This window comes from Lynx rufus, unplaced genomic scaffold, assembly GCF_022079265.1.
Source record: "Lynx rufus isolate CCGP_SWC_20201006 ecotype Redwood Valley unplaced genomic scaffold, mLynRuf1.p SCAF_4, whole genome shotgun sequence".
In the NCBI taxonomy this organism is placed as follows: Eukaryota; Metazoa; Chordata; class Mammalia; order Carnivora; family Felidae; genus Lynx; species Lynx rufus.
In genome coordinates this window covers 15,150,150-15,291,306 of record NW_025814856.1, presented here as the reverse complement: position 1 = coordinate 15,291,306, position 141,157 = coordinate 15,150,150, and the positions used below count along the sequence as shown (strand labels likewise).

The following is a 141,157-nucleotide window of genomic DNA, read 5'->3' as shown; positions in this document are numbered from 1 at the left end:
AAATTATCTCTATTTGCAGATGACATGATTGTCCATGCAGAATATACCCAAGGAATCTACCAAAAGAAACAAAAAAAACCTCTAGAACTAATAAGTGACTTCAGCAATGTCACAGAATACAAGACAAATATACATAATTAAGTTCTATTTGTGCATATTAGCAATGGGCAATGAGCACCAATATTAAATACAATTTATAAGCACTCAAAAACAATAACAACACCAACAACAACCCAGCAAATACTTAGGTGTAAATCTAACAAAGCCTGTATAGGATGAGTATACTGAACACTACAAAATATCGAGGAAAGAAATCAAAGATCTGAATAAATGGAGAGACTTACCATGTTCATGGATTGGAAGACTCCACATAGTAAAGGTGTCAATTCTCCCCAAGTTGATGTATAAGTTTAACATTCAAAGTTCCTTTCAAAATCCTGGAGAGATCTCTATAGAGATAAACAAGATTGTTCTACAATTTCTATGGAAGGCAAAGGAGCCAGAACAGCTAAAACATTTTTGAAAAAGAATAACAAAATGGGAGGAATCACTCTACCCTATTTCAGGACTTTTATACAGGTATAATACTCAAGATTGTGTGGTTCTGGCAGAAGGAGAGACACATAGGATAACATAAGAGAATAGAGAACCCAGAAAGAACCCACCCAGATATAGCAAACTGATTTTGACAAAGATGTCAGAGAAATCATTAGAAGGATTGTCTTTTCAACAAACTGTGGTTGAGTAATTGTACATCTACAGGCAGAAATAAAGAAATAAATAATCCCAACCTAACCTCGCATTTATTTAAAAAGTAACTCAAAATGGATCTTAGATTTAATGTAAAACATAGAACTATGACACTTTTAGAAAATAACATGAAAGAAAATCTTTCAAACCTATGACTTGTGAAGAGTTCCCAGACTTGACACCAAAGCATAATCCATAAAATGAAAAATTGAAAGGCTGGGCTTCATCCAAGGGGAAAAAAAAAAAAAAAAAACTTCTACACTGTAAAAAACTCTCTTATGAAGATGAAAAATCAAGCTACAGACTGGGAGAAAATTTGCAAACCACAGATCTGATAAAACTCCTATCTCCAATATATAAAGTTCTCTCGAAACTCACCATTGAAAAAATCCAGTTAGAAAATGGGCAAAGACAGGAGGAAACAGTTCACTGAAGAAGATATACAGATAGCAAACAAGCACATGAGAAGACATCCAACCTCACCAGCCATTAAGGAAATACAAATTAAGACCACGAGGAAATATCCCCATACCTCCTGCACGCCCGGATTCAGAGAGACTGGATCACTCACATGCTGCCGGTGAGAAAGGAAATGTTGCAGCCACCCTGGAAAAGAGTGTGTTCATTTCTTTGAAAACTAAACATGCAACTACCATATGATAAAGCAATGGAAATACTTGGCATTTATCCCAGAGATATAAGAACTTAGGTCCACACAAAAACCTGTACGTGATTGTTAACAGCAGTCTTATTGGTAGTAGCCCCAAGTTGGAAAACAACCAAAATGGCGGGCTTAATGGGTGAACCGGCTAAACTGTGGTACACCCGCCCCATGGGGTGCTACTTACCAATTACAACTGTGTGTATACACAACAGCTTGGATATGGATCTCAAGGGCGCTATGCTGAAGGGGAACTAAGGTCAAAACATGGTATGTTCTATGATTGTATAACATTTTTGAAATGAAAAACTTATAGAGACAGAAAACGAATTCATGGTTGCCAGGGGTTAGGTTAAGGGGAAAGGGGGGAACGGAGGGGGCTCCGTCTGATTATCAAGGAGTAGCCTTTTTGTAGTTTGTGGGGATGGAACAATTCTGTATCTTGACTGTGACGGTGATCGCATGTATCCACACATACAATGAAAATGACATAAACACGTTACATAATCCAAAAAATGACCGTGGCGTTGCCCCAGAATCGGATCCTTGTTATTTATATTATACTACGTGTATGGACTACATAACCATTGGAGAAACTGAGTGAAGGGTCTTTGGGACTTCTCGGTACTTACTATTCACAACCTGGGAATCTATCATTATCTTGAAATAAGGCTTTTTAACCTTTGAAAAAGAATAAGAGCTTTGGAATTGGGTAGACCTCATTGTTTCTTTATTCACCTTCCTTTTCCCCCTAAGTTGTGGCCCAAACTTGGCCTTCTTCTTCACATTCGATGTTCCGGAAAGAGTTGCCCACATTCTGCCTCCACGTCCCACCCCACTCACTCTTCTCCCCTCCCCCGCCCCTCCACTCTACACTTCACTGGCAACTTCCTCGTTGCAAAATGGGACTGAAACTTCTCAGTACTTGCTGCACCCAAAAGGTGCAGGAAGAGAAAAGAAGAAGAAAGCCAGAGAGAGCCGTCTATACTGCAAATCTGACTGTTTCTCTCCAAATGAAAATCTCTTTGGTGGCTCCACACCATCTTTGACAAAATTCATCCTTCTGTCCTCTGAATGTTTCTGATACACCTGCTATGCATCAGACAGTGTTCTAAGCCCAGGGGCTAGACTATTCAGTAGCTTTTACTTGGCTGAACGAGGAAAAAGCAAAGTCCGTATCTTCACGGGGCCCCCGTTCTACTCGATGCTGGCGTGGGAGACAGAGAAGCAGCAGAAGAAAAATCAAGCAGGGTAGGTGGCCAGAGCGGCATGCTGTATGATAGCTTATCAGACGAAGTGTCTCTGCTTAGACGATGACATTTGGAGCAGAGGCCTGAGGGAAGTGAGGAAGAAAGCCTGTATCTATCTGAGGGAAGAGCATTCCGGGCAGAGAGAGAGGCAAATGCAGAGGTTAGGACTGAAGGGCGCTTGCAGAACAGCAAAGACTCTAATGGGGCTGGAGCAGGGCGGGGTGGTGGGGTGGAGGGTGTGGAGGAGGGATGGGCTCAGAAAGGTGGTGGGGCCAGACGGTAGGACCTCGTAAAGGCTATAGGGCCAGCCCTAGGAAGCTTCTCATGACCCGCCCCTTCTGCCACACTCTCCACCTTCCTCCCTGTAGTTAACCTCGAACACCTGTTCCCCTCTCAGCCTGGCCAAGCCCCACTTATTCAAAGATCCGTCTGGACGCGCACTCTTCTGGAAGGCTGTCCCTGACCCCCCAGGCTACACGGGGCACTCCTTCCCCTGCTTTCTTGGTTTCTGCAGCTGGGCCTTAGAGAGCTCTTATCTCTACGACTGGGAATTTTCTCTCTAGGCTGGTCACTCTTGGGTGCCCAGGCTCTGGTGCAGCGATGGCTAAGACCAGACACAGAGATGTTTGAATGAGTGACCGCCTGGGCCCTCTGGCCTCTCCCCGAGCAGAGAGGCAGAAGCCCCCGCGTGCTCCTCTTTGGCTCTGAGCAACGGCCCAGTCGGAACCCATCCTGTGTCCCTGGCTCCTGGTTTAGGCTTCGGGGAGCAGGGTGTGGCCCAAGGCAGGAGAGGCCTCTGGGTACTGGTGCGATGATATTTTTTGTCAAATAAATTTAAGAGGAGGAACTGAAGGTACTGAGTTAATAGATTAGGTGCTTCTTCCCAGGTTTCTGTTCTCACCAGCTTGCGACCTTGTTCTGACTTCTGACTCGGTGAATCATCCGAGATTGGATTCTTCATTTACTTCAGCGAGAACATTCGGATGAAGCGTGGGGTTGGACGGCTCTCCTCCTGCAGAGCTGGTGGAGGGGGTGGGGACCCGCGCTCTCTCTGTAGAGAGTGTCTTTCTCGAACTGCACTTTGGATCTGAAAATTGTTTTCTTTTTTTCATTTAAATTTTTTTTTTTTTAATTTACATCCAGATTAGTTAGCATCTAGTGCAACAATGATTTTGGGAGTAGATTCCTTAGTGCCCCTTCCCCATTTAGCCCAATCCCCCTCCCACAACCCCTCCAGTAACCCTCAGTTTGTTCTCCATATTCATGAGTCTCTTCTGTTTCGTCCCCCTCCCTGTTTTTATATTATTTTTGCTTCCCTTTCCCTTATGTTCATCTGTTTGGTCTCTTAAAGTCTTCAAATGAGTGAAGTCATATGATATTTGTCTTTCTCATCCCTTTTGTCCCCACAACTTCATTTCTAGACATGATCCTGAAGAGCTGGTCAGAAATATTTGCACAAGAATATTCAGCACGGAGGGCGCCCCGGTGGGGGGGGGGGGGGGCTCGCTCGGTTGAGCATCTGGCTCTTGATTTCGGCTCAGGTCATGGTCTCAGACTGTGGGATCAAGTCCCGTCATGGGCTCTGCATTGACAGTGAGGAGCCTGCTTGGGATTCAGTCTCTCTCTCTCATTCTCTGCCTCTCCCCCACTTGTGCGTACGCACGCGCTCTCTTTCTCTCTCTCTCTCTCTGCTCCTCCCTGACTCACACACATGCACATGTGCTCTCTCTCTCTCTCTCAAAATAAATAAACTTAAAAAAAAAAAACCTCTTAAAAAAAAGCAAGAATATCCAGTGTTGTACTAGCATTCGTATTGAAAAATGGGAGGTGGCCCATGCCTCACGCGCGTGCCTGGTGAAGTAAATATGGCATAGCCCTGTGACAAACTACATGCGATCCTTCGAGATTATCTTGGATAATTTGGCTACAGGGAAATAAATGCGATGCTAAGTGAGAAAAATGGAAAACTGTTTGATACAAACTGTACCCCTCCCCCTTCACAATGTCGTAAGTGGCTATAGCTGAGTTGTGAAATCTGGTTTTTATTTTTGTTGTAAATCTTTTTAAAGTCTTTTTTAAAAATTTGTTTAATGTTTACGTATTTTTGAGAGAGAGAGAGAGAGAGAGTGGGGGAGGGGCAGAGACAGAGGGAGACACAGAATCCGAAGCAGGCTCCAGGCTCTGAGCCGTCGGCACAGAGCCCGATGCGGGGCTTGAACTCATAGGACGGGAGATCACGACCTGAGCCACCCAGGCACCCCTACAGTCATTTTTAAAAAGAAAATATGTATTGCTTCTCGGCCTTTTGGCTAAAATCAAGTGTGAAAGGAAATATATAGTTGCTAAAAAAGATTTACAACGGGGCGCCTGGGTGGCTCAGTCGGTTAATCGTCCGACTTCGGCTCAGGTCACGATCTCATGGTTCGAGGGTTCAAGCCCCACATGAGGCTCTGCTGACAGCTCAGAGACAGGAGCCTGCTTCGGATTCTGTGTCTCCCTCTCTGCCCCTCCCCTGCTCTCGCTCTCTCTCTCTCTCTCTCTCTCCCTCTCCCTCAAAAAATAAACATTAAAAATCATTTGAAAAAATAAACAAATAAAAATGACTACAGCATTCATTATGAAATATTTCAAATATGAAAAAATACAGAAAAAAATTGAATGAGCAGAAATGCCTTAGGTCTCTACCTCCCACAAGAAACACTTAATTGCAGATCGATTATGGCACATAAATATGGAAAACAAAATAGAGAAACCTTGAGAACACAGAAAGATAGATGCTTTAGGACTTCAAGATAGCGAGGGCTCTCTAATAAGACCTGTACTATTTAAATATTGCTGCCTAACAAACCAGCCCAACATTTAGGGCTGGGATTCTCTCAAAGTAACGGCTAATTTTTCATTGTTGGTGATTCTACAGGTCAGCAGTTTAGGCTAGGCTGAGCTGGGCAGTTCTTACGGTCTTTGCTGGGCTCGCTCAGGCAACCATGGCCAGCTGCCAGGTTAGCTGAGCCGGCTGTGGGCTGGGGCCACTGGGGTGACGGGGCCACATCCTTCATCACCCAGTAGGCTAGCGTGGGTTCATTTACACGGCAGCAGGCAGAGCTCCCGAAGTCCTCTGCGCTCAGAATAGCCACAGCATCACTTCTGCCGTCTTCCCTTGGCCGAAGCAAGTACAGAGACTCCAGAAGGATAGCGATAGAACAGCACCTCCTAACAGGACGAGGTGCTACAAAGACACGTTGCAGAGGCGGGAACACCTACGGCGAAGATATTGCAGCCGTTTATGCATTTAAGGAGAAAATAAAATACACACACCATAAAGGGAAAGGTTGACACAGTCGAAAACATTAACATTTAAAACTCCTGGGGCGCCTGTGTGGCTCCGTCAGTTAAGCGTCTGACTCTTGACTTTGGCTCAGGTGGTGATCTCATGGTTCATAGGACAGAGCCTGCTTGGGATCCTCTCTCTGCCCCTGCCCTGCCCTGCTCTCTCTCTCTCTCTCTCAAAATAAATAAAATAAACTTAAAAATAAAATAAAATTGGGGCACCTGGGTGGCTCAGTCATTTCAGCGGCCAACTTCGGCTCAGGTCACGATCTCACGGTTCGTGAGTTCGAGCCCCGCATCGGGCTCTGTGCTGATGCCTCAGAGCCTGGAGCCTGCTTCGGATTCTGTGTCTCCCTCTCTCTGCCCCACCCCTTGCTTGCTCTCTGCCTGTCTCTCTCTCTCAAAAATAAACATACATTTAAAAAAGTAAAAAAAATAAAATAAATTTAAAACCCTTGAATAAAAAATGATATCTTGACTGTGTATTCCTTTCATCATCTTAAAGTTAAAACAAAGATTTCAGGATGCTGTACCAGACCACATTTTTTTTTTTTTAAGGCATTGAAGAAATCATCTGTGTAAAAAATCTGAACTTCAAATTGAGGAGATGATTGGATACACATTCTCATTATGCCTGGACGCTTTCTCCTCAAACAGCGTATTATAAGACTGAGTTGAGGGGCGCCTGGGTGGCGCAGTCGGTTAAGCGTCCGACTTCAGCCAGGTCACGATCTCGCGGTCCGGGAGTTCGAGCCCCGCGTCAGGCTCTGGGCTGATGGCTCAGAGCCTGGAGCCTGTTTCCGATTCTGTGTCTCCCTCTCTCTCTGCCCCTCCCCCGTTCATGCTGTCTCTCTCTGTCCCAAAAATAAATAAACGTTGAAAAAAAAAAATTAAAAAAAAAAAAAAAAAAGACTGAGTTGAATAGTGAAGTCCACTTTCCACATTTGAAAAAGAATTCCTTCCATGGAAATTATCATTCTAGGGCACACCTACCATACCGAATAAGGTATTGCCTATTTGAAATTGTGTGTCTTTACCTTAATTCTTCTCATTTCAGAACGATTATTGAACCAATCACCGGAATCCTGGGAGGAGGTTCTCTTCTTAGAGAAGCAGGACAATTGAGGGAGTTGATCTTTTGTGTCCCCGGGAGAGAGAGAAGAGAAAGGAGCGGAGTCCAGGAACAGACAGAGGGAGCCACGATATTTTTTCCAGAACCAGCGTTCAGAAGTCTGCCCTCACCCTTTGGTATGACTCGGGATTTGCCCCCAGCGCCAGCCCCCTGTGGCCACTCTGAGGCCAAGTATGAACATTTTGGGGTCAGACCACGCAATGACTCATCCTCGCGGCGTGTGCCCGTCAACGGCGCAAGGAGAGGGGGAGGGGGCTTCTCAAGGATGCCAACCCACCTCTGCGGGCAGCAAGGAGCTGCTGGGTGTGTCCAAACGACTAGAAGCCAAGCTTCCAGCTAAGAAAAGCAGACCTGGTTCCTATCCCCACAGGAGAAAAAAGAGAAAGGAAAAAAAAAAAAAAAAAAACAGACTAAGAGGAGGGGGCACAGAATCTTCCAGATGCCTGTTTCATCCATCCTCCCTTTGCAATTACCCACAGCAGCAGCCGGCATCCTGGAAAGAGCCAGGTTTGGGCTCCGAGACCTACGTAAAGGGCCCTTGGGGCCGTGAGTCACCTCTGACTCTGACGGCTCAACAAAGGTGACAGCTGAGAGCGATGTGGTCTCTTTTACCCAGCCGTGCATGGCCCCTTCCCGCCAAAGTGGGGTGTGACACATATCCCCCCCCCCCCCCGTTGCTACCTGCAAGCCCAGCTCTCCTTGGGTGGGGGAAGGGGGTGGGCGGGATGGTTCCTCGTTTGTATACATCAGGGCCCTGTTTGGACGGATCCCCGGCAGCACCGGGGCTCCAGGACAGCCGGCCCAGACCCGAGGGACCTCGAAGCCCCGTGGGGAAGGCCTGCAAAACAAAAGAGGGCCTGGTCCCTCACCCGGACACAGAGAGCCGCTCCCAGCCCTGTCTAGGCACGGGCCACACGGTCTGGTCACTGAGGGCCGGGAAGCGGGGACCCAAGGCTGACCCGGTGGGGGGCAGGGGGGTGGGCAGCGAAGGCAGGCGGGGAGACTGGCGTGCCGGACAACCGTCCTCAGATGGGCACTGTGAGCACCAGGCCAAGGATGGCCTCCGCACCCAGTGAAGAAGCTGGTGGCCGTGGGTGTTGGGGGCAAGGAACATCCTTCCGTCCCAGTTCGCTCCACAACGGTGAGAAGAGGAAGAAAACAGTTTTAGTATCGAATAAGCGTGGAAGCCGGTTGCAGCGCGCCCACACGCGAGGCTCCGTGGAGATGACACAGCCGGAAAGACAGTGTGCCATTTTCTGTGCCACCGAACAGCCACAATCCGTTGTGAACACGTGCCCAAGACTAAGGGCAGCCCGTCGTCCCACAGGAGGGCCTGGCCGCGCCGTCTGCGTTCTCCACGCGGTTACCCGAGTTCACCCACCGGCTCCGGGAGCCGGTTGTGCCGGTGAGTTTGCCTTTGCCTCTAGGACAAGCCGGCTGTCACAGCCTGGAGCGTGGTGACGGGCACGGTGGGACCGCAGACGTTGATGTTTGCATTTCAAAGAGATAATGAGGACCGTTAAGCTGTTACAGAACACGCCTGGGCTTTAAAGCTGGCGAGAAGTGTACAAATAATTCACACTTGGATTCCTACCTATTCCTACGTGTGTTGTATACACGAATTCCGACGTGTCAAAGGGACAGAGGACGAATTCACAAGCACTGGGTTTCTCCTGGGAATGCTCTACAAAAGGGAAGCCTCTCTTCCCCTTTCCGGCCACTAGACAAGTTCAGCTTTAAATTTACCTTACATGGTGGAGGGCAGGGCGCTAAGACATGGGTGGGGCCTGGGCCTCCTTCCCCAAGTTCTGGGACATTCCAAAGCCGGCTTCCTTACACATTTCCAGGAGGACATGACTGGGAAGCATGTGATGGCCTACAGCTGACACGAGGGGAATTTTTCCAGGACCTGGGAGGTGGGAACTGCTTTCCTGCCGGAGAGACACATGCCTCTGGCTTGGTTAGAGGTGACGTTTTGTTCGAGGGACTTGCCAGATACAGTCGGTGTCATCTCTGCGAACGATGCCTAAAGTCCTCTGTGGGGTCCGGAGTCGCTGAGATGCTCTCGTGGGAACTTTGTGCACCGGACGTGCTTGGCCAGGTGTGAAACCAACTCTCATCGCAGGGCCAGCCTCAGAAGGACCAGTCCATGGGCCCCTGGTGGGGGGAGTCTCTTTCTGTGGGCTGAGTCCCGGGGCGGGGGGTGCTTTCTGACATTTAAGCCATCCCACCTCTGCGTGGAGTGCAGTCATTTCCAGGAACAGAAAATGGCAGACGTTTCTAGAGCGGCTTCTGCAAACCACAGGTGTTGTCCCCCGTAGCCCAACCCACTACCTCGAACCACGGGTGTCACGGAGACCACTGTGACCTGAGCAGGAGGAAACATTCTCTCTCGAGGACCAGGGTGGCCGCCCCCCCCCCCCGCTCCCCTGCCAGGTAATTGTGGAAATCACTCTATTGCATCCTGGAAGCCCCTTCCCCAAGAGAAATAATGCAGATTTGGCCACACAGACACGCAAAGATCCCAGGGGGGAGAATATGTTGCTAGGACTCCAGAAGAAAGGGGATGTGTGCAGAAGCAGCAGAAAACCATCATGATGTCCTCGTTTTCTTCCGTGTTAATTTCAGACCATGGCAAGGCCTGATTCAAACACCCCCTCCTCCCTGCAGTCTTCCTGCTTTCCCCCCATCTCCCCATCCCCCCCAGCCCAGAGCCCGCGTTTGCCTTCACCCACACCACCCTCCTATCCACCGAATGAATAAAAGACTCTGATACCCTGAAGTTTTCTGACTTCAAGAGATGGTCATTGTAGAACATCTGGAAAAGCACAAAGAAAATTAAAATCACAAATAATCCCCCCCCATCTGGATGGATATTTTCCCATTCTTCGTCCTGTGAATTTTATGTATCCTACAACGAAAAAAAAATAAGAACCAGACTGAAGGTGTTGCTTTGTAAGCTGTTTTTGTCCTCTTAATCGTACCACGCGTTCTTCTACAGTATCATCTTGTCGCTTATGGACCACAGTTTATTTGAGCAAAGCAAGTAAAAGCGTGCGCTCTGGGGGCACCTGGGTGGCTGAGCTGGTTAAGAATCCGACTTCATAGGGGCGCCTGGGTGGCGCAGTCGGTTAAGCGTCCGACTTCAGCCAGGTCACGATCTCGCGGTCCGTGAGTTCGAGCCCCGCGTCAGGCTCTGGGCTGATGGCTCGGAGCCTGGAGCCTGTTTCCGATTCTGTGTCTCCCTCTCTCTCTGCCCCTCCCCCGTTCATGCTCTGTCTCTCTCTGTCCCAAAAATAAATAAAAACGTTGAGGAAAAAAAAAAAAAAGAATCCGACTTCATTTCTGCTCAGGTCACAATCTCACAGTAGCGGGACTGAGTCCCAGGTCAGGCTCCTCGCTCAACATGGAGCCTGCTCGGGATTCTCTCTCTCTCTCTCTCTCTCTCTTCCTTTTACCCTCCTCCATTTGTGTGTGCATGCACTCTCTCTCTCTCTCTCTCACTCTCCCTCAAAATAAATACACATTAAAGAAAAAAAGTGTGGGCTCTGGGGTGTAATTGCCTGAATTGAAATCGTGGCTCAGTGACCTCGAGCAAATCACTTAACTTCTTCGAGCCTCAGCTTCCTGATCTGTAAAATAGGGATATTCCTCACAGCAAGTTCAAAGAAGAAAACAAGCATTGCCTACAATCTCCTACACAATACAAATTACAATTAAAAAAAATGTGCATTTTACCAGCTTATTAACCTCTACTTTCGTAACAACATGAGAGTCTTCTCTATCAAAATCTACAAGGGAAGGCTAAGAGAGAGGTCTATCTCTGGAAAACCACAGGTAGGAGACAAAGTGGTTTATTGCTGAGTTATTTATAATATTGAAAAACTGGGGAAAACATCCAGCAAGAAGGACATAAGTGAATCACGGTATAGTCAGCCGATACTACATAGTTCTCAAAAAATGATGTTTGCGGATAAGTTCTGATGACATGGGACGATTTTTATGATGGGATACACAGTGAAAAAAAAGGTTACGAAATCGTACGTCGCGCACGATTTGGGTGATGGAAAATAACACATGATAACATGTTAGTGTTATCAGTGAGGGAAGAGAGTGTAGGCGATGGCTGATTCTGCGCATTTGCTGGGAGTTTATTTTTATCCTTGCTATGCTGGCAGGAAGGGTTTCTGCTCTAGAACCTGCCCTTCCCCATCTGCTGCCTCGCCACCAGGGATTTCAGTAATCCTTTTCAGAATCTGTGCTCTCAGCTTCCAGTCCGCAGCCTCCTGCTCGCCCCACCCCCCACTTCCAGCCACACCATTTCTGGGGGAAGCCGCTTGATGAGGACAAGGGTTTTCCAGCTTTGCTTCTGACAGCTCCTTGCAAAGCGGCACACATCGTGGTGTGTGTGCTCCTTCATTGGCTTGAGAGCTGCAAGAGTACTTCTGCGTGTTCATAAAACGAAATTGAAAAACTTTGGGGTTTGGTAGGTTTGTAGGAGAGGGAGAATTTCAGATCGGTTTCAATTCCCACCCCTCGTATAATTAACATTGGGAAGCACAGACAATCTCGTTTCTGTCTCTTAGTGAAAAGAAGCCCTTTTTATTTGGGCTTTATTCTGTTTGGTTCTCTTTGTGTGTGATAGCTGCTCACACATGTGTACTAGCCGGAATGGGGTCTCGATCTGACCTAGAGTAGTGAAAAACCGGTGTATGGGCAGGACACACACCAGCTTTCTCTTGATTATGACAGGACATGATAGGGCAGCCTAGAGGGTCAAGTCTTTGCTCTGGGTTGGAAAGATGACCCAGTCCAGGGCAGGAGTAGCATCAATGGTTGATGCTGGTTGAAGTGGTCGCCTGGAGACCTGAGTTCCGTGTCACCTACTTATCAAGCGTGCAATGGGAGGAAGGGGGGGGGGCATAGCCTCAGTTTCTTCATCTGTAAAATAAGTAGGTTGGCTCCGATGATCCCTTGGATTTCTTTCAGGTTCTGAAACCTCATGATTCCTTCTCAAGCAGGGGAGTAAGGGAGCAGGTATGGGGTGGGAGAGGGTGTGAAGGGAAAGCATTTGAAGGCCTTAATTTGTTTAGGATGGTCTCTTAATAATGGAAATAACAATTGCCATTGGTGAGACCCGTTGGTTTCTGGGTCAGAAACAATCCCTACTCTGGGAGTTACTGCTACCAAAGGAATAGTTTTTCCTGGAAAATGGACAGGGAGCTCAAACCAGAAGCATAGACAAGGGGATCCCAGATTACAGGACACCATTGTGATATTTTTCTATAAACTATGATTAAATATGTTAATAAGGCGTGTTCTGATTAGCTATGGCTCATGTGTAACAAACCACCCCAAATGGTGCTTTAAGCAAAACCAAACTGGAGTTGACTGGGCTAAGCAAGGTGGTTCTTGCTTTGTCTGTCATGTGGTTGCAGAAAGACAGAGGCTGGACCAAGGTCATCCTGAAGGGTTCTTCACTCAGATGTCTAGAGCCTAGGAAGACTGAAATAGCCGGGTATTCAATCTATTCATCAAGCCACGGGTGGATCTATCCAGCCACCCATGGATCTATCTATCCATTTCTGGGTCTCACTATCTACCCACCTACCTACCTTCCTGCCTGCCTATCTACCTATCTGTTGGTCTCTCTGTGTGGTATGTCCCCAAAAAGGCTTCAGCATAGCGAGACCTCTTATGTGGCAGCTGGAGCCCTGGAGTCAGTGTCCCAAAGAAACACTGGTAGAAGCTGCATGACCTTTTCTGATCTGGCTTCAAAGTCGCACAGCACCATTTCTGCCACATTCTATTCACTGAAGCGGCCATAAGAGCTTGCCCAGGTTCAAGAGGAGAGGTCACAGACTCTACTCCATACTGTGAGGAGTGTCAACGAATTACAAGCATGTTTCAAAACCACCACCAGGAGCAAGGATGAATTAATCAGTATCAACTAATATAATATCGATATTATATATTTACAAAATGAAACCTACAAATTCTGACCAGCATGTAGCGATTATGCCAAAGGTGAGTCTGGAAAAACAATTTTTTAAAAATAAACAAAAGCTGGCCTGAAGGGCTAGGGCTTACAGCATGGTGGGGGCTGGGAGGAGGCCTGGTGGGAATGGATCCTGGAGTAGGGTGGGGAGGGCTGGAGGCCGCAAGCTTCTTCCCATTCTCCAGCTTACTCTGAAGCCTGAAGGTGAATGCCCCTTCCACAGCTGGAAAGCTTACAATCAACCTTTTCACTCAGAGAAGAGGAAACGCTCCCCAGTTACCCAAATTACACCACCCAGCCTGGTATACATAAATAGTAATGGGCTGCCCCAAATCACCATTCACACAGGAAAATAAAAGACCAAGACGAGTAAACAGAATAAATAAACCTAGAGGAAGAAGAACTGAGTAAAAACAAACCCCAAATTCTAATTATCCTCATGCAGAGTCAAGATGATGCACCCACAACACAAAAAGTCTATGTATGTAAAAAAAATTTTTTTTAATGCTTATTTATTTTTGAGAGAGAGAGGGAGAGAGAGAGACAGCAAGCAGGGGAGGGGCAGAGACAGGGAAACACAGAATCTGAAGTAGGCTCCAGGCTCTGAACTGTCAGCACAGAACTCGATGCGGGGCTCGAACCCACAAACTGTGAGATCATGACCCGAGCCGAAGTCAGATGCTCAACCAACTGAGCCACCCAGATGCCCCCAAAACAGTTTATTTAAAAGGAGCCCTTGGAAACAAAAAGCCTGTTTTAAATCTGTTTTGAAACGTACTTTTAAATTATTATAATAAATAATTTTTATGTTTTGTTAAATAACTTATTATAATTTGTTTTAAGCCTTTTAAATAAATTTAAATAATTCTGATTAGATACAATAATTTATTAATTATTATAATAAATACACGACATACAATTTAAAAAAACTCAAAGAAAGAAAGATGACACCAAAAAGTCCAGAAGACCTTGCAGATTAGACAGTAAAATGACAAAAGGTGGATAATTTGAGAAAAAGAGACAGGAAGTGTCCAATGAGGTGAGCCAAAATTTATGCAATAGGGACTTCAGAGAAGGAGAAAAGTAAAAATGGAGAGGTGGAAATTATTAAGGAAATAATTGAAGAAAATCTCCCAGAGTGGAAAGAAGGCAAAGTTGTATTGTAGCTCAGAAGACCCCAGGGACTCAGCACAGCGAACAGACCGTGATCCACAGAAACAACCTCATGGAATTTCAGAGCACTGATACTAAAGAAGATCCCGACAACCAATCAAAGAGAAAGACCAAGGTTGGCATTATTCTCATCAGCACCACTCAATGCTGGAAGACAGTGGAGGAATTGCCTTCGAAGTCCAAAGAAATAATTTTGTACCTAGAATTTGATATCTTGCCAAACTATCCACCCAGAGTGGGGGAGAAGTAAAGGCTTATTAGACATGCAAGAATTCAGAGAATGAACTCCCATAAGTTCTTTGTGGAAATAAAATTACTTGATGATGTGCTACCTGAGAAAGAGGAAGACAAGAGAAAAAAAAAAAAAAAGGAAATTAAACCAGCCTAGAAATACAATGAAAAGAAACTCACACTTCAGTTCAGATGTGCAGTTGGCTTAGACAAAAGTCTACATATTTTGGAGCACAGAATAAATGATATAATTAAAGAAGTGGAAGGTATTTGTGATATTATGAAGAAGGAATATGTTTCTGTTGTCAATCAACCAAAAATCAGAAAACAGTAAGTTGTGGAAATATACATAGTATATATTTTTTATTTATAATATATAAACACACTTATACATAGTATATTATATATATATATATATTATAATAAAATATGTACACATATATCGTGGCCCAAATACAAAAGCAACCAAATGAAAAATGATTTTGTGTAGCTGATGGAGTCTAGGAAAAGAAGACCCACTTGACCTTGACATCGGTCATCCAACTGGACCTTGACCAATCCATTGTATAGATCTCAACCTAACACCCAATTCTTAGAGAATAATAGTTACAGCATCTTTCTACCTTATATACGGTTTGTTCCCTGGCTTTCCATGATCAGAATTCAATTAGTGACAAAGCACGGAAGATAAATTCACCAAAGAGAATGCCCGTGCTATAAATTTGACAAGGGGAAAGAAGTGGTATAGTTGAGAGAAGGTGGGCAGCAGAAAAGAGAGAAGTGGAAGGAAGGAAGGGGTATTAGTTTCCTGTCTTACATGGTGGGGAACCGAGAAGTACTACCTACAGTTAGCGTGTCAGTAAACAGAGACGGAGGGATATATAAAATCATAAGGTTAACCATCAGAAGATATGAAAATACACCCCCCTCCAATGATTTGGAGGTGGGAGAAGGGAGTGATAAGTGAGTAAGTCACTCACCTGTCACAGCTGAAAGTCTGTAGATAGTGCCTAAAACTGCTAAACAAAGACCTAGACGGAGTATGTTATCTAGCAGTATCAGTCAAGGTCAATACCTGAGAAAAACAGAAACAATCGAAAGAAGGTACCAATCAGGAGGAAAGCGAGCAAAGGAGTGGGAAAGGCTTACTATTTATGGCTTTCTAGGCTGTTGGCATTTTTATTTCCAGGCACCTATATGTTAATAATTAAAAAACAAAATAAGAAAAATACCAAAGGATTTGAAAGTAATAGATAGGCGTCGGGTCAAAAAGAGATTGTGCGGGTGATTTATTTACTTCTGTTTTCCAATTAGGTTGTAACATAGTTGTTATTTCCATAATGGAAAAACTCATAAAGAAATGGTTAACACATTATTTTTTTTTTATTAAAAAAAAATGGAGGAAATGGAGTTGACTAAGGGAAGAAATCCACCTGAAATATTTGCGGGGTGATTCTAAATGACCATGAAGGCCAGGCCAGCTGTGTGATCTCGTGGAAGTCGCTTAACCCCTACGGACTTCGGTTTCCACCTCCAAAACATAGAGAAGTTGGCTTTAGAAGTCCTCAGATCCTGCTCAGCTCCCATAGCTTATGAGTCTCTGAATTCCTAGCAACTCTGAGGATAGCCACTGAAATTATGTGACCCAGACAACCTCGACTACAGAAAGGACTGGGTTCTACTTTCCGCCGTCGTTGAGGGGCTGAGCGAGATTTCCACTTGAAATCTGCAGCTGTGAGGTGCTGCTAAGCTCAAGTTCCTCTAGCAGTATTGCGATCCTTCGCTCCAATAGAAAGTAAAGTCCGTGCGAATCTCAACTCTGCTGTTCAAATAGAAAAAAGCCAAAGGCTTCACACACTGAGGACCACGGATGTGCCCTCCCCCCCCCCCCCCCAGGCCCTGCTCAAGCTCTTGAGGAAACCTGTAATCATCTGGGCTTTGGCCTCCAAGCGAGGGGTAAAGCAGCCTTTGTTTTGCGAGAAGAGCAGGAAGTGTGTTGAAAGGCATAACCACAGCAAAATTGCCACATCAAACTGAGAGGTCTCTGAAACATGAGGAAATCACGCACCACAAGAAACCCGGAGGGAACCAAATCCCTCTACCTGTCGCCTCTACCTGTCTCGCCAGGATGTAGACACTTTATCCCAGATGAAGTTCTACCTTTAGTAGGTTATGAACCCCAGAACAGAAATCTTGTGACAGGGTCATGTAACAAATGATCGCCCTTTGCTTTTTGGAATCATCGTGTCTTTGAACATCTGAGGAGCCAAGACTAAAGAGTATCCACAAGTTGCCAGTAGAGAGTCCCCAATCCCGCCATACGTGCCTTACGTGGTGGGGTTGCCAGCACCACCGGGAAGCTTAGGCCCCACACCAGACCACCAAATCAAGCTGCCTTCTACCAAAATCTCCGGTTGGTGCGTTGGGGCATTACCATTTGACAGGCACAGGTGTACAAAGTGAGCTCGCACACCTGCCCATATCAAGGACGCACACCTGCCCATATCAAGGACTGAGGATTTAATGATGCACACGGTCAAGCACCTGAACCCACAGAAGCCCCTCCAAAGAAGACGTTGTTGTGTTATACTGGTTATTACTCCGTATACAGATGAGGACACCCAGGCCCGGGTTGGCAGGACTGGAGAGAAGGCTTAGGGAAATTAGAGACCTGTCCAAGGTCAGACAGTAGTAAAGGGCGCAACCGGGGCTTCAAACCAGATCTCCTTGAATCAGAGACTCGTGCTTTTAACCATTACTTCCAGCTGCCCCCACTCCAGTTGGATGTTTTCAAGTGATTCATTTGAACGGCTGCATCCAGTTGGGAGCGTGTCAAGAACCATTTTCCGGAACGTCATCCTCAGGAGCTCCCTTTCCACCCCCCTACCCATCCATCTGGGCAGATATGGATGAGCAGGGAGGGACCCTTCAGAGCTCCATACCAGAGGGTGTGGCCCTCCTCGGCAATCAAGCCTGAGTCACAGAGGGGCTGAGTGTGACAGCAGCCCCAGAAACACAGCCTAGAAACGCCTGTGTTTAGAAACAGTAGGCCGAGGCTTCCGGGAAAGATGATCTATTTTGCGATGCCTTAAGGTTTCAGAATGACTGTGGGCCCCTTCACCTACCTCCTCTGAGCTAAGGCCATCATCTGTCCTCTGAAACCCTTGGGTCTGGAGACAGAGGAGGTTGGGGTGCAGGTAACTGCAGCTGACGAGAACCTTGCTTTTCAAGAATTTGAGCCCCAGGACAATGCTGGTCAGGGCTCCCCAAACCCCTCATGGTACGATGTGGGGAAATGGGGGTTTTCTAGAAAGTCATGCATGCTCTTCCTGGAAGCAGGGAAGGGAGATGTGGGAGAACACACTGGTGAGCTTCCCAGAAGCCTCATTTTCTTGGTGACCTTGCACCAGAATCATCTTCTCTATCCGCAAGGACGAGATTCAGCTACAAACAACAGGATAAACGATAATAATAGTGGCTTCAACCAGTGCTTCCCAAACCACCGTGTGCACAACATGACATCTGTGGACCTTGTTAAGAGGCAGATTCGAATTCGAAAGGTCCGGGGCGGGCCCTGAGGTTCAGTGTTCCTAGCAAGCTCCTGAAGGATGTCCACGCTGCTGGTCCACAAAGCACACTGAGTAGTGAGGGCTTCCACAGGGCAGAAGTTCATTCCTCCCTTAGGTACCAAAAACCTGGAGGTTGATTCCCCAGCTATGTGGGACCCATAGCAGCATCAGAGAGTCTGACTCTGACCTCTCTGTTCCTCCCTCTTCAGGGGTGGCTTCTATCCATAAGATCGCCTTGTGATCCAAGATGGCTGCTGGCGATGAAGGATCTGTGCTCCGAGAAGCAGGAGAGAGAAAAAGAGTGGTTCTTCCAGCCAAGCCAGCTTCTCCAAAATATTTTTCTTGCAGGCCGTTGCTGCTTGGCCACCCCCGAGCTGCAGAGAGGCTAAAATTGGGTTTCTTTTCCTAAGAAAGGAGACCATGGGTGGCTGGTGGGCAATTAGAATGTCGGTTCCATCTCTCCAGCCACTCATCACTAATGTGAAACCCTAATGCAGAGAAGCATGACCTTGATAGCCTCTTTTTTTCCAGCGGTTATTCTGAGGAGGAAGAGGTCGGGCTCCACTGTGCATCGTCTGGGTGGCTGGTGAGCCATGGCGAGAATAAATTTTAAAAAGTTCTGACGGCAGGGAAAGAAGGAGGAAGAATCGGGCAGAGTCGATGGGATTCTTATACAGTGCTGGAATCTGGAATCTGGTCTATGGTCTGGAATCTGACTACAGTCATGCTTCTGAGGCATGAGATCTATCTTGTTCCCCAAGAAGTGGGCCTCCTCCCGGGGCCCTGACAGCCTCCTCAGGTGCCCGGAACAGATTTCCTTGCCGCGATGTTTTAGCTACAATATTTCATCCTCTCTCGCTGCTCACTGCAGTGCATGCTCCAGCCCCAGCTTCACCCCTGGCTCACGCCCCTGGCACCTGGCCTCACCCGTTCCTGGGTCCCTTCTCTTGCTCTGAAGAGAACCTGCCCGGTGCCTTAATCTACCAGAATCACCAGATGTGGCCGCTGACAATTCCTTGATGCTTTGGGTATTTTTCTTCACGCCCAATGTCCCCTCTAACTGAAATTACGTGGCCTATAGCCCCACCCACCCACCTAGGGAAAGCAGTTCTGGGGTGATGCTTAGACAGGGGTGCCCACCGAGGGGACCGGGAGTGGACACCCCACCATAAACTGCTTAGTGGCTCATGACGCGACCTGATGCAAGGGGAACCGACCAAACCAAGGTGAGAGCATTTGCTATGCCAATCAGAGTCTCTCACCACGGGATCCGATGTGGAGTCACAGGACAGAAAGAGGCACACGCGTGGCCTCTTATTAACGATGCCACCAACTCCTGTTGCTGACGTCCCCAGCTGCCAGCGCCACGGGGCCGGCGTTTTGGGATGTCCAACCTGATGGTGTCCCATCCCGCTGGCCATCTGGGAACTCCGGCTTGAAGGCGATACCGCTTTTCTAAACGTCACCGTGGCTCAGCTGCCGAAACCAAATCCCAACGACACGGCTGAAATAAATGTAGGTCTAAGCTGGCGTGGCGGCTCCAGTCCGCAAAGGTGTCAGGGGCCCAGGCTCTTTCTATCTTGTCGCTCTGCCCACTGTGGCCCCGTCCCCACCTGCACTGTGCTGGGGGGCTCACCGCGTTTCCACCTTCTGCCAGGCGGGAAAAGGGCAAAGGACCCGGATGACGCGCCTCTTCCTTTTAGAAGCACAGCCTGGAAGCCACACGGAGAACTTGCACTTGTATGAATCACTGGCCCGAACGCGGTCACGTGGGCACCCGCAGGTGCAAGGAAGGCTGGGACATGTTGACCCTAGTCCAGGCAGGGAGGTGTCGGGCGAAAAACCCAGGATTGTGTCCCCCGAGAGATAATGAAGAGTAGGGGACGTCTCCAGGTTCTGCCGGTCAGACCAGCTCCCTCTGGAACGCGGGGCTGGAGGGACCACAGATGATTTTCTCCCCGGGAGTGAGAGGAGAGGGAGGGCGACATGTGGAAAGATCGCAGCCGTGAGGCCACGAGAGAAGTCAAGAGCCCACGTGGGCCCCAAAGTGCCTGTCACGCCAGACATCACTGTCCTCTCAGGAAACCCCCTTCTCTCAAGGGCCCTGAGGCTCTCAGGAGTCTCTCCTCTGCACGTCCAGGGTACTCAGTCCCGTTGGAGGCGAGGTGCAAAGCAATGTTTGACTAGTGGCTCCGGTCTACAGATGAGCAAACTAAAGTCTACACCCTTCACCCGCTGTCCTGGGACCCCTGGCCCTGATCGATAAAAGGGAAGATACAGCAGAATCTCTTGCTTTTAGGCTCTCGATCCGCGAGATGGAAACAAACCACCAACACGTGATGCTATCTGGCTTCCTCCGCGTGGAAAGTGCAGCCAGAGATCGAGAGGGCCCTGCCCACCAAGCCCACAGCTCGGGGTGAGTCACCCGTGACGTGAGGCCGGGGTGTTCGCATGGGCACGGGGCACCGGACACATGGGCCTCGCTGAGCGTCCACAGTATGAGGCCTCCCTTGGAGATCACAGTTGACTGAGCCACGGTGCACACGCTGGGGCCTGGGGACACATAGGAAAGGAGAGTAGGCCGGCGCTGAGGGGACAGGATGAGCCTCAGGTCCTGGAGGAGGACATCGTTCCCGGGAGGCAGAAATGGTGCCTGAAGAGGATGACAGTGTGATACTTTGCCTGGCCGCATAACTTTTGAAAATACAAAAGCAAAATCCCTAATCGGGACTTCCCGGATCTACAGTGTGCGTGAATTAGCCGCGGGCAAGCCCAGAGGCGAGCACCCCTTGCTAACCCCAAGAACGGACGTCTACCAGACGTGCCGGCCATGAGCCAACCGCGCTGCAGTGCTGGGGTCTCTGTTTTGGCCCAGGTGGCCCTCAGGTTAGGATGGGGACATGCGGAGCCGCCTCAGGAGGACAGGGTGGGGGACTGGTCCGTAGCGACAAGCGCCGCAAGGCCAGCAGCACGGGGCTCCCGGGAGGAGTGAAAGCAGCTGTCAAGCAGCTACTGGCTGCTGATGGAGGAAAAATTGATTAGAAACTTCAGCTCAAACCAGCGTGAGCGAAAAAGGGAATCTGTGGGCTGCACAGCCAAACCGCACGCGCACAGAGGTACAGCTGGACCCAGGGAGGACTGGATTTAGAGATTCAACGGTCGTGAGGACTTCCTCTCTCCATGCACAAAACCCCACAGACGGGGCGGTCTGGACAGCGGGCATTTGTGCCCTGCAGGTGGGCAAGCCCAAGGCCAAGGCACCTGCACACTCACTCTCGAGGAGGGTCTGCCTCCGGGCTTGCAGGCGGCCGCCTCCTCGCCCGCCCTCCCATGGGCTCTGCTCTGCCTGAGCGCTCGCGGGCGCAGAGAAGGGCAGGCCCCCGAAGGGCACTCATCCCGTCCTGGGGGGCCCCACCCTCAGGACGTCATCCAAACCTCCTTACCTCCTAATACCGTCCCCTTGGGGATCGGGACTTCAACATGTGAATTTGGTGGGGAGGACACGTTCAGGCCGTCGTGACCCAGGCCTCTGATTCGCCCCGACCGTCGGATTCATGCTCGCGATGGAGCTGTCCCCGCAAGGCCGAGGTCACCGGAGCAAGGAGAAGTGCGCCAGAATCCCAGCCTCCCCTCCCAGCTCTGGGCTGAGAGAATCAGGAGGCCTCCTGCTTGGCTTTGCCAGGCCACGTGCACTTTCCTGGCCAGCCGCTTTGGCCGAAAGGACGAGGCCACTATGATTGGCCTGGGCAGATCACATGCTCATGCGGTCACATGGCCGCCAGGAAAGCTGGCGTGGGGAGGAAGCCTCCAGAGCGCCATCGTATGTAGGCACCTCGCGCGACGCATGCCTGCTGCAAAGCGACCCGGAAGCGGATGCCGTGGGGCTGTGCGGAGCCCTCGCTGGCGGGAGACTCCTTGGTGGCGGGGCTGGAGATAATTCAGGGCACTTACTTTGCAAGGGGTTGAAAGCTGTGCGACGGCATTTTGTAAACCAGAAATGCTGTTTGTTACCATTAGGATAGAGGCGGGGTGCCCCGGTGCTGGGGTTTCGCTGCAATTTACTTGAAAATGCTTCAGCGCCAAAAGAGCGATCTGAATGTGAGTCTGTAGCCTCAGGGGGCCAGGTGCCCCCAGGAGGGCAACTCCAGGGGGTGGTAATTAGAGTTTAATCAGAAGGCCATAGTCCAGAGGGGCTCCCACAGTGCTTCCGCTGTCTCTCTGATGGATACCGGAGGTGGCGTTAGCTGGCGTCATGAATGGAGGGATGGGTCCTCGTTGGTGAAGCACCGAGAAACCCCACCGACACGTGGGCGCGGTGTTAGAATCTACTGAGTCTTTCCTCCCTCCCACTTAGGAGTGTTGACCACCCACCGCCTGCCTATCCAGCTGCTGATTCCGGAGGATGGGGGCCAACCCGAGTCTCACCAGCTGGGTCTCCAATCCCGCTGCGAGAGTACTGTCACATTGGCTTCAGGTGAGACCTTCTAGGGTGTGCCATGTTAGTGGAGTGCCCTGAGGAACGGAGAGTTTAGACTTCATCAAGCCCGCAGGAGACGGTGTGACTGATAGGTGCCCACTCGATAGGCAGTGTATGGGGGAGGAATTCGGTCAGAGACATGTAGCGGGAGTCACCCAACATGTAGTTGGGTGAGAACGGGAGTTAGTCTTGTGACGAATGGCAGCTGCTCATATTAACCAAAGGAACGCCGTGGGTGTACGTGACCAAACTGGGAGGCGGGGGTGCGCCTGGGTGGTTCAGTTGGCTCTTGATTTTGGCTCAGGTCGTGATCTCACGGTTCGTGAGTTTGAGCCCTGCGTGGGGCTCCATGCCGACAGCGGGGAGCCTGCTTGGGATCTCCTCCCTCCCTCTCTCTGTCTCTGTCTCTCTCTCTCTCTCTTTCCAAAAAAATAAAATAAACAACAAAAAACCGGGAGGTGGGAGGTGCCCTTGCGAGCTCAGGGGCCCTTCAGTTTTCATCAGAAATATCTGGCATCCATCAAGTCTCAGGGTCCCAGCTGGGCTGGAGGCTGGGACAGGAATCCAACCCCCAAAGACATGGGAAAGGGTGTTGGGTGAAAGGCAGGGCCCATTCACACTGAGACTGGGGGATGAACAAGCTTCATGAGGGAGAGAGAAGTCCCAAGGGACGAGGCAAAGCCCTTGCAGCCAGAACTGGAACCCAGCTGGAACCAGAGCTCATAAGAGGCTCCACGGATTCAAGCCTCAGAGTCCGGACTGCAGCCTCCTGAGAGACCTGGCAGAAGGGGACACGGGGGTGATGCCACCTGTGTCACCTGCAGAAAGGAGACGGCCTCAGAGCCTGGAAACCAAGCCTGCCAGCCTTCCATCCATAGCTGACACCCCGGAACCACTACCAGGAAATTCAGAGAGATTAGAACTCATGACGCCTTCGTCTTTATCAAGAACACTGAATCATCACCCTCTGTTTTCACCCATCAGCACTCTCAAGGTCATTGCAAAGACTACGAAGCTGGCGTGAAAGTTGCCTCGAGAAGTTCACTACTCAAACTGGCAGCTCAATTTTTCTGCAGAGGGAAGGAGTTTTTCCAGAACGTGAAAGAGGAAGAAGGCGGAGTGGGGCTGTGTGCTGTGGGCAAAAGGGCAGGGAAGAGGAGGGGACCTGCCACGGTAGCCCAGAGGAAGATTTCCAGGGACTTGCTGGACACATACATGTGAGGTGGTGTCCCCGGTCCCTCCTCCACCTGGCAGAAATCCTTAGCAAGTTCCCCACTGCTCATAAATGCATGTGTATCTCCTACTTCCCGTGTTAGAACTGACCTAGGCCAGTTAAGTCGTGGGTAACCATGCGGTTCCTTTGGTTAATACCAACAGCGGTCATTATTTAAAGGAGTTGAAAGTCCCCTACTCCCCTGTAACCTTGCTCCGAGGTTACCATAAAAGCAAGTCTCAGAATGAGTTCTGCCCTGAAAATAGACTTCTGTTTAGCAAACAGGCAATACTTTCAAGTGCAAGGGGATCATCTGGGGCCACAAAGGATGTAAACAGAGACCTCAAACAAAACGTATCTTAGTGAGAACTGATATAAATGGATTTTCTTGTTTTGCTTTCCAAATTCCCCCATGTGACCTGACTCCCCAACCAGAAGGGAAAAAGACAGTATGATAAAACATGAGCCTCGTGCACTGTGAAAGATTTGCAGGCGCAAATACGAGATGTTGTACGGCCCCAAAGAAGCATTTCCCCCTCAAAAGCGTCTACCAGGAAGATCTACGAGGAGACTGCCTCATGAAGTCACAAAGGGAATTGTGAGGGGGACAGGCTTTATCTGCTGCAGGTGCAGGGAGGAAGTCCAGTCCAGGGGGGTAGGACTGGGTGTCTAGACTCTGCACGGGGCAACAGTCCTAAACCGGGTGAGCATCCGATACTGGGGTCCAGTCAGTCATGTACCATTGGGGGCAGAACTCAGCATTCAGCACAGAGGCCCCAACAGTGGTGATCCTCCAAAATCCAGGCAGATGGGTGACAGGTAGGAGGGCAACTGTGGGTTATAGCACCGTAGCCACTGGGGTGACATTTTGGAAGACCAGAGGACTCCAGCCCTGAGCAGGAACTGAAAATGACAGAGGCTCAAGGGTGGGTTCTGGAGGGACTGAGTCACTTCCAGGTAGAGACTGGGTTCAGAGAGTGAGAGAAAAATCCCAGTTATCGGAGACCGTCTGAACCAAGTTCAGGGCCACATACACTGGCCATAACTGAAGCTTAAGCCCAGAGTGTTGAGCTACATCTCCTTACCCGCCCCTTCTAAGGTCGGGACTAATCCCCCCACCAGAGATGCGTTCAGCTGCAAGTAACCAGGAACTGAACTGTAAGTGGCTTTAACAATAAGGAGATTGTTGACTCACAAAATGGAAAGATTAATACAGCAGGCTTGCGGCTGACCTCATCCAGCAACAGCAGCAGCAGTTCCACTTTCCAGTGACTTTCTAGACTCTGCTTCTAGACTCTGCCTTTCTCGGGATGGTGGCTTCATTTGCGGGCTGGCAGCAAAATGGCTACCTTGGGTGTGAACGGCACAACACCACAGGGTGAGCTCCCTTTGAGGCTCATAAGCCTTGTGGGCAGGATAGATTCCCTGAGCAAAACCCTCCTCCCCTTAGGAAGAAGGACGAGGAACGATACCAGCCACAACCAGAGTTTGCCAAGGGCAGGATGGGGCGCAGGTGGATAGGAGACTGGGATTCCCAGTGCTGTTGCCCCTCTGCTCAGCTGCTGGATCCGGGGCGAGCCACTTCAGCTCTTCGGTCCCCAATGTTTTTCATCTGAAGATAAAGTGATTAAACTAGAGAAGCTTTAAGACTCTACTCAGCTCTAAATAGGCTTTGACTCCATGAAATGGGTTGTTCGTGGATTACTCTCTACAAAGCCTCCGAGTATGGGAAACGACTGTCATCCTTTCTGGAAGGTTACGCTTTCTAAAGATGACCACAGCGACTCGTCCCATCCCACAGGCCCATGACCACTCTGCCATCGGGAAGTAGAGTCTGATTCTCATCCCCTTAAGTCTGTGCTGACCTGATAACTCGCTTGCTATCCCAGGAGACCATGGGAGCGTGTAACTACTGAACCGTGGGAGAAATTACCCTGACGGCCTTCCCAAAAGGCTATGCAGATTCCAGTTCTCTCAAAACACTAGCTGCCGAAGAATCTAGCACCGTAGAAGAAACCCCACTAGGCTGAGCCCGCCATGCTGGAGGGGCTCTGTATAGGCATTCATGCGGACCACCCAGCTGAACTTCCAGCCCGCGGCCAGCCTCACCTGCCGGCTCTGCGCATGTGCCATCTCGGCCATCCAGCCCCAGCAGACCTTCAGATGACTGAGGCCTCAGGTGACATCATACCGTGAGCCGCATGAGAGGTCCCACAGGTGAAGAGTCCAGCTGAGCCTTTCGGAATTCCTAACCCCCCCCCAAACCATGAGCAAAATAAAATGGTTGCTGTTCTGCACCCCTGTGTTTTGAAGCAATTTATCATACAGCAGGAGTAACCAGAATGTCCACGCGGAAAAGTGGGCGTCAATGAGCCGGGAAAGATGTAGGGTCAACTTTGAGCAGTGGTTTCCGATCGTTGCAAAACCCTGAAGACATCTAATTTCTCGTTGTGGCTGTTTAAGAAATTGGGTGGAGAGATGCTTTGAGGAACGATCTGGCAGGGTCTTGCCCGGAGGGAATGACAACGGACCTTCACATTTATGCGGCCCGCTGTAGTTGGTGAAAAGCGTACTAACTCAGCTGAATGTCACAGCTAAGGGCTAAGGCACAAATCAGCCTCCCTCCTGGACTTCCTGAGACTGTGACCCACCTGTTGTCCGTGGAGAGAACACTAATGGATGCGCAAAGCCTCCCTGTGGTGAGCGCCCATATGCGTTGGGTACATTGCCACTCAGTCCCGATTGTCTCCACGTTGCGCCCTCATACGGGACAACAAGGGGGGCTGGAGTCCTCTGAGCTACCCAGTTTCCCAGCCGGGTCCCCCTCGTGCTCCTCGTGGAGCTTCCTCTGATGGCCTCGGTCCCGCCCCCTTTTACAGCTGTTTTTAGCAGCCGCTGCCTTGACTCTTAGCAGATACATCCTCTGGTTATTGGTTTTCCTTGCAGTGGGAGTGCAAACAAAACCTCACGACAACAGCCCTGCGAGATGGGCAGGGCAGATACAACCACCGCTATTGTAGCAGCCGGCCTTCAAGGTGACCCCCGGGGGGGTCCGCACCTTCTGACGTTCACATCCTCGAACAGGGTTGCCTTGGGTAACAAATAGGATAGTGCAGAGGTGACAGGGCTTGACTTCAGAGGCCAGAACATCCAAGATAGTGTGGCTTCTGTCCTTCTGTCTCCGATTTGCTCACTCTGGGCGGAGCCAGCTCTCCCACTCAAAACTCAAGTGGCAAGAAACCAAGGGCTCCTGCCAGCAGCCGCGTGAAAGAGCCGTCTGGAAAGCAGGTCCCCCAGGCCCAGTCAAGCCTTCAGATGACGAGAGCCCCAGTGGACATCTGGCCCACCTGCCATGAAAGGTCGGGAGCCCAGACTCCCCAGCCGAGTTGCTCCCAAATTCCTGAGCCTCAGAAACAACGTGAGATGATCAGTGCTTAAGACACTACGTTTTGAAGGAGGTTTTTTTTTTTTTTAAGTGATAGATAATGAATAGAAACATCCTCTGAGACACAGAGCCTCAGAGATGGACAGTGACTAGCCCAGAGATGCACAGCTAGAGCTGTGGCAGAACAGGGAAGAGAGCCCTCACCGTGTGACCTGCTGATCTGTGACCGGCCTCATGATTCAGCTATTCCCCACTTTGGCCCCAGAGAAGGGAGAGATGAGGTTGTAGGCATGACACAGCAAGCTGACTGAGCGGGCCCGGCTGGGCTCGGAGCCTAGACCCGCAAGGCAACTCGACTGGGAATCCAGGTGAGGGAGACTGGCTGGGACCCACTGTTCCCCCTCGCGCAGGGCCCCCGTGATGAGAAACAATTCAGTGACGGGGACATCTTCTCACCCAGGCGGACACACACACACACACACACACACACACACACACACTTCACACATGCGTTCTGGACGCCAGCCCCTACCACAAATGAGACTACCATGACCTGCGATGCTGTGATTCTGCTGGGCTGTGGTGAAGAAGGTTTGCGGTGCTGGGGCTGAGCGCGGAAGTTCCCGGACTACAACTCAGGGTCAGCCTTGCCTCCCAGTGTCCCTGCTGCTGATTCATGTGTCCACTTTAGAGAAGTCACCCCAGCAAAGGGTGCTTTCAGTTCCCACGTGAATCACTGGCCGTGTGATCGCTGGTCACCCGTCCGCAGGCTGGGCTGTGGGCTCCATGAGCCTCCCGTAGTGACCAGCGTGGTGGTCATGGGTCAGCAGGTAGCCAACCTACGTGGCTGTTTTCTCATCCTTCTAGTTGGATTGGACTTATTCCAGCAAGAGCTACTGTGGCCCCTGGGTAGGAGTAGGATCGGGCAAGTCAAGAGGGTAGGCAAGATAAAAAGATGGGGAGGGCTAAGCAGTCCTGGCTCGTGTTCCTGGTCCCCAGTCAGGCTGTCAACAGTGTGGAGGGAGCTGCCGGGTAGAGCCATAGAGCGCGGACTGTGGTTCCCAGCGGGAAGCAGAAAAATGCCCGAGCCACAGAGGGCAGCCCCTTGGCATCCCGCAGAAGGGAGCTAGGGAGAGAACCTGAGGTGGTGACACATCACGATAAAGGAGCTCAGCGACCCGGCAGAGGGCCCTGTGCCTGATTCCCCATGCGACATTCGAGGACATCCACAACCGAGAGGAAAAAATCCTAGAGTCAGGATGCCTGGGTTCGAATCTAAACCCCAGATCCCATCACTTGGAGAATCTTGGAAAAGTTGTTAGTCAATCTGGGCCTCAGTTTCCTCAAGAGTAAAGTCAAGCGAATGGTTTTCAAACTGGGCTCCTTAGAGCCCTAGGGTTTTGCAGACCCACCTAGGGTCTGCCATCGGGAGGGAGCCTCTAAGCCAAGACTGTCCAATCAAAGTGTAAAGTGAGTCACATATGCCATTTAAAATGTTTTAGCAGCCACGTTTTTAAAAATCTAAAACTCAATGGGTGGTGTTAATTTTCACTCAATATATCTAAGAGATTATTTCATGTGGTCAGTTTATTACATTTGCTAACAGGATATTTTACGTTCTCTTTCTTGTACTAAATCTTCAGCGTCTAGTGTGCAATGTGCACTTAAGCACATCTCAGTTCACTCATATCCACATACCCTGCGCTCAATAGCCACAGTTGTGTACTTGGCTGGTGAAGAGGGAGGCAGGGGGGCCTGTAAAGGGAGAAGACTGCCTCCTGGTGGACAAAACAGGGGAGTGTGTGGGGAAAACCCCCGAGAAGCCATGTGTGTTTGGGGCTTCATCCAGCCAAGGGCGTGAAGGTAGGGGAAGGAGCGTGACAACAGAGGTCGTGAATTCATCTGGCCTTTCCCGCACCATGAGATGTTCGTGACAGCTAGCCAAGGTCTCAGTTGCTCTGAAAATGCCTTTGCATTGTGAACTGTCACGTGCATTACCTCGGTTTGAGGCTGGCCTTGTATAGGATTACGATCCAAGGGAATGGGCGGCCATTTGGGGAGAGCACACGCAAATTAGAGAAGCAGGGCGACGCGGGACTCCTGAGGAATTTGGGCGTGAGAACGAATGGCAACCCCAACACTGGGGAGAGTGGATGTGGGCTCTTCCCTCAAGGAATTTTGCTGTGAAGGAGCGGGGCATAGCAGGGGGTGGAGCACAGACCCGAGGGTGTTCTGAGTGGGGGAAAAAATACTGGGACAACAATACAGCTGCCGAACAATTGTCATGAGAAGATCAAAGGAATCAGAGTCATTCATTCGAGAGGCAGGAGAGCAGAGCTGGTTAGGAATAGACTCTGGAACCAGATTTACTGGCTCCCGGAGGGTGTGTGACTTTCAGCAGGTTACCCCGTCTCTCTGTGCCTCAGTTCTCCCGTCTATACAACGTAGATGATAATAGTCCCTGCCTCTGCGTGTGCAGTGTGATGAGTTGTGTTTGACGTGAGGATTAACATATGCCGAATGCTTAGAACAGACGTAAGGAGGGGTCACGTATTAGCTGCTATGATTATAGGAATTCCTTTAAGGGGCAGTATTTTCTGTGAGTGCTCACACAGGGGTCAGCCCCTTCCTCAGTGAGTTGAAGTTCAAGGGGAATTATGTGGCAAGTCTGAGTATCCTCTATTCAGAAGTGACAGTGTTATTTCAATAGAGGGCAGTGGCCCACAGTAAGTTCTCTAACATCTTCAACTTGTGACTGCCAAGAAAGCCAGCTTCCTGACCCGGTTGGGGACACTTGGCACCGGGGAGGTCCAGCCCGCTGTTTTACCAATATAGAAGCTTCCCTCAGGGCGCCTGGATGGCTCAGTTAGTCAAGTGTCCGACTCTTCCTCTCGGCTCAGGTCACGATCTCGCGGTTGGTGAGTTCAAGTCCCGCATGCATCGGGCTCTGCGCTCACGGCGTGGAGCCTGCTTGAGATTCTGTCTCTCCTTCTCTCTGCTCCTCCCCTGCTTGCCCGGCTTCTTTCGCTCTCTCTCTCTCTCTCTCTCAATAAATAAATAAACATTAAAAAAAAATGGTTTTTTTTTTTTTGTAAGAAGCTTCCCTCCTTCCCAGAGAAGTAGCTGAACTTACCAGGATTCACAATTCTACCTTTCAACTTTGATGTTGATGATTTCAATAATCTAATTTTTTTTTTTTCTTCAAAATAATGCCTACCGTTTGTTGAGCCACTGAATGGCCACCAATGACCAACATCACGTCTAGCCCATCAATTCTGCAAGGGGAGTATCTTTTCCGTGTTATAGCTGTGTCTCCCAGTCTTGCCTAAATTACAGGACTCTCCTGAGCAGTCGTTTTGCTCACCAAATCTAAGCCCCTGGGCCACCTCGATCTTGGCCACACTTGGGAGGGAGGGGGGGACGCGACTTAAAAAAAAAAAAAAAAGAAAAATCCTGGTGGTCCAGATCCGCGCTCCAGGCCAATTAACCGGAAATCTCTGGCTGTGAGACGTCAGCATCTTCAGACTCCCCTGCGGATTCAGTGAAGCCCAGATCAAAAACCACGGGCTCTGAAGACGCGATTTTGGTTCCGGACCCGAGCCGTCCTCAAAATCGTGCCTGGAGCCTTTTTGCAGTCTGCTTGGGCGCACAGAACCCCAGTGTGCATGCGTTTAGTTGACCTGAATGACACTGTGCCACAAACACGGTCCGGAACACTTCTTTCTACTCGACATCATGTTTTTGGGCTGCAGCCGCGGAGACCCATTTCGGGCTGCTGCTTTGTGTCACTATGTGTGCACGTATCGACACTGTATATGTGCGTCCCCTAGTGACAGACTATTTTATTTTATTTCATTTTATTTCTTTGCCATCAAACACGACGCTGCAGTGAGCGTCTCCCCAACTCCCTGCTGAGGCCTGTGCGGAGTGTCTCTGGATGAGGACCCTCCCCCCACCCCCTGGAGTGAAGCTGGGGGGTCAGAGGATATCTGCAGGTTCAACTCCACCCAGATGGTCCTCCGAGCGCTACACCCGTTCACACTCCCACCAGCCCTGCCCTGAGGGTCCTCGCTTTCTCCCTTCTCATCAGCCTTTGATACTATGAGTTTCTGATTTTCACTCGGGTAAAAAAAAAAAAAAAAAACGATGTCCGTAGCTTACATCTGCGTATACCTGATTGCTGTGCAAGTCCCATATTCCCAGAGCCGTTCGGGACCTGAATTCAAAGGGCTGCACAGAGGGAAGTCTCCATCCAAGAACCAGTAGAAATTCCTGAGCGATGACCGGGGCTCGGCCAGGTCTGTACCACGAAGTAGACACGGCCCAGGAGGAAACGGGGACTCAGAGGTCATCATGACCGACCCGTGGGTCATCTAGGCAGTTCCTATGAGAACCGGCATCAGGACCCAGGGGTTCTGACCCCTCACCAAGGCTCTTCCTACTAGATTGGGTGGTACCTGGAGCCCATCAACAAGAGAAGCTTCCCTGCCAAGCCCGGGGTTCAGACTTTTGTGGGACAGCTGGGGGTTCTCTTTGTTTTTCTGTTTTGTTTCTTTTATTTAAAAATTTTTTTATTTGGTTTTATTTTGTTTTACTTTATTTTATTTTAATTTAATTTTATATGTTGAGAGAGAGAGAGAGAGAGCATACATGTAAGCAGGGGAGAGGGGTAGAGGGAGAGAGAGGGAATCTTAAGCAGGCTCCACGCTCGGCGGGGAGCCAGACACGGGGCTCGACCCCCTGGCCCCGGGATCATGACCTGAGCCGAAATCGAGGGTCGGAATCTCATTCTGACTCTTTGTTTCTTTAATCAGCTTCACGGAGATGGGTAATTCACATTCGATGAAAAGTACCCCCGTTAAAACGGGCATTCCCACAAGTCTACACCAGTGTGACCGCCACCAGTCAAGATAGAAAACATTCCTGGGGCGCCTGGGTGGCGCAGTCGGTTGAGCGTCCGACTTCGGCCAGGTCACGATCTCGCGGTCCGTGAGTTCGAGCCCCGCATCGGGCTCTGGGCTGATGGCTCGGAGCCTGGAGCCTGTTTCCGATTCTGTGTCTCCCTCTCTCTCTGCCCCTCCCCCGTTCATGCTCTGTCTCTCTCTGTCCCAAAAATAAATAAAAAACGTTGAAAAAAAATTAAAAAAAAAAATAGAAAACATTCCTGACACCCCCAAAAGTGCCCTTGCAATCAACCACCTTCCTAGACAAATCACCCACCCCAGGCAGCCAGTGATTTGCTGTCAGTGTGGTTTAGATTCGTCTCTCCCAGAGTTTCTAATCTGCAGATTAGATTTATCCTTCCCTGAGTTTCCCAAGTTCCATTCAGTTCTGAATGAACTCGTGGGTGTTACTCAGCATGCCGTGTGTGAGAGCCTTCCGCGTTGTTGCACGTAATAGTAGCCCGTTCCTTTCCATCGCTGACTTCTCTCCCGTCGGATGACTTTACCACAATCTGGCGGTCCATTCACTTGTTGATGGACCTTCGGTTGTTTCCAGTTTGGGGCTATAGCGAATAAAGCTGCTGCAAACCTTTTTTGTCCAAGGCCTTGTGGGGAGAGCAGGGCCGGGACCGGGCAGAGGCGTCCAAGGTGCAAAACTGAAGGACAGTCCCCCCCAGCTCCAGGAAGGAGCTAGCTCAGCACCTGCTTGGACCTGAGAGTGAGCGCCTCCTTAAACACCACCCCCCTCCGGCGTCTCGCTTGCCTCACCCTGGTCCTGGGACGGGCGAGCAGAGGTTTTTGTTGTGCGGCAGGATATTCACGGTCAACTTAGAGCCCAGGAACAGAGCCAGAGTCTGAGTTTCTCAGCGTGTGAGCTGAAAGACCCCTCGTGCAGCCTGGTTACCTGCTGAGCTCATTGGACTTGGGGATCCCTGCCCCCTCCCCGCCACCTTCCCGCATCAGGATTTCTGGGCCAACCGCCTGGAGATCGTGTTTGGTACAACATAAGGGACACACCAGTACTCTGAAGTCATAAACCCACGGCCGTGGGCAGTCAACAGCCGTTGAAGCTTTTAAAGCCGAGCAGTAGGAGGACCAAAGCTTGTTTGTTCGTTTAGGTTGGAAGTCACTGAAGATTCACAGGAAGCGGTGAAAATGGCATAGAGAGAGAGCGCCTACCCATCACTCCTTTCCTGCCGAGGGTCACGTCCTTGGCTGCGGCACGATATCGCCGGGAACTGGACATTGATACAATGTGTGGTTCTGTTCCGTCTTATCGAGTGTGCAGATCCCGGTAACCACCACTCCCGCCGAGACTCTTCCCTGACCGCGCCAACCCCCTATCCCCTGGCAACGACCCATCCGCTTTCCGTCTCCAGGATTTTGTCATTTCAAGAACGCTATGTGAATAGAATGGCACGGCCTGTGACCTTTTGAGATCGCAGGGCTTTTGTTTTTGTTTTTGTTTTTGTTCTACTCATCATCCCCCCGAGATGTGCCCGAGGAGTTGCACACGCCAAAAGCATGCTCGTTTTTATTTTATCACGGGGTAGCAGTAGCCCACGACATGCCATCGAGCCGTTCACCCATTGAGAGACTTTTTGGTTGTCTCTAGTTCGGGGCTCTCGAGCATTAACCTTCTGCAAATATTCACGTGTAGGTTTTTGTGACAAGGTGAATTCTCGTTTCTCTGGGATCAACGCCCAAGGGTCTTTGCTAGTGTGTGTTCAGGGTGGCCAGACGCAGCCGAGCTCTTTGCCAGGGGGGCTGTGTCTTTTTTGCTTTTCCGGCAGCGACGCAGGGGGACATCTAGTTTCTCCACATCCTCGCCGGGATCTGGTGTTGTTACTGTGTTTGATTTTCTCTCGTATAGGTATGTGGTGGTATTTCATCACCATTCATACTTCCCTCACGGCTGGCGACGTGAAATGTCTTTTCGTGCACTTGTCCGCCGTTTGTCTATCCTCTTGGTGAAATGTCCCTTCAAGCCCTTTGCCAACTTTTAACTGAATTGTTTCTTTGTTTCTTTGTTTTACTACTGAAGGTCAAGGATCCTCTGTATATCCCGAATGTGTATATGCAGAATCCTTTGTCTCCTGTGTGGTTCGCAAGTATTCTCCCCCAGTCCGTGGCTGGTCTTACAGGGTCACTTGCAGAGCAAACGTGTTTCATTTTGCTGGAGTCTGATCTATCTGTCTTAGGCTTGTGACACTCTGGTGTTATGTCTGAGAGCCCTTCACCAAGCTGTAGGTCCCCCAAATCATCTCTTACGTTTTTCTAATTTTACATATGCGAGTATGTCCATGATGCATTTTGAGTTAAGTTGTGTGAAAAGTCCAACATTCAGATCGAGGTTCTCCTTCCTTCCTTCTTTTCTTCCTATTCCTTGCCTTGCCTTCCTGCGTTAGCCATTTACTTCCTTTACTTTCCACATCGGTTTTCGAATAAGCCTGTGCATGCCTACAAAAAAAAATCTTAAGAGATTTTGACAGAATTGCATTGTAACTACGTATCGTTTCGGAGAGAAATGACACTTTTACTGTGATGAATCTTCCGCCCCGTGAACATGGGATGTCGCTCCATTTATTTAGATCTCCTTTCGATTTCGTCAACATTTTGTAACTTTCAGCATCCATGTTCTATACACCTTTTGGTGATGTATGCACAAATATTTCTTTTCCGAGAGATTGTAAATGGTACTGTACTTTAATTTTGCTTTCCATGTGTTTATGGTTAGCATAAAGAAATACAATTGCTTTTTATATGTTGATCTTTTTTTAATTTTATTTTTTATTTTTTAAAATTTACATCCAAGTTAGCATCTAGTGCAACAATGATTTCGGGAGTAGATTCCTTAGTGCCCCTTCCCCATTTAGCCCATCCCCCCTCCCACAACCCCTCCAGGAACCCTCAGTTTGTTCTCCATATTTATGAGTCTCTTCTGTTTTGTCCCCTCCCTGTTTTCATATTATTTTTGTTTCCCTTCCCTTATGTTCATCTGTTTTGTGTCTTAAAGTCCTCCTATGAGTGAAGTCATACGATTTTTGTCTTTCTCTGACTAATTTCACTCAGCATAATACCCTCCAGTTCCATCCACGTAGTTGCAAAAGGCAAGATTTCATTCTTTTTGATTGGCGAGTAATACTCCATTGTATATATATACCACATCTTCTTTATCCATTCATCCATTGATGGACATTTGGGCTCTTTCCATACTTTGGCTATTGTTGATAGTGCTGCTATAAACATGGGGGTGCATGTGTCCCTTCGAAACTGCACACCTGTATCCCGTGGATAAATGCCTAGTCGTGCCATTGCTGGGTCGTAGGGTAGTTCTATTTTTAGTTTTTTGAGGAACCTCCATACTGTTTTCCAGAGTGGCTGCACCAGCTTGCATTCCCATATGTGTTGATCTTATATTCAACTTTGCTAAACTCTTTTACTGGCTTAGGAATTGTTACAGTCTTGTGTTGTTTTTGGATATTCTTGGTATTTTCTATGCAGATTATTATGCCACCTGCAAACAGGTACAGTTTTATTTCTTGCTTCCCATTCTGTGTGCCTTTTATTTCCTTTTCTTGCCTTACTATACTGAATAAGAGTGTTAAAAGCATGTGTCTTTGTCTTGTTACCAGTCTTACCAGGAAACATTCAGTCTTTCACCAACTCGTGTGATGTTAGCTGCTGGTCATTGTTACACATGTTCTTTATCAAGTTAAGAAAGTTCCCCCATCCCCGGTTCTTGAGAGTTTGATCATGAATGGGTGTTGAATTTTGTCAAATGCTTTTACTGTATTAGTTGCTATGTACCTTTTGTACTATTTTTTGTCTCGTGTGGGTATAGGGTAATACTGACCTCACAACGTGAGTTGAGAAATGTTCTCCTCTATTTTCCTGAAGGGATTATGTAAAATTAGCATTTACTCTTCTTTGCACATTTGGAAGAATTCCCCATCCAAATTATTTGCATCTGGAGATTTTTTTTTCAGGAGTTTTTGTAAATTGTTTTTTAACGTTTTATTTATTTTTGAGAGAGCGCAAGTTGGGGAGGGGCAGAGGATCCGAAGTGGGCTCTGTGCTGACAGCAGAGAACCCAATGCGGGGCTCGAACCCACGAACCACGAGATCATGACCTGAGCCGAAGTCGGACGCTCAACCGACGGAGCCACCCAGGCTCCCCTCTCAGGAGTTTTAAAATTATGACTTCAGGGGCACCTGGGTGGCTCCGTCGGTTAAGCGTCCAACTTCGGCTCAGGTCATTCACGCGGTTCCTGAGTTCGAGCCCCACCTCAGGCTCTGTGCTGACAGTTTAGAGCCTGGGCCTGCTTCTGATTCTGTGTCTTTCTCTCTCCGTCCCTCCCCTACTGGTGCGCTCTCTCTCTCTCTCTCAAAAATAAACATAAAAAAATTTTTAGATTAAATTATGACTTCAATTTCCTTAAAAGTCACAAGGCCATTGAGGTTAATTTATTTCATTTGGGGGGAGCTGTGGTAGCCTGTGTAATCAGTTTGCTTCATCCAAGTTGTAGAGTTGTCTGTAGGATTTGACTACTCTCCTGTGATGTCTGCAAGGTCTGTAGTGACATGTCTGTTTCATTCCTGATATTAGCAATTTGTGCCTTTCTCTCTCTCTCGTTTTTTCTGTCAGTCTTTCTAGAGATGTATCACGTTTATCCCATCTTCTCAAAGAACAAACTCTTGTTTCATTTTTCTGTTGTCTTTGTTTTCAATTTTATTATTCTGCTCTTTATTTTTCTTCCTTCTACTTACTTTGAGTTTATTGTTGCTTTTCTTGTTCCGGGCCCTCAAGATTGGGGCTTAGATTATCTCTGTGAGCAAGTTTCTCTTTTCTGATGCAAGCAATTGGCAATGAATTTCCCTCTCAGTGCTCCCTTTCTGACTCATTTTTATTCCATTCTGTGTGCTTTTTTTATTATTATTATTCCCCTTGAGACTTCTTTGATCTTTGGGTTATCTTAAAGTCTGCTGTTTCTTTTGCAATAACTTCCTCGGTGAAGATTTTCAGGAGCAGGAAGTTGCTTTACTATTTTTACATATTCTATTTTATTATATTCTTCACAGCTGTTGATTTCACAGTAAGGATGTGCTGGAAGCCAAGTTCGTCTTTGGTATCGAAGGAGCCCAGAGCTTTGTCCGCTAACTTGCCTTGACACGGAAATAGAGGTGAACCCTCCCCAGCCCCCGACCCCTGCACACATGGATTCACACACATGCCCGTGATCCGCTGACACCCACACCGAATCAGCAGGGCTCATTTTCCAAAACAAGGCTAAGGGGCAGCCGCCACAGTAAACAAGAAACAGGAAAAGGAAGGTGTTTAGGAAAAAGGTATCAAGTCAGAACTAGGTCAAACCAGAAACCCCCAGCGGAAGTATCAGAAACATTTCAGGGTCTGGGTTGACGGTAGACAAGGTGCATTTCTGGTACATTGGTAACACCTGCCTTCAAAATCCTCCCCCCTCCTCCACTCCCCACCATCACTGCCTCTATGGTGGCGGGTCAGTCATTCCGCTTTGAAAAGGAAACAAAGACACTACATTTGATACAACTCTGGAACAGAAATTCCAGGAACTAACAATGTATCAGAGTGAAAGAAAGCTGTGTCCTGCAAAGCAATTCATCACCGGGGACAGATAATAATGCCCTTCTCGAACGCTATGTGCTGAGGCTCATAGATACACTGTGTTTATGATGATATGCAACACATATATAAACATATAAGTAAGTCTTTACCCATCCGTCTGATAACTATTTCTGTTTCCTGTTTTTTCTGCTGTTACTTCTTACATTTCAATCTATCTGGAACCCCCTATGGTTGTAGCTTGAGAACACATTGACAGATCTGGCAGTGTCTAGGGTTCCTCAGCAACCGAGCCACGAAAGAAGATCTTTGGGCTCTACACTTCAAACGCACAGGGAGGGGAGGCAACTTCACCTCCCCTTATAAGCCAAAGGCACCCAGCCAGCTTAGACCAGGGTGTCTCAACCTTGGTGCTGTTGCCACTTGGATAATTTTCTTTCCTGGGAGTCTATTCTGTTGGGCAGCGTCCCTGGCCTCTATCTGCTAGATATCAACGGCTTCCTCCCAGTTGTGATAACCCCAAATGCCCCCCTGGACATTGCAAAATTTCTCCGAATGAGAGTGACTTGTTCACACGTATGCCTCCTTATCCCCCGCTCTGGACGCCGTACCAAGCCATGATGCCTGGTGCCACAGCAGCCATTTTGCGATCATGAGGAATGGTTCTACAGAGGTGCTCAGGCTGGTACGTGAGACAGAAAGAGCCCTAGTTCTTGACGACATTGCTGAGTTACTGCACCCACCCTAGCATCATCTTCCTCTGGGAAATTAACAGCCTGCCGTTACTTAAGCCACTTTAGTTGTCACTCGCAGCCAAGAGCATCCTCTCTGCTTAAAACCTTTCACTTCTCCATTCAGGATGAATTTCCTTAGCTTCGCCTCCCTTTCCTGCCTCATCTCCCACGGCTCCTGCCAGGACACACTTTCTCCTCTTGGGCTGTAATTAGAGTCCTTTGAACCAGTCCCAGGGCTTCCTGTCTCCTGATTTCTACATTTGTGGTCCCCGGATGCCACACTCTCCCTCCTCTTCTCTCTCTGCTCACTCCTACTCACCTTTCCAGACTTAGCCTGTGTCATTACCTCCTGGACATCCTCCCTGAGTCTCCATGTGGTGGTTTTGAAATGAGGACCCCAAATTATTTAACACTCCTCCATTTGAAGGGGGTCACACATTTCCTCAAGGCAGGGATTTGGACCTTTGTGACTTTTCCTTCTCTGAGCACCAAAACAGTGTGCTGGTTGACTCACCCAGGTGGAGTGTTATTCGATGACACACAAGGTGACTTTTTTTAAAAAGTTTTTGGGGTGCCTGGGTGGCTCAGTCGGTTGAGCGTCCGACTTCGGCTCAGGTCACGATCTCGCGGTCTGTGAGTTCGAGCCCCGCGTCGGGCTCTGGGCTGATGGCTCAGAGCCTGGAGCCTGCTTCCGATTCTGTGTCTCCCTCTCTCTCTGCCCCTCCCCCGCTCATGCTCTGTCTCTCTCTGTCAAAAATAAATAAACATTAAACAAAATTTAAAAAAAAAATTAAAAAGTTTTTATTTAGGTTCCAGGTAGTTAACATAACAGGGTAATACTAGTTTTAGGTGCACAGTATAGTGATTGGACACTTCCATACACGGCCCGGGGCTCATCACAAGTGCCCTCCTTAATCCCCATCCCCTCCATTCATCTCCCTTCTGGTAGCCCTCAGTTTGTTTGAGCAAAGGCGAGAAAGAAAAAGAGAGAGGAGAGAGACAAGGTGACTTTTGTGGTCAGGATGCACAGTGTGTGAGATGAGCTAGCCAGAACTGAAGACGCTGAGTGAGCCAACTCAACCCGACCAGCAGAACCTGCTCGTCTTTCAAGCCACAAACCCCAACAGCACCTCCTCTTATGCACAACCTCCCCCCACCCCCCTCCGAATCACGGGATGGTCCGGAATATGCACTACTGCATAAGCGTCCCTACACCCGGCATCCAGCCCCCTTTTCCCTGGACAACCTCCCCTCATCCCCCAGATCTCCCTTTGACATCACCTCCTCTAGGAAGCCTTCCTCGCCTCTCCAAGGCTGCTGTGTCTAGAGTCTGTCCCTCACATCACACTGAGCACACGGCCTCCGAAGGTCCTTTTCCGCGTCGGTGAGCCCGCGGGCCTCTCGAGGGCAGGGAACGGTTTGTTCCTTTTTGAACACCCAGCACCTGGAGTAATGCCAGCCGGGGCTGGCTGCGAAAATGAAGGCTCACGGCGTAATTCTGCCCGTGGTGCGGCTGAGTGTTTTTTGCTCTTGTCCTCCATTCAAACGTGTACCCAGATCTGGCCGTGTTCTGAAGGTACAGCTTCCTGCCTTGCGTTTCACTTCCCCCACCCAGGTACCCCGGAGCTGGCAGCTACGGGGCACTCGCCTGGCATTGTTCTGAGGGCCTCACTCATTTAATCCCCGTGGCAAGTCAGTGAGGCTGATGCTGTGATTACCTGTGGTGTGCATAGGGAAACTGAGGCACTGAAATTACGCGGCCCCTGTGTCCCGCGGTCTGAGTTTGAGCCCTCCAGGCGGACCCCAGAGCCCATGATATGCATCCCCACACCTGCCTTCTTCTGGCCCACCTAGCCACCTGCTACAAATGCAGAGGCCAGACTCCCCCCGAAGAGCTTGTTTCTGTAGGACCGAGGAGGGCCTCGGGGGTTGCATTCATCGTGAGCCCTACGTAGTGCAGTTTCCACACGGATCTCCCGCTCAGAAAGGATGGCCGAGCCCCGGGACCATCAGGGAGCGGCCAAGACGCTACGGGGTCTGGAACCTGCCGTGCCCTTCTCGCTGCATCACAAACGCTGCCTGGGCTCCCCCTTCTCCAAACTCTTGTGGCCTCTGCCAGGCATGCTGTCACCCCCACCCACCCGCCCACCCACGTGTGTTTGAAGAGCCACGAGGGGGTCAGAAGAGGGTAGACGTCCTGCTCAGAATGAGCTGGCAAATGCCGCGAGCACCACCAGGGACGCCCCCACGCGGCCCCTTCCAGAGGCCCTGGAGAGGCCAAGAGCCCTCCAGCTTCTTAAATGTCTGTTGAGTCCTCGGTACTTCCAGAAAGCTTCAGAGGCTCCATCCAGAACTATTCATGCTGTCACAGCACACCCACCGGGCTCCAGTCCCCTCGCGGCAGCCTGGGGCCGCCCTCCCAAGCGCCGCCCGGACAAATCCCCGGGGACTCCAGCGAGGCTTCGCTCTGCCTGGGACAGGTGTGACCGGGGAGCGAGGCGACAGCAGAACCAGGGGCGGCCCCAGCCGGCTACCTGTGTTTCCCCGACTCTCAGTGTGAAACTGTCTAACCAGGTTCACGTGCGGTCGGGTGGGCACAGCAGGCTTCAGAGGAAAAGGGCCTCTACCCGGGAGCCGGTGACTTCACCGTCCCCCAAGCTTGGAGGGGGCTGCATGATGGTGCGGCAGGCGGCCCGGGACAACGCGGCCGTCGGAGCTTTGCCAGAGAGCAGGCGGGGCTGCGTTTGGGGGATTTCCAGGCAGTGTTGCCAAAATCCAGAGTGGGACGCTTCGCCGACTGAGACGCGGGCGCCCCGTGAGCAGGGGTTCTTTTTCACGTGGCCTCAACAGAGACCCCTTTGGTGCTGTTGGGCTGGTAGATGGGCCGCTCTGAGGCAGCGTCAGTCCCATGTCTGGTCCTCAGCAGAAAAGGCTCGATCGTTGAGCTCAGTTGGAACCACCAGACGTTACACATGCAGCCTCACCAGCCTGGCGGCCGCGTGCAGTTAAGCTTTGTAAGTAACGGTTCAGGCTTCGCAACGAGCGTGTTCCGAGGGACCCAGCTGGAGGCAGCAAGGCTTCTTACAACCTAAAACCCCCAGAATGTCACTTCCGGCACATTCTGTCGGTCAAGCAAGTCACCGGGACCGGCCCACGTTCAAGGAGGTGCATTAGACTTCACCTCCCGATGGAAAGAGCAGTAAAGCATTTTCAGCCATATTTAATCTCCCATCTTGCAAAAGCGTTAGGAAACACTTGCCGGGCTCACAGTGGGGATTTTCACTCCACACATGTGTGTCGAGCTCCTCGTATGTTCCAGGCACTGTCCTAGGCCCGAGAGAGATGGAGACACGAACGATACAGAGCATGGTCCCCGCCCTCACGGAAGCTAGAGCCTAGAATAAAGTCTAACATAGTTACACGGTGCCTGGCATGTGGTTAAGTGCTCGGGAATGTTGGCTCCTAGTATTATGACTAGCAAACAAGTCACCGTTGGATAAAAATGTTGCCGTTCGTGGGGAAATGCCTTGGGACCAGAGAAAACAATCAACAAACAGCCTGGCATGTTCAAAAGGGTGACGTCTGAGCCAAGGAGGGGTGGTAATGAACCGGGAGGCGGGGAAGCAAGAGAGCCTTCGTGCAAACGGAAACAGTGTGTGTGGCGAGAGCAAACCTCACCCAAGGAGGCTGGACTGGGATGGATTGCCCGAGGCTCGGAACGGGGACTCTCACGCTCGTCCCTCCAGGTCTGCCTTCTGCCGTCCACCTGCCTGGGCTTCATCAACAGCTCCTCTTGCCTCCTTGCTGGCACCAGCGGAAGGCTCCAGCAGGAGTTTGGTGGTGTGGGATGGGAGGAGAAAGAGGCCGGTGTATTTATTCCTCCGGCTCCCTCCCTGCTGGGCAAGGGGTGGAAATGACTACTTCCGCAGCCGCAGGCCACATCCCGTGTCAAGCAGCCAGCCCTCTCCTAGGGCTCCGGGTCTCTCCAGGGCCTTCAGTGACACTTCCTCCTGTGCCTTCCCTCCTGCGATCGATCGGTGGCAGCTGCCCCCTATTGCTAGATCAGGAATACTTCACCCCTGCTGTTTGACTTCCTTACACCCTGCCCACACCTTTGGGGAAAGTCCTTTCCTTGAATTGTCCTCACTCACCCTGTCGAGAGGGCCATCTGTCTCTTACCGGCATCCTGAACGCTAGCCCTATACCAGCTAGGATAGCAACCGGGGGGACTCTCTCTCGGGAGCAGTCCCAAGACAGGGATAACCTTCCATGCAGCGGTGTGCTGGTAAATTTGAACAACCTGCCCTCCAGAGGAAAGAGCCCTGATTTGTAGCGTTTGTCAAATTCTGAGGCGTAAATACATGGCCCGTGAGCTCCTGCTCTCTTGGAATTTCAAAAGCAGACACCAAGTAAGGATTAGACGTCCAAGAGGTTTATTGGGGGGGGGGGGGGAGGGGAACTCCTGAAAGGCTAAAGGGTGAGGGAGCAGGGGTGGAGAGCCCTGAGGCCATGCTGCACACACTTCCACCAAAGGACAGAACAGCGATCCCACTGGCCCGGAAGTTGAGGCGACCACCTGGCCGCTTTGGGATCCTCTTGCCTCTGACTCAACAGGCAAAGAAGGGAGTCACTGTGCTGGCTGGGTGATTGGTCCTGGCCACCAAGAGGAAACCGATCTGCTACTACACATGAGAAGAAGGAACGACTGTGTCTGGAGTACAGGAGATCCCTTAGGCCGTCTCTTGCCACGTATTACCACGTCCTGTGATTCAAGTCAGCGGGAAACCACAACGACCCAATTCAAGCAGGAACGCTAATGGTCCAGGTTCCAGGTATGAAGGTGTGGGTCACCCCCCCAGGCAAAGACCCGTGACCCCGTGAGGTGCTCACTGAGGGCAAAGGGAATATGAAACAGGGAGTGGAAGAAGGTAGTTGTAAATAACCAGCTATGACCAGGTGACAAGATACAGAAGTGAGAACTATCATTATTATGAGTATTTCTTCCCTATTTTGTTATGAATATGTTTGTATACACACGTATTGAGCAAGTATTTGTGTTTTCTTCCTTCTCTTATTCTCTTTCAACCCAAGATGTATTAACGATAATTAACCGTACATCGCATTTTCAAGTGTATCAAGGAAAAGAGTGAATATCACCCAAAGACTTTGCAACCTGCGTGGGGAAAGGGTTAGCATAGACAGTTGTATCATGTCAGGTGGCAATATGACTCTATTATTATAAATGCATGCACGTCTGCTATTATAAACACATATGTTAGTAAATGTACAATATATCTTACACATACCTCGGTATTAAAAGTTGGATCAAAGGAAAAAAAAAAAACCTTGGGCGGGGAGGGGGGGTTGGCTTTGGCCATGGGTATTCAGGCCTCAGCCAAGCGGAAGTGAAAAATGCACCTCATGTCTAATGTCTAACTGTGTCTTCTTTTTGGTACAAATAGGAAATGTAACCTGTAAATTCATGTTCCATAGAAGTGACAGTGAGAATCCTTACTTCTCTTCCCTGAATCCGGAAGTCAGGGAAGGAAGATTTTCTTTCTGAAATCAACTAGCAAACTTGCTGTGTACAGGATGAGGTCCATGGCCCTGAAACCAGGGGCCATCTATACATAGCAGGACTGGGTGTCTGGGTACCCATTTCTCCTTCCAAGCAAAACGAACAGCCAGGTGCAATGCTCAAAATGCTGCTCACCGAGAGGATTTCGCTTCATCCCTGTCACTCAGGAATGCCCCAGAGAAGGATGCCACCATTTGTAGGTGGTACCTGCATGTCAAAGAACAACCAAAGAAGACTCAGGAGAACTTAGGGTTCTATACCTTCAGCTTCCTTGAGATCTTCCTGTATATCCCTATTCCAGTTTTCGGAATCCCATTCCTTCCCAACCAATGCCCTCCTTTAACAGAAGACACCTTGTGATACTGTGGACTTGATTTACATTGTAATTCAGCCACTGGCAGGTGGAGAATTGGTTTCGTGTTCAGAAACCTTAGCCCTGTGGCTACAAGAAATAGGGTTTCTTTAAGGGCAGATAATAGAAGTTTTCAGGTTATTTACGCAGAACTTGAGCCGGCAACTGGAAACCCCGACTTCCTCCTTTTCTTTGTCCCCTTTCTCATTATACATCTTAGTTTGGCTAAAATGTCCTAAGATATCAAATACATGAACACCCAGAACTTTACCTGTATAAGTATTTGATTAAGAGTTAGTGGGGTGCCTGGGTGGCTCAGTCGGTTGGGTGTCTGACTTCAGCTCAGGTCGTGATCTCTCTGCTTGCGAGTTTGAGCCCCGCGTCGGGCTCCGTGCTGACAGCTCGGAGCCTGGAGCCTCCTTCAGATTCTGTGTCTCCCTCTCTCTGCCCTTCCCCTGCTCACGGTCTGCCTCTTTCTCTCAAAAATAAATAAACGTTAAAAATTAAAAAAAAAATTCGTAGGAAAAGAAAAATTGGTGTTGAAAGCTCACAATGCTGGTCTGGCACATATAACGAGGGCTGTGCCTGCGGCAGCATTTCTGACAGTGGCTGGAGGGTGAGTAGAGGGGGACCGTCCACCCCAGCCTGCGGAACCAGGTACTGCATCACGGGCCCAAGCCCGACCTTGGACAGCGGTGTGGCTCACCTTAAACCAAGCCATCCCCCACCCCGCCCTGCAACCTGAGACTTTGGAGCCACACAAGCTGGGATAGAGCCCACTCAGCTACTGTTTTCTTGCTCTTTGGCTGTGGGTGAGTGACTTAACATCTGGGCACCTCTGCTGTGCCCTCCTCGGGGCACCGATATTGTGTCCTCCTCAGGATATCGTATCTGGAGGCACGTGACGTCCACCCGCCCCTTATTGGGGATGTTAAATGTGATCATTTGGTCAAGGTTGTCTGATTTCTCTGCTGTGTAATTGCTATCATTTCCTTTATAACTAATAAGTAGTCTGTGTGGAGACACTTTAGAACTATGCAAATGAGGGTGCCTGGGTGGTTCAGTCGGTTGAGCATCTGACCCTTGATTTCGGCTCAGGTCGTGATCTCACGGTTCATGAGTTCAAGCCCCATATCTGGTTCTGCACTCTCTCTCTCTCTCTCTCTCTCAAAATTAAATAAACATTAAAAAATAACATTATTTTAAAAAAAGAACCATGCAAATATACTGCCCCTCATCAAAAATCCCCACCCCGAGAGTTAGCACCCGTTGGACGTTCTTGTCTGAACCAGCCTTCTCCGTGATGGTTGCACAGCGATTTTCCAACCCCAGATCCGCCTCCACATTTACCTACTGGCTTTTCCCCTCAAGCAGAGCCCTACCCGCTCACCGATTTACTTATTATTGATACGGAATTGTGAATTCCTGTTTTCTTCTTTCAATGTGTATCTTTGATTTTGATCTATGATCTACATGGACTCCTGTGACTCCATTACCCATTCAATAATAATAATATAATAAAAATAATATTTGAGGACCTATTGTACAGTGACTCCCTGTGACCCCCATGGAGTCATGCTTTCCTGTAACCGTTGAAGCTAAGATGATTTAATTTCCTCCTGTAGATCTAACTCTGCCCTAGACTCTGGCACAACTAGAGAGACCCCAAGCCCTCCAGCCTAAGTTTCAAATAAAAGCATGTTAACCTCGAAGTCCCGATTATGATGGCCCTAGCACACGCTCCCCGCTGACAGAACCTTGGCGCTTGTCCATCCCGTCCCCAAAGCCTACGTCAGTTAATGATGAGGTGCCTGCAGCGGTGTCTTGTGTGGTCATCCACAGACTGGTGTTCTTCCCTTGTAACCCCTCCATGAGATCCTTGGTCTCTGGGACTCCTCACTTCCATGACTGAAGATGTCCCCTGGGAACGGACCACCCAGTGAGGCCAATGTGTATCTCTCCAAGGACTCCCGAAGCTGCAAGACCCTTGATATACACCTGCTCGTGGCTGGTCTCATGTAGATGGGCTCAGACAGAGCCATACGGTCCAATGAGGCTGTGAGACCCGGGAGATCTAGAATCAGCAGTGCCTATTACAGCAATTAATTCCTGTCCCACTCGATGTTGATGCCTCTGGTGCTAGCTAGTCTCTGCCCTGAATCCCACTTCCCCACGCGTGGGTCCGGACCCGAACTGTGGTTACCAGGCCCCCATCTGCACGGTGCTGTACTTAAGACTGGACTTCCCCTTCTGCATGTCGAATCTGCATGAGGCTGGAACTCAGTTCCACCTTTGTCCAGCCCGACCAGTGTTTCAGGACTTTGTGTTTAAGGCGTGACCACGGATTCTTTTTCACACTGAAATCAAACATGAGGAAATGCGAAAAACTGAGTTTCAAATTGTGTCTTCATATTTAAGGAAAGAACACTTGTTGAACACTTCGGAGCCCTCTCAATCGTTACCTACCTTGGCAAAGAACAATCACACACACACACACACACACACACACACACACACACACACACACTGATGTTCCCTGTATCATTGTGGTCATTTGAAAATTTGGAAGCAAATTGGGTGTCCATTTGGACACCTCTCCTGTTTCTTTGGACAGGGAAATACGTAAAGTATGACACCACAATGCAGCAGCTAAAAGGAATAAAATAGGCTTGGAAAGATGTTCATGGCATTTTGTTTAAAGGAAAAAGGATAAATGTGATCCCATTTTTGGAGAGAAACTCAACAAAACAAAATCTGGTTCTTTAAACATTTGATAAAATCAATAAGCTTCTAATCAGACTAAGAAAAAGATAGAGGATTCAAATGACTAATACCAGAAATGAAAGATGAGACATCACTACAAACTCCATCAACATGAAAAGAAAACTAGGGGAATATTCGGAACAATACTAGGCCCACAAATTTGATAACCTACGGACCAATTCCTTCAAACACACAATCTGTCAAACCTCACACAAGAAGAAACAGACAACGTGAACAGGTTTATATCTAATAAGAAACTGAATCCATAATTAATAACTTTCCAAAACAGAAATCCCCAGGCCCAGATGGGTCCATGGGTGAATTCTACCAAACCTTTAAAGAAGAAATTGTATCAATTCTCTACAATCTCATTCAGAAGGTAGAAGCAGAAGGGATATTCTTAACTCATTCTGTGAAGCCAGTATTAACCTAATATAATCGATCACGAGAATAAAAAATGTATACGTAAATTTGGTTTCATCAAAATTAAAAACTTTCGTGTGTCAAAGGACACTAGCAACACATTTAAAAAGTATTCACAAGATGGGAAAAGTTATTTGCAAATCGTATATCTGATAAGACTCTGGTATCCAGAATATTTAAATAATGCTTGCAACTTAATAATTAAAAGCCAAATAACCCAAATTTTAAAACCATTCTCATATTTCTGGGATAAACACCACTTGGTCATGATGTATTATCCTTTTAAAATACAAAGGTTCAAGGGCACCTGGGGGGCTCAGTTGGGTAAGTGTCCGACGCTTGGTTTCGGCTCAGGTCATGATCTCACGGTTCATGGGATCGAGCCCGGAGTCAGGCTCTGTGCTGCCAGCATGGAGCCTGCTTAGGATTCTCTCTCTCCCTCTCTCTCTCTCTCTCTCTCTCTGCCCTTCCCCACTCACGCATGTCCACGCTTTGTCTCTCAAAATAAATAAATATTTTTTTAAGGCAAAGGTCCTGTTTTTTAATGTTTATTTATTTATTTTTGAGAGAGATAGAGAGAAAAAGAAAGAGAGTGCACACACAAGCAGGGGAGGGGCAGAGAGAGACACAGACAGAGAATCCGAAGCAGGCTGCGGGCTCCGAGCTGTCAGCACACAGCCAGACACAGGGCTTGAAGCCACGAACTGCGAGATCATGACCTGAGCCGCAGTCGAATGCTCAACTGACTGAGCCACCCAGGCGCCCCCAAAAAGGCAAAAGTTCTGAATGGATACTTCTCGACGAGACACCCACCTGACCAATAAGCTCATGAAAAGATACTTAACCTTGTTATCCATTTCGGAAACATAAATCAAAATCATAGGGAGCTGCCACGTCATACCCTATAATTAAAAAATAGAAAACTCGCCAGTGTCGGTGAAGATATGGAGAAACTGGTACCCTCACGCATTACTGGTGGGACAGTAAAATGGTGCAGCTCTGTGGAAAACAGGCCTGCAGGTCCTCAAAAAGTTAAACATAGGAGCCACCCTGCAACCCAGCAATTCCACTCTTGGGTAGAAACCCGAGAGAGCTGAAAATATATGTCCACGCAAGAAACCTGTACGTGACTGTTCAGAGCAACACTGTTCATCATGGCCAAACAGTGGAAACAACCCAAATGTCCTCCAACTGATGGATGGGCCAAGGAAATGTGGTTTATCCACACAAGGGGATAGTATGCCACCATAAAATTGAATGAAGTAGTGATACATGCCACGATGTGGATGAACCTTCAAAACATTATACTAAGTGGAAGAGGTCAGTCACCAAAGGTCACATATTGTATGATTCCACTTAGACAAAACGTCCAGAAGAGGCAAAACCATAAAGACAGAAAGTAGATCAGTGGTTTGCCGGGGGATGGAGGGACATGGGGAACCGGACTGACCGCTAACAAGCGTGAGATTTCTTTTGAGGGCACTGAAAATGTCCCCGCATTGGAGAGCAATGATGGCTCATAAATATTGTGAAATATGCCGGAAACGACCGAATCCTGCCATTTAAAATGGCAAATTTTATGTTACGTGAATTTCACCTCGACTTAAAATCATCATCGTCGCCATCATACGTAACTGGTACATTAACAAAATGTAATTTCGGCTAACATACAAATGCAGCTTTTTAAAAACGTACGCTTTAGGATCCCTTCCCACTCCAAAATTGCCTGACTCTATTCTCAGTGGGATCCGGGGGCTCTGGTGACTCCTGCATTGTCGACCCCACCTGCCTTTGGAGACACGCTGGGTGACCAGTGATGGGGCCAGGTTGTGACGTGAGGTCTTGGGTGGGGATAGGGAGGTTGGGGGTGGGTCAAGCGGGAAGCCAGGAGGTGGGAGAGGAGGGATTAGTCAAGGCTCCCTGTCTCCCTCTGAGACAGCGTACTACAGTTTTCTCTGACCTTCCTCTAGCTTCTGGCTGTTTCAGTTTCTTGGAGCACAACGTGCAACAGGGAAGCATCATTTCTGCCTCAAGACACACAGGAGGTGTAGATATAGGTGAGTTCCTTTATGTGTGTAACTTGTGTTTTCCTCTAATGTTAATAGCTTGTACGACGGGTTCTTCAACTCCCTGTGGGCATCGGAACCAACTGGAGAGCTGGTAAATATGGAGAGTCCCAAGCCCTCATGGGGATTCCCCCAAATCTGCATCGCTAAGGTCAGGCATTGTTATTCTTAGTGGTTGGATCATTTAAATCTGGGTTTCTCGATCCAAGTTATATGGCGGACAGGAAAAGCTACATTTGCTCTCTTGGAGCTGAGGTGGGCAAGCAGAGACAGGGAGGGAGAGCAGTGACAGGCAAAAGGGAACCGGGCTCCTAGAAAGGAACTCGGAGAGTTACTTGGTGCCATTCTCCCTTGTGTCCCCAAGACCTCCCAAGCCCAGCCCAGAAGCTTTTGAGTAAATGAATGAATAACCAACAGAAGAGTGGAATCGCTTTTACAGACGTCCAATACCCCTTTAATTTCTGATTTGGTGAGAGTTGGCATCATGAGTGGGTATTGAGCTTCGTCAAATACTTTTCTGCGTTGATCAGACAGTGTCATGTGGCCTTTGTCTTTATTCTGTTAATGCAAGGATTTAAATTGCTTGATTCTTCAGACATTAAGCCATTCTCATATTTCTGGGGTAAACACCGCTTGGTCACGACGTATCGTCCTTTTAAATTATTGTCGATTTGATGTGCTAATACTTGGATAAGGATTTTTGTGTCTGCGTTCGTGAGGGATATGGGTCTGTAGTTTTCTTTATTGTGCTGGTTTTGTCTGGTTTTGGTATCAGGGTGACGGTGGCCTCATGAAACGATCTGAGCGATATTCCATCCTGTATCTCAGATCGTTTGCCTAAGATTGGTGTTACCTCTTCCTTAAATGTTTGACAGAACGTATGAGAAAAAAATCCTGTAGTTCTGGAGTTTTCTTTGTGGGAAGGTTTTTTTTTTTTAATAGTTAATTAAATTTGTCTCACAAAGGTAGGACTTTTCGGATTTGCCGTATCACTTCATGCCAGCTTTGGTAGGTTGAATTTTTAAAGAAATGTGCCCATTTTATGTAAGTTGTTGAATCTGGCATAAAATTGATCATAATAGTTCTTTGTCATTTATTCTTTTTGTTTTTTTTCTTTGTTAGTCATTTAAAGTTGGTAAGATCTATCTGTAGAGCAATAATCTACAGCAATAACCATTCTTTCAAATCTGCTATTCAGAATTTGTGTCCTCTTTCTTTCTGCTCTCAATGTAGCTAGAATTTTATTATATTTCAAAAAAAAATTTTCAAGCAACCACTTTTGGTTTTGCACATTTTCTCTCTTCTTATTCTCTATTTCTTTATTTCTTCTTTTATCTTTATTTCCTTTCTTCTACTTTCTTTGGGTTTTAATTTGCCCTTTTTTTTCCGCCCAGCTTCTGAATCATTGATTTCAGATCCTTAATTTTAGGCCTCTTTTCTTTCTACCCTAAGCATTGAAAGGTATAAATTTGTCTCTAAGTATGCTTCAGTTGTGTGCCATGAGTTTTAACATGTGCCATTTATTCTTAGTATTCAGTTCCAAATATTTCACAGTTTGCCTGTGAATTCTTCTTTGACTCAGACTCTTTAGAAGCATATTGCTTTAGGGGGCACCTGGGTGGCTCCGTCCTTTAAGCGTCCGACTTCAGCTCAGGTCATGATCTCACGGTTCATGAGTTTGAGCCGCACGTCAGCCTCTGTGCTGACAGCTCAAAGCCTGGAGCCTACTTCGGATCCTTTGTCTCCCTCTCTCTCTCTCTTCCCTCCCCCTGCCCCGTCTCCTTATCTCAAAAATAAATAAAAACATTAAAACAATTAAAAAAAAAAGAAGTATGTTGTTTTCCTTCCAAATTATTTTGGCTCTTCCAGATATCTTACGGTTATTGGTTTCTACTTCCTTTTGGTTCTTTCATAGATTTTTTTTTTCTCCTTCTCTGCTGGGATTTCCCTGTCCATTCATTAGGGATATATTTCCCTGTAGTCTGGGGCACAGTGAAAAGAGTTGCATTCCCATGCATATCTGTAGATTCTAATATCTGGGGCATCTCAGGGTCAGTTTCTTATCTTTTTTTTTATACATTTATTTTCTTTTGGGGAGAGCGCAAGCAGGGGAGGGACACAGAGAGGGGGACAGAGGATCCGAAGCGGGCTCTACGCTGACAGCAGCGAGCCTGATGTGGGGCTTGAACCCACGAACCGCGAGATCATGACCTGAGCTGAAGTCAGATGCTTAACCGACTGAGCCACCGAGGCGGCACGTTTTTGAGGAGGGGCCGCGTTCTGCTTTTTCTCCCTGTGCTGCACAGGTGGTATTGTAGCCTCATCATCGTGGACGTTATGCTGTGCAGACCGGATTCTGTTTCATTCTTCTGAAAAGTTTTGATTGTTTTATATGTTGTTGGTTTCCGCACATAATCAACGTGGCCGGCTCACATTCTAAACTCGGCCTCCCCTGAAGTGGGCAGTGAGTCCATTTCAGTTCGGTGCCTCCGGTTTTCCCAGGGGACATTCCTGGTTCAGAGGTCAGCTAGAGAGTGAGGACAGCCTCTCTGTGATGTCCCCTCACCTCCTCTCCAGTGGCTGTGGTTGTCCTAAACTCAGCCCTCTGGTTTTTCAAGACCAAAAAATGGTGACTTTGCTACTGGAATTTCAGCTGCCCCTCATGACTGGGTCCTGCCCCGAGGCCAAAGCCATAAAAGTAGGACTCCCACCATTCAGCCGTTCTCCTTTTTCAGATGCCCAGTCCCTTCCAATGTTTACCATGTTTTGGTAGCTCAGCAGTGCCCACAGGAAGGTTTCTGGGTTCGGTTTTCATTTTTGTTCCAGGGTTTGTACATAGTTCACCGGAGCTTACTCAGCCTTTACTGAGAAGTGAAACCCACTTAGTGTTATCTTCACCATGGTAAATAATTCAGTACTTGGTAACCTGGCAGAACAGGAACTGGAAAGTTCTCTTACCAACCCACTCAAGCTGCACTACTCAGGACCACAGATCAGGAAAAGACTAGGTGAGGCGGGAGATATCGACATTGAGCACTTTGGTCACTGGCTTCCTGTCATCCCAGACCAGCCCGAGGACTTCTTTTATTCTGGAGAGTTGAGCAGAAAATGTGAACTCCACTACAAGGAGAGACGTGTGACTATTCTGCTTCGGTGATTCCACACAAATCATCAGCGCAGGAAGCCACCCCATCTCTCCGGTGCTTTCTTCGGTGGTCACAAGAGATGTGACAACACCGAGAGTGTGTAAAGCCACTTGTTTTTTACTAAATTAAAAGAGGGACAAGGTACCTACTTCCTTTGTCAGGAGAAGCCATTTCATTTTGAGAAATTTCCAACCATGCAGCTGAAGGGCTGATGTTAAGAAGATGGGTCGGCCTCCACTGGGTCTGGGTCAGGGGAAGACAAGAGCCAAGCAGCAGACTTGGGGATCACCTATACGACATAAGGGGTGCGTACAAGGCTCCTGTCCCAAACTACCTGCACGTCCAACAAGTCACACGACAGGAGGTCCCAGACTTTTGTACGATTTCTGATGTCATTCTGAACTACAAGCCTCTTGCAGACAGAGACTATTTATTAGTCGTGTTTCCACCCAAGAATCCAGCATCTGTCACAGGGCCTGCCCTACGTCACAGGTCATCAGGTACTGTTGTATTGAATCAGATGTAAGCGCCTACTTTCTAAATGTCAAAAAAATGAAAAGACCCGGACAGAATGAGAAGCTAAAAAGCACGGTGGGTTGGGGCGCCTGGGTGGCTCTGTGGGTTCTGCTTCCAACTCTCGATTTCGGGCCAGGTCACGATCTCACCATTTGTGAGAGTGAGCCCCGCATCGGGCTCTGCACTGACAGGGTGAAGCCTGCTTGGGATTCTTTCTCTCTTTCTCTCTTTCTCTCTCTCTCTCTCTCAAAATAAATAACCTTTATTTTTCTACTTTTAGTGTTTATTTATTTGTCAGAGAGAGCAAGCTGGGAAGGGGCAGAGAGGGGGGGGGACACAGGATCCGAAGCGGGCTCTGAGCTGTCAGCACGGAGACTGACGTGGGGCTCAAACTCACAACCCACGAGATCGTGACCTGAGCTGACGTCAGACAATCAACCCACTGAGTCACCCAGGCCCCCCTAAATAAATAAACTTTAAAGCAAAAGCGAAAAAGAAAAGGCCCAACGGGTTGACAAGACTAAGGAGTGCTCTTAAAATCCATAAGAAAACAGTGTTAAAAATAGGACACGTTGGAGACCCCCTTTGTTATTCCTCCCGCCCCTAACTAGGTAAGTGAGACACTCGGGCTACCTTCCCAATTTTCCTTCTCCAAATACAAGGCAGGAGAGCCTAGGTCTGGCTCCCGGCTTGGCCCTCCTCCCTGCTCCCTGGCTCTATTAACACTGGGAAGGCCATTTCACCAGTCGGAGCCTCAGTGTCTCTGACGGCCTTGCAGACGGTCACGGCACGGAGGGAGCAGACGAGTAGCCTGTGCCAGCGCGGTGCCTGGCACCTAGTAGGTGACGAGGGGGCCCCTACGTGGTGCAGGCAGCCGCTTCGCCCAGTCTCCCGTCTTCCTCCCCAAAGCTTCACTCACCTCTTTCAACGAGAGTTCTGGCTCTTCCGTCACGTTCCCTTTCCTCTCCTCGGCCTTCTAGTCTCCCCGTTTCCAAAACCTCACTAGCGCCGAGGATTGAATCAATGTGACTCCGTGCGGGTTTCTTAGCGACTTCCCTCCGACCGGATACTTAGGTTGCTTCCGCTTGCTTGCCTCTGTAGGAAGTTCTGTAAACCAGACTCCCGCGTGAGGCGGCTTTCTGCTCTGAGAGTTAATCCTCCGCGTCAACCAGCTTGACGCCATCTTGGACAAATCCATCATGGTGACCACTCTGTGACCTGGAGCCTTCTTGAGCACAGTCCCCCCCAAGCTCCCCCCACACACCACCACCACCACCATTCTTTCTTTTTTGTCCAACCACGGGCATGATAAAGAACCCGTAAGTATACACTTGGGGCATAGCGGCCTTGACCTGCTCTGGAGACAAGACTATGACACACAGCTACTCTCAAACATTTCCTCCCGAGAGTCTCCCAGGATGTACTCCCCAGTCTCCAGGGCTATAAGATCAGGTCTTACGGGAGGCGGGGTGCAGAGATCCACTCAACTCGCAGCCATCCAAGACAGACTTCTGTCCATAAGATCCTTTACTAAACCATTTCTTGGCAAATTGGACCAGTCAGCTTTTTTTTTTTTTTTTTTTTTTTTTGCCTCATGGCTCCTTTGGTCCTCAGAGGTCACTCTGCATATACTTTCTTCCACAGAACATCTGTGTTAGTGACGATTTGGTCTCCCAGAGTCTCAGTGTTCATCGGAGTCTTGAGATTATTTCCTACCTGAGTTCCCATGGGAGATGTTTGCTCCTTTCTTTTTGGACCTGTTCCAAGAGACAGCAAGCTTCCTGAAACAATCCTGCCGTCAGGATTTATGGAAGGAAGGAGAGGAGGGGGAAGAAAGAAAGAAAGAAAGAAAGAAAGAAAGAAAGAGAAAGAGGGAGAGAGGGAGGGAGGGAGGAAGGGATGGGGGAGAGACAGAGTGAGGAAGGCAGGCAGGCAGAGTCAATGCTCACTTAGACACTTGGTAAATAGACGAAGGAACAATGTGGGGATCCTTAGCCCTGTTTTATAGATGAGGACCTTAGGGTCAGGAAGGTTAGATAGCTGGCCCAGAAATATAGTAATGGGGCCCAAATTTGACCTCAGTTCTTTGAATCTGGTTCTGCTGCTCTTTCTCATACACACCTACTGGGAGACCGGTCTAGTTTAGTGCTACTCCAATGCCAGGCTTCAAGAGAAAGTGGGCTTGTGACAGAGTAAATGAACGTGAATGAATGCACCACTTCCCCCATCAAGAGAGCCTGGCTAAGAAAAAAAATGCCCACCAAACTATACAGTTTGCTTAGTGGTTTCATGTTTCGGCAAAAGTTCTTAGTCTCATTACAAATAGTTCATGATGGGCGGCTGGACCATGGACCACACTTTTTCTTTTTTATGTTTTATTTATTTTTGAGACAGAGAGAGAGAGACAGAGCATGAGGGGGGGAGGAGCAGAGAGAGAGGGAGACACAGAATCCGAAGCAGGCTCCAGGCTCCGAGCTGTCAGCACAGAGCCCGATGCGGGGCTCGAACTCATGGACCGTGAGATCGTGACCTGAGCTGAAGTCAGATGCTCAACTGACTGAGCCACCCAGGCGCCCCTGGACCACACTTTTTTATAACGTGGGTCCTATCGATCCTCGCCTGACCATGTGGCTTGAAACTCCTCATCTCTTTCATTTCAGATGCTCTCCATGTCTAGATGGAGCCCTCAGGCAATCCAGAGTCCACCACTCCTTTTGACTATGACGATCAGAGCTTTCTGTGTGAGAGCAAGAACTTCGCCTTTGCCACCCTCAGCACCACCATCCTGTACTTCCTGGTGTTTCTCCTCAGCCTGGTGGGCAACAGCCTGGTGTTGTGGGTCCTGGTGAAGTTCGAGAGCCTGGAGTCCCTCACCAACGTCTTTATCCTCAACCTGTGCCTCTCAGACGTGGCCTTCTCCTTCTTGTTGCCGGTGTGGATCCTGGGGTACCACTGGGGCTGGGTGCTGGGGGACTTCCTCTGCAAGCTCCTCAACATGATCTTCTCCATCAGCCTCTACAGCAGCATCTTCTTCTTGACCATCATGACCGTCCACCGCTACGTGTCGGTGGTGAGGCCCCTCTCGTCCATGCGCGTCCACACCCTCCAGTGCCGCGTGCTGGTGACCGCGGCCGTGTGGGCGACCAGCATCCTGTCCTCAATCATCGATGCCATCTTCCACAAGGTGTTTCCTTCGGGCTGCAACTATTCGGAAGTCAGATGGTTCATAGCCTCGGTCTACCAGCACAACATCATCTTCCTGCTCTCCATCGGGATCATCCTATTCTGCTACGTGGAGATTCTCAGGACCCTGTTCCGCTCGCGGTCCAAACGGCACCACCGGACGGTCCGGCTCATCTTCACCATCGTGGTGGTGTACTTCCTCAGCTGGGCTCCCTACAACCTGATCCTGTTTCTACAGACACTGCTGAAACTCAGGGTCATCCAGAGCTGCGAGTTCATCCAGCAGCTGGATTACGCCTTGCTCATCTGCCGCAACGTCGCCTTCTCCCACTGCTGCTTCAACCCGGTGCTCTACGTCTTTGTCGGGGTCAAGTTCCGCAGGCATCTCAAAAGTCTGCTCCGGCACTTCTGGCTCTGTCGGCAGCAGGCGTCCAGCATCCCCCCTCACACGCTGGGCACCTTCAACTATGAGGGCGCCTCCTTCTTTTGAAAGGGAGTTCAGTGGTGCAGGAAGGAGCACCGTGGAGGGCACCGTGGGGAATGCCAAGGCCATGGGGCTGGGGGCCAAAGCAGTACCTTTCCACCAGCAGGTCCCACTTGTCGCCCCTTCTGCAGAAAGTGGCTCCCAGCTGGAAATGTTATACTGCCATCCACAAAAACAAGCCTTGAATTCTGACTTCATCACTCTTGCCTTTATTAATTCATTCGCTTAGACATCGCTTCGTTCAGAAGGCTCTGAGACTTGGAAGGAGTCCCAGAAAGGAGGATCTTCCAAGACTTCATGAGGGTCCGAGACTCAGTCCTTTCCAGCAGGTGCTACTGGCCTAATTCTTAAAACTGGAACTTCAGTCTTCCCCAGCCAAGTAAAACGCCTCCAAGCCTGGCCACCCAAGTGCAAATACGTCACGGAACCTGTAGCCGGAGGTGAAGAGGAGAAGGCTTCACATGCTCTCTAAGCTCCAGCCGAGGGCTGTTATTAGTAGCTACTTTATTCAACAAGCATATATTCCGTGCTTCCCGTGTGCAAAGTCCCACTCTGGGGACTGTGGAAGACTCTGGAATTCAAGGAGTTACAGCCGAATGTACCTAACTGGGGTGCACGTCAGAATCACCTGGGGAGCTTTTCCAAAGGCCCCGCTCCAGAACTAAATCAGGTTTACAGATCGGGACCAGGTTTGTTGTATGGAAAGGTTAGAAGGTGGCTTTCATGTACGTCCTTGGGATGTGAAGCTATGGGACAGTGTAGGAGGCAGGCATATGTGCTGCTAACCAAAAAGCAAGGTCAAGTGACAGCCATTGCCACAGAGACGAATAAGCGTGGTGCTCTGAGAGTGTAGACTAGGGAAGAAAGGTTAATATCTGTAAACTAGCCTCCTGGGGCAAGAGGCACGTGCCCTCCAGGCATGGCCCCCCAAAATACATACGTTGGAAGAATAGTGACACCTGTCATTCTTTGCTCCCACTCATACACAGTGATGGAACACCAGGGCCTATGCCTAGCAGATCTGAAGACCAGGTTCCTGCCCGCAGGAAGTTTGGGAAAGTTCCTTGGTGCCAACTTGCAGGGGCCCGGAAAGACTTGCTGAGGTGTTGGGGCTCTATCTGCAAGAGATGAGGAGCCGCTGAGGGTCTTGAAGCACCCCGGTGTCCATTCAGAGCACACTGGGTGGGGAAAGAGATGCACCGCAGAAGGATGCTGAGGAAGCGAGGTCATCTGGGGGGGGAACCACGGACACGCAGCCACCGTGGGCAAGAACAACTCTGAGGGAATGGGGGAAGGGCAGAGTCAGCAGGACTGGGCCGTGGGGGTGGAGGGAGGGGAAGCGCAAGACTCAAAGATGACTCAGGTTTGGAACGGGCGTGGCCAGGGAAGGCGGGTGCCACCCACCAGGCAGGTGGAGAACATTCCTGGTGACAGTGATGAATCTGAAGGGTCAGCTCAATATCCATCCTGAGAGCAGGAGGCGTTGCAGGAACCTTCACCCTGGGCGCCTTGGCCAAGGTGGGTGTTTACTTATCTGGACCTTTGGAGCTGGGCTCTCGGCATTCGGAGGGAGGCAGTGGTATCTCGTCATCTTTATATCCTGCAAGTAAATGCTTCATGCAGAAGGTGGCACTTACTCCATTCGTTCCTTCCCCCAAAGAATCACGGGCCGAATATGCAGGGGCCAGCTCATGTGACAGAAGCTGGAGCTATGATATGCAACACGTCTCCCATCTAGCTGCGGGTTTTCAGCATCCAGATTGCACTCTGACTATGCTTATTTTAGGATGTGCTCACGTTGGCCCTGCAGACGGTCTCACCCGGCAGTCACCGAGGACTGAGCAGAGCCAACCCCTCCAAAACCAGCCGGCACAGCCGTCCGGTCAGGCAGGGGCCAGACCGTCTCACCAGCAGCCCGCCTCTGCACGGTTATCAAATGCATTGAGTCTCGGACCCTCATGAAGGAATAAAGCTCTCATGGACTTGACAGCCAATAGGTGGGGACATCACTCACCACGGACAGAAGAAACAGCAAAAGGAAAGAGGCAATGAGGTAGTCGTGGCTCAGAGTTAAGCCTTCGGGCTTCTGATCAGGGTAGTCGTTCAGCACCCCCTTCAAACTAATATTATTAAAGTTTTGTTTGACTCTTATTCAGAGGGCAGGCTGAGCCCTGGGAGGAGAAGGGGAGACGATTCCAGCTCGCAACCCCCCAAACCAACGCAGTGCGGTCTTAACGCCACTCTTCCTGGAAGGCAGGTTGGGAGGGGGGTCGTCACTACAGAGGCTCGCCTCGTTTGCTCCTCACCCATCCCATCCCTTCACCTCCAAAGATGTTCATCTAAGCATTTCTTCTGACACATTCAGCCGTACCCCTGAGAGCGCTTCGCTAAACACAGTCGTGTCCATGTCCTTACATTTCTCGTGATGTTTCGTCATCCCCAAGGGTAGAGAGTGGAGCGTCTTCTCCTAATTTAGTTCCTTGGGAAACCGAGGCAAGAGGCACAGAGAAACAGAGACGTGATGGGAAGACGCCCTATCAGAAAAGGAGCCTATGGGCAACACTGCTTAAAAAAATCAGCCAGAGCACTGCACACTGGTGGCCACCTTGACCACACACTCTGTTGGCCACAACCTCCTGCTGTCCCCTCCCTCCGCCCACTGAACCACAGCTGCACTCTTGTGGGCCTGTCCCACGAGAGTCAATAAAAGTTGCCCTGGACACAGGGCTGCGGACCTTCTGCTGCTCCGGGAACACAAAAAATCCACGGTGGTTCCCAGGGAAGATGTCTTCACAGCATTCCCACCACCCCACTCTCTTGGACAAAACCCGGAAGGGAGGAGCCTTGCTGGTCTCTGAATAGGAACTCCAAGCCCAGGGCAGCCCCAGACCTCAGATGACCCCAGCCAGAATGGAAGTTCCTCAAGGGCACAAGCCACGTGTGGCCGATCTAGAACCTCCCTCAACGCCCGGCAATGTTTGTGGTTGTTTGAGTAAGTGAATAGGAGAGCATCTTTCTGGCTTTTTCCTACTTCTGTTTTTTCTTTCCACACTTGCTTACATCATACCTTCTGGTCAACACCAGGCACTGCCCAATGGCGTCCCATGACTCTTCCCTATGGCCCATCAGCCCACACATCGCCTGGTTGGCTGAACTCCTGACAGCTTTCATTTGTAAAGCCTCCCTGTGACGGGACAAAGAGGCCCATGAGTCTGGAAAATCCAGGAGAACAGATCCCAAAGTAGATTGTCTGAGAAGGCCCTTGGGATGTGAGCCTTGGACCCAAACCCCAAATCTAAGGTCCTTTACTGAATCACTGTGACCACGGGCCTCCCAGACTCTCCGCGTCCTCATCTGTAAAACTGTATCAATGCCGAAAGCACAAAGACAGACTCTATTCACACAATGAAGATACACATGAGATCATGTGTGTAAAAGTACTTGCTTTGCCAGTGATTCAGCCCCAAATAGGAATTACGACTGTAATCATCTCATAAAGACAGAAAGCATCATTGTATCATATGCACAAATAAAAGAGTAGCGTGTATGGACTCATCCCTGGCTGTGTTCCCCTCATTTCTACCTAGGTCTTTATAGAAGATTCCTAAAAGTCCTCTGCTTGTGGGGGATCTGGGTTAGGATTCAGGGTGAAGGGAGGGATACAGGAAGAGGATGGGGCATAGAGTGTGGAACAAGCCTTGTGTGGGTCAGGATGGTGGGAAATTTGCTCCATTTAGGCCTTAGGCAAAATTATCCAGGAGGCCAATGTGTCTCGAGTGCTCTGTGGCTCTCGAGTTTTCTGTCCCTGTCTCTCCCCTGGGCTGTCTTCAAGTCCAAGGTTCCCCCCCCCCCCACCCATTTCATGACCCACTGTGTTGGAACAAGGACTTTTCAGAGATCAGCCCTCCAATCAGAAGGAATGCTATGCTTCCTCCCGGGAGTTTGGGGCATCCTGAAAACTTGGTGGGAGATACTTTGCAGGTTTGGGGGAAGTTTGGGAAGGGGAAGAAGGATTATCCTGAACTATGCTCTCCACTTTGGGGCCAGCCCAGATTTTAGGTGTGGGTGGGTGTAACCGCCCCCGCACTCCACCCCACCCCACCCCTGCCCTGCTACACACACACTCCCAGCTCCTCCACAAGAGAAAGTGTGGCCAGAGGGCCCAAAGGAGGACAATGGAAGCCTGGTTCCTTGACTTTGACCATTTCAGAAAATCAGAGGTGAGCATCACTCATGGTTAGAGAGAAGATATGGGCAATGGATGGGCATGGAGAACTGGGTGGTTACAAGGATTAGAGGTGGGCCCGGGGATAAGAGGGGGCATGTGGACCTGCAGGATGTTCCTGGCCACGTGTGTACAGGCCTGCTCTGTGTGAAGGCAGAGGGAAGCCCATGTTAGGGGGAGTAAGATTGCAAAGAAGGATCAGCACCACTCTCAAGTTGGTCAGCCTCTGGTCATTCTTATTTGGAGAAAGATTTCTATAGGATTACTCTAGTCCCAAGGAATTGGTGGTCCTTTTTCCAGATGACTTAACCTTGACTCAGAGAAAAGTATATGACTCGATTGTCCACACAACTGGGAATGCACGCCTTAAACACGTCACCTTAAACGTGTCATTAAAACTATTATTCCAAGGCACCCTGCAATGAACTATGGGAGTTTGGGGAAGGAAGTATCCACTTGTATCTGTCCCCCCACTTTGGTTACAATTGGTTCAACAATCTGCCTCTGGTTTTTTTCCAAAAATAAGGATAATGTGAGTTAAAACAACAACACTGAACATTACTAATTTTTCAAAGCAACACTGAACAACAACACTGAACATTACTAATTTTTCAAAGCATCTTGTTTATTTAATTTTTTTCAATGTTTATTTATGTTTGACACATAGACACAGTGTGAGCAGGGGAGGGGCAGAGAGGAGAGGGAGACACAGAATCCGAAGCAGGCTCCAGGCTCTGAGCTGTCAGCACAGAGCCCGACGTGGGGCTCGAACCCACAAATCATGAGATCATGACCTGAGCCGAAGTCGGACGCTTAACCAACTGAGCCACCCAGGGGCCCCTCAAAGCATCTTGTTTATTTAAAAGTTAGAGGAAACCCACAAATATTGGCCTCAATAGGAGATCACATCCCCCGTTCTGACTGGATCCTTAGCAAGCCACTTCCTCTCCTTATCTATTCAACTCAACTGGAGAGGCTTAAACTCTAAGATCCCTCCCCGTGATTAAAAAATGAAGTCTATGAGTCTATAATTTCATGAGTTGCATTTCCATGACGTTCTTTAGGGGATACAAATCTGTAGCTTCGTGCACGTTATCGGTTGAACTGTGTCCTCCTCCTACTCCCCAAGAAACTCTTGTGTTCATGTCCTAATTCCCGGTACCTCTGAATGTGACCTTGTCTGGAAAGAGGGTCACTGCATATGTAATTAGTTAAAATGAGGTCACAGGGGTGAGGGCAGGCCTGTAATCCAATATGACCGGTGTCCCTATAAAAACGGGAAATTTGGACAGAGACCCAGACCAAGGGAGAATGCCAGGTGAAGGCTGGACTTACGCTATCACAAGTCAAGAACACCAGAGATTGCCAGCAACCACCAGAAGTTAAGAGAAAGGCATGGGATGGGTGTTCCCTCACAGCCACAGAAGGAGCCAACACAGCAGACACCCTGATCGCAGACTTCTAGCCTGGAGACCTGTTTAAGCCACCTAGCTGGTGGGACTTTGTTACGGCAGCATGAGCAGACCAACACGGGGCGCCATTTCAGTGGGTGTGAAGGGAATCCTAGCGCATCTCAGAGCCGCTCATGGGCTTTTAGTGTCTACCTTGACCACACAGAACACGACTCCTGACTGAAGACAGCCACAGGAGACTGGAAACTGACTTTGTACTGAGATCTGCTCTGTGCCAGGCCCATATATGTGCACATCTCACAGCCACCCTGTGACATTTCTGTTTCCCACTTAGACCAAGGAGGGCATCAGAGCTCAGAGAGGTCCACTCTAACATTCATAGCCCCGAACACGTGGGATCGCTGCCTGAGGCAAGAGGTCATAGCTCCAAGGAGCGCAGTGGGCCACAGCTCAGAGGACACAGGGTGATGCACCTGAGCACAAGGTGGCACAGCCCTGAGGACGTGAGCTCACAGTCCTGATCAAGTAGGGGCATGGCTGCAAGCCTGTAAGGTCATGACCCCAGGGACATGGGGGCAAGGCTTCTGGCACATGGGGTCATGACCCATTCACTGGGGCCATAGCTCTCAACATGTGGGGTCACAGTCCTGAGGATGTGAGCTCACAGTCCTGAGAAAGTGGCACTAAAATCCGACATTAAAATCTCTCCCACCCTCAGTATGTCACAAAACCATTCAGACTGTGGCTGGCACAACGATTTTCCCTTTGCCATCGTCCCCCTGTTCCCTCTTCCTTTCATAGTTTTTAACAGGAAGAATGGAAATCACTTCCACACACCCCCCACGGATTGACTGTTCCATCCATCTCATCACTGATTTGTCTGTCCCTCATTAATCTATAAAAGATGGCTGATGACATGCCATACCCCAACCTTAAGTAGGAAATCTATTTCCTTTCCCGTATTATCCCAGCCAGCCAATGGCTGGGGCCGTGGCGCTTGGCTGGACACCAGTAGCTAAGTCCTGCGAGGTAAAACGGTGTTTCTCCATGAAATGGTGGGAGCTAGGGCAGAGGAAAGGATGCTGCAGCCAGAACTAAGGAATGGCAGAGCCCAGGCTTCCGTCACAGGCTAAGTACCCCGGGTACGGTTGCTCTCCTGCCTTGGATCCATAGTAGACATCATGAATGAATGCACTCTCTTGAGTCCAGCCTCAGAATGCCTTGCAACTTAGAAACAGAGAATAGAACTTACAAATAGAAATCGGGCCGACAGTGGGGCAGAAGTCAGGAGTGGTAGTTCATTCATTAACACATAGTTTTTGAGCACTGAGTTCCAATAGGTCCCTGGGTTTAGAAGTGAGGGGGATCCGGGAAACCCAGAGACACATGGTTTTTCATTTAGCCCGCCCAACCTACCAAAAGTATTATCTTTTCAACATGCAATCAGTATAAAAGTAGTAAGAAGCTACTTCACGGTATTGTTTTCATACGAAGTCTCTGGAAGTCAGGTGTATTTTGCACTTACAGCCCGTGTACTGTTCAGCTCAAACTAGCCACACTGCAAGTTCTCAAAAGCCACACGGTGACGGCGCTGCTTTCAAGGTGCCACACCGATGACTCGGGGACGTACCGAGCCTGCGGGGACTGAGAGGCTTAGCCCAAGGCGGGTGGCACCGCGGCGCGAGGAGACGCAGACCTCCGCGCGCGCCGCGAGCCGTGAGTCCTAGTCCACGCCCCTCTGCCGTGGGGTCCGACGGGACTTGTAGGCGTTGGCCTGCGGAGCGTGCCGGGAGTTGTAGTCCGCGCCCGCCTGCGGCCGCTCTGCGTATCATGGCGGGCTGCGCCGCGCTACCGCACTCTTCCGCTGGGCCCCAGAAAGTTTCGCTTCTGCCAAACAGTGGACCCACGAGCGCGTAAGTGCCGCGGGGGGCCGGCCGGACCTCGGGGGCGCCTGGGCCGCTGTCGGCCTCGGAGCGGAGAACTTCCCTCCCGACGCGGCTTGTCACCTGTTGCCCTCACCGTCCCCGCCCATCCCGGGTCTCCCCCAGACCCGGTCCGAGCCCTTGCCCTTGGCCAGAGGGCCGGGGAGGCACCTCTCGGTCCGCTGCTGAAACTGACCCTGGAACCCTGGCTGCCTCTGGTGGTCAGTTGGAAAGGCAGACCCCCAAACACCGGTTCCAGGACCCCCGAAAAGGAGCCCACCATATAGGAGTCTCAGAACAGCCCTTGGATCATTTAGGCACAGGAGGACAGGTCGTGGAGTTTCTGCCAGGATTGTCCGAGAGGCCACTGACTATAAGAAGCGAAGTTCCGGGCTCAGCCGGACGGGGATAGCCCAGACCTTGTTTCTCCCTCCCTCCCGTAAGGGGACAGTTTGTTCATCCCGGGCCATCTTCGGGCCACGGCCCGTTCTCTTTACCTTATGTTCAGGTGCAGGGGCTCAAAATAGTCCCCCCCCCCCCTCACCACCCCGTGATCTTTCCTGAAACATCTGTGGATTTGGGATTGTCTGTGGTGTGGCTGCTTGGGACTTGTGCTAAAGAGTCCATGCTATTCGGAACCTCGGCTGGGGGATGTTCTAGGGGGAGGCCTGGATTTTATTTTTGTGTAAGGAAAGCGTGTGTGTGTGTGTGTGTGTGTGGTTGACACATTAACCACACGTCTCCCTGTTCTGTGCACATGTATCTTCTGATGCCCCTTGTCACTCTTCACAACTCCCACTGGCTGCCCCCTCCAGAAAAAAAAAAAAAGAGCATTTACTGAAGCTGCTTGTGTTGGCCACAGCCTCTGCTCCTCTGCTTGTCTTTACCACGGCAGTTTCCTTTCCCACAGAGAAGTGGGTCAGGGGCTCTTTGAGGGCAGAGGATCAGGCTGTAATCAGCTCACTGCCCTCCTGCCCCTGCAAGCCTTGTGGTCTCTGTAGCAAGCTTTACTCCCCTGCCATCTGCCTAATGCGGCTTCCCCTGCGTGTTGGTGCTAATAAAGAGCGGTCTCGCTGAGGTTTTCTGCTTTTAGTGGCTCCCACCTTCCAAAGTGTGCCCGTGTCAAGTGGGCTCCACTGGACTTTCCCTTCTGTGACAGCTGCTATTCATAAATTACTGAATTCCCTGTACCAGTTGTGGGCCATTGTTCTCATCAGCCTGGAAGCCAAAGTTAATTTGTCTCAGTGATGGGACTCGGCCTTCTTTGATTAAAGGGATCTGAGAAGCCTCTTTGCTTTAGGAAACAGGTTTTCTGCTTCTCTTACAAGTGTTCATCTCTGGGTTGTGCTTCCTTTCGTTTTTAAGTTGTTTTTGGTATTTTATTAGGAAAATAGTGAAGCATAATCATTGAAAGGATTGTATAGTGAACATTGGCTCGCCTGTTAGAATCTACAACTAATAGTTTACTTCAGTTAGTTTTGTAGTTGTTTTAATGTCAGTCCTCTGGCTGTTCCTTGGATGGTCTTTGCTCCGTGTGGCTGGTTTTGGGGCAAAAGCAGGAGATCAAGAGCCACACTTTAAACCACACTAGTCCTTTGGGGGCAGGAAGACACTTCCCGCCCCCCCCCCCAGATGTTTGCGATGAGAGAAACTACCCAAAAGAGACAAGATCAGAACATCTGGTGACTTTGACCTGTGCCGGTCACCGAGGCTGTGGGCTGCTGCCTCCAGAACGCATAGTAGGCACTCAAGAAATGGCAGTCCCTCCCTTCCCTGGAGGGGAGAGGTTTGGCTGATGGGTAACCTGTGTTTTCTGGTGATTCCAAGGACAACTTGGGTGACTCCAGACTGGAGTGTCCTTAAACACGAGGCAGAGGAAATGTGTTGTCTAGCTGTGGTCTCATGGTGAAAATCACTGATAGGAGCTCAGTGTCTGGGGCCACATTCCCTGGAGCAGCCTCAGGACACACAGCAGGTGAGGGTCAATAACTGGTGCCTTGTGACCAGCCAGAGGCCTCCCGTGAGCAGAGATGAGGGGGGTCCAGCTGGTCAGCATCTGCTCACCTGGGCCTCAAAGTCATTGTGTTGCTCCAGAGATAAGCAAGACTCTATTTGTGATCTCATTGTCAGTTTGGGGATCTTTGCTTGTTTTTGTTTTTAAAGCTCTTGATTGGTAGAAGGGCCTCTGAGCAACTAAATGGATCAGTAGTGTGGGTACTGAAATGTTTCCTTGGGTCTATATTATCCTCTTGCTGCTTGTAGACATATTGTTTGGCACCGTAATGTCCCTGTAATAAGAGCTTCAGCCTCAGAGCACGTGGGCTCATGGCTTTTATGAGGGTGGTTGAGCGGAGCTCCGTGGGGCAGGGGGGCATTTCCCCCTTTTCCACATGTTGCAGCCGGTCAGCCTGATGGTTTTCGTGACCACCGATGGTCTTCCACATTCACAAAGGCCTTTGTGGCATTTGAAAGACACCGAGCGCCTGTTTCTAGTTTGGCCAGATCCTGTTTCCAGGGATGAGGACATGTACATCAGTGTGGTTCTGAGGGGATCTGTGGTCTGGTTATAGTACGTCACCCTGCGGCTGTTCTGGGGCCCACGGGCAGGTCTGGCTAACCACCTCAGGAGCCTGGGGTACTGCATCCTTGACCTGGGGCAGAAAACCGAGCCTGTGGGATCCAGAAGAAAAATCTGAGCTGAAAAAGCAACCCAAGCAAGCTGTTGGTCTGCAGGGGGATAGGCCAGGAGGAGAATCCCCGTAGGAGGACCGGGGTGGGCTGGACAGCTGAACCAGACGTGGTGGTTTCACAAGGAGCCAGAAGGAATTTCCTCAAGCTGAACCTGCAGCCCCTTGGGCTTCTTCCAGGGCCATCTGCAGCCTTGGTCAAGAGCAGGGAGGGGGCACTCGAGAGCCTCAACCAAAGTTAGCCACTGGGAACGTCTGCTCTTCTCCTCCCCTACCTCCTCCTTGAGGAAGGTAAAGGGTAACCTCCCCACACTGCACACGGGGGAAAAAGCCCAAACAAACAAACAAAAAACCAGGAAAAAGTAAAAAACCACAAACGCCACACACAAGGTAGGAAAAGGTCAAATAACTTCCCCAGGACAGACAGATTTGCTAAAATTGCCTGAAAAGAGTTTGGTGAGCTAAACATAGCACAATATCACCAACTGGGGAATGATCTTTATCGCATAATCGGTTGCACGTTAGGGAATGGAAATCTCACATTGACTAGCCCGATTCCAGAATCTGAATAGGGTCCAAATTGGCAAGCCTCCATTACAATTGGTAAAAGAGAAGACGGTTTTCTTGCCCAGCGCCAAGCCCCAGCCTCAGAGCCATCCTGAGTCTTCCTTGCCCTTCCTGTCTGCCAGCATAGCTCCACCCCCGAGTGCACCCGGGATGTTCCACTTTTCATCCAAACACGGCTGTGCTCAGACCCATCCATACTTCCCCTCTACCCTGGGAGTGTTCTGGTTGACGGTTCCAGATCAAAGTCCCGGGGATGCAGAGAGGAGAGGGCCTTGCGTGGGCTGGGTGAGTCGGGGAGGTGGCTGTAACGGCCGTGGCTATCCTTGACCAGATAGAGTGAAGGAGGCTTCTGGATAAGGCTGCCTCAGGCCGGAGCTGTGGGGCACGCTTTATCCAGCCAGTCCCTAAATTACGTTATTCCCTTTCTTCTTGGGATAGTAATGCTGTAATATTTCCACAGTAATGACGGTATAATGTCTATAATTACAAATTACAAAAGTAATTTATGTCCAGTAAAGGAAACTTGAGAAATCAGAGAAATCGAATGTTTGGAAAATTTGCCCACGTTTTCCCGCCATGGAAGGATAATTCTCATCATTTACATGTTGGTGCCTTTCTACGCCTAAAGTTTAGTTAGATCTGCGGAGTTAGAGACTACGGGTCCGATTTTGTCTAACTGGTTCATTCATTCCCCAAGTAAGGTATTGAGGGCTCTCTAGGGGTCAGGACTGCACTCTGTGCTGGGGAGATGGTGAGTAGCAGTGGAGTTTACGGACTCATGGAGAAAACAGATTAAACGAGAAATGACCGTACGGGCGAATGGCCACAAACGTGGAAGAAAGGCAGTGGTGGCTTAGGATCCCGAGCAGCGTAGAACCCGGGGTCTCACGTGTTCTGTTCATCGAAGAACTTCTCAGGCCTCCAGTGACCTCTTTTTGGTCTATAAGCTTAGGAGGAGCTTTGCCCCTCTGGACGGGGGTTCCTGGAAGGCCAGTGCCCACTGGCCTTGTTCACGGCTGCGGCCCCCGCTCCTGGGTCAGGCCCGCCTCTTACCAGTGGTGCCCAACAAACGGCCCGGCAGGCGGTTTGTTAACACGTACGGGTGACAGTTGGCTTCTTCAAGGCTGTGTTTTTTGGCCACAGCATATTCTGGCAGAGATTCCGTTCATGATTCGTCATTGGCTGTGCTCGCCCCCTTGATACTCTGGTCAGGATTGTCCCCGCCCTGAGCGCAGGATCTTGGAGCTCTGTGACGTTCTCCATGTGCGCGGGGTTAGTGCTGTTCGGGGGCAGGAATACACAGATGCCCCAGGTGGTGTCTCATGTTCGTGCAGCTGTTCCAGAGGCTGCCCAGAGCTTCCCACGCGCGGTCACCGCCTCCCGGGCATTTCCTCTGGGCTCTCCGGTGACAAGGCCTCCGCCCTGCCGCCCCAGGTATGGGGGTGCGGCTCCTGCCAGAGCGGCCTGCCTTCCACCTTCCTGAAAGAGATGGTTCGGTTTCCCCAGGCCCAGAGGCAACACCTCACACCCACGGGTCTCTCCGTCCTGCCTTCCTGGGCCAGTGGACGGGAACGGCGGGGGGGGGGGGGGGCAGTTTTGTGTGTGTCCCGGAGGCATGACCAAGAAACCCAGGATGGTTGTCGTTGGTGGGAGCGCGAGGGCCAAGAGAAAGTTCAGACAGTGATGGGCAACTCTCAAGTCCCCCTTCCCTTTAAGAAAGAAGAGTGCAAGCGAGAAGGAGTGTTTGGGGAAGGTGACCCAGGCCTGCAGTTGGTCAACACTTTAATTAGGTCTGAGGGGTTGGGCCGCCTGGTGAGGCTTTGTTCACGAGTGCTGTGACGAGTGCTGTGACGGCACCCTCTCGAAGCTCTGCTGAGGGCAGCCTGCTCCCCGACCCTTTTGTGTGGAGCCAGCAGGACCGCCGGGCCTTCGGAGCCCCAGGTACCAGCCAAGTGCCCCCCTTTCCAGGGGTGGCAACTACATAGATGCTAGTGGCTGTGCTCAACCAGACCGAGGCGATGGACTTTTCCAGAAAGGCTTTCTGCTTTCGGCCCATCTGAACCGTCCTTGCCAACGTGCTTTCCTGGTCAGGGTGGAATTCACAACTGACATGCTCCACCTCATCTGGGAGTGGGGGGTCCTATCTGGGTCCCTTCTCAGCTAGCGGGTGAGGAGCAAGCACAGAACGTTCTGAAGACCAGGCAGGGTTGTCTTCCACGCCCCAAGCCTGCTCCCCCTCGGATCCTTCTTTCCTAATGTGACTAGTCAGTTTGCTGTAATTGCTCCTGCCAGAGCCAGTTTCTGGGCAACGTTAAGAGTATTAGTCATTTGCACCATAGCGTAAATAAGTTTACGTGAGCCGTTTGGTGCCTTTCTTTCTTAATCTGGGACTAGACTTCTGTCTCTATTGTTACGGCATCTGGGCAGACATAGGAGGAGTTTGGAGGCCGGGGAAGAGTTTTACCTCTAATATAATACCTAAGCCATGACTAGGAACTCAGGCAATAGTCCCGGGTGCATGTAGTCCCTTTTCCACTTTACCAGAATATTGGATGCTTGCAGACATGCTGGATAAGCGTAAACATAATTTTGAGCTGTTGGCACGAGATTTCAACGTTCCCCCAAATTTTATAAAATGAATTTCTCTGGCATTTGAAAGAGCTTGCCAGAGACAAGCGAGGGAGGTTTTTACAAGCCATGCAGCAAGGGCCCTGGGTTCATGGAGGCATGGGATACGCTCTTTGGGGCCCTCGCGAGGTGTGGGAGTCCTGGAGTCGTTCCCCTGGTGCTGAAGCGGCCGAGGCCAAGGCCGAGGCAGTGCAGACTGAAGCTCTCCGTGTCTCCCGAGTTAGGAGAGCGGCTGGCTGATGGCCTGTCAGGATCCTGCTGCTTCAGGCCATCTCTGTGATACCACAAGAAACAGATAGTCAGTGGTTGTCCCAGGTTCCAGGCACACAGCTTCTGGAACCCTAGGAATTTCCTGAGCGGTGGGAGTGTCTTTTGTTATGTGTGCCTCTTTTCAGCCACGCCTGAGTTTATGCTAATAGGGTGACCCTCCTCAGCCCCTGGGGTGGCTTCAGGGTGGGGGCTGGTTGCCTGAAGAGGCCACCATGTGATTAGAGGGTTGGAACTTTCAGCCTCACCCCAGACCTCAGGGGAGTGGGCTGAAGAAGGAGTTAATCACCCAAGTCTGCGGAATGAGGCCTCCATTAAACCCCCGAAGTGAGGGGGTCCTGCGAGGGGGTCCTGCGAGGTGCTGCTGGGTGGGGAGCCCTGAGGGCATAGAAGCTTCGCAAACCTCGAACCAGCCCCCCCCCCCACCACCAACTCTGCACCTCTCGTCTCTTCCGCCTGGCTGTTCCCAGATTGTATCTTTGAAGATAAACCAGACATCTTAATGTTTTTCCAAATCTTGAGAGCTGTTCTAGCAAATTATGGAACCTAAGGAGGGGATCGTGGGAATCCCCAATTCAGAGCCGGTTGGTCAGAAGTACGGGTAGCAGCCTGGGACTTGGGACCAGCGTCTGACAGCCAGGGCCGTCTTGTGGACAGAGCCTTTGACCTGTGGGGTCTGCACTGACTCCAGGTCATTAGTGTCAGAACTGAACCGAACTGGAGAACCCCCAGTCGGTGTCAGAACTGGTTATTGGTGTGGAAAAAAAGCCACATGACCGTGGTGTGGAGAGAGTGCCGCATTCTGTGTCTTCCGGTGGTTAATGACCTCAGACCAGGGAAGAGGGAGGGCAGACTGCTAAGAGCCGTCACCCCAAAGTTCAGGAAAAGAGCATTCCTATAGGAACCATGATCTTCCAAGGAAGCTCTGATTAACTGCCTGAAACCCTGTGAGGTGGGGGCACCTGGGGGGCTCAGTCGGTTGAACGTCTGACTTCAGCTCAGGTGGTGATCGCATGGTCCGTGGGTTCGAGCCCCGCGTCGGGCTCTGTGCTGACAGCTCAGAGCCTGGAGTCTGCTTCGGATTCTGTGTGTCCCTCTCTCTCTGCCCCTGCCCCGCTGATACGGTGTCTCTCTCTGTCTCAAAAATAAATAAATGTTAAGAAAAACAAAAGAAACCCCTGTGAGGCGGGACCCCCATCCGCGGTGGGGAAGCCCACCGCGGCCTGCAGGTCCAGCAGCCGGTTCTCTTGGGGCACATTACCTGGGTGGTGACTCAGGCTTTCCGGAAAAGCAGCTTGTGTAATCAGCAGCTGGGCACAGCTCACCCCGTGACCCGGGAACTTGGCATCAGCTGAGCGCGCTCCGAGGGTCAGGCGGAGGCGGCCTCGCCCGGCCGTGCGGACACAGGGCCGTCTCCCCAGAGTCCCCGCACGTCTCGAAGGAGCACGTTTCTGTCTGTCTGTCTGTCGAGGCTCATGACGGCAGGCCTCAGAGACGGCTGGTTCCCAGGGTCCGGGTGTCCACCGGCCGGAGCCTGTCCTGCGAGGTGCTGCTGGGTGGGGAGCCCTGAGGGCGTAGAAGCTTCGCAAACCTCGAACCAGCCCACCAACCCCCCCCCCCCAACTCTGCGCCTCTCGTCTCTTCCGCCTGGCTGTTCCCAGATTGTATCTTTGAAGATAAACCAGTCATCTTAATGTTTTTCCAAATCTTGACGGCTGTTCTAGCAAATTATGGAGCCTAACTCAGAATCTGCCCTCTTCCACGAGTCGGGTCTCGGCCTGGTCTGAAGCGTGACACAGGCCCAGGGCCTTTGAGGACTTGGGTGTCTGTCATTTTCCTCTGAGTGTCTTTCTCCCAGGAACGACAAGGCTGTCCATTGACAACAGCCAAATGAGAGGAATTTCGGGAGAGAAGCAGCCTCCATGCTCGCTGTCCCCCATCCCCCCCCCCCCCCCCATCCCGGTGCCCTTTCCTCCTTGGGTCTCTTCAAAAGACCTCATCCTCATTTTTCAGGCCTGGCACACCTCGGTTGCCCCCGCCTCTCACCCTCTCCCTCCCCCAAGTGGAATTAATTTTCCCTTCCTGAGGCCCCACGGCATCTTCCTAAATTCGTCACAGTGCGGCCTTTTTTGTTGAGATACAATCTGCAGTCTGTGAGTTTTGACAAATGTATGTTTGTCAGATACGTACGGTCATGTAACCACCACCACGGGCAAGACACGGAACAGAACTGCCGCCCCCCCCCCAATTTCTGCCGACTCTTGTAGTCATGCCCCCCCTTCACCGCCACCCCCCTCCCACCCAGGCCCTGGCAGCCACCGCTGTGACCTCTCCCCCACGTTTTGCCTTTGCGAGAATATCATGCAAATGGAATCATAAAGGACGTAGCCTTTTCCGTCTGGCTGTTTTCGCTCAGCAGGAAGCATCTGTTGTACGTGTCCATGGCCCAACCCTTTCATCGCTGAGTACCCATCGCTTTTTATTCCTATCTCTGCATGGAGCTCTTCTGCCGTGTCCAGATAGCGGGATATTTTTCTGTCTGTCTGCTTGGTGCACAGCCGAGCTCCTCCAGGGCTAGACCGTGCCTCGCGTGCGTCCGTGTCCCCAGCCTGCGCGTGGAAGGAACTTGACACAACATGGTGTCGGGGCAGCTGTGCATTGACAGTGCGGACCCTGGACTCTCTCTACCTCTCCGGGAGGGGCAGCGTGCCCACCGAGGCATCGGACCCCCTGCAGAAGCCCGGCTGAGCCTGGGTTCTGGCTCTCCGCAGGGCCCTGGCTGGCCCCTGCTCAGGCTCTGTGCTCAGCAGGTGGCCTGGAGAGCCGCCTAGGGATGGGCAGGCTGCCTTCTCGAAACCCAGTCCCACCCTCGGTTTAGTGTCAGTGGCGGGCAGGGGGTATCTAATACCTCTTAAGGGGCTTTGGAGGGCTCTCTGTGGACCCCCGCCTCTCTTGGGCTCCATGTCAGGAATCGCTGGGAGTGTGGTTTTGATGTGTGCCTGTCTCATTCCTCCGAGGCCAGAGAAGCCCTCTTTGGGCCTTGTTTGCACTGAGTCCCAGCTGTGCCAGCTTGTTAGTTAAAAATAGGCCAAGGCATATCCGCCCTGTGACAGGCCCTTCTTGCTTCAGGCTCACGCTGGAATGCTTATGTAAATATTTGGAGGAACTTGAAACCTGGGACTGTTTCTATTCCAGAGTCATATTGCCTGGACTCTTGGAGCGGGAAGGGGAATAGGGCTGTGGGAAAGGGAGGGCCAGCACGTGTGAGAAACACTCAGGGTGGCGACACATTATTTGGGAGACGCTGGAGTTCAGGGTGGTTCCTAGAAGCCAGCGGAAGGGGTTGGCCATTTGTAGTAGGGACGATGCTGAGCTATAGATCCACAGGGTTTGAATCCGACTGACCAGGGCCCAGACCACGATTCGCTCCTTATTGGCCCACGGCCTTAGGCGAGTTTTATGTGGCTTCTCCAACTGGTGTTCTCTACCCCACTAAGGCGGTTGTGGGATGAAAATGATCACGCGTGTAAAGCTCCTGTCAGGACCCAGCGCATAGCACACAGTAGGCCCTCACTCAGTGGTGGCTGCTCTGGCTTCCTCTTGTCTCACCACCTGCTTTTGCCAACAAGCATGACACAACCTGGTGTTGGATGTCTACGAATTGGAGATGCTCAATTCTTTTTTTTTTAATTGTTTTTTAATGTTTATTTATTTTTGAGAGAGAGAGAGAGAGAGAGAGTGGGCGCGTGCATGTGTGAGCAAGCTGGGGAGGAGCAGAGAGAGAGGGAGACACGGAATCTGAAGCAGGCTCCAGGCTCTGAGCCGTCAGCACAGAGCCCGATGCGGGACTCAAACTCACAAACCTCGAGATCATGACCTGAGCCGAAGTCGGATGCTTAACTGACTGAGCCACTCAGGTGCCCCTAGAGACGTCCATTTCTGACGTTCCTTCTGTAGAAGGGACACTGGAGCATCCCCGTGCATACCCACACTTGTCTCCAGTGCCACTCGTGTGTCCTCACCTCTGCTGGTCTTCAGCCACTACCGTGTCCTTAAATCACTTTAGCAGCTGCCCGAGCAGGGCTGGTAACTCAGGACTCACCAGCTGCAAGAGGACTGTAACCAAGCTTAAAATAGAGCCGTGTCCCTTGACTGGACCGAGGGTTGCCCGGGCCCCCGATGCAGGCCAGGCGGCGTCTACACAGCCAGGCCGAGCTGGGTTCTGGGCAGCTGGAGCTGCTGAGCCTCCGCGAGCGAGCTGCTTCCCCCACAAGGCAAGCCTGGCTTTCTTTGCTCCCGAAGCCCCAGGGGTCCTCAGCCTCTCGCCTCTACCGCCACCGGCCAGGCGTTACTAACTGTTGGTCAGAGGAAGCCAGCCTGGGGAGGACAGGGGGCCGGGCGTGGGGGAGACGGGGGTCTGGTGGTGGCCGGCACCATCAGCTTAGCAGGCCATCTGAATGTGGGTTGGGCTGGGTCTGGCCTCCCCTGAGTGATGGGAGCCCCTGGGAGGCATTTCTCAAGGTCGAAGGAGGGTGAGGCAGTCACGCCTAAGAGGGGAGAAGAGGAGAGACGCTCAGTGAGTCATGCTGTTTGGTTGAACCTATCGCCTTTTAAGCCCCAACCCAGGTCATTGTGTCTGAAAAGAAGCGTGTCAGAAGCCAGCCAGGGAATGCCCACCGGGCAAGGCCCACACAGAAAGGTCAAGCCCTTTCCGCTGAGGGAAGACACCCAGATGGGGCGACTTTGGGCCCCGGGGCATGCCCCTCTCATCCTGTCTTCATGTTGTGTCTGTCACTGAGCCCTCCACGGCCTCCCTCTCCCTCTCCAGGTGTCACCATGGAGTCTGACCTCTGCTGAGCGGACCCAGGCGGGAGGCGCACAGCCGAGAGAGGCGGCCCGCAGCCAGTGGCCATGGCCTCCCCCGTCGCAGAGAGCCAGCTGCAGAGAATCATCCGCGACTTGCAAGGTACCGTTGGGGAGGGGACACGCCAGGCTTGGCTGTGGGGGAGCTGGGCTGTGCTCCTGCCGCCCTCTCATCCTCGTCACACGGGGAGTAACTGGAGCCCTCGGGACACGTCGCGTGGAGGTGTTTGGGGCTTGGGTGTCCGCCCTGTGTCAGGCGGGGGCGGCTGGCCCGGGCCTCCTCTCAGGGCCCTGGGAAGCCAGTTTGTCAACAAAATCCAATACCGTTTTCTTTCTTCTTCTTTTTTTTTAAAAAAAATTTTTTTTTTTTAATGTTTGTTTATTTCTGAGACAGAGACAGAGCATGAGCGGGGGAGGGGCGGAGAGAAAAGGAGACACAGAATCGGAAGCCGGCTCCAGGCTCCGAGCTGTCAGCACAGAGCCCGATGCGGGGCTCGAACCCACAAACTGTGAGATCGTGACCTGAGCCGACGTTGGTCGCTCAACCGACCGAGCCACCCAGGCGCCCCAAGCCAATACCCTTTCCTGGGCCTGGGTCTGCTTTCAGTTCGTGTGGGCGTGAGTGCTACAAGCCCCCTGTTCGGTCTGGTGGAATCTCAGGCCTCCGGGCCGCGATGAAGTTGGCCCATTTGGGGAGGCCGCGTTCTCCCTGCCTCAGCAGGATGGCCAGACACCCGTCTCTCTTGTTTTGTCGTCCTACCCAGTCCTGGCGGGCGGACGGCCTGTCTCCTGTGACGCACTGCAGTTCTGGGCCCGCCGCCTCCCGGACGCCCCTGAGCTCAGCGCAGGGATGAGACTCGCAGCTCCCGTGTCCCTGGAGAAGGGCCGGGGACGGTGCACTCGAGTGAGGCAGGCTCGGGGGAGGAGCCGACCGCTTTCTCTCCCGGCTGCAGAGTCTAGGGACCGAGCTCACCCTTTTAGGTGACGTGCCGAGGGTCAGGAGTTGGGCAAGCTTCCCGCTCGCCTGAGCTCACCGGGGCTGGTCCGTACGGGTCTTCGGAGCTCCCACGCGGTTGCTACAGACGGTCTGAAGCTGACCGCTTCTAACATGTCACAGAGATTACGGCGACGCCGTCCTGAGTCAGGTTCCTACCTGCGAGCACAGTGATGAGCAGCCGCGGTCTGTCACACCCAGGGCCGCTGGGCTAGTGGCGGCCGCAGCACGCTTCTCACCCTGCCGGTCAAAGGTCAGTGAGAGAAAAGTCGGTCAGGCTTGCCTCCCATTGGTGTAGCACTTCGGGCCTCGAATAAGCCGAGAATCACATGGCATTCCACACGTGCCAGGCCTTATGTTAGTAGCCCGTTATGTCCTCACATTTGGTCTGCGACGTAGGAACCATTATCCCCATTCTACAGATGCAGAGAGGGGCACAGAGAGGTTAAGTGACTTGCCTAAGGTCACACATCCAGTTGGGCAGAGCCTGGGTTTGCATACACACCAGGTGTCAGAGTCTACACTCTTAACCACACCAGCCTACTTCCAGCTAAAACGGTAGATGGTTTTTCTCCTTCAGCCTAAACACACACACATACACACACACACGCAGAGAAAGCGAAATGGCAGGCCCTGCAAATCTGAGTTCACCACTGGCCTTGAGAAGTTTCTCCACAAAGAAGGCCACCTTTTCTGCGTGTCAGTCTCTGGTTCTCCAGCATGACTTTGGGACCCAGGGGTCTTTATTGGGAGGGAAGAGAGGACCCCTGCTAGAGCCTCTGGTCCAGGGAGGGGGCCAGACATTGGCACTTGTTCACGTACCCTTTCCCACCCTTGTCCCGACTGTTCTGGTCATTTCTGGCATCCCAAGGCCATCTGACCCGCCCGCTGAGCACTTGGAAACACCACTTTCTCAAGACCCTTCCCTTGCATCTGTTGGTAACTGTCTTCATCGGCACACGACAGATCTTCAGCCTCTAGCATGGGAGTGGAACGTCCCCAGGCGAGGGGTCCTTGGGCAGTGCACAGCCTTCGTGCCTGCACAGGGCAGCCCACTCGTCCTCCTGGGGACAGCACTGACGAGGGCCTTGGGGTCAGCTCCTGGCTCTGCCTTTTAACCCTGGAAGATGTGGGATGAGTCCCGTCGCCTTTCCGAGGTCCCATTGCTTTCTTCGTGCGCGAGGTCAGCTCGATGGTAACACCCACTTCTCAAGATTGTTGGCAGACACAGATGTATAATTCACATAAAACTAAGATTATCCCTAAGTAATGCATTTGGATTATCAGAGATTAGAGCGGCAAACTTTGTATTTCATACCCAAGCCTCCTTCTTTCAAAATTTCAGGAGTTCCCAGATCAGGTTGTGAGAGTTAACCCAGGCTGAGTGGTGGAGGGGGGAAAGGCTTGTGCCTTCCCTGGTCCCCGGCCCTCCCCCGGCTCTCAAAGCCAGCCGCGGCCAACACTTCTAGAGGGTGCCACTGGACGGCAGTCACTTGTGACAATTAGTCCCAAGAGCCTGTCTTTGCCCTTTGCTGACCTCTGCCTGAGGGGTCGGTAGCGATTGCTTTTTAGCGGCTCGGGCTCAGCTTCAGTGCCGGGCCGGCCTGCTTTCCAGCCGTGGTGCCTGGGAGCTCCTGTTCCTTACGAAGAAGGAAGGTCGCAGGGGAAGGTCGTTTTGTCCAGCGGGCCCCAGCCATCTAGCTGGGGGCGCTTTGCCCAGTGTCTACACCAAACACAGCTTCTCACGGTCTCTCTGTCCCACAGCAGAGGCCGTAAATGAGAGTCAAGGTGGTTTTCCTTTCTTTGTGCACAGGGAGGTCAGTTCTCTCAGAAGTGGAGAGGCGAGCCCCGGAGTCAGAAAGCCCTTGAGAAGACCAGGGTTCTCATTCCAGCTCTGCTGTTCACCGCCCTTCGTCTTTGGCGAGTGCTCTGACTTCCCCAGGGGCTCCTTATCCGCCAACAGGGATGATGATATCAGCCTTCATCGGCCTTTTTTTTTTTTTTTAAATGTTTGTTTATTTTGACAGAGAGAGAGAGAGAGAGAGAGAAAGGGAAAGAACAGGAGTGGGGAGGGACAGAGAGTGAGAGAGAAAGGGAATCCCGAGCAGGCTCCATGCTGTCAGCACAGAGCCCGACGTGAGGCTCAATCTCACAGACCGTGAGATCATGACCAGAGCCGAAATCAAGAGTCAGACGCTTCACTGATGGAACCACCCAGGCGCCCCATCAGCCTTCATCATTCTTAAGTTTTTTTGTTTTTGTTTTTGGTTTTTCACATTTTAACAGTTTGGAAATTGGGATCATTTTAAGACCAGTCGCGTGTTAGATTTGTCAAAACAAAACAACCCTGCCCCTCAGTGCCGTATTCAGTGAGAAGGCCGTGCAAAGGCCTGGCCCCTGAGGGGCCCTCAGCTCCCAGAAGCAGGTGTCGTTGTCGTTCTTGGGATTGTTCTCTTATTTGCACATTCTGGGGCTTCTTGAAGCCGGGACTTACCCTGTACTGAGCAGTAGGGTTATGGGGAAGAACGACAAGGAACGTGGCCGGAATGAAGGGCAAAGCTTTCTGGAAGTCACCGGCAGGGGCCTGCTGAGTGACCCGTGCACATAGCAAACGTGTGTTGCATGCATATTACGGGCCTACGTGGTAGAGGCCTACGGGGATGGCCGAGAAGTGTGCCCCATCAGGGAGCTGTTCTAGAATACCTACCTGGGGGCTCTCAGGCCACCTGGACGCCTTCAGGCCCGGCATTACATCCATCGAGCGTTTCATATTGCTTTTTGTTTCCAAGGGGCTCTGCCATCATCGACCACTTGCTTCTCGCGCGTCCTGGGGGTAATTCTGTTTCTCCCTCTGAGGTCAGTTACGCGTTCCTGTTTGTTGTCTTAAAGATGCCGTGACAGAGCTAAGCAAAGAATTTAAGGAAGCAGGGGAGCCCATCACGGATGACAGCACCAGCTTACACAAGTTTTCTTATAAACTCGAGTATCTCCTTCAAGTAAGTGACTCCCGTACCATGTTGATTTCTGCTCTGTTCTGTTTCTCTCTTGCGTGACTCATCAGCCTTCAGGATGTGGGTCAGACAGCTCTGTGGAGCCATCAAGCCCTGCTGGTTGGACTGAAAGTTCGTGCAGTCCCCGGCGAGAGCTTGAGCCTCCCAAGTGCAAGCCTCTGAAAAGTCAGAATGTTGCCCCTTAGGATGATTGTAGGAATCAAGAACATTCTTTAGAGATTTAGGTCATCTTAAGGCAGGTCATGAGGTCACTGGATAGCAGGGATCTTCACTTTGGGACAGTCACAGACCCCTTTGAGAGTCTAGTTAAAAGCTGTGGAATCTGTCCCCAGGCAGACGTGCATTGCATGCACACCCAGTCACACGTTCTCCACACTGAAGATGATCCAGAAGCCCCCGTTTTAGATCCTTGTTGCTCAAAGTGTGGCCCACAGACCAGCAGCAGCAGCAGCATCACCTGGGGGCAGGTTAGAAATGTATTCTCAGTTCCCGCCCTGACCTGCTGAATCGGGATCTCTGAGGTCAACCCGGGAAGTTTTGTTTGAACTTGCTCACAGTGTGATGCTTCTGTCCGCTTGGTTCAAGAAACGCAGATCTACAGGGGCGCCTGGGTGGCTCAGTTGGTTAAGCGTCCAACTTTGGCCCAGGTTAAGATGTCAGAAGTTGTGAGTTCAAGCCCTGCGTCAGGCTCTGTGCTGACAGCTCGGAGCCTGGAGCCTGCTTCAGATTCTGTGTCTCCCCCTCTCTCTGCCCCTCCCCCACCCCATGCTCTGTCTCTCTCTCTCTCAAAAATAAACAAAACATTAAAAGAAAAAAAAAAACACACACACAACCACACAGATCTAGAGAACTCTGCAGATGTGGAAAACCACAGGCAATCACAGGAGGCAGGAAGGAAGTGGACCAAAATGTTAACGGAAGTTCTCCGAGGGACAGGGCATTGGGCATTATAGTTTTTCTTTTTCTTTTTTTTAGTTTTATCCAGATTTTCTAACGATTTATCTGTCTTACTTCCATAACCAGAAAAACTACTACAAAATGCTATGTTATAGAAAGAAGCACCTTTATCATTCCGAACACCCTAAGTTTGCAACGTCACATCCCACCAGAGCCTGTGTAAGGGATGAGAGCCTGCTGGGGCCTGGGGAGAGAGGCCCCAGCATGCTAGAAGATTTTACCTTTTGCCTGCCTTTTCAACTGGTTCTGGTTCACGTTGGGAAATGATTTACGGACCTTCTTTGTTTTCAGTTAGGTTTTAGTTTTGGATTTGAAATGACTCAGAGCCAGCATTAATTTGAACTTAACTGCACGCATATTAAAACAGTGTTGGAACTTGAGTAACTGGCATGAGATGTCACCAACCCATTTCCCTGCGTTGAGACCAAGTTGACCCTCATGTGTTGTTGCCCTGAAGACTTTCCACTTGTATTTCTTCATCCTGTGTTACTAAATCCCCTTCGGTGGTCTTCCTCCCCACAAGGTGCACAGAGGGGTTACCTTTTTTTTTGGGGGGGGGGCTGTTATTCCTAAATCTCACCAGTTGTGTGAACTTGAGCCGGCCACCTAACCTCTCCTAGCCTCTGTTTCCTCATCCGTAAATTGGGGATTAAAACACCCTCCTTTGCCAATGAAGGGCCTTGCCCAGCACCGGGTAACTAAGAAGGTTTTGCTGTTCTTTATCGTTCAAATGGTGGGATGAACAGCAGCGGGCGTGGCCCTCCTCTCTCTGTCCCTTCCTCTACGCAGTTCGATCAGAAGGAGAAGGCCACCCTTCTGGGCAACAGGAAGGACTACTGGGATTACTTCTGTGCCTGCCTGGCCAAGGTGAAAGGAGCCAATGACGGGATCCGATTCGTCAAGTCGATTCCGGAGGTAAGCGCGTGGCTGAGGGTCCCACATCTCTCTCTCCCCCCACCTGAAGCATCTCTCACCTGGACCCCAGCAGCAGACGGCCCCGTGAGGACGTGGGGGTGGGGGGTGGACGGCTGGTAAAGAAGTAAGGAAATTGGTGCCCAGTGCGGGCTCCGGGAAGCCACCCAAGCGAGCGCTTACCCAGGGGTGGCTCGGTCCTGACCCTGTTCCCTAGACCTCAAGTGGTCTGCCTGCTTGAAGGCTGTTCGCGGAACCATGAGGGAGGAGGGGTTGCACGCAGCACGGGACGCCTCCGCCTTTTAAAAAACATTAGTTCCTTAGATAAAATTCTTAGAGTTTACTAGGTGCTTTCCCTATAATTTGCCCAGGAAACTTGTTTTTGTAATGAAGAGAGTGATGTGAGACCTCAGAAGACGTTTCTTAAAATGCTGGTTATGCTAAGTAGCTTCCTGCGTTCTGTTCTGAACCCCTGGAGAGCAGAAAGCCAGGGCTTTGCTGTGTTAGAGAACTCTGGAACAGCGCATTCTCCCTCTCTCTCTCTTCTCTCTCTCCCTCCCTCTCCCCCCTCTCTCCCTCCCCCTCTCTGTCTTCTCTCTCTGCCTCCATCCCTCCTCTCTTCTCTCTCTCCCCCTCTTCTCTCTTTCCCCCTCCCTCCCCTTCCTCCCTCCCTGCCCCTCTCTCTTTCTCTCCCCTCTCTCCCCCCCTCCCTCTCTCCTCCCTTTCTCTATTTCTCACTCTCTCTTCCCCCCTCTCTCTCTCCGTCCCCCTCTCTCCCCTGTCTCTCCCTCTCTCTCTGTCTTCAGCCTAGTCCCTCTGGGAGTGAAGAATTTTGCAGATTCAGGAGCAACTAAACCCCTAGATGTGGGGCGGGAGGCCTAAAGGGTTTCTACCTTTCAGCTTCCTTTTCAGTGCCTCCTTAGTACAGTTCAAGTCCCGGTAAAGCCGGCAGCTGTGCCCCCTGGTGGCCCTCCCGGGGGCTCTGAGGTAGCCCTCAGAGGGTGCTCCGAGATCTCTTCCCGCCGCCTGGCAGCTGGAGCCCAAGGGGTTTCTTCTTACAGAGAATGACAGCGTTAGATACGTTGACACTGAGGGTCGAGCGTTTTCCACCCTCTGACATCTGAGTAAAGGAGGAAAGACCTTGGCTGTCAGGCGTCTGTTCCTTGGATTTCCATAACGTCCATGCAGCGCCACGGTCTTGAGCATTTTAATGCGTCACCCACCCAGAGAGGGTCTCATTGCCTTCTCTCCGAAAGTCTGGAAGAAGTTCTCGGTGTCGCTGTCCGGTCTTCCACTCCTCAGAGCACCGGAGGCCTTTGACTTTACGGCTTCAGACAGCTGAAGTCTGCAAATAAGTTTAGCTTAGTCCTCACGGCCCAGGGTTACAAAATGCTGAAATCTGCCTCTTGCATAGCACACAGACCTTTAGATGATCCAAGGCCAGGGAAGCTGACTTCTCAAGCAAAAAAGCGTTCCCTGCTTGCACGGACATTGTCGGTTTCCTGGAGGCTGTGTAGACCGGGCTCCCCGCAGGCACCCTTGGTGGGGATTCCCGGGAATGGCACCAGGCCACAGGGCTGCCGGGTGCTCGGGGTAACCGTACCGATGGAGTGTTGCCCAAAGCCGACAAGCCAGAAGGTAAAAGTTAATGGGTAAGGAGCATAGCTGGGCCCACCTCAGGCCCCCTCGGGGTGGGAATCAGCCCTTTAGGCTAAACTCGTCCAAGGCTGTAATCAGCCACCTCCAGGGGTTCCGAATAAGCTCAACCTGGCCTACGCGTCTTTCCCCGAGACGGACAGGCTCCCTTCCGGGGTGCAGCGCGCCGTTGGGCTGTCAGCACAGTGGCCTGGCAGGAAACCGAATCTGCTCTGGAGTCCCTTGCGGACTTCCTGCCCTCTCCGGCTGTGGTAGAGCTTCTCGAAACAGTGCAGCGAAGTTTGGACTAGGTGCTAAGCATTTAAGGCGTTAGGTAAGGAAAATGAACCCATGACCTCAGAACACTAAAAAATAAAAAAAGCTGTGCACTGTTTTCACTCGCAGTACAAAGGATGTTGCAAGATACCTCTTTAAATAAATCACTCCACATATATGTAACATATATAATCAATTTGGGGGGCGCCTGGGTGGCTCAGTCGGTGAAGTGTCCGACTTCGGCTCGGGTCATGATCTCACGGTTCGTGGGTTCGAGGCCCCCATCGGGCTCTGTGCTGACAGCTCGGAGCCTGGAGCCCGCTTCGGATTCTGTGTCTTCCCTCTCTCTCTGCTCCTCCCCCGCTAGCGCGTGCTCTCTCTCTCTCTCTCTCTCTGTCTCTCTCTTAAAATAAGAGGCTCACAGCCTCTCCTGTTCTTGACGCTTCACACCTTTTTATTTTTTTAAGGCTACTTCATATTGTGGTATCGTTTTCTTGAGTCAGCAATCCAAAAACCCCCAGCTCTGAGCTGCAGGGGTGCTGCGTACTGGAATGTTTACCTCATCGATTCGAAAAGGCCGTACTTGAGGCTGTACCACAGATTTCCTGTCTCAAGCCCATGCCACGATTGGCGTCCTGATGGCGTGGGGTGTCAGGACCGTCTTTTGGTTGGAACGGGGCTGCCCCTGTCCCCCGCCACCAGGCTAAACATTTCTCACCTCTGACGGGGTGAGGAGGCTATGGGGTCTCTACTTACCCCGCTCAGACCCCCGAGCCTGACAGGGCAGGGTACACATGGCAGCTTGAGGGGGCCCTGAATTCCTTCCCGCTCACGTGGAGCTGCTGGGGGCGAAACATCGGGAATGAATCCCGTTACGCAAACCGGCTGCCTGTGCCCACAACTGGCAGAGCCCTGCTTTGCCCGCCTCACAGCAGAGTTCTGGCCGGCACACCCACCTCCCTCCCAATAAGCTTCCAGAAACCTCTCGAGAAGCCACGTTCGGGCACCGTGGGGTGAGGTTTTCAAGGCGGGCCCGCAGCTGGACCCTTCCGTGCTGTCCATTTCAGACTTCCTGAAACGGAGCCACACGCGATGCTTTTCTTTGTTACCCCAGTGTGACCGGGCTGCCTCGAGAGAGCCCAGCTCTCTCTTACCCCCCTGGGTACCTTCTGACCAAGTGCAGAGCTGGCCCATCTTAAATCCGACCGGGATGGCGTCGACACGTCCCGATTTTACTGGTGGTTTCGCGAGAGCACTGAGTGGGCCATCACACATCCATCCGAACTTCTTATAAGTCCCCCCTACGCACCCCTGCCTTTCCCCTCCTCTCTCTTCCCCTCCTACGGGGGCTCCAGCCGGCCTCCTGGCCTCTTCCCCTGCACCTCAAAACTAAGCCGGACATGAGGCAAACCGAGATGGCCCCTTCCTCGAGCTCGCTTCATATTGGTGTGAGGGGCCCCTCCTCTACCTGCCACATTTTCTCCTAAGTGTCCCCAGTGAACTCCCAAGGTGTCCCATCTGACGCCAAACCCAGAGCTCCGGGTGGAGCCGGGGCGGGAGAATGACACGTGCGTCCTGAAAGCGATGTCCCAGAGCCTCCCGCGAACGCGTCTTCCTTGCCGTGTTCCCCGGAGTCTGCGGGTCCTTCTCCCCTGAAGGACGCCAAGGGGCTTGGCTGCTTCAGGCCTCGCCCTCCGGGCGACTGGAGGTCAGGCTCCCGGCTCCTCATGGCCACGTGCTCTCCTCGTTTCCAGCTCCGGACATCTCTGGGAAGAGGAAGGGCGTTCGTTCGCTACTCCCTGGTGCACCAGCGGTTGGCAGATACCTTACAGCAGTGCTTCATGAACACCAAAGTGACCAGGTAAACGCACGGCCGCGCTGGGCTTCACGCCGCGAGCTGAGGTCCCCTCGTTCGGGACAGTGAGCCCACGGCAGACGCGCCTGCCGGGGTGGCCCCCCGGCCCTCCCACCCACGCGGTCCTCTCCCACCTGCCCGACAGCAGCACCGCCTGGTCCCAGGTGAGGACCTGAAGCCCCGAGAGGCCGAGGGCCTTTCTCTGGGCCCCACAGATGCTGAGTCCTGACGCAGGAGCTCGGATGTGGATCTCTGAGCTCGTAAGGCCAGGGCGTTTGCCCCCATGGCTGGCGTGTCCTGGGGCCTGACCCTGATGAATGGACGGGCCCCGCTGGCCACTCTGAACCACCGGGCCGCAGCCTTGGCCTCTCGGCAGAATCAGCTATGGGATTTTTAACCCCACCGAGCCCGGGGCCTCGCCCGAGACCCCGAGTCGACACCTGCTGGCTGTGTCTAGGCTCTCTGGACGTTGAAGTAGGTGGCCAGGTCGAGAGCCCGGGTTGTCCAGGGGGTCGGTCTTTGTGGCGCTGGTGCTGAAGCCTGGACCGCGGGGGAGGGAGGGAGGGGACTGAGCGTGTCACCGGCGTGTGGAAAGAGGAGCTACAGGTCCGGCACTTATCAGCAGAACCTGCCGATTTCCCAGCAGCCTTTTCCAGCCCCCCCCTCCCCCCTCCCTAGGGAGGGTTCTTCCACTCAATCAAAGAAATCACTTGTGGATTAAAAAAAAAAAGATTGGGGGAAAATACTGTGTTTCATTTGTCGTCTTTAAGATTGATTTGCATAAAGATGTATGTCTCATGCATGTGACGGGCTTTGTGAATTCAGGTGCGTTAAGAATCTTCTCACGTTTGGTTTGAAGATTATTTTGTTCCAGGTGTTTGGTGAGAACTGTCACAAGCAGCTTGGCTTCCAATGTGTCCCATTTCACAGGCGTCTTTGCACTCATCAGCGTGGCCTTTTTATTTACTTTAAATTTTTTAGTGTGTGTTAATTTTTGAGAGGGATAGATTGAGAGCACAAGCAGGGGAGAGGCGGAGAGAAGGAAAGACAGAATCCCAAGCAGGCTCCGCACCGTCAGCGCACAGCCCGACGCGGGGCTCGAACTCACAGACCGCAAGATCATGACCTGAGCCAAGATCAAGACTCGACCGCTTAGCCCGCTAAGCCACCCAGGCGGCCCTCAGTGTGGCCTTTTTAAATTAAAAAAAAAAAAAAAAAATTTTTTTAATGTTTACTTATTATTGAGAGAGAGACAGACAGACAGACAGACAGATAAAATGTGAGCAGGGGAGGGGCAGAGGGAGAGGGAGACACAGAATTCGAAGCAGGCTCCAGGCTCCGAGCTGTCAGCACAGAGCCCAAGGTGGGGCTCGAACTCACAAGCTGTGAGATCATGACCCGAGCCGAAGTCAGATGCTTAACAGACTGAGCCACCCAGGCGCCCCACAGTGTGGCCTTTTTTAAATTCTTCTTGCTCCACGTGAAGCGAAACAACCAGCACCTCCAAGTGAGGGTATTTTGTTTCTTGGCTTTAACATTGGCGTCTGGACAGAATTTAGCTGTGAGCTCACTGTTCTGTTGTTGATTTCTCTAGAAGGAATAGAAGATGAGGTTACATTTCAAAAAAGAAGAGTACTTTCCCCAACAGCTGTCCCTTTCCGGGCAAATAATTGAGATTTAAGTTTTCTCATATCCTTTTTGGGAAAATAGATAGGATGTAAACAGTAAGTGAATATGCATCTAGTTCATTCCAGCAATTTCCTTGAAGAGCAAGCTCATTCGAAAGAAAATCAAATTGGTGTGTGTGTGTGTGTGTGTGTGTGTGTGTGTGTGTGTGTGTGTGTCTGTCTGAATTTAACTCATTAGTCACCGGAGTTAGAATTTGTTAAGGCAGAGCTGTATCAGGTTCAGTCTTTCCTTACCCTTTATTGCTCTTGTGATCAGCCCCTATCTGTGCTTCCCTGCAGTGACTGGTATTATGCACGGAGCCCCTTTCTGAAACCGAAGCTGAGCTCCGACATCGTGGGCCAGCTCTACGAGCTGACTGAGGTTCAGTTTGACCTGGCATCCAGGGGCTACGATTTGGACGCCGCCTGGCCGACGTTTGCCAGGTACTTGGACGAATCGCTTGGTTGAAAAGACAGGGAAAAGAGATGCTTGAAGTTCTCAAGATTGCCCCCAGTGTCCTGCCAGCAGTTGGGTCGCTCGGTAAATTACATAAATAAAGGTTTGGCAGCTCTCTCAGGCCCTCCTGATCGTACAGACGTTGTCGTGTCTGTGATTAACGATGATAACATCGGAAGGCTCCAACCTGAAACTCTCCCCATCAGCCAGGTGGCAAATGAGTCAGTGGAGACACATATGCAAAACCTGAGGTTTCTTCAGTGTGTTAAGGAACTCGGGGGCGGCCTGCGGGGAGCCGGTAGGTTTTTTTCCTGGTTGTGTCCTTGCAGAGTTGCAGGCCGCAGGAGAGGGAGGTACAGCTCACCCATGCACGGGTTGCTGGAAAAGCTGCAGGATTTTCACTTCTTACCAGTGTGGCACTCCCGTGCCACTCCAGGAGGGAGATGGGAGGGGACAGGCTCAGATGACAGGGGGGGCCTACCCAAGGTCACCCGGCAGGGCTGAAGTGCCAGACTCGAGCTCACTTCCACTCCAGCGTTCTTTGTTTTGCTTTCTGTTGATACAGATTTTCTTTTAATGTAAATTTTTATATTTTACATTAGGAGTATTTTCTGTGTAGAGAAAAGTACTGGACATGACGATGCCCATGGGCCAACCTCCGAGATCAAATAGCTAACCGTTTGCCGTATTTGCTGCACGTGTCCTTTTTAAAACTTTTTAATTTTGCAATCAATTCATAATTACCAGCAGAGTTGCCCCTGAAATGCCACAGAGCGTTCATCTGGCTGTTACCTCGATTTCCCTAATTACCAGTGTTTTACTACAACTGTTTCTATCATTCTTTCTCTTTATCGGTACATGTTGGTGTATTTCCTAGGCCATTTGAGAGTAAGTTACAGAGTCGATTCCCCTCTCTCTATTCCTAGGTACCTCATGGTGTATTTCCTAAAGTCAAGGGCACCCTCTTATGTATAACCTCAGGGTAGTTATTAAGATTGGGAAATGAATATTGATACAATGCTACTGATTTATAGGCCAGATTTTAGGAATTATCCCAATAATGTCTTTTATAAACCAAAAGCCAGCCCAGAAACACATGCTGCAGTTAATGCCAGGTCTCTGATCTCTTTGAACTTGGAACAGTTTCCCTGTCTTTGTCTTTGACAGTGTAGACATTTTGGAAAAGCGCAAGCCAATTATTTTGTAAAATGTTCCTTCGTTTGTGTTTGCCTAGGCTATTCCTCATTGTGAGGTTCAGGGTAAGTATTTCCAGAGGGAGTACCCCAGATGTTGTGTCCTCCTCAGCATATTGTCTGGAGACACACGATGTTGATTTGTTTCATTACCAGGGTGGTTAACCGTGACTATTAAGTCATCTGGTGTTTCCAAGATCTCCCTAAAGTTACTGTATCTCCCTTTGTAATCAGTGTGTTTCTTTTTATTTTTTTTAATGTTTATTTATTTTTGAGAGAGACAGAGCGTGAGTGGGGGAAGGGGCAGAGAGAGAGAGGGAGACACGGAATCCCAAGCAGGCTCCAGGCTCTGAGCTGTCAGCACAGAGCCTGACAGGGGGCTCAAAATCTCGAACTGTGAGATCATGACCTGAGCCGAAGTCGGACGCTTAACCGACTGAGCCACCCAGGCGCCCCAAGTAATCGGTGTGTTTCTTAGGGGAAGATATTTTACGATGAGGTTGTTACCCCATTTTTTGTTTCTAAATCTGCCACCTGTTAGTTTCAGCATCCGTTGGTAATTCTTGCCTGAGTCTGTCATGATTGCCAGAGTGATTTTTCTGACTCCATTCCTCCTTCTACATTAGTAGCTGGCACCCTATTGTAAGAAAGATCTTTTCCTTCTTCCTCATTCATGTATTGATTGATTGATAGCAGTGTTGACTCGTGGGTTATTTTACTCAGTGGGTTATAGTCTGTCACTGTAATCTTTTATTTTGAAACTTAAATTATTCCGTATTTGCCCAGTGGGAGCCCCATCAAGCTGGGATTTTGGGGGTTTGGGGTTGTTTTTGTTTTTGGGGGGTATTTTTTTTTTTGTTTTTTTTTTTTTTGGTTGTTGTCATGTCTGATACCATCTTTGTAGGAAATAAAATCTTCCAGCTCCAAATAAAGCCCCAGCCGCCGTCATGCTTTTCTCTTCAGTTCCTGCCTAGAAGTAATCACAGCCCTGTAGTTGATGCAGGTCATTCCCAAGTATTCTTGTGTTTCACTGTGTGTGTATCCATAGGTATCTTATATATGTATGGGGTTTTTTTTGTATTTATTTTTAAATTTTGCACACACTGAACCGTGAGACAGCCATCCTTTTGCAACCTGCTTTTTTTTCATTTAGCATGGTTTTAGACACATGGAGTTCTGTAGCTGTAGAGTGGGGTCAACAGGCCACAGCCCACACGGCTTCCCGCACTCATTTCCGTGTTGTCCACGGCTGCTCTCCTGCAACAGTGACAGAGTCGAGTTGTTGTGACGGAGACCATAAGGCTTGCAAGTGTGAAATGCGTTCTATCTGGTCCTTCACTAAGAAAGAGATCTCTGGGGGCGCCTGGGTGGCGCAGTCGGTTAAGCGTCCGACTTCAGCCAGGTCATGATCTCGCGGTCCGTGAGTTTGAGCCCCGCGTCGGGCTCTGGGCGGATGGCTCGGAGCCTGGAGCCTGTTTCGATTCTGTGTCTCCCTCTCTCTCTGCCCCTCCCCCGTTCATGCTCTGTCTCTCTCTGTCCCAAAAATAAATAAAAACGTTGAAAAAAAAAAAAAAGATCTCTGAGCCATGGTATAGAGTATTCTCTTGTGCAACTAAACCAGTTTATTTATTTATTTATTTTTTAAGTTAATTCTGAGAGGGAGAGCGTGTGCACGAGCGGGGAAGGGGCAGAGAGAGAGGAGGGGGAGAATCCCAAGCCGGCTCTGCACTGTCAGCACAGAGCCTGACGTGGGGATTAAACCCACCAACCGTGAGATCATGACCTGAGCCGAGATCAAGAGTTGGACGCTTAACCGACTGCACCACCTGGGCGCCCCGCAACTAAACCAGTTTATCTGCTTCCCTAGGGATACAGACTTAGGCTAGTTGTACTTTTATGACCACCGCAAGGCTGCCTCCAAGCACCATGTCACCTTTATTTCTCAGATTGGTTGCCACTTTTCCCTCGCGAGCAGACTATGACAGGAACAAAGATGTAAGGAAAATTTAAAGCAAAAATTGGGAAGTAATATGTTCATTTCGTTCTTTCTGGGCAGCGGGTGGAGAGGCCTTACACTGAAACTCAGCAGTGGAGTGCATCCGCTGTAGACCCACGTAAATCTGCCCTTTGGCAGAAGCTGATGGGTTTTGCCTTGTTACGCTCTATCTGGGAGGGCACTGCCCCCTCCCACCACTGGGTGCCTTGTGATAACCAAGGCCCCGGGTGCACGTACGCGCGTGTGTATTTCCTGCTCTGACCCAGGTCTGTCTGCTCTGTGGCCCCACAGGAGGACGCTGGCCGCTGGCTCCTCTGCCTACCTGTGGAGACCCCCCAGCCGAAGCTCCAGCATGAGCAGCTTGGTGAGCAACTACCTGCAGGTAATGCCAGAAAGGCTGGGGACTTCCTCCCTACCGTGTCAGCCAGCGTATGTCCTTGCTGCTTACAATGGGGCGGGGGGGGCTGTTCTCAGACACCTTTTGTTCCAGCCAGAGCAACGTAAACCCTCAGTTATACCCTCTGCTTCCTACAGTCCAGGTTTTTATAACCCAAGAGAATTTAGGCCTTTTAGAGGTTAGATTTTGTTAGAAGCTTTTAAGGTATCTTCTTTTTTTTTTTTTTAATATTTATTTATTTTTGGAAGAGCATGAGCTGGGGAGGGGCAGAGAGAGAGGGAGACAGAATCCGAAGCAGGCTCCAGGCTCCGAGCTGTCAGCACAGAGCCCGACGTAGGGCTTGAACCCACGAACCGTGACATGATAACCTGAGCCGAAGTCGGACGCTTCACCGACTGAGCCACACAAGGTGCCCCGAAGCAGTTTGGCACTTGGGTTAAAAGCAGCTGACTGTCCCCCATGAGTTGTGTGACCCTGGACAGACCACTCACCCTCTTGAAACCTCAGCTGTCTCATCTAGAAAATGGGGGCATGAAAGTCATCGTAGCTCATGAGGTGATGTCACGGACTGAGTGACGGGGTGCACGCACAGTGCTTCCGGGCTTGACATAGACCAGTGAGTGCTCAGTCGGTGTTCGTGGGCAGGGTTAATTTTGTTAACTGTGTTAGAAAGTGAATGTATCATAGCTGCATGTAGTTCTATAGGAAAGAGCAGTGCAGTTAAAAACAAGATGTAAAAATAGGAAAAGCATTAAGACTGGCAAATAAATGGAGCTTTAACTCTGTTTTGTGGTTGAATCACAACAGGAGTTGTAGGTCTGGAGCAGTGGCGGACAATAATTTGAATGTAACTTAACGAATCTAAGCACCAGTGTCCATTACGCTCCCAAAGCTACAGGAGGCTGGATGGGACACGCGGGTTCCGAGGCCCCGGGCGGAGCTCACGTGTGTGGGTTGTGCCCTTAGGATGCGCCCTGACCTCCTGCAGCTCGTGCTTCCAGCCCTTTGGCTAGCTCGATAGACCAGCCTTACGCCCCGTGATTGCTGTATTTTGGTTTTTGTTCTCATTAAACTCGAGCGCTTTTGCCAGGAGCCGCGTAGCTTCCGTGCCGAAGCCACTTGTGTCCTCTTTCTCCTCCCCAGACTCAGGAGACGGCCTCCAGCTTTGACCTGAGCAGCCCCTTACACAACGAGGCGCTGGAGGGCTTCGACGAGATGCGCCTGGAGCTGGACCAGCTGGAGGTGCGGGAGAAGCGGCTGCAGGAGCAGGTGCACCAGCTGGACACAGAGAACCAGGAGCTGAGGGCGGCCGTCAGCCTGCAGGGGGAGCAGCTGCAGACGGAGAGGGAGAGGGGCCGCGCCGCGGCTGAGGACAACGCCCGCCTCACTCGCCTGGTGGCCGAGCTCCAGAAGCAGTGGGAGGTCACCCAGGCCGCACAGAGCGCCGTGAAGGAGCTTCAGGAGTGCCTGCGGGCCCTGGAGCGGGGGGCGGCGGAGAAGGAGGAGGATTCCCACTCGGCCCTGCGGCGGCTGGAGTCCGTGCTGCAGCCCCTGGCCCGGGAGCTCGAGGCCGCGTGGGGCTCGCCGGACAGGAAGAGCCCGCGGTCGGCAGAGCGGGAGGCAGATTCGGCGCCTGCTCCGGTGCCGGACACGCCGGGGCGGCGGAAGCCCCTCCCCGGGGACCCGGCGCCGGAGACCCAGGAGCTGGGGGAGAAGCTTCGGGCCCTGGAGAGAGAGCACGCCAAGGTCCAGGAGCTCAGCAGGCAGCAGAGCGCCCAGCTGGGGCAGCTGGCCGAGGAGCTACGGCTGAAGGAGGAGGCCCGGGCCGGCCTGGAGCACCGGCTGGAGGAGCTGGCCGGGAAGGGGCAGGAGGCCACCCGGCTGCGGCGACAGCTACACGAGGCCCTCGCCCACCTGAGCTCCCTGGAGGAGGAGCTGGCAGAGGTGAGGCAGGAGGAGCGGCAGCGGCGACAGGAGAAGGAGCTGCTGGAGCAGGAGGCCGGGGCGCTGGCGCGGCAGCTGCGGGTCCTGGAGGCCCAGCTGGCACAGCTGAGCCAGCACGTGGGTGACCTGGAGGAGCAGCGGCAGCAGCTCGCCCGGGACAGAGACCACCTGAGCCAGAAGGTGGGGGCGCTGGAGCGGCCGGCCGAGCAGCCGGGGCCCCCGGGCGCCACCCCGCGGCAGGCCTCCAGGGGGCCGGAGGAGGGGCAGCGCAGCCCACAGGAGGGCCAGACAGGTGGCCCCGAGACGCCAGGGAGCGGACGGGAGGAGAGGCCCGGGCAGGCCGACGGGGAGCTGAAGAAGGAGCTGCAGAAAGCACTGGAACGCAACCAGCTCCTCGAGGGCAAGCTGCAGGCCCTGCAGGCCGACTACCAGGCGCTGCAGCAGCGGGAGGCGGCCATCCGGAGCTCCCTGGCCTCCCTGGAGTCTGAGCAGGCCAGCATCCGGCACATGGGAGACCAGATGGAGGCGAGCCTCCTGGCCGTGAGGAAGGCCAAGGAGACCATGAGGGCCCACGCGGCGGAGAAGGAGGCCGCCCTGCGGAGCAAGGAGGCCGAGTGCCAGCAGCTGCAGGAGGCAGTGGGGCAGTGCCGGCAGCGGGCAGAGGCCCAGGAAAGGGAGCTCAAGGCTCTTGAGAGCCAGTGCCAGCGGCAGACCCAGCTGATCGAGACCCTCCGCGCGGAGAAAGGCCAGCAGGGGCTCGGCACCCCCCGAAGGCACCGCCCCCCGGGAGCCGGGGGCCCAGCCGGCCCCGAGTCAGGCAGAGCCAGAGGCCCGGCAGGGGGAGGCGGGGGTGCCAGACCTTCAGGCCGAGCTCCAGGCAGCCCTGGGTGACCGGGAGAAGGCCCAGAGCCAGCTGAGCGTGGCCGAGGCCGCTCTGAGGGAGCACAGGGCCCTCGTGCAGCAGCTGCAGGAGCAGAACGAGGCCCTCAAGAAGGCCCGCGGTCGGGAGCCGCCGCAGGGCTCGGGGCACGAAGGGGCGCTGCGGGAGGACAGGGCCGAGGAGGAGCAGTCCCAGGCAGGACACGGCTCCCGGGAAGCCCCGCTGGGACAGGCCGAGCCGCGGGAGCAGCTGCCCGGGGCCAGCGCAGACACAGCCGAGCCCCACGGCCACCGCTGCACTCAGCTCATGGAGAAACAGCAGGCGGAGGAGGCCCTGGCCCGCGCCGTCCAGGAGCTCCGTGACGCCAGAGAGGCGGCCTCAAGGGAGCGGGAGGGCCTGGAGCACCGAGTGGCTGGGCTGCAGCGAGAGAAGGACAGCTTGCAGGAGAGGCTGAAGGTGGCCGAGGAGGCGGCCCGCTCCTTGCCCGGCCTGCAGGCTCAGCTGGCCCAGGCCGAGCAGCGGGCGCAGAGCCTCCAGGAGGCCGCACACGAGGAGCTCAGCGCTCTCAAGTTCCAGCTGAGCACCGAGATCATGGACCACCAGAGCAGACTGAAGGTAGTCCCGGCCTCGACCCGCCCTGTGGCGGGGCCCGATGGGCCCACGAGAGGATAGGACGCGTCTGCAGCCATGTGGCACGCGACGGCCTAAGAATGTACCGGGCAGCCGGCAGACATGGCTGGGTCGCAGCACCCTTCCCCCCCCTCGTGGACGCTTTAGGGCACGTGTCCAGAGCAACGCCCTAGCCCAGAAGTCTAAACCCAAGGTGGTTGCAGACAGGTTTGGCTCCTACGGAGTGGCTTTTTAAAATTAGTAGCCAGCGTTTAAAGAGCAAGGTGTTTACAAATTCAGTCTGGGGGCTTCCTTTGAAATCTCAGAAGATCTCAGAGACTGTGCCCTCCTTGCCACCTGGCAGCAGTCACCAGGAGCTGGGTAGTGGCTGCCCCCTTTCAAGGACACACGCACCCTTTGGTGTTTTCCTTACACTCGTTTAGGTACTTGCCCAGCCCCTCTGGGCCTGTGAGTTTGAGACCCTTGCCCTAGCCTCTAGAACCTACTGCAGGCACCAGCACTTCCCGCCTGCGAGCCCTGTCCCTGGGTTTTCTGGCCCTTCACGTGCCATCCTGATGACAGGCGCCGTGGTAAGAAACTGGCTCAGTTAGTTTGTCACAAAGCCCTTGGGATAGACAGCGGGCTCCCATGTGCCTTCGGTACTGCACAGAGAAAAAGGGTTAAGAGTGGCTACGACCCAGGACACGAACAGGATGGCTGTGGGGTTTGGGCTTCCAAACTTGCTCGTTTGCACCGAGGTCTGTGCTCACTCCCAGACACAGATGTGCCTCCCGCGCTGTGTCACCCATCCTGTGCTGCTCCGTGTGGCTCATGGGGCACTTTTTTCCTTGCAGAAATTAAACCCTAAGTTTGAGGACCAAACTCAGTTTCTTAGTAAGCTTGAAAGGGCGTTGTCACCAGTGAAGCCCAAAGCTTACTGAGTTTGGTGCAGAAGAGAGGGGTAGCTTGTTTTTACCCATTCGGGGGAATGGGGCTGAGGGGGGTCTCCGTATGTCAGGACCCCACTTTGACGACCCCTCTCTCATCATCTCCAGGCTGCCAGTGAAGACTGCGGGAGCCTCAGGGCCCAGCTTGAGGAGCGAGGCCGGCAGCTGCAGGCCGCCGAGGAGGCTGCGGAGAGGCTGAAGGTAGGCCCCGGGGAGTGTGCTGACCAGCGGCCCGGGAGCCCGGGGTGCCCACCTCTGCCCGGTCGTTCCCACCCCAGTGTGTGCGCCTGTCAGGGAGCAGGGCCCGGCATGCTTTCCACTGGACCCGTTAGGAGGGCCGCCCGCAAGCCTCCCAGTTCCCGAGCCGGAGCTCCCGTCCGTTCGGCCCTGTAGGCATCCTGGGTGTGCACCGCAGCCTTCTACCTCCTGGACCCCTGGCTGGGGCTGCCAGCTGTGGTTTCCAGCCAGCCCCGTGGAAAGGAAACAGACTGTGCTCCTCAGCTGTCTCTGCAGGTGTCTCTTGAGCCGGTGGTTCTGAACCCAGGGGAGCCCTGCCCCCAGCCACCCCTCCGAGATTCGGATTCCTGCGCCCCCCCCCCCCCAAGCGCCCCAACGCCTTGCAATTAATACTCGGGGGCTAGAGTTACAAACAGGAGTGTGTCACGCCCCACCAGCGCAGACCAAAGGTTCTTGGCCTCTTGAACTTAAAACCCTCTCCAGTTAAAAGAGACCCAACCAGATGGGGCGGAGAGCCAGGTCCCTTCCCGGCCTGCCGCGAGGGCTCTTGTTAAGACACTCTTGCTAAGCGTCTTCTCCCCGATGTCCTGTGCCAGGCCACCCGGGCAGAGCTGGGAGAGAAGCTGAACTGCACCGGCAAGCGTCTCGCAGAGTGCCAGGCCGCCCTGCGGAAGAAGGACGAGGAGGGGGCCGTCCTGCGCGAGAGCTTGGACAGGTTAGTTACACGGTCTGCCCGCACGGCCAGCGGCGGGGGCTTCGGGGAAGGAGGGCTTTGGTGCAGTCGCGTAGAAGCGCGGCCGCTCGCATCGGGTGAAAGAAGACCTTTTCCAAGAAAAGCCACAGGCTCGGAAGGGGCTTTGCCAGAAGCGTACCCCGGAGGGCCGGCGGCTGGCCTCGCACACCCTGCAGGCGGTGGCAGAGCCTTTCTCCTCGTGCCTTTTTGTGAGCCCCGGCAGGTGCTTTGGAAGAACTGGCATGAAGTAAAAGTTGGGATATGATAACGTAACGCTGACGGCAAACACTTAAATAACGCCCCAAACGGGGCAGGCACCGCTTAAACACTTTGCATCTCTTTGTCCCCTATATCCTCCCAACAGTCCTTTGAGGACGGAGTGATGTCTTATCCCATTTTATAGACGAGGAAAGTGAGGCTTAGAGGAGTTCGGTCACTTTCCCAGCGTCCGACAGCACGTAGGTGATGGCGAAGGAGCGCAGGCCAGACCATTTGGCTCGAGTCTGTTTCCCTGACAACTGCCCACCAAAGTACTCGGACAGATAGCTCTGCGTCTGGTCTCGTGTTAGGGTACTGGCGTGTGTGTGTGTGTGTGTGTGTGTGTGTGTGTGCGCGCGCGCGCGTGCTTCCCCACTACGAGCTGTGACTCGAGCTCTTCCTTGTTTCTTTTGTGAAATGACAGTCTGCGGGTTGGGGGTTGGGGAAGCCTTCCGGGCACCTGCCGAGGGTGAGTGAGTGTGCCCGGCACCAGGCCGGCTTGTCTTCCTGCAGACTCTTGCCGCTGCGTCTGTGTCTGTCCATGGTGCTGCCACCCTCCATCATGACTGTTCTAACCTTGGAGGGTGGCCCTACTTGTGCAGTCCCGAGGCCGCCGCGAGCCTCCTCACTTTCAGGCGATGGGGGGGGGGGGGGGAGCTGGGGTTGGGCATCATTTGGTGATGAGGCCAAGCCAGTCCTGCTGGGGATGCTGGGACCCAGTTACCTGGGTGCCCCCAGCAAAGACTGGCACCCCGCATTGTCCTGAGGCTTTCCATTCTCTGCCCGTCCCTCATCGCCTCCCACCGCCCGGCTTCTGAGGTGGGCCCAGGCCCAGCGTGAGATCTGGAGCACGCTGGGTGTTCAGTAACCCGGATGTACATCTCTTCCCATCTGACTCCTCCAGAGTTCAGACCCCGTAGGGCTCCTGCTGCCCAGTCGTGTTCACGCGGTGATAAAAGTAGCAAGGACCTCCTAAGTTGGTGGCATTTAAAAAAAAAAAAAATGCTGTAACAATGCTTGTTTGTAAGATCTCAGAGTAGTTGTTTTAGCTGCTCGATGTCACATAATCCGCCTGCCCAGGATTGGATTTTACTTTACTCACTGGGTGGGTGGGTGTCTGTGTGTGTGTGTGTGTTTGTGTGTGCGCACACCCACGGGGTCATTTTGGTGGACGGTGTCTAGTAAACCACTTCCCGACAGCTTTATACTGGGCGTGGGAAGACTGGATTAGATAGAGATTAATTAGTCTCCGCAGAGCCCTCTGTCTCGTGGAGCTTCTGTGAACGCCTTGCCGGGCCTGGGGGTTTGTAGCACATCCCTGGGAAACCACTGCCCTCGGGGCCAGGTGAGCCGCAGGTGGGGCGGGCAGGGCCAGGAGGACCGTGATTTGGCACCGCGGAGACGAGGGGACAGAGCTCCTGAGGCCTCCGGGCCGTCGGGTCAGCACCTGGCATTGCCCGTCGAGTGCCCACTGTGTGCCCAGCACCCACCCCGTGCACAGAGCTCCAAAGACACCTGGGAGACGGGTCCTCGTCCGCGTGGTCACCTCCAGGGAGCTACTCCTGTGTTCTTTCTGTCCCGACTCTGTTTTCCTCTTGCAAACCCCCCCAGCCCCAGCCCGTGAACCATACCCATGGGGCTTCTCTCATAACCTCAGCGCGGCCTGAAAACCAATTGGGTGGAGTTAACTCAGCTGAGGTGCTCCCAGCAGCCTGAGGTCACCTGCCCTCCCCGAATGTCCATTGTATTGGCTGCGGGGGCTCGTGTGCGTGAAGAGTCTGGGTGTGCGAGGGGGGTTTTGAAGGCCAGGGGGGTACATAACCTGCGAGCGGGTGGTATCAAGGGGCGCCCCCACCGTGAGGGGGAAAGGCTTGGAGGATGGCGGGAGCCCTCGTTAGAGGGCTGGGTTAGCCCAGAGGCCTGGGGGAAGCCGGAAGTAGGGGCCACTCAGTAAACTCCCCACCCCTCCACCAGGACCCAGAAGGAACTCGAAAAGGCCACGACAAAAATCCAGGAGTATTACAACAGACTCTGCCAGGAGGTGACGAACCGGGAGAAGAATGACCAGAAGATGCTCGCGGACCTGGATGACCTGAATAGAACCAAGCAGTACCTGGAGGAGAGGCTGATCGAGCTGCTCAGGTGAGAGCGTGGGGCGAGCAGCTGTCTGCCCCTCCCTCCCCCGCCCCGAGCTGGGTTTCTCTGTAAAGAACAGTAGCTGTTCTTGAAAGGTCTGTTCGCGGGAAGGGGGCCCGTGTCCGTCTGTGCTGTGTTGTTAAGGCCTCCCACACGGACAGGGGCTGCTTGGGCCCTCGGCAGCCTCGTACGAGCGGATTTCACCGTTCCCACTGGGGCTCAGCTGAGTCTGTGTTGTCACACTGCCGGGGAATCATTTTCCAAATCTCTGTGTGCGTAGCCACGAGAGTGACGGCAAGTGCCGTCTCGTATCCTGAGGAATCTCTCCATCCCCTTGCCCCTCTTTCACGAGCCCTTTTCCCCTTCTCCTCCGTCCCACCTTTCCCCAGCGCCGGGCCTCCCAAACTCCTACACCTGCAGGTGGCATCGCAAGCGTGGGCCCCGGAGGACACACGTGCTCTGCTCCTGCCGCTTGGTGCCGCACAGGCACCGGGCCCGGCTTGCCACATCGCCTCCCCTCTGAAGAAAAGGTGCAAGCCTGGACTTTCACGTGAAACTGGCCTGACTTTTCAAGTTGGCGAGAGTGGTTCAAAACGGTTTTTTTTTTCTTGTTTATATTTTTCTGTTTTTTTAAGTTTATTTACTTATGTTGAGAGACGGAGAGGGAGAGACCGCACGAGCTGGGGAGGGGCAGAGAGAGGGAGAGAGAGTCTCAAGCAGGCTCCACGCTACGAGCGCAGAGCCCGACGTGGGGCCTGATCTCACGAACCACGAGATCATGACCTGAGCCGAAACCAAGAGTCAGAAGACGCTCAACCAACTGGGACACCCAGGCGCCCCTAAACTCTTAACTTTCTCATATGGAAATTTGCAGATGTACAACAACAGGCCAGCACAGTGCACCCCAAGTACCTGCCCCCCGCTTCAGCGTCCTTCACCTCGCGGCCAGTCTTGTTTCATCCAGAGACCCGCCGTGTCCCTCACCTCCCCAGATTATTTTGATGCAGATTCCAGATATATTATTTCATCTCCAAATGTTTCAGTACGTGCTTCTCTTAAGACAAGGACTCTCCATTTTGTGCCACCACAGTGTCATCGCCGTGCTTAAAAATTAACCGTGGTTCCCAATATTATTAAGCGTCTAGTCAGTTTCGTGTTTTTCCTGTTTTTTTTTTCCTCACGTTGTTTTCTTTTTTTTTTTATTTTTTATTTTTTTTTTTTTAAATTTTTTTTTTTTTCAACGTTTATTTATTTTTGGGACAGAGAGAGACAGAGCATGAACGGGGGAGGGGCAGAGAGAGAGGGAGACACAGAATCGGAAACAGGCTCCAGGCTCCGAGCCATCAGCCCAGAGCCTGACGCGGGGCTCGAACTCACGGACCGCGAGATCGTGACCTGGCTGAAGTCGGACGCGTAACCGACTGCGCCACCCAGGCGCCCCACCTCACGTTGTTTTCTAATGAGGGTCTGGATCCATACGTTGCATGGCGAGATGTCTGATCTCTCTTACTTAGTCTGTGATTTGGCCACTGTGTCTCTAACTTTTTTTTCTTCTTCGCAATTTACTTTTGAGGAAGCTAGGTCTTTCGTCCGGTAGAGTTTCCCACAGCCGGGATTTTGCCAGTTGTGTCTCCATGGCGCCACGTGACGTGTTCTCCCAATCTTTGTTATTTCTTGTGAATTGTTAGCCGAAACCAGAGCCGTGATTGTCCACCCTACGTGCACATTACATAGTCACTGGGGGAGCTGTTAAAATGATACCCACGTCCAGACCCTACCCAGTCCAACCAAACTGGAATTTCTGGGAGCAGGGCCCAGGGATCAGTGAGCCAGAGTGGAGAACCACTGCTCTAGTAGAGGCTGGCTCAGACCCAGATTCAAAATGTTCTCAAGAACGCCTCATAGAATTGGTTTATAGTTTGGGTCTTTTCCTTCAGGAGCCCACGTAAGATCTGATTAGCCTGTTCTTTGCGATGTTCGCAGCCTAAAAGCACTGCCTAAATCTGCCAATGCGTTTGGGGTTGCAAAATGGTGACACTAAATTCCGCCTGATCTGGAAGTGTAAAACCTCTGCCCACGTATCATCGATTTGCAGATTTGGGACTCAGGGCACTCAAGACCTGTGAGCTCAGACATGTTCTTGAGGCGTGTGATGGAGAAGCCCGAGTCCTGACTGCGTTCCCGCATTTCAGGGAGTGGGTCCCTGGCCTCCTGGGGACAGAAGGGATGGGCTGTGGACCCGCGGGGAGGGTGATGCCGGTCCAGGGCATGAGTCTTCCTGCTTCCTGACCACAGCAGGCACCTGAAGAGCCTGTCAGTTGCATGCCCTGGCTTTTGTATTTAAGGGGAGAGTCTGTGGCCTTGGAGTCCATTTCTGGCGGTGGCATCAGTTTGTCACCGGACCTCAGTGGCTCTAGTGTTACTGTTTGGGACTGAGGTGCTGTCGGGGCTGCCTTGACCTTGGGATGGTGGCCGGGGTTCCATCTAGGAAAGAACGAAACCTTCCCGGGTCAGAAGCTGTAATAGCAGCAACACGGAAACCTCTGTGCGCATCTGCCCTGTGTGTCAGGCATGTTCTGACATCTGCCAGACCTTTCTGGAAAGCCTCCCTGTGCTTCCGGTCTTGCTTCCTGGAGCGCATAGCGTCTCCCTGAGGAGTAAGGGAAAGTAACGTCCCATCAGGCTTTCCAGCGAGGACGCCTTTCATCTTCTCCAACGATTACTTGTTACTTGAGGAGACCATAAACACATAAGGGTTTCTGAATACATGTATGATTCGTGTGGGCAGTACATTCGAGGTCCTTGGGCTCGGAGCACGCCGTGTGTCCTATAATTATGACAGCCTGTTACACCTTAAACTCCAGGTGACCGTGTTCAGCGTCGTTTAGATCCCTGAGCAGTGTGTGACCCGTGCGGGTGCGGGCAGCTCTTTGCGGCCACCGGCACCCCGTACGTGCATCACGGTCCCCTCTGCCCGCACACACGTGCCGTCAGCTGAGTCTGGGACCGATGCAGGGGACAGACGAGTGTTTCCAAGTGGAGTGAATCTTCCTTCCACGTCTTGGGAAATTTGCACTCGGTCTTTGGACGTGATTCCGGGATCACCCTGCTGTTGTCATGGATTCCTCTCTGATTCTGATGTGGCTCTGTCCCAGGGACAAGGATGCTCTCTGGCAAAAGTCAGACGCCCTGGAGTTCCAGCAGAAGCTCAGCGCTGAGGAGAGGTGGCTCGGGGACGGGGAGGCCAGCCACTGTCACGACTGCAAGCGGGAGTTCAGCTGGATGGTGCGGAGGCACCACTGCAGGTCAGCGGGCGGGGCGCAGGCGCCGCTGTGTGTCTGGGAGGAGCACGTGGCCATCCGGTCTTCGGGGAGCCGGGCGCGGGTCCTGGCGGGCCGCGCAGGGATCCCTGAAGGGGGCGGAGGTCGGGTGCAGGGGTGCGGGCAGAGTCAAGGGGACCCACCCGGCTGTCGAGCAGCCGGAGAGCAGCAGCCGTCGGCCTCCCTCAGGCTGCGGGGACCAGAGGGAAAGCGGCGTTCCTGGAGCCCAGGGAGAGCAGGGGCTGAGGCTTTGCTGGGAGAACACAGATGGCAAAGACCCTCCTAGGGCCCGAGGAAGGGTAGGCAGATTTATTCTGTAAATGTATATATATATATATATATATATGTATATATATATATATATATATATATATAAATATAATATAAATATTCTATAAATATATATATATAGAATATTCTATATTATAAATGTAGAATATTTATAAATATATAAATATTCTATAAATCTCAGTGGGGGCCAAGGCAGATAGAAAGTCATCAGCACGGCCCCGGGTGGGTCTGTGGCCCCTCAGAGCCTCTGAACCCCCACGTCAGTGTGTCCCAGAAGGTGGGCTCAACCACGTACCCTATCCCCTGCCTCCCGGCACCTGGGGAAATAAAACGTCGCCTCCCAGTGCGCTTGTCAGGATGGCTTCAGTCGGCATCTCACCAAACTGACCGTGAGGCCACGTTCCTGAGTGGGGGCGGAGCCCCGCCCGAGGAGCCGTGTGGCCTCCAGAGCCCGGTTCTGGTGCCGGGCAGACCGCGAGGCCCGCGGCGCGGCGTCCTCACGGCCCGTGCTTGTTTCACCCCAGGATCTGTGGCCGCATCTTCTGTTACTACTGCTGCAACAACTACGTCCTGACCAAGCACGGCGGCAAGAAGGAGCGCTGCTGCAGGGCCTGCTTCCGCAAGTTCAGTGACGGCCCCGGCTCCCCCGACAGCGCCAGCTCGGGCACCAGCCAGGGAGAGCCCAGCCCTGCGCTGTCGCCGGCCCCAGGCCGAGCCGGGCCCCAGGCCGCCGGAGGCCAAGGTCAGGCTCCCACCCCTGCCCTCCCCGCCCCCGTGTGCTTAGGTGCCACCCCTCCCCCGCCCCCCCGTGGCTGGTCAGCTTGATTCAGTGTTTTCCGGACTCGGGCGTTAAAGGGGCGCCAAAAATGTATTGCGCCGATTTGAGACTTTCCGTTTTTATGTAGTTAGGATAGAAAGAGAATTGAAAGGTGAATAACTTTCTCCTGATACGATTCAGCGTTATTTAACACGAGGTCCGTGTACTTCGTAACTCAGTGTGCTACCAGTGGGACGTCCCCCACACCGTGGAAAATACTGCCTCCGGAGCCTCAGCCCCAATAACCCAGCCCTCCCAGCGGAGCAGCCACGGGCCCGGAGCTGCGTGGAAACGACCACATCCTTCACCTTCTCCCTGTGGCTCGCGCCACGGCAGGCCGAGGAGGACACGTTCTCCCGCGCCCTCTCACTGCGCTCGGGGAGAGGAAGTGGGATCCGGTTCCCGCTGGCCCTGCTCCCAGCACAGCCCCGCCGGGCGGGCCAGGCTGCCCTCTCGGCACTGCCCTGGGGATACAGACTAGCAGCGAGGCAGGCCTGACACGGCAGGGGCAGGAGCGAGGCTGGGCCCGGCTCAGGCAGCACCGTCTCCCGTGGCTGGTCCCTCTGGGCTCCTCCTTGGCCTCTGCCTGGGCGCAGGTCAGCCAGCCTTCCGAGATCCCGTGAGCTCCCCTCTTGTTTAACTGGACCATCAAGGAGGTTGGCGGGCCCCGTTCTGTATACTGGGTACGAAGAACCGCGTCGAGTTGGCAGGATGCACTGTGAACACAGCCTTCCTCAAACAGTATCTTCCTCAAACGCGTTTTTCATTCTTTTTTATCAAGTTTTGGGAGTCCTGTATAGATTCTGGGTAGAACTTATTTAATAGATTTGTTTCACAGATACCTTTTCCCAACTAGAAACCTGTCTTTTCACCTTCTTTGAAAGAGCAAAAACGTTTTCCAAAACACGGAAGGTTGGAATTCTCATGAAGTCCAATCCATCAATTTTTTTTTGCCTTATGGATCAATTTTTTTCTTATCTTTTGGGATCATATCTATCTTTGCTTACCCTAAGGACACAAAGATCTCCTGGTTTGTTTGTTTTTCCTAGAAATTTCACGGTTTTAGGTCTGTGATCCATTCTGAATTGATTTTGGTGTATGCTACAAGCCACATGTAGAGATTCATTTTTTTGCATATGGCTGTCCAGCGTTTCCACCGCCATTGGTTAACAAGTCCGTTCTCATAGAACTGCCTTTGCACCATTTTCTAAAATCAGTTGCTCTTATGTATGTGGGTCTGTATCCGGACTTTCTGACCCATCCCATGTATCCACGTGCCTTCTCTTTCACCAATACCGCACTGTTGAGATCACCATGGTGTCCTAATGAGTCTTCAAATCAGGTAGAGCGGGTCCCCTCTAGTTTTGTTCTTTATCAGAGTGTTGGCTATCCTAGGTGTTTTGCATATCCATGTAATTTTTATTTTATTTCTTTTTAACTTAAACTCCAGTTAGCTGACTAGACGTATAGGTTAGCGTTGGTTTCAGGAGTAGAATTTAGTGATTCATCACCTACATATAGCACCCAGTGCTCATCCCAACAGGTGCCCTCCTTAATGCCCACCACATCCCGCCCCCCCCACCTCCCCTCCAGCAACCCTCAGTCTTTCTCTGTATATAAGAGTCTCTTATGGTCTGCCTCCCTCTGTGTTTTTATTTTTCCTAAGTTCATCTGTTTTGTTTCTTAAATTCCACGGATGAGTGAAATCGTATGATACTTGTCTTTCACTGACTGACTTTGCTTAGCATAACGCACTCGAGTTCCTCCGTGTTGTTGCAGATGGCAAGATTTCATTCTTTTCGATCGCCGAGTAATACCCCGTCGTATGTGTGTATACACACACGTACACACACACGCATCTTCCCTATCCATTCATCAGTCGATGGACACTTGGGCTCTTCCCGTAATGTGGCCGTTGTTGGTGGCACTGCTATAAACATTGGGGTAGATGTGCTCCTTCAAGTCGGCACTCCTATAACCTTTGGATAAATGCCCAGTAGTGTAATTGCCGAGTCATAGGGTAGTTCTGTTTTCAGTTTCTTGAGGAACCTCCATCCTGTTCTGCAGAGCGGCTGCACCAGCTTGCGTTCCCACCAACAGTGCAAGAGGCTTCCCCTTTCTCCGCATCCTCACCGACAGCTGTCGTTTCCTGAGTTAATTTTAGCCATTCTGACAGGTGTGAGGTGGCATCTGTCTCATTGTGATTTTGATTTGTATTTTCCTGATGGTGAGTGACGTTGAGCATGTTTTCATGTGTCTGTTAAGCTATCTGGATGTCTTCTCTGGCAAAGTGTTTCTTCATGCCTTCTGCCCGTTTCTTCACTGGATTATTTGCTTTTTGGGTGTTGAGTTTGACAAGTTCTTTATAGGTTTTGGAGACTCCCCCTTTAGGAGATATGTCGCTTGCAGATATCTTCTCCCATTCATTCCATCGGTTGCCTCGTTTTGTTGATTGTTTCCCTCACTGTAGAGAAGCTTTTTATCTTGATGAGGTCTCAATAGTTCATTTTTTGCTTTTGTTTTCCTTGCCCCCGGCGACATGTCTAGTAAGAAGTTGCTGAGGCTGAGGTCAAAGAGGTTGCTGTCTGTTTCGTCCTGTGGGATTTTGATGGTTTCCTGTACCCGTGTAAATTTTAGAATTTAGTTTGTCAGCTTCTACAAGAAATCCTGCTGAAATTTTGACTGAGACGTGCTTTCTAGATCACGTCGAAGAGAATTGACATGTTAACAAAATTGAGTCTTCCAATAAGTGAACATGTATAGCTCTCCACTTGTTTAAGTCTTCTTTGATTTCTCTCGGTGAATCTCCCGATTTGGGGCACCTGGGGCTCATTGTCCCTTCCTTTGTCATCCTCCTTCCTTCCCTCTACCAGCCTCAGAAGGCAGATTCAGAAGTGTGACTGGGTCTGTGGAAGGAAACCAGTCTCTGGTCTCCTTCTTCAGCCTGTGTCTCAAGCCCCACGTCCTGCTCTTCCTAGAGCACGGCCTGTCCCACTAGCCCTGTGGTGGAGCCGGCTGGAAACTTGGAGCTCTCGTGAACTGTTCTTGCTAAACAGTCCAGGAATCTCCCCTGCCCTGACTCACAGGCAGGTGTTCCAGTGATGACAGAGGGTGGCACTGTGCCAGAGCCCCGAGGTCACTTGTTTTGATTCCTGACATTTCCTGTCTCCTTGTCTATCTGCATTTCTTTCTGTCTTTCCTTTTTTTCTATCTTCCCTTCTGTCTGCCTTTCTTTCGCCTCAGGCCTGCCGTCACATCTTCCATGCTGCATGCAGGAGCGTGCGTGTGGGTAGGTGGCCGGCACAGGAATGTCCGTACGGCGTCCCTCCTACTGAGTGGCCTGCAAAGTCAGACACAAGTCCCCCAGTCAGAAGCACAGCGGTCACTGCCACCTCGGGCAGAGGGAGGGTCTTTCCCATCCCCCAGTGGATGGAGATGGAAACGCAGGATCCAGACAGAATCTTGGTTTCAAAGGAGGCATAAATAAGTCGTGTCTGTGTCTTCGGGAGCAAGGACTCAGCAGCAGAGAAGTGTGTTTACTTTTCTGTTAGGTTCTTTCCTGATGAGGTTTTGACAGGTTGTTTGTTTGTTTCTTTCTGAATAAGAGGCCTCAGAGAATATGTAAGGGCTTGAATCTCTTTAAGACTCGACTGAGGAGCTTCAGAGAAATCTCTTAATTCATGTGTTCAGCTTCCCTGTAGGCCCCACCGCTTTCTGGAATGTCTCAGCAGCCATTTCTCTCCCAGACAGAGTAGCTGTGGGTTGAGCGGGCACTTAGAGCGTGTCCCGGTGGCCCATCCCGCACAGTTACAGCCCCTCGCCTCCCGGCGTCCCCTCCCCATCCTGTGCGTAACTGCGTGTGTCTCTTCTCTCCCCACCCGCCTCTGTGGCCCAGGTGTAGACGCGGACTGCAGGCCGCCGGACGATGCCGCGTTTGACATCATCACCGATGAGGAGCTGTGCCAGATTCAGGAGTCGGGCTCCTCGCCTGAGACACCCACCGAAACTGACTCCCTCGACCCTAACATGCCCGAACAGTGAGTAGACCTCACCTTTACTTCCTGTGTGCTCACTGGGTGTCGGGCCCTTGTGCCCCCTGATTAAAGGACCAGGAAAGTGAGACTTGGGAAGCAGGATTGGCTGTCTTTGCTTAAGGGAAGGTGCCTCAGAACAGTGCTCGGGACAGTTCTGGAGACTGGAAGTTCTACGTCAGGGTCCTGGGCTTGCGGACGGCCACCCACCCACCCACTGCCTCTTCACCCGGTTGCCCCGCCGTGCACGTGCACCCCTCGTGTCTCTCTGTGTCCTGCTAGTCCGTCGGTACTTACTCTCCACCAGTCTTCTCGCTTTTCCAGGCCAGCTGTTTTCCAACAAGGTTTGCGAGAAGAGTTTTGCAAAGGCCAATTTTTAAATAATATGAGGTAACCTCACGAAGTGCCACCATGCTTCCGTGTCAAGAGTTTATGCCAAGGGGACCCACAGGAAAAGGTCAAGCCCCCCACCCCCCACGGCAGCCCTGCTCAGCGTCTCTCAGTCCCTGCTATCGGGCTTAAATGCGGTTTCTACAGCAAAGCACAGACTGCTCCAAAGCCAAGAAAGAATTTACATGGGCCCCCCCTGGGTCCAGGCATTTCTCGACCCACTTTCCCTCCAGTTAGGGAGTTTCGTGATGCACCTGGCCAATACCCACATTCACATCTCTGCCCCTCTCTTCCTGCCCAGGACTCAGAGGAGGGCTAGGATTAATCAGCCAGGATTTCTGCCGTGCAGGAGATGTATTGAATCCTCACGGAGCACTCAGTGCAAGAAATTTTAGGCTTATGTGTATCCCTCCGCACTCCCCTGTTCTCTGACTGGAGGGTGACCAAACGCTCGTGTTGTAGCCTCATGGAGAGAGCCCACAGGATCACCCAGCCCATCAGCCCCTGTGCAGTGCTGCTTCCGCGGCTTTGGGCCTTGCCTTTCCCTTCCCGGAACCCCCGCCTCCTGAAGTGCCCCTGACCCCACAGCCTGCAGTGTTCTCCCAAGGGCACTGAGCCACGGAGCCGCCATCACCTGGCAACTGTACTCCCCGCCGGGTGGGTAGGTGGTGAGGTGAGCAGGACTGGGGCCTCCAGACCTGGGAGGACGGCCTTTGGCTGTCGCCTGCAGGAGAGAGTGACCCCCTGCAGCTCCCTCTTTCCCTCGCCCCTCACCTTCCCCTTTGCCAGTAAGAACAGAAACAGAAGGCGCTCTGACCGCTGACAAATACCTGTGTTTCGGTCCCGGGAAATCAGGAAGTGTCCCAGGGAAAGGAAACCACCAGTGCGCTGGCCCGCAGCCCCTAGGGTGGATCTGGGCCTGGCAGTCGGGAGCCTGCGGTCCCTGCGGCCTCTGCTACTCAGCTAAGGGCCTGCACCCTCACACGCCATCTCTGTGCATCAGAGAAGACCCAAGTGTCTCTGGTAGCTTTGTCGTACGTTCTTTTTCTTCCTAAGACCGATCAGAAACGCCAGGACCCTGAAAAAGTGCGGGCGGTAAGCCTGGATTTGTGTAAGCCTCCCTAATGGGAAACTTCGAGAAAGAAATCAGCAAGTCCAAAGTAAGAAGTGATCCGGAAGGGACTGAACACCCGGTGTGTCCAAATCCACAGAGGAAAGAAGGCTGCTGGGAAGCTGTGTTGTCGAAAGCCACTCTGCCGGGCACCTTCCTGTGCCGGCCGCCTCTGTGCGTGGCCTCGCTCGGTCCCTGCCCAGCCCTTCGAGGCTTAGGGATTACGGTCCTCATTTTACAGGTAAAGCTGCTGAAGCCTCGGGAGGCCAGATAAGCCACTCCAGGGCACGGGGTTGTAAGTGTCAGCACTAGGCTTTGAGCCCAGAACCCCTCCCTCTGTCCACAGGCTTAAGGTTCATTCCAAAGAGTTCATTTCTCTTCTCAGGGCCCCACTTCCCCATGTACACATCAGAAGCCTGTGCTCTGCCTCCCGCCCTGCAACGTATACACATTCTGCGGGCAATGAAGTTGTCTGCCTCGCCCTTCCTGGCAGTGAGGGGACGGGCAGAGGTCCCCACACCCCCGAGCAGCCTCCCACTGGCCCCCACCGATGAGAAACAGAAGCACAACCCCTTCCCTGGGGAGAAAAGATGGCGTTTTTCAGAGCCCTCCAGACGGGCCTATCCGCACCCGCTCCCCACACTCAGCCGAGCTCCCGCTCGGCCTTCTCCAGGGACCAGGTGTCCTTCTGTGCTCGGCACCGAGGGGGCAGGCGGAGATGGAGAGAAAGCTCCCACCAGCCCGTCGCAGGGCTGGGCCTTGGGTCTCTCGGCCTCCGCTCTGCTTCCACCCCGGCCTGGCCTCCCCTTCTGGTCACGAGACGAACGGGCCATACGGCCGTGAAGAGCTTGATCTCCAGAATCCGACACCTGGTCGGAGCGTAAGCTGCCACCTCCAGGTTCCGTGGACTGGGGGTACCGCAGCCTCCCGAACTCAGTGCCCTCCCCTAGGAGAGATGGGGACCGTCCCCCTCTGGGACCGGCAGGAAGATTCGATGAGAAGGGTGTGCGTAAAGCGCCGAGCCTGGTGCCTGGCGCCTGGGAGGCCTCCCGTGGAGGCGCCTCATTTCTGTGATGTCCCGCGTGTGTTGTGATGCCAGGCGCTGAGCCGGGCCCGTCTCCTGCTTGCGCCTGGTACCCCAGTGTTTCTCCAAGGAAAACCTCTCCCAGTGCCCAGTGACACTGAGCTAAAGTCGTCGAGACGGTCCCTGACCCTCGGGGCACCTTTGCCAGTAATCGCTTTGTAACTAACTGGTACTTCCCCGTCAGAGTGCTTTGCTGGGGGGCTGGGGTCGGTTGATCACTGGCCGGGAGATGGGACGCCTGTATCTCAGACACAAAACGAGAACAGGATACGGTAGTGACCGTGAAGGCAAAAAGCCACCTTGTGCTCGGGTTAGCCCAGCGTTCTCCCCCTTCGTGAGGAGGACGGAGCTGGCGGGTACCTTGAGCGCATCCGCTGCAGGAAACCTCTGTTGGGCAACACTTGGGGGCAGAGAAAGGCTGTTCACCGGAGTCCTAGCCCTGGCTGTGCCGGGTGAGCTTTGGCGGGTCTTAATCTCTCTCAACTAGTTTCCTCACCTGAAGCATGGGGACGAGCGCGCCAGGCCTCGCGCGGCTCGGTGTTGGGAGTCCCCACGGACCGTGGAGGACCGGGCGCATGAAAGAGGCACCGCCTGGGGGGCCCCTTGGGGGAGGAGGTCAGAGTGACCACTCCCTCCACTCCTGGACCCCGCCAGCAGGGGAGGCTTCAGCCATTCTCTCCCGCAGCACCAATCCCTCCGTCCGGAATGCTCACTGAGATCACCTGGGCTTCTGGCTCCCGGGCGGCCCCTGGAATCGGGGTCACCCCATGTTCACCACCCGTCCGGGCGGCCACGCGGGACCGCTAATGGCCCTGAAGTGTCGGGGACATGGCGAGGGAGTAGCTTGCCCGCGGACCCCGAGGCCGCGCTCGAGGCAGCCTGGCCCACCCTTCTACAGCCCCCGCTCCCACCTGCGCCCCGTCGCGCGCTGCTGCGTGTGAGCACAGTCAGGGGAGGAGCAGAGCAGGACCGAGGCCGGGAACTTGCGCCCCGTGGGGCTGTTGTGTGGACAGAACGAAGTCACGTCGTCAAAGGCCTCCGCTCCCGACGCGGGCTGTGCCGGCCTCTGTTGCCAGCACTGCCCTGTGCCCAGGGGAGGGCTGGGAAGAGTCCCGACTCTCAGGCGTAGCAGATGAGAGTCCAGAGGAGTATAGGGCCAGTGAGGGAGAACACACAGAAGGTAAAGGAAGATTCTGCTGCTGTGCCATTCCTGGGTTTTCCGAAGCCTTAGAAGGACGCATGCACCCTTTTTGCGGGGAGCCTGGAGAGAGGGCGTATAACCCAGGCCTGGGGCGGGGCGGGGTGCGGCCTGACCGGTGCCTGGTGTGGTTTGCCTCAGCCCGGCAGGCGCCTGGTTGGGGAGAGCCCAGCGGCCCCGTTGCCTCGGCCAGGCAGCCCCCAGCTTGGCCCCCACGGTCCGCCGTCCGGGCCTCACGGGCACTCCTGGACGGAGGGCCGCCCTCAGCCGGTGGTGCGGATGGTGAACTGGGCCCTAGGAGGCCGAGCACCTCATCCCGGGACGCACAGGGCCGGAGCCCTGCTCTGCCCGTCACGCCACACGGCTGCGGGGCCCCCGGTTACGGCTTCTTCACGTCCTCCTTTCCAGGCAGGGCCTCCGTCTCTCGTTCTGGGGAAGTGAGGGGCCGGGGGCCCCTCCATCAGAAATGCTAACCCTTGAGATGAACGCACAAAGGGGGGGGGCATGTGAAACTCCCACTTTGAAGCCAGTTTGTACTTTTTATTTTTTTTCCTGTTGCTTTTTTTTTTTTTGTATTTGAAGCCAATTTAAAGAAGATAAAAGTCAGGCTTGTCACCATAGAAAGGGCAGAGTTTGCCATGTGAGGAAGCACTCAGTCCACAGGGCCTGTGTCCCATGAGGCTGCCGCCCTCCAGGGTGCATTTAGGCACGAGTGTGAGACTGTACGGGGGTCACGTGGGCCTGCGAGGCCCAGCCTGTGCGCAGCTGGACCAGGGTGCGTGTGACACGGCAGGCGCCCTTCCCACGCCCTGCCAACCCGCACGGGACAGACCTGTGGCCTCCTTGTGTCACTAGGTCTTGAGCTGTCACTGCCGTCTTTGGGGCCCTCCCACCCTCGAGTGCCCCCTGTGCTAACGGTTCTGTATGCACTGTCCCAAGTCCCCCCCCATCCCCAGCCCCCAGAGGCGGGGGCTGTTATGGCCCGTGTCTCGCCAAAACAAAAGAGGTTAAGAGATTGCCAGCTGGTCATGCTCACCAGTGAGCACCGGAGCTGGGGCTCCACGACAGCCCCGTAGCCCCACCGCTCAGCCGGGTCGGACCCACCGCCCTGCCTGTGCACTCGCTCGCCCGCTCGCTCTCTCACCGTAGGTGATTGGTCCTCTCCAGTTTGGTGAGTGGTTTTGCGAAGCATGAGCCAGAAAGGCAACTTTAAGCCGATAGAGCCGATGGCTACAAGGATCTAATCTAAAAACCACACACAAGCGTCTGCCATTTAGAAGTGCTTCATCGTGTGACCATGTTATGGAGGTGACACAAGCGTACCTCACATTTTGGGCAGGAGGTTGAAAGCCACGGTGAAAGCATTATCACTGATGTGTTCCATTTCCTTGATCGGGCCGCGCCCTCAAAGTTCACAATTTTAACTGCTTTCCCAATGCTCTGAGCCCACAAGTAATCACCTCCAGTATGTGCCAAGCATACGGTAAAGTAAAATGTGCCTGGGGATAAACATAGCTTGGAGACTTTAAAAGGGTTTTATTTCGTAGCCACGAAAGACATATGCCATTTGATATGCGTGTGTTTGTATCCTACATACACTGATACATGATTTATCTGCGTGCGAGCATGTCGGGCATTGGACAGCTTAGTTTTTAAATGAGCAAACCCACCCGAGAATCCGATTCAGAACTGCTGCTTAGATCCATGATGGTCGTAAACTCTGCTTTGCACGTTCTCCTGGCATCCTCTGGACCGCTGGGACCCTCAGCAGAGTAATTCGTTTGGGCCCGTTCATGTCCCCTGGTGTTCCTCCTTCCGAGATTAATCGAAGAGAACGTAATCATCTCTCCATATAAAGGCGAAACCCGAAGGTGAAGCAGAACCTGATCTCATTTCTGTCAGGTACCTGGCGATTGAGGTCTGAGCCAGATGAACGAGCCCTCGTTTTCATGGCTGCTCTCGTCTCCCCGCTTCCCAGTGGCCAGAAGAACCTTCTGTACCGGAGAGCCTGGAGTGTCACCTGCCCTCAGCAGCTTTGTGGCCATGCTCCCCCTTCAGCATCCGGTCCCAGCCCCCACGGAGGAGGGCCTAAGGTCTTAAGGGTCGCACTTCATTCCCTCGGAGCCAGCATTCTTGGGGATGGAGGAAGGAAAGCCCTTCCGGGTTTTAGAGCCCTTCCCCCAACCCTGAGCTTTAGGCCTGAGGGTCTGAGAAGAGAGCAGATTGCGTTCATGCCCGAGAAGCAGGCTCCCACACCGGCTGCTGCATGCCTTCTCCGTGAGAATGCGTAAGTCCTAAACAAAGCCTTCCTCGTGGCGTCCAGAGCGCACAGCCATGCTCCTATAAGCTCCTGAGCGGCTCTCCAAGCCCGGCCGAGGCCTACAGCTGGAACATGCTGGTGGCCTCCACGTGATGAGAGGCAGAACAGGTCTTGGAGGCATCGTCGGAAGACTTCCATTGACCTGAGACCCCCAGGTAAGGGAGGCAGCCAAGGTCTTTCACGAGTTTCCAGAAGTTCCTCCGAAACTTCAAGCCAACAAAGGCATAGAGCACGGGGTTAAGGCAGGCCCGCAGGTAGGCGATGGCCTCTGTCACGATGATGGCATAGTGGAAGCTGGTCATGGTGTAGTGCTCCCAGTTCGTGCTGCGGATTAGCTTCACGAGGTTGAAGGGCGTCTGGGTCAGCAGGAACGCAGCCACCACCAGGAAGATGACCTTCAGAGACTTGTGCTTCTTGAAGCCTCGGGCGCGAAGCAGAGTCTTGATTATGACCGAGTAGCAGACAATCATGGCGACCAGGGGCAGGAAGAACCCCAGGGTCATCTGGGTGGCGAGAACCACAGTGGAAATCTCCTCGTCGTGATAACCACAGACGAGCTTGTCGAGATAGAGGACGTGGCCGTAGATTATCTGCGGCAGCGAAAGCAGCAGGGAGGCCCCCCAGATGAACAGACAGATGGCCTTGCCCCAGGCCATCCGCCTCGCCTGCTGGTTGTAGGCCTTGGTGGCCCGAGCCACCGCGACGAAGCGGTCAATGGTGACGCAGGCGAGGATGAGCATGGATGTGTAGAAGTTCAAGGTGTAGATGCCCAGCAGGGTCTTGCACAGGACGTCGCCGAAGACCCACTCGTGGATGCTCGCGTAGGCCCAGAAGGGCAGGGTGCAGACGAACACCAGGTCGGCCAAGGGCAGGTTCACCAGGAACACGTCCGTCAGGCTCTTCAGCTTCTGGTAGAAGACGTAGATGACCAGCACCAGCGCGTTCCCCGCCAGGCCACAGATGAACACCCCCAGGTACATGCAGGGCAGAAAGACCTTGCGGAACTCCAAGAAGCGTTCGTGCCCCCAGCTGCCGTCGCTGGACGTGTTGAAGAAGCCGGGGTCCACATAGTCGTCCTCAGCCATGGCGTGCGTTCTGATGAACACCTGGGAGGCAGACACAGGATCTCTAGTCAGGGCCGAGGGGGACACCTCCTGTCCTCCCACAGTCCTGTTGCCCCACTTTTAGGGGGCGTGTAGTCATCTCCTCAACCCACCTGAGTTCTGGTCAGTGGCAGCACATTCCAGTACCCTGGAGACAGCCAGAGCTGAGGGGCGATTGCCTGGGCGGGATGAGGGACCCTGAATGGGCCCTAAGATTCTAAGGCTGTCACCCGCCTCACAGACAACACATACCTGACCCGCATGCACAGTCCATAAAATCCTGTGCCAGCTGGCCTTGAAGGCAAAGGTCGCCATGTGGTGGAGTGTGGGCATTGCCCTCCTGGAAGTGCAGAACTTTTTTTTTTTTTTTTTTTTTTTACCTATTTTCATTTAATATTTATTTTTGAGAGAGAGAGAGAGAGAGCGTGCGCGCACGCACACCAGCTGGTGAGGGGCAGAGAGAGAGGGGGAGACGCAGAATCTGAAGCAGGCTGCGGGCTCCGAGATGTCAGCACAGAGCCCGACGCGGGGCTTGAACTCACGAACCGTGAGATCGTGACCTGAGCCGAAGTCGGAAGCTTAACCGACTGAGCCACCCAGGCGCCCCAAGAACTGCTCTCTCATGGTCCGGCCTGCCTTCGTCCGCCCATCCTGGGCCTCATTTTCTGTTGAATGAGAGCCCTGAGCTGCTAACTGCGGAAGCTAAGCCAAGTAGCCCCCCTCCCCGGGGGCTCCACCATTGAGGAGACTTCTGCAGACCAGCAGGGACTCGCGGGCTGACCCTCTCCCACCAGGGTAGACGGTCCGTTCTGTCTTTTCTTGCCCTTAGCTGCCTAGATTTAGGAGGTGGGGAGACAGGCATGGGAAGCCCCGGCTGCCCAGCACTGTGGCTGAGCTGGTCACGGCCGGGGAAGCGGGCAGCTGCCCTCCCAGCCCAGCCCCAGCCCAGCCGGCCCCTCACCGCCCGTCACACGACCCTCCTCCACCGGAGCCTGGTTTCCTGAAGACTTCTTGATCCCCAGGACCCTCTTAAACGGAGCATCTCCCCAGAAGGGAACATCACTTTAGCTTTCGAGACTAGCAGTTTATGCCCAAGGGGTCTCCTTGAACAAATGGAAGGCCCGCCCGCGGGGGGCCAGCCTTGCAGTGAGGCAGGCAGCGGCCACCACAGCCGCCTTTCTTGCCCGGGGCTCCCGGCCTTTCAGGGCCGTCACTTCCCTCTGCCCTGTGACCCTGCCGAGGAGCAGGGACAGGACGCGAGGGTGATGTACTCGGGCATGAGAGCAGAGGCGGCTACGGCAGCACCGGCCCTGGGGTGCCAGGTCACTGACCTGCAGAGAGCCGGCACGCAGCGGCTCATTTCCGGTGACCCAGGGCCATACCTCGCTAGCACCTCGAGAAGGCGTTTCGAGAAGGACAGGCATTTGGTGTAGCAAAGGCAGAATGTCAGCCAGCCGGACAAGGGCGTGTACAAGGAGAGATCACGTCTTCCTTTCTGATTGACTTGAGGACTCCTTGTCCTGACTGGAGACGGTATCAGCCCTGCCGGTCCTCCTGGGAACAGAGTGCCCTTTCTCTGCAAGGAGGAAGCTCGCCTTGGGGTAAGACGCCTCCGTGAAAAGCCCCTGCCCCTCAACCACAAGATGTGAGATCAGTAAGGGTGACAGGCCAGCCGTAATAACGCTACCCCGCCAGCCGTTCGGACTCCTGGGTTAAGTAGGTCAGATGATGTGTGTGTGTTCCTGCTTCACGCGGGGACGGAAACATCTTTTTCAGCTCTTAGCACGTGCACAGGCGGCTCTGCTCTCCTTAAGAGTAACATCACATCTCCATTATTGCCTGCCTCCCTCTTGCCTTTTTACAAGAAAATCCTCCTGGCGCTGGCATTACACGTTCCCTCAAAGGGCCCGTGCAAACTCGCTTGTGATAATTGGCAAACTTGGGTGCTGTGCCGACGGACTGGAAACCGCCCAGCTCTGTGCAGATTGAGTAGCTGAGAATGAGTTTCCCTTCCAGAAAGGTTAAGATCATTCATTTCTTTGTCTTGAGTAGCCAAAGCCCTGTGTTGATCTATGCAACTTTTTTTTTTTTTTAAGTAATACAGTGTTCAGCTCTGGAAGCAGTGTAAATGTCTGATACTGAACAAATCAGCAAGTTACAATTCAGACAGACAATAGAATATAGCTCAAACTATGTTTAGGTTTAGGAAGTGCTTTTTAGTGAGTCGGGAGAAAGCAGTACGCTTAAATTTCTCACAACAGAGTAAGTCTGCACAATTAGCATTGGCTGTTAATTAAGTATTCCAATGAATGGATGTCCAAAAGGATGTAAAATTGGTCATGATTCTGAACTTCCTTTGATCATAAACCCCTTTGAGAATCTCCTAAAAGCCACAGACCTTTTCCTCAGATGTGCATATATCTTTTTTTTTTTTAATTTTTTTATTTACTTTTGGGACAGAGAGAGACAGAGCATGAACGGGGGAGGGGCAGAGAGAGAGGGAGACACAGAATCGGAAACAGGCTCCAGGCTCTGAGCCATCAGCCCAGAGCCTGACGCGGGGCTCGAACTCACGGACCGCGAGATCGTGACCTGGCTGAAGTCGGACGCTTAACCGACTGCGCCACCCAGGCGCCCCGAGATGTGCATATATCTTAAGCAGGCTCCACATCCAACGTGGGGCTTGAACTCACAACCCCGAGATGGAGAGTCGCACGCTCCACGACTGAACCAGCCAGGCGCCCCAGTTTTGACTATATGTTCTAAAACATTTAAAAAAAAAAAAAAAAGCCCAGAATTGATCAGCAGCTTGTGTCTGGTGCGGAGTCGGGGCTGACTTCTTTCCCTTCCCCCTAAGTCTCTCCTTTTCTGAAGTCCCTGCAGTGGTATATTGACTTACCTTGAGAAAAGAAACTAGACAGCCGCCCGAGAGAGCAGCCAGTGTTGTAAATTATAATGAAGGAGAAACGAAAATGGAGACGGAGAGATTATTCCGTGAACAGATGTGGCCAGTGGCCAGCCTGTCCTGGTCTCCCGGGGAGGGTACCCCCAGTGCCGTCAGCTTACGAGCACGGACCGTGCGCCCCGTACCACGCTAAGTCATTTCCACAATTCTCTAGTCGTGGGGCAAAGGCAGAATTCAGACCGAGAGCGGTCGGGCTCTAAAGTCCGGGCATTTACACGGTACTGCACCGCGGGCAGGGATCAGAGGACCCCAGCAAGCCGGGGTTAGCACCTGCCTTTTAACTCTAAAGAAGACGGATGACTCACCAGTGGAGAGGCGCTGTCGATGTGTTGCAGAGATGAGCGTTCACAGCACAAGGTCTGCCTCTACCTGTCTGTGATGTGGTCCGTGTTTCCGTTGAATATCTTCTGAGAGCCCTTGGTTGGTGATCAGAAGAGACCCGGCCCTGCCCCTGCCTCGTACATCAGAATCCACATGACCTGCCTGCACGCGCGTAATTTGGGAGATCAGAGATAGGGAGCAGCGGCTCCGATGCGCTACCCTCCCTGCCGCCTGGCTGTGGGCGCAGTCATCTGTCAGGACCTGCGAGGGTTTCTGTTTATAAACCGAAGGGGAGCAGTAAGTAGGTCTGGCCCAGGCAGCCCAGTGACGATGGTGGCATTTGTACCGTAAGATTACTTCACTCGCTAGTCCTGTCCCTTTGGAACCGTTTGGGTCTGGACCACTGCAAAGTGCGTTGCTGTGGCCTGGGTTCTGGATATGCTTGATAGCCACTGACCCCCACTCAAAAAAACGGCAGCCCTGCAAAGTCAGTGCTGTCCCCATTTTATAGATGGAAACACTGAGGACCCCAGCCAAAATAACAGCCCTGCGTGTACACAGCTAAAAACTGGCGCTTCCAGGATACAAACCCAGGTCTCTGGAGGTGTGGACTCCATTTCTGCTTTCCCAGCAGCAGACTCGCGCTGAGCCACCAGGCCTCCCTCCCCTGACCCTGCACCGCGTTCAGCCCGGTCCCCACCGTGGCCGGTGCACGTCTGCTGGTCACACGGGCTCCTGTGGCTCTTCCTAAGGGCAGGGTGTCAGGCGCTGGGAGCAGGGGCCAGGCACGGCCTAGGACCTAGGGACTAGCACTCAGCTCCACTAGGAGCCAGGCTCGGCGCCGGGTGCGTCTCAACCTAGCCGTCCAGCCCTCGTCCTTCACAGATGAGTAAGCAGAAGGGTCGAGAGAGGAGCTCGCTTGCCCGTGACACTCCTGTCCCCCGGAGCCGCCAGGTCACGAGGGTCCGTGTGAGCGTGGAGCTATCTGGGGGGGGTCCCAGCAGAAGCTTGGGAGACCGCCAGTGAATGTTCAAGGCCTTTTGAACGAACTAGTTCAAACGCTCCCGCCACACTGGTACACACGAACGAGATGTTCCCCTGAGGGCAGGAGCCGGGAGGCTATGCGGGGTGTCTGCCCCTGGGCGGACGGTGGGGGGACACGGGCCAGTGGACGGTGAACGAGCTGAACCAGACACCGCAGGCGAGCGGGGCCAAAGCACCCCTCCTCTGAAAGAGGACTTTTACGACAGACATCCCTTCAGAGTGAGCCAGCCTTTCATCTTGGAACCTTCGGAGCTCGGAGAGAGGAGCTTTTTTCCCCGGGGACAGGCCAGCTGTGTCGTTTGGGACCAGTCCACAGAACAGAGAACAGCCTGAGCCTTGTCAAGCACCCTCAACGCGGCCATGCCCTGCTGTCTCGGACGTGCAAGCGTCTGCACCCCGTGGGAAGAGACGGGCCTCACCCCGGTGCCCCCCACCACCGTGCGCACGCTTGCTGGGGGGGCAGGTATTTGAGAGGGCACGTCGTCACCCTTCACTAGGGGAAAGCTCTCCAGCGAAAGACGTGCAACTGAGCTGGAGGAGGGAGCCGCTCACAGCGTCGGAGTCGGGGCGTTGGGGGGCAGCGGCACAGAACCTTATTTCAACCACTTTACAAAGCGCCCGCTTGCGACTTCTTGTCTGCCGATTTGGAGTGCTCTTTGTTTTGAAGGCCTTCCTTTTCTCTGAAACCAAGCTCTAAGCATTCTTACGGGCAGACACCCAGGCATAGGTCCTAGACTTCCCCCTGGAATACTGAAACGTTTTCCAAGCAGAACTGGGGGAAGGACAGACGGAAAGCAGCGGCCGCGCCTGCTGCGGATCTGTCCTGGAAGTCAGCGCCGACCTGCTCGCTTTTCCCGGGCACCTGACGTTCCCAACCCAGAGCCCGGGGGGAGTGTCCATCCCAGGACCCCGGAGTGAGGCGGTCACTGCTGCTGGCAGAAGTCTAGCTGCAAAGCACTGGCGGATGACGGGGGCCGTGGAGGATGAGTTAGGACCGAAAGCCTCAGAGAAATAGCCCGAGCAGTGAGCTGGGAGCGGCGTGCCCGGTGATGCCTGGCTCTTGGTTCTGAGGTTAGGCATGCGGCTTTGGGTGTCGCGGTCGGACCGCGGTTACTAAGTAATTAGAAATCAAAATACCAAGTGTTCTTCATCGCTTGGTACTTGGGTAAAAAAGGAAGCCACTGACTAAAAGGAAAACTACTGGGAATTTACTTTGAATAGTAAAATGTGGAAATGCCCCCGGGTCCCACACTGCGGTTCCCCGCGCAGCTCAGCCCTGTGCTGCAAGCCGGTGCGGTTCACGAGCATTGTCTGCGAGGACGGACGTGTCCTGCGTCCGCGCTGCCCCCACACAGTGGCCGTGGGGCACCTGAAGTGTGGCCACTGCAACCAAGGAGCCAAATTGTTGGCGTTTTAAAATTTTGGATGAGTTTGAGTTCAAATGGCCCCTTGAGGCTGGTGGCGGCTGAATTGGGCAGCACGTCGTAAGCAGAGAGCCGTCTCCTGACCACAGATAGAAGCTGGCCTGGGGACTGTGGACCCTGGGTAATCGGGCACAGTGAAAAGGGCTGCTTAGCGAGGCTAGGAAGGATGTCAGCAAGAGACTTGGGCCACGGGGGGCTTTTCAGGCACCCTTGCCTTCCTCAGCCAGTCCCAACAGTCAGAGGACCTGCTTCCCCAGGCAGCTTGCAGGATTGAAATTCTACAGTAATTAAATGAAAAGGCAGGCATTTTGATTTGTGAGCGGAAACTATTGTAGAGAACCAAGCCGGGGGGACCCCACCTGTGACCCCTCACCCAAGCAGGCATGGACCCCTGGACTGCATTGCCAGGGATTTCCTCACCGTCCGCTGGTCCCCTTTATTCTTAATTTGGTTCTAAAGTAGAACCTTGGTCATGTCCTCTGTTGGGGACATTTGGGACAGAAACCAGCTTACCCAGGGCACACAGTCTAGACATTTATTGAGCATAGACTGGCGGGGCAGGACCCCCAAGGGACGCCAAGGTGACCAGCCCCAGGGGGTGGAGCAAGTTGACAAACAGGTGTGCGTGCCTCGAGCCAAGTTCAGCTCTCCCGACCACAGGCTCTGGATGGAAACTCAGTGGGAGAGGGTGGCACGTCGTCAGCGGTCACCATAGCTAGCAGTGGGCTCCTGTGGCCAGAGCAAGGAGAGGAGGAAGGGCCTGCGGGCAGTGAACTTGTCTCTGAGAAAAACACTGCAGTGGCAACAGAAGGAAATTGTTCTGGGAGGAGTTAGGGTGCCCCCTAGTGGCCTTGCTTTTGTTCCCCGGCATTCTCAAGCTTGTTTGTAATCCGATTTAATTTTAAATTTTGTTTTAATCCTGATCTAGAAAAGTCGCTTTTCTACCGCATCCCACAGTAAGAGACACGTTTTACAGGACCACCCAAGGGGTTGCGTGCATGCACAGAAAGGCAAAGCAAGAGCTTCGTGAAGCAGTACTAACCCTTAAAACGTGCAGTATACTGTTGCATTGGTACTTTTTTTAAATTTTTTTTTAATGTTTATTTTTGAGGAAGAGAGAGAGACAGAGAGCACGAGTGGGGGAGGGGCAGAGAGAGAGGGAGACACAGAATCCGAAGCAGGTTCCAGGCTCCAAGCTGTCAGCACAGAGCCCGAGGCGGGGCTCGAACCCACGAACCGTGAGATCACGACCTGAGCTGAAGTCAGACGCTCAACCGACTGAGCCACCCAGGCGCCCCATATTGGTACTTTCCGTTCACGTTCTTCCAACGTTGGTCATAACTTACTAAATTGATTCATGACCCACTAAACGGGTCGCGAGCCACAGTTTGAAAAGCCCTTGAGAAGAAACCTCTATGCCCCTAATCGTTACCCTCGAGAGGGCATCACCCGCCCATGCCTGCCTTGCTCAGCTCCCTCACGCAGGGTCTCAGCCTGGGCCGGCAGGGGCTGGGGACCTACCCTGGGAAGCGTGTACCCACGGGTCATCAGGGCTTGTCGTGGTCGGAGATGGGGAGCTGGAGGAAGAGGAATGACAGGTTAGGACATCTTTTATCCTCGATGCTGGAAAACCAAGAGAACCAACTACAACATCGGAGTTTATTCCATCCCTGCTTACTTGTTTCTCTCGCACGGTGTCTGCACTTTGGACGAGGATGAAAGCAAGTGGCCTGAGCGGCCTCGGGCCCTTTCTGCTCCTCAGGAGCCCCGTGTCCGTGGGCGCCAAGTGGGGGTTGTATAGTCAGTCCCTTGAACACCCTCTTGCACTGACTGGCCTTCTGTGATTCTGGATCTGGAAGCCAGTGGCTGCCAGAGCGAGGGAAGGAGGCGGCCAGGGAGGAGGTCAGACTGGGACAGCGAGGGACCAGGCTTGCCCTCAGTAGCAGCAGGCGTGTTCTCGCCGTGCCTTCCCTGGCCAGAGTGGAGAAGGCCGCGGAGGGTCCTTTGAAACACCTTGCCTCCTCAAGCCAGCGCCGCCTGGAGCCCATCTGGTTCCGCCCCCTTCGCCCGCGTGGAGGAGGGACAACAGACCTCGGAGGAGGGAAGGGCACCAGAGTCACAGCCATAAAGCCAAGGCTGGGACCACCTCGGAGTGACGACCCCACCCGGAGCCACACGGCCTCTCCCGCCTCTGGAGTGCCCGCTTGCTCAGGGCTCGCCGCGCTCCGCCCCTGCAGGGCAGGGTGTCTGAAGACGGGCTGTGCCGCTTACGGCCGGCCGACCGACGGGGACTGTGTGCGGACAGCCCCGGCCGGGCAGCTGGGTGCTAGTGGGTGCCTGGTTATCTAGGCAGCTCCCCGTGCTGGCCCCGCCACCACCCACTCGCGGCGGTGCCTGACAGCCGTCTCACCCTCCGGCAGCCGACAGAGCTAAATGCCAGAGGGGCTGCTGAGCCCGGTGGCGAGTGGGCGTGACGTCTTGAAGCTCCGTCTCGTGCCGGAGGCTTCCCGGGAGGCCAGAGGCCTCTCCCTGGGCAGCACCGGCTCTCCCCCCGGACAGAGGGGCCTTGTAAGTCAGCAGCGGGCGCCCTGCGAACCCAGCATCTGCCACACCATGCGTGACCCGGTCTCCAGCCCTCCGGGACCTGTCCTCGGTTCTTCCCTTTGTCAGCATTTCTCCGCCCTCTTCTGAACTTCCACGCGAGCAGTTTGCACCCCTACGTCTGTCGCTTAGCGGGCGGCGAGCGCACCGCGTGGTTCCCGCAGACGGCAGCGGCCGTCCCGTGTGCGCCGGGCCTGCTTCCAAAGGGCCCTCAGCCCAGGGAGAGAGAGGACCCAGAGAAGAGAAGGAAGGCCCGGGGTGACCGGGGCCGTGGTAGACGGGGTGCAGGGAGGAGTGGGAAGGAGGGCTCGCGGGTGGGAGCAGGCTGCACCTGCCTGTGTATCTGCCCCCGGGGATCCCCCTGCCCTGTCGCATCCCCCACACTGTGCACACCGCGCCGTCCGTGCAGGTGCACCACCACGTGTGCCGACGCCGCGGCCCCATAGGCGAGTGACAGCCGGGACAGGCTTCGCGGAGACCCGCTGGGTGTCGTCTGCTCTAAACCACCGCTTTCTGCCCCCACGCGGAGAACCCTGGCTGCTCAGGGGGACCTTCAGGTAGACCGTCTGCAGCCGCTCCCCACGGGCACATCTTGCATCCCGACCTGTCCGTGTCGGTGCCTCTCCCTGTGGAAGGATGAATGTCCCGCCCCCGTGGTCGTGGTCGTGGGGCTTGGCCGTGGGACTCGCCTGGCAGTGAAATGTCAGCAGCGGCGGGCGGAGAATCCCCTGCAGGCAGAGGTGATGGCTGCCGCCTCCAGGCAGAAGCTCTGGGCCTCAGCCGCTATGCTCTCTTGAATTCCTGGTGTCCCAGGGACCGTATCAGGTCAGGTCCTGAGCTCAGCTGAGCGCGAGGATCCCCAGGCATGGCTGAGGGCCGCCCGCCGTGCCGCCCAGACTGCGCCGTCGGCCGGGCACACCGGTTTTCCAGCACAAATCGCGGCTGCGCAGTGGGTGTGAAGGTGGTGGACAGAGGGCTGTCTGAGCACGTGGTCCGGACGCTTGCTGCCAGCCACTGACCTTGCACGTGCCACTGTGTATGCTGAGACCCCCCCCTTCTTCCAGCAGGATGCTTCCAGCTGTGTGCGTGTGTGTGTGTGTGTGTGTGTGTGTGTGCGCGCACGAGTCTGCCTCAGACGGAGAGCGTTTGCGGGACGCGGCCCGTGCCCGAGTCAGTGTCCTGTGCGGTGCCCACCCCACCACGGACCGGGGCTGACCTCTCCAGGCACTTCAGCAGTAGGCGGGGTGGGGTGGGGTGGGATGGGGCAGGACTGAGTTCACTCAAGTTCCTTCAGGGCCTCAGAGGTCGAGTGAGTGTCCCCCGGGGCCAGGCTGGTGAGAACCCAAGGGTACCTGTTGGCGGTGGGAGGGGGGCGGTTTGGGGCGCACTGACCTCACCCCAGAGACCTCTGGGGAGAGCCCTCCGGGCAGTTGAGAAGGGGGTTATTGTGACGTTTGGGGAAGAAGCTGTGCCGGGTGGGAGATCTTCCTTATTGACACCTGCCCACGGGGCAAATGGCTCTTCTTTTCTGGACCTGAGTTCTCTCTAAGCAGAACCGCACACTCAAGCTGGTTGGGTCTGACGCCCCACTCGGCCATCGGCTGAGCGGACACTGGGGCCTGGTAGCGTGAGCAGGGAGCTGGAGTCGGGGCGTGGGGCTCGGGCCCGCCTCTCGGGAGCTGCCTGTGCCTCTGTGGCCCCGTCAGTGAGGAGGAGGCCTGCAGTCTGCACTCCCAGAACAGGGGGTTCAGGAAGGGCTTGAAATGTCCCACCATCAGGGCGCCTGGGTAGCTCAGTCGGTTAAACATCTGACTCTTGGTTTCGGCTCAGGTCATATCTCACAGTTGGTTAGTTCGAGCCCCAAGTCAGGCTCCGTGCTGGCAGGGCAGAGCCTGCATGGGTTTCTCGCTCTCTGCCCCTCCCCCGCGCTTGCTCACTCTCTCGCAAAATAAATACACATAAAAAACTTAAAAAAAAAAAAAATCAAATGTCCCACGATCAAATAAATGCAGGAACGCTAGCTTTAAATCCAGGAGATGACTTTGCTGCAGGGTTCCTAGAACCTCGAACTTACTGTGTAAATATGCGGGGACTCTCTACGAGAGGGCGTGTGCTGCCCTCCGCCCCTGGCCCCGGCGTCCCACAGGGCACTGTGCGGAAAGCACGGTGTGTCTTCATTGGCAGCTGGCACCCACCGCCGGCTCTCAGTGCAGCCGATAGTGGGCTGTGAGGGAAAGAGGCGATGTGGACGTGGCTTAGGTCCACTCGCTGCCCATGGCCGTGCCCCTCGGCTCCCTCCTGGCCCGCACCGTTCCCCGGGTGTCTGTCCTTGCTGCCCCCGAGATGGGCCAGAGCAGGCTTGGCTGTCATGGGTCCCCAGGCGGGACCCACGGTGCTGCCCACTGCTCCGCTGGCTGGCGCGGGGTCGGGCGGTGGTCCTTTGTGTTGCGGGCGGCCCCTCCCTATGCCCACCAGAACCCCAGCAGGGAAACCACTGAGGCCTCGTGGTCTTCTCCCCATCCTGCCCGCGTGGCCCCAGCCCCTCGCCCCTACCTGGAGAGCCTGCCGCAGCCCCTGTCGTGGCCTCTGTGACTGAAGGATCCCAGGCATTCTGAGCTTGGCCACGTGACTCCAAGGCTGTGGGACCCCCAGGTGCCGATGGCTAAAATGGCTGTGTTCTCGTGTGTGACGTTTCAGGGACGCCGTGTCAAACTCGCTAACCCCTGAGGACGCCGAAGACATGCCGTTGGGGCAGGATGCTGAGGTCTGCTTGCTGAAGTCTGGAGAATTGATGTGAGTGACTGAGCCCCGAGCAGGGGCTTCCCAGGGGGCCTGGGGGACAGGAGCACCACAGGGGGAGCCCCGGCCTCCAGTGCCAGAGCCGGGGGCACCCCACAGGCTGACTCGGCACCCATGATGGCTTTCAGTCTGTGCTTTTATTTATTTATGTTTTTAACTTTTTGTAATGTTTGTTTTTGAGAGAGTGAGCAGGGGAGGGGCAGAGGGAGAGGGAGACACAGAATCCGAAGCAGGCTCCAGGCTCCAGGCTCCGAGCTGTCAGCGCAGAGCCCGACGTGGGGCTTGAACTCAGGAACTGTGAGATCACGACCTGAGCCAAAGTCGGAAGCTTAACCGACTGAGCCACCCGGGCGCTCCAGTCTGTGCTTTTTTCTTAAGGTACAATTTATGGACAGTAAACTTCCCCCTTTATGTGGACAGTGCTTAGACTTTGACAAATAATACACTGTAGTCAGTCATCCCGCCAAGGCTCCCTGCCGGGCGCGGCCAGTGGCTTCTGTGATCTCAGGGGCCTCCGATCCCACCCGGCTCCGTGACCCGGTTCTGCCCAAGAGGGAACGTAGGTCCAGAAAGGAACAGTGATTCAGCCCCGTGTGACCACAGTGAAGACGGAGAGCGGTTCCCTCCCCGTCGGAAGTTCCCCCGTGTCCCCTTAGCGTCATCCCGTTCTCACACCCATGGCCCTGTGTTCTTTTTTGAAAATAACTTTTTTGTTTTCTCACTGTAAAAGCAATACGTTTTCATTGTGGAAAAATAGGAAAATAGAGACAAGGAAACCACCTCGGGGGATAGCCTTCCGGTTTTTTAAAATACATAGGTACCTCATTTTTCAACACAAACGGGTATTCTACATCTCATTTTATAGTCTTGTAAAACCCCACACTGCGTGAGTATTTTCACGTATCCTATTCTTCTGTGTCGCGTCCAACGGCTGCGTAAGACGCTGCATTGAGTCCCGTACTCATGCACTCACTCACACGTATTTATTCAGCACCTACTAGGTGCCAGGTATGTTCTAGGTCCTTGGAGTACATCACTGAGCAAAACAGAGCCCCCCTGTTGAGCTTATATTCCAGCAGGGGTTGACAGACATTAAACAGAAATACATAAGTAAATTACATACTGTGTCACAGGGTGCGCTGGCCGTGGAACAGAAACAAAGTAGGGTGTTTATTTATTTTTGAGAGAGACAGTGCAAGTGGGGGAGGGGCAGAGAGAAAGGGAGACAGGATCCCAAGCAGGCTCCACGCGGTCAGCACAGTGCCTGTCATGGGCTCGAACTCACGGAACCACGAGACCATGACCTGAGGCTCAACCAAGAGTCAAACGCTTAACCGACTAAGCCGCCCAGGTGCCCCACATTCTGGGTTTTTTAATCCTTGATTCCTCTTCTCATTAGCATAGCTTGGGGGGGGGGTGGTATTTCCATCCGTCTCCACACCTCTGAAGGCAGATAGAACTCTCAGCCCCGTGACTTACTTGCTGTGCAGTCTTGGGCGAGTTACCTAACCTCTCTGAGCTTCAGTTTCCACCTCCGCATCTCGCAGGGGACAGTAACGTATTTTCGCCACGAAAGGCAGTTTGGTGGAGTGGGCAGGTAATGGTTTCCTATCAGACCTGTGTGGGCCTGGACCAAGTTTCTTCATCTGTGTGATTCTTGGCTTCCTCATGTGCAAGGGGGAGCACCCTGCTTCCCCACGTGGCCGTGGTGATAGCACATGAAGCCTGCGAGCAGAGGGCCCCGCACGTAGTGGCCGCCACCTTCTTGCTTCACAGTCGAGGGGATGCGACTCGCCCGAGGCCACACCGCCCCTGAGGTGGCAGCTCAGCACTGGAGGCCCTGTCCTCACATCTCGGGCTCACATGCTGGCTCCCGACTTGCACGGTCCAGGAGGGGGCGCCACCGAGTCGGAAAACAGGCAGCCTCAGGGAGCAGTCCCCCCTCAGCCAAGTTCATCCTCTGATGTATGCCTCACACCCGTCAGCGGGCAGGCCTGGTTGTCCTCGTTTGCAGATGAGGAAACCGAGGCTCAGGAGGAGGGAAGGGAAGCAAAGCAGGTACCGGAACCCGGGTCCCTCTGGCTCCACACTCTGGGCCCCGCACAGGACCCCGGGAACAGAGGAGCTCACTGTCACTAAACCTTTAAACTTACGGAAGCGGCTGTTGTCCAGCTGGCGAGCGTTAGGACCGGGGACACGGTCCCCGAGAAGCCTGCGTCCCCGGGGCCATCACCCTGCCCCACCGCCCCTGCCGTATAAAGAATCTGGGACGGCTGCGTTTAAGAAAATCAGGGTGCCCCCTTGCAGTCTTACAGCAGGCCCCAGATTTCCAGAGGGCGGGAAGTTTCTAATGACGTGCGTGCTTCCTGCTGGTGCTAATGACATGAAGGGCGGCAGGGAGTTGGAGAGGGGACCTGTGCTGGGCAGCAGGGCAGCTCCGGGAAAGCTGCAGAAAGCCGAGGCCTCCGCACCCGCTTCCCGTTCGCGGCACGTGGATCGCCTCAGGCCGTTCTCCTCTCCGACAGGCTTGCAGGGACATGCCAGCCCCACGCAGCCGGGACTGTCACCTGCGTGCTTTACGCGCGTCCCCGGTGCCTCGACCCACATTGCGCATCCAGGTTTCTCGCACAGTTAAGCGTGTTGGTCAAGGGTACCCAGGCCTTGTCCTCTCAAGAGCCTCCAAGGCTTCCGACCACCTCTGAGCCACAGAAGAGCTGGCCAGGGGACTCAGGCACTTTGCCCATTTGATCAGGGCCCTCTCCGCCCTTGGGTTTTAGGATAAAGTTACCGCTGACGGTGGAAGAGATCGCCAACTTCGGGGAGAGCAACAGGGAGCTGTTCGTGAGGTCCAGTACCTACAGCGTCATCCCCATCACCGTGGCTGAGGCGGGCCTCACCATCAGCTGGGTCTTCTCCTCCGACCCCAAGAGCATCTCCTTCAGCGTGGTCTTCCAGGAGGCCGAGGACACACCGCTGGACCAGTGTAAGGTAAGGCCGGCCCTCCGCCAGCGGGGTGCTTGGGCAGACCTTCCCTGGTGCGGGGCCGTGGCCGTCCAGCCTTCTGCTGGGCAGGCCTCCCCTGGAGTGTTTGGGCCTCAGCCGTGAGAGGAACGTGGAGAGAAAGCAGGTGGGCGGGCCCTCCGGGCTGCGTCCCACGGGGCAGGCAACGCTCCTGTTCTTGGCCGGCTTGGGAAAGGAAAGACCTCGGAGGCTCCAGAGCACTGTCCTCAGGCGTCTGAAGGTTGCTCCTGGGTCAGACATCTCCGGTCTGACCTTGGGACAGGTCAGTGGGTGAAATTGCGAAGAATACAGACATGTGACCCGGTTTAAGGATCCTTTTTTAGCCCGGCTGTGCAGAGCAAGAGGAGGGCACCGTGGAGGAGGTTAGGGAGCATTGGGCCCCAGAGACCTTGCCAGAGACACCTGGCCATTGTGTCCCTTGGGCGGTGGGTGGGGCTTGAAATCTCGGTGGCAGATGCAAGCTCATAAAGTCCTAAGACATTCTCAGCGTGGCACGCTGATGATGGCCCGGACCACGGGTCTCAGTGTTGTCTGCACGTTAGAAACACCCAGTCCTCAGGCCACCGCCACACCACTCGGTCAGAATCCAGGCAGGGGGTAGCAGAGTGTGGACACACAGGCATCCCCAGGTGCGTCCGGTGAGCCTAGCTCCAGGGGCTTGGGAGCCAGAATAGAAAGGATGGGTGGGATCCAGGGCCCGGGACAGGAGGTTGAACAGGACTCCGAGGGTGGCTGACTGACTCGGCAGAGGGGAGAGGAGCTGGTTCGGGCGGAAATTCCTGTCCCGTTTGACACACTGTGGGTGGGAGGACCGGTGAGGACGGCCAGGCCGGCCTAGAGCTCAGAGCGGCCCTTAGTGGCTATACCGTGCGGAAACTTCCAGGTGCCAGCAATGGCGAGAAGAAGGGCGGGGGAGAGCAGTTTGAAATCGCCTGAAAGGAGCCTCCTGTGACGTCTGTGTGACAAAATCCCTGAGTCCCCTCCACCCCCCGCCTGTGGGGCGCTGGCTGTGGGGGGCCCTCGGCGAGAGGCGGGGTGCGGGCCCCGAGCTGAAGGAGAGCAGGCTCGCCCTGTGCGCCCCGTGCCTGTCTGGCTCACTGTCCTGTCCCCCTGCCCTGTTGGTACCGGCTCGTGGCAGAGACGACTCTGTCATTCCCGCCCTCTCCAAATTCACTCCTACGACTTAATTCCAGCCTCCTTGAGTTGGCCTTGTTCTGTGGAGCCTCTCATTCACGCTCTGCCCCCCCTTTCCCTTCGGGGGGCCCCTGGCCGTGCCGTGTTCCGAGCTCGGAGCCCTTACTCCCTGGGGTTCCGAGGCTGCCCCCAGGCGGTCCTGGGGCTTGCAGTTCGGGAGCGGGCACGGACTCCGCCCTGCAGCTGGCGTGCAGGGCTCACGTTGGCAGATGAGGTCACTAAGAGGAAGAGTGGCTTGCCAGGGCCAGCGCCACGCTCAGCAGGAACTTGCCTCCGGTAGCCGGGCCGTTTGTCCCCACAGCCCCAAGACCTACCAGGGACCAGCACCACGTTGTCCCACATCAGACACCGGTGGCTGTTTGTGGCAGGGACAGGGGAAGGGACTCAATCGGGTGTCCAGGCCTTTGCTGTTCCACCTGTCCACGCGTGGCCGAGCTGTGGGCCTCTCCCCTTGTTCAGTCGCTCACCCGCCAAACCCTCACGGCCCTGGGAGATCTGTGTGGTTCTTGCAGGCTTGGGGACCCGGAGGAAGCTTCCTCATCTCTGGCGTCCACGTGACCTCCGGGGGTCAAGACTACCCCTGTGTTTCTCAGAGTGGACGCCAGGGGGCAGAAGGAGCCCGTACACGGGGCGAGCGAGAAGGGCTTTCGGGCGCTGTCTGCCTTCAGGAGCCCAGCATCCCCAGCCTGCCGTGGGGCTGCTGTTATTTCTGCCCGAGGTCCCCTGAACAGACATCAGCCTGGGAACCTGTTTCCAGGTGCACGTCCTCAGCAGCCGTCTAAGGGACTCCCCTTAGGATCCCCTGACTCCCCTGACCAACCTGGGCCTTACAGGAAACCCCGGGGTCCAGAGCAAATTGCAGCACCCAGAAGCGTGATTATGGAGGTGCAGACATGAGGGACTCGGGGTCTGCTCACAGCCACTTCCTGAGTTTCTGCTGAACCCCGGGCTCTGTCGCGCCTATCAGAGCTAGAGAGAGAGAAGGGACAACGTGAGATCTGCCCTTCAGGAGAGAGACCCTAGTGAACAGACAACCATGATTCCAGGTGGAGTGTCATGGTGGGGACGGGCGGGCACCTGGGGCGCAGTGATCAGGGGAGGAGGCCTTGGGCCACACCAGGAGACGTGCCCTGGTGGAGGGAGCCACACAGCACAAGGCCAGGCCCATCTCTGACAGCCCGCAGCAGACGCTGCCCCGTCCCCGGGCCCCCTCCTCTCCAGAGTGTTTCCACGGGGACAAGGTCGTTCCTCAGCACTGAGATCAAAGCCTGTGAATTTGGGAAGACGCTTGACCAGAGAAACAGTAAATCAAGGACTTGAGGCTGCCTGTGTGCCGACCGCTGTCTTAAAGCCTGGGGACAGAACAGGAAACGGGACCCAGGCCCTGCCCTCTCTCTGGGCGGGGACCCATGTTTGGCCAGAGAAACTCAACAGCCTGTCTGGGGCCACAGAGACTCAGGGGAGGGACCAGCACCGGCAGCAAGGACGCTTGACATTGTATTTTTTAGACAGCTTTATTGAGACACAGTTCATATACCAAATAATCGACCCATTAAAATACAGTGTATTACAGCTTATGTAACCATTGCCACTCTAATCATCCCCAAAAGAAACATCATGGCCAGTCACTCCCAAACCTCCGCCCCCCAGCAACCACCACCGTGGCCTCTTGTGGCCTCTTGTGACTCACTTCTTCCATGTAGCATAGAACCCTCACTTTGCACGGGAGCCCCAGGCCACAGAAACCCGTCCAAATATAAATGAAACCAACTCGTGCTGTCTCGCAGACACATGGTGTAAATCAGGGCACGGCCACCCAGGCACTGGCGCTGGTGGGAGGCACCCCCAGAGCTCACACAGCGGAGACCTGCCTCGGGTTTATTCCAGAGACCACTCCCCGCCCCCCCCCCATCATCTTCCTATCACTGCAGCTGCATGAGCCTTGGCCAGAGAAAATCTCATAGATTTTGCCCCTGGTTGGAAAATAGGAATCAAGACGCGTGAAAAGTCTACAGAATAGAAACTTCTAATGCCCAACAAGCTCTCGGTGGTTGCTTTGCAATCAAGGCCGTAAATGCTGAGGTTGAGGTGTGGGGCGCCCAGTGGCCCCTGTGTCAACAGCAAGCCTTCCTGTCCAGCGGCTCCTTTCTGCCTGTGCTTGCTGGAATGTCCAGGCTCAGAACTGGTAGGTTACGGGCCACAGAAGCAGACCCAACCTCTCAACTGCTCAGAATTCTCAGTGCCCGATGGAAATAAGAACGCGAGAGACCGTTAATGGAACTTGAGGAGACCATGTGCAGAAGTGGCCGCCCCAGAGCCTACACACAGTAGGTCCTCATTCATCTTGATCCCACCCAGGCCTGTCTTGGGCTCTACCTACTGCCTCTCCACCAGCAGCTCCCAGCCAGAGCAAAGGTACTGTGGCATCCGGAACGTGCCGTGCACAATTCTCTCCCATGCTTTTGGGATCTCCCACTTGATTTTTTTATTCCTCTTCGGCCCACGGGTTATTTAAAAGTGTGATAATTAGTTTATAAATATTTTGGTATTTTCTTTTTTTTTTTTTTTTAATTGTTTAATGTTTATTTCTGAGAGAAAGAGAGACAGAGAGAGAGCATGAGCAGGGAAGGGGCAGAGACAGGTGGAGACACAGAATCTGAAACAGGCTCCAGGCTCCGAGCTGTCAGCACAAAGCCCGATGCGGGGCTTGAACACACGAGCCGTGAGATCATGACCTGAGCTGAAGTCGGGGGTTTAACCGACTGAGCCACCCAGGCACCCCAATATTTTGGTATTTTCTAGAGATCTATTCACTTTTTTTTTTTTTTTCTTTTTTAACGTTTAGTTTTGGGAGACAGAGAGATAGAGCATGAGCAGGGGAGGGGCAGAGAAAGGGAGACACAGAATCTGAAGCAGGGTCCAGACTCCGAGCTGTCAGCACGGAGCCTGACGCGGGGCTCAAACTCCTGAACTGCGAAATCATGACCTGAGCTGAAGTCGGCCGCTTAACCAACGGAGCCACACAGGTGCCCCGGAGATCTACTCACTTCTAATTTAAGTCCATTGCAGGCAGAAAACCAACTTTGTATAACTTGAATCCTTTTAAATATGAGTGTTGCTTTTTTTTTTTTTTTTAATGGCCTAGAAGATGGCCTACTGTGTATTATCCCAAGCGCACTCGAAAAAGACGGTTTGTTCTGCCGTGGTCAGGTGGAGTGTCCCATAAGCGGCGGTTGGATTGAGTTAGCTGATGCTGTTCTTTGAGTCTTCATTTCCCTACTGAGCTCCTGTCTTTTATTCCATCCATGATTGAAATATACAACCATAACTGTGAATTCACCTATTTCGCCTTGCAATTCTACCACTTTTTGCTTCGTGGGTTTTGAAGCTCGGTCGTTAGGGGCATCGGTGTCAGGACTGGCCCGTCCTCTTGATGCACTAACATCTTTATCATTAGGAAATTATCCCTGGCCACATCCCTTGATATAAAATGTGTTTCGTCTGATGTTGAGGCAGTCAATTCACCCTTCTTTTGACTCATGCTACCACAATACATCTTTTTACATCCCTTGATTTTCAACCTATTTGTATCTTTACCTTTAAATCGTCTTTTCTTATAGGCATGATGGGGTTGGGTCAACCTGCTAATCTTTGCCTTTTAATTGGGATGTTTAGACTATTTACGTTTAGTGGGCTTATTGATCAGGTAAGGTTTGAGTCTGTCATCGTCCTCTCTGTTTTCCATTTGTCCCATCTGGCTGTTGCTCCCTTCTCTCCAAGTGGAGACCTGGGGCAATTGTGGGGCTCACCTGACCCCAGGTCAGCCCTCGGTCCAATCGGAGCCAGCCAGACTTATGGACTTCACCTCAAATAAGTCCCAGCTTCCTGAATCCACAAAATGAGTGGTCCTCCACATGTGGAACATTCTGGCACTGGCCATGGTCAGAGAGGCTGGGGCCACTCCTTTGGGGCGCTGACTAGTTCACGATGCCGCGTGAAACTCATGCTCACAGCCCCTTCCCTAACACAGGTTACCAACAAATGCAGGGCATGTGGAAGACCCCTCCCCGCTCCTGGGGCTGACCACAGCCCCAGCCTTGCTCCACTGCGACCTCAGACAGGGCGCCTAGCTTCCCTGGGCCCAGTTCCCTCCCCAAAATAAAGGCTCTGCCCGGAAGACCTTTAGGCCCTCTCGACTTCCCTGACACTTTTTCTGATCTGCTCTTCCTCCCAGGTCCTCATCCCCACGACCCGATGCAGCTCCCACAAGGAGAACATCCAAGGCCAGCTCAAGGTCCGCACACCAGGCATCTACATGCTCATCTTCGACAACACCTTTTCCAGGTAGGGATCCTCGCTCGTTAACATCCAGAACAACTCACCTGCCTCCTGGCCCCAAGAACAGAGGTGGACATTTAAAAGAGACTATTTAATTATCGGTAACTTATTATTAATGGTTTGTTTTGTTTTGTTTTTTACCTTAGACCCCTATACGGTGGTGGTTTAGGGTCTGTTATAGATTTTATAAAACACGGGCTAGTACTTACAGAGTCTTAGCTCATGTCAGGTGGTTCTCGGCCCTCCACCCTTATTGATTCACTCACTCCCGACAACACCCCCATGTCGGAGCGACCACCGTTCTCCTCACGGTGCTGCCAGGGGACTGAGGACCAGATGCGTAACAGAGTGACACTCCAGGTCACACAGCTGGCGGTGGTGGAGCCAGGTGGGAACCCAGAGGGCCTGCCTCCAGGCTCTGGACTCAACCGTATGCCCTCCTGCTTCTCGCGAGTGTCAAGCTCCCACTGCCCAGCCCAGAGAAGGGGCTGAGTAGAAACAGTGGATGGTTGGATGGATGGATGGATGGACGGACGGACAAGCAAGAGGGAAATGAAGGGCAGGACTAGAGCTTTGAGGAGGAGCCCCTGGGCCTTCTCAGCATGGCAACGGGAGCAGCGTGTGCCTTCTCTGGGAAGCACTACATCAAAGCACCAGATATGGGTCAGCAGTGAAGGGCTAGAGGGCAGTCCGTTGGGAATGTAGGGACACGAGCTGGAGGGGCAGCCGAGGAAGGAAGTGGAGGAGAAGAGCACATTGGTTGGGTGTGTGCCGTGCGCCAGGGCCCCACATCCTGGAGACAGGAGACGGGGGTGGTTAAGGTTGCTGGCACCCATCCCTTTTGTGTCTTCTGGCTTCGGCATAAGCCCTTGTCGGGGCCACCTTTTTTAGGAGACCTGCCTGACCGGCACCAGCCACATCCTCTGTGAGTGGGGCCCTGAGCTAGTGGCCACATCCCCCCCACGGGGCACCCTTCCCAGCCCACTTGGCTTTTAGCAGAATGACTAGATAGCATATTCTAGAAGAGAGCCGTACCACCCCTCACCACCTTCAGGCCCTGGACTCCAGGGCATGTGGCCAAGGGCGTCCACACACGAGAGGCTAAGAGCATGAACTTCCCCCCCTTGCCCCCCTCCTTCCCCTCTCCTGCCCCTCCCCTGCCCCATGAACACACACGCACCTTGAATTAGCAGGACTCAGGGGCACAGGCCCGGCATTTCCAGAGAACGGCCTCCGGAGCTCCAAGTGACTGTGAGCCCCAGCCCCCTGCAGGGCAGCGGGATGGGGCAGCGGTCAGGCGAGTGGGTGCGGGTCCGCCAGGCGCGGGCCCTGCCCTTCCCTCTGTGGGCCTTGGCCCCGTCTCCTGTGCGGTGGCCGTGAGCACAGATGCCACCTCATGAGGATTCCCTGCGGGTTGTGGGCGCGGTGGAGGAGAGGCGCACTGAGGGCAGAACGCAGTCCTGTGCCCCAGGCAGGCTCCTAGTTACCGCTAGAGGTGGCCGTGCTGCTGTGACGAACCCTGGCCTTATGGCCTTGCAGAGAGTTCTGAACCGTGGACGGCAGAACACGCTCAGGTGGCCGGGGGGGCTGAAACCCATGCTCCCCCAGAGACCTCTTCTCAGTGTCTGCTCTCTCCACCCACCCCCTCCCCGTGCAGCCCCCCACCACCCCCAACGGCTGCAGAGCAGCAACCCTGCGGCTTTTCTGCACCCACGCCCCAGGGCAGTCGGTGCTGACGTCCCAGGACCCCCCCGGACCCTTTGCCCGGGGAGAACTCTGCCGGACAAACGGGGTGAGGGGCCCAGGCCTCCCCGCGGGGCCCCTCCCCACCCAGCCAGGTCACCGCAGCCCCGCGCGGAGGCCCCAGCGGCAGCCGCTGCCCTCGGGCTTCTGCGTCTGAGTGACACCCTCCTTTTCCGCTTCTGTTTCCTCAGGTTTGTCTCCAAGAAAGTGTTTTATCACTTGACGGTTGACAGGCCTGTGATCTACGATGGAAGTGATTTCCCGTAGCCTCAAGCACCTGGATTCTAGTAGTTTCACTTTATCCACAGGAAACACTACTCTTGCTCACCTGTCACATAAAGCACTAAAAAAAAAAAAAAAAGAAAAAAAGAAAAAAAAAAGGCAGCGGCTCCAGAGCTGACGGGCCACCCCTCAGAGCTGCTCTGTCTGGAGCACCTTGTACTCAGAACTTTGCACCGTCACTCTCAGCCTCCATGGCTTTTAAGGGCTCAAGCACCGTTTCCCGAGATTAGGGACCCGACTATCCTCACACGCAAAGGGACACTCACTCTGCCAAAGGTTTAAACCCTCAGGAGACCATCGGCCTCTCCCGGAGCCACAGCTGGCTCCAGGCCGCCCCCGTGGAGAGTTGCACAGGCCAGAGGCCATCATCCCAACTTGTGCCCGGGGAGAGAAAGGCCCCACTCTGCCCAGCAGGGGCCAGGCGTCCTGGGCGACCATGAGCCGGGATGTCCTGGCCAGACCTTGTCGAGTCCTCAGGCCGTGAGGCCCTTGGTCCTCCCAGGAAAAGGAGGCCACGGGGCCATCCTGAGAGTCAGGGCGCCCGGGGGGCCCCTCCGGCGACTCCCTCCAGCCTCTTCCCGTCATGCCTCTGTCCCTTCCTGCCCCAGTAAATTTGGGGCTGCTTCAAACTCAACAGTTTTGGAGGGGCCTCGAGCTCGACTTTCTTCCTGGCTCTTCTGTCTGCAAAGTGCTGTCCTCGCGCAAAGCCCTTCACTCGGGCAGGCCCCTCAGCCACCCCCCTGAGGACGCGCACTGCGGCGCTGTCTCTGCACGGGCGGCTGAAGCCCCGAAGCCGGCTAACCCTGACAGCCTGACCGACAGGCAGCATCGCGCCTTGGCCCTTAGGACGCACTGTTCGGCTGATGGGCTCTTTGTATAAATAAGAGCTTCTGCCCCACCTTCAGACGTGTTTAGTGACGATCATAATCAGGGTAAGAACCACTTTCAAATCTCGGGGCCTTCTTAACAAAAGTCTTTGGTAACCCAAGCATAACAGGCATCACTCACGAATCTGCTTTGACTTCACTCCTCGGCCCCCACTTGCCACCCGTCTGCTCCCCAGCACCCCGTTCGCCCACTTCCCGTGGCTCAGCCTACACTTGACCCCCAGGAGCCATCTCCCCTTGGGGCCGAGGAATCCTGTGTCTTTTTCCTGGAAGGACATAGCCTTCCCGCTGTCCGCGGCCCTCCTCTTCTCCCGCCGTACAGAGCTCACCTTCGATGGCCTCTTTGTGCCTGGTTCACAGAGGCCAGAGCCCGAAGTCGGGGCTCAGACACTTCCACAGGTGAGCGGGGCATCTGGAGCGGCCCCCTTCGGACAGGTCAGGGACCCCAGGCCACGTCCAGCACAGACCCCTCAGCTACCAGCCAGCAGAGAGGACTCGTGGGGCAGGGGTGGGGGAAGTAACCTCCATGATAGACTTGGAGCTGTCGCTTAACTGGGGACGTGGCTGCTTGCAGTCAGGTTGGGCAGGGCAAGGGGGTTGGTGAACAGAACCTTCCGGAGACGTCAACCCAGAGAAAAGCCGAGCCTCTCGTGCTCTTTCCTTGGAGCGGCCGCCCACGGCAGAAAGCCACCGGGGTCTCTAGCATCTCCCAGTGGCCCAGGCCTTGACCGTGCTCAGCGCCAAGGCAAGATGCGGCCGGGCTCCCAGAGACTCTCCCGAGCCCCACGCTTGCCCTCCCCGGTGTGCCACACGGCCTGAGGATGGTTCCAGAGTGGCTGCTCGTAATAACAAAACCCACAGAAGAGAAGCCAGAGCGGTCTGGAGTCTTGTTCTGAGTGTTTTCCCAGGATGCCATGCTGACTGGCCAGCTGATGGTGCCCCCACCATCCTGTGCAGCTAATAGCTCCTGTGTTTCCTGAGAAAGGCCTGGAACATTCCACCCAAGCCCCCTCGTGAACCTCTGTCAGTCAGCCCGGCAGGGGCCCAACAACACGCTTAGCGCGCCCGGCTCTTGCGAAGCCAGCCCAGAGCCGCTGCTCCAGGAGCACAGGGGCCCCTGGTGGCGTGCAGTGCCCCCGCTCCGGAACGCTGACCCTGACCGCAGTTGTTCAGAGGGTCGCCCGATCCCCCGGCAGTCACGTCCTGGCTCCATATCCTATTTATTGTTTGTGCCGGACAGACTCTTCTCCCTCGTTACTTTGCAGCGTGAGCTCGAGTTTGCCGTGCGTTACGCAACTAGAGAGAACACGTTGGCCTGTTTCAGTGTGGCTTGTACGAATAGCTTTATTCTCATTTTAAACAGGTTCTCGACTTTTCTGAGGTTTGGGGGTGGGGGGAGTTTTCCAAAACCGCAGATGACAATGCAGAACGACCATTGAAGGTGGTAGCCCCAGCCAGGAGACTGAATGACACTAGAAATCATCAGGAGGAGACCTCCTTGGGACCCCAGATCACTATGCAAAACAAAACGAAACGCAACAAGAACCCAGAAGCCCCCGGATGGCCGGCTCTCTGAATAACAGTCACTCACCCTGTAGTACTCCTGCCGGCTGCCTGGTCCACCTCTGGCGCAGAAGCCACTTCCCCACCAACCTTCCCCGAGGCCACAGCCTCTAAGGCACGCCCAGCCATAGCAAGGAAGGGTGTCGGGATAAAGCGTGGCCTCTGCGGAGCCCTTGTGGCTGGATCCCGCTAGACTCCCGGTCACCTGGATCACGAGCAGGCAAAGAAATTCCCAAGAAGGAATCTGGAACTGAAACACCCCACCAGGCTTGAAAAGTAGAAAGGGAAGAAGCCACACGCTGCACCTGAAGAAGAAAGGGAATGGTTTTCCTGAAAGCTTCCAGTTCTCCCCTCGCCTAGGGTGGGGAAGCCATCCTAGACTCAACGGAAAGGAAATCCCCATTTGGGATTGAGATCTCCGCGCCTGCGTTTTACGCGAAACTATAGTTAGATGTCCGCTGAGTTTTAAAAAGTGTTTTTAGGAGTTTCATTTTTTAAGGCCCACCTTGGTACCCACACGTGAGAATCCCACCCTTGGCTCGGAGGTGTTGAGAATTAAGGCAGAGAGAAGCCATCCGTGATTCCAAGAACCAGGAGTCGCCCGGCAGAAACGAGCCAGCCAGCCACGTTCGCAAAAACACTTAACCCCGAAAGGCGCTTTTGAGTGGCGCCTCGGGTAAGTTTTTTCGTTGTGTTGTGATTCTTCCGAGGAAACAGGAATCATGCCTCTTCCCTTGTAATGGCTCTTGAAAAAATAGTGAAGTCTATCTTTAAATTTCGGGAGACATCGCTGATACACAGGCTTCCTTAGAACCTTAGGATGAGTGTTATTCAGAGATGCCCCTGCCTCTGGGGGCTGCACAGCGACGCCCAGGCCTTGGCTGGGCAGCTTCCAAATCAGAATTGCACTTTAATTGACTAACCCTCCATTCTCGAGGCCTTACGGGATAGTGGGTCTGGGGACCCATTGCGTTCTTACCTGCCAAAGAACTACCCAGAAGCACATCAAATTGCCAACGCCCCACCTGCATGGCGGGGGGGGAGAAGGTGAGAAACTTTTGTACCCCAAACATACTTCTTTATAGCATCTGCGGCACTGTTTGGAACTGTTTTCTTTTTAACCTCAGGATTTAAATAAAGCAAACACTATGACACAGGGAGTAGCGTCGTCTTCCTTTGCACCGGGACCCGAGGCGAGTGATGAAGTTACCCAGACCGGACCGGGGGTGTGGAGTCACCCTGCTGGGACATAGAGCATCGGCTTGTACCCTGGCTTTTTAGAAGGGCTCGAGCCACCAGATGCTCCGAGAGGTTTGCCGTGTGGCCTGGCATCTGGGTACTCCCACCCCCGCCTACCGTGAGGTCGGCGTTCAGGCCTGCTGGAGTCAAGGCACCCTTCCAACCCAGCTGCTCTCCGCCAGATGAGCAGAGAACACAATGGTGACCTACCAGGACGGTGTGGGGGAGAGGGGGATGGTCATGGATGCCCTAAAACCATGCTCAGTTGGCCTGTGGTACAAAGCTGGGCAAAACCACAGGGCCAAGGCAGCTGGCGGAGGAAGGAGTCACGTTCCCACCGTAACTTAACGCCTACTCCTGCTGAATCAGCAGAGACCTGACACAGACCCAGAAGGGGTGGGACCCTGTCACCCCTGGACTGGTCAGATGGAGCACACTCACCCCACACCCCGCATCTGAGGATCACAGCCCCCCTTCCCTCCCTCTCCCTTCCTCCTCCAACCCTCCCCCGGCGCCCAGATTCTCATGTGGCCTCTTCTCTGATCAGTTACACAGGAATAAGTTCTATTTTCTGTAACCGTAACCATGTTCTCTCTTGAGGGCAGGCACCTTGTTTCCTTCATCTCCTTCCTTTCTCTCAGCCCCACAGCGTCGAGCATCATGCCAGACACAGAAGCGCTCAGCAGTTACCGAGTCAATGAGGCCACCAGCCGGTCCCCATGCTTGGTCAGGTCTGAGGCCATCGCCAATCCCATTGGCCAACTTGGCCAGGGACAGGAGCCCCCGTAGCCCCCATGGCACAGAAGGGCAAAGGGCAAGTCTCCAGGAGGGGGTGTGGGGAGAATGGAGGTGAGCTGGTCTCCTGATCCTGCCCCCCCACCCCCTCTTGTGTTAGCGATGCCCTCAAGTCAAGCCTCTTACTGTCCCGCGAGCAGGTTGAAGGAATGGGAGATTGGTTTATCCAAATGCCCAAACAATGCAGCGGGAGTTCTTGGGTACCAATCCCTCCAGAGACTTGGTGACCAAATGGGCCTGGGGGCTGAGAACCAGCTGAGACACACGTAGCTGTGTCCCTGCCCCTGAGGCTGGGATCCGGGAGCCTCCATATCAAAATCCCCATTGCGCCTAAACCACGGAGCAGCCCAAGATGACCGGAGTCTGCCCCAGATTCTCCAAGGCCCACATTCCATTCCAGGGATCTCGGCCTAGCTCAGGTCCCACAGGCTCCGTGGCACCTGCTGCTGCCTTGTCCCTTCTGGCCATGTTGCCCTGTGGCGCCCAGGTTCCCCGGGGGACTCAAAAGGAAACTCTCGGCAGGTCTGCCCTTTCGGTTTGAAGATGCGTGGGAAAAATCTGGCGAGAGGAGTTTGCCACCCACACAGATCGGCGAAACCTGTCACCCCAGATGAGAAAATGGACTTTTTTTTTGTTTGTTTGAGAGAGAGCAGTT

At 53.1% G+C, this 141,157-nt stretch overlaps 3 protein-coding genes and 1 long non-coding RNA gene across 4 annotated transcripts in view; 2 read left to right on the top strand and 2 right to left on the bottom strand.

Annotated features, from left to right (window-relative positions):
* LOC124524180 (uncharacterized) overlaps positions 1–1,748 on the bottom strand; it is a 4,451-nt gene extending 2,703 nt beyond the window's left edge. The window contains exons 1-2 of the long non-coding RNA XR_006965169.1: positions 1,283–1,748; positions 345–449 (exon numbers count right to left, since the gene is read on the bottom strand). This is a non-coding gene — a long non-coding RNA (uncharacterized LOC124524180). The remainder of the gene's footprint in view (positions 1–344; positions 450–1,282) is intronic.
* A 47,815-nt stretch (positions 1,749–49,563) lies between these two features.
* Positions 49,564–58,232, top strand: XCR1 (X-C motif chemokine receptor 1). Its single transcript, XM_047096249.1, has 2 exons — positions 49,564–49,618; positions 55,950–58,232. Exon 2 carries the CDS (start codon positions 55,967–55,969, stop codon positions 56,960–56,962), a length of 996 nt encoding a protein of 331 aa, XP_046952205.1. The 5' UTR covers positions 49,564–49,618; positions 55,950–55,966; the 3' UTR covers positions 56,963–58,232.
* Positions 58,233–64,417: 6,185 nt separating this feature from the next.
* FYCO1 (FYVE and coiled-coil domain autophagy adaptor 1) lies at positions 64,418–139,620 on the top strand. Its single transcript, XM_047097603.1, is given in 19 exon segments — positions 64,418–64,506; positions 75,493–75,630; positions 79,411–79,517; positions 81,279–81,404; positions 85,067–85,173; positions 87,135–87,278; positions 90,772–90,862; positions 92,021–93,583; positions 93,585–94,316; positions 95,366–95,458; positions 96,091–96,209; positions 98,460–98,627; positions 101,777–101,926; positions 102,757–102,974; positions 106,945–107,086; positions 125,339–125,434; positions 128,218–128,428; positions 133,890–133,999; positions 135,928–139,620. Coding segments are annotated over 18 exon segments (4,308 nt in total). The 5' UTR covers positions 64,418–64,506; positions 75,493–75,575; the 3' UTR covers positions 136,004–139,620.
* Positions 112,126–117,806, bottom strand: CXCR6 (C-X-C motif chemokine receptor 6). The gene is made up of 2 exons (XM_047097604.1): positions 117,557–117,806; positions 112,126–114,289 (listed from the first exon to the last, which is right to left on the bottom strand). Exon 2 carries the CDS (start codon positions 114,266–114,268, stop codon positions 113,243–113,245), a length of 1,026 nt encoding a protein of 341 aa, XP_046953560.1. The 5' UTR covers positions 114,269–114,289; positions 117,557–117,806; the 3' UTR covers positions 112,126–113,242.
* Positions 139,621–141,157: the final 1,537 nt, after the last annotated feature.

Excerpts from the sequence above, each read along its gene's own strand:
- XCR1 (XM_047096249.1), top strand. The coding sequence starts at position 55,967 with ATGGAGCCCTCAGGCAATCCAGAGTCCACCACTCCTTTTGACTATGAC.
- CXCR6 (XM_047097604.1), bottom strand. The coding sequence starts at position 114,268 with ATGGCTGAGGACGACTATGTGGACCCCGGCTTCTTCAACACGTCCAGC.